The sequence below is a fragment of the Danio aesculapii genome, chromosome 12 (genome assembly GCF_903798145.1).
Source record: "Danio aesculapii chromosome 12, fDanAes4.1, whole genome shotgun sequence".
NCBI lineage: Eukaryota > Metazoa > Chordata > Actinopteri > Cypriniformes > Danionidae > Danio > Danio aesculapii.
The window spans coordinates 33,443,303-33,552,041 of NC_079446.1; the positions used below are offsets into that span (position 1 = coordinate 33,443,303).

General features: G+C 36.7%; 1 protein-coding gene across 1 annotated transcript; it reads right to left on the reverse strand.

Annotated features, from left to right (window-relative positions):
- Positions 1–13,537: 13,537 nt before the first annotated feature.
- On the reverse strand, positions 13,538–76,101 carry grin2cb (glutamate receptor, ionotropic, N-methyl D-aspartate 2Cb). The gene is given in 12 exon segments (XM_056470205.1): positions 13,538–15,318; positions 16,997–17,229; positions 17,881–18,068; positions 19,903–20,063; positions 20,849–21,081; positions 22,767–22,892; positions 23,386–23,539; positions 28,400–28,568; positions 38,901–39,112; positions 52,694–52,828; positions 59,594–60,157; positions 75,666–76,101. Coding segments are annotated over 12 exon segments (3,981 nt in total). The 5' UTR covers positions 76,089–76,101; the 3' UTR covers positions 13,538–13,935.
- Between the last annotated feature and the right edge of the window lie 32,638 nt (positions 76,102–108,739).

Sequence of the window (108,739 nt, forward strand, 5' to 3'; positions counted from 1 at the left end):
ATGAATGGAGAGGGAAGATTATAAGAGAATGATGGTTTATATTTCTGTTTGTTTATGATACCATACAGTAGGGCTGCACAATATATTGTTTCAGCATCGATATTGCAATGTGTGTTTTCAATAGTCACTTCGCAGGACAAGCGAACATGTGGATTAGTGCATCCAAAAAGTCTTGATAGCGCTTCACAATATTTTTTATGTTTCAGCCTTATTCCAAAATGGATTCAATTCCTTTATTCCCTCAAAATTCTACACACAACACCCCATAATGACAATATGAAAATATATTTTTTTAAAATCGTTGCAAATTAATTAAAAATAAAAAACCTGAACAATCACATGTACATAAGTATTCACAGCCTTTGCCGTGAAGCTCTAAATTGAGCTCAGGTACATTCTGTTTCTACTGATCATTCTTAAGATGTTTCATCAGCTTAATTGGAGTTCACCTGTGGTAAATTAATTTGATTGGACATGATTTGAAAAGGCTGTATAAGGTCCCAGGGTTGCATGTCAAAGCACAAACCAAGCATGAAGACAAAGCAGTTGTCTGTAGACCTCCGAGACAGGATTGTCTCCATTGAGCACAGTGGCCTCCATCATCCGAAAGTGGAAGATGATTGGAACCACCAGGACTCTTCCTAGAGCTGGCCACCCATCTAAGCTGAGTGATCAAGGGAGAAGGACCTTAGTCAGGGAGGTGATCAATAACCTGGTGGTCACTCTGTCTGAGCTCCAGAGTTCTTCGTTGGAGAAAGAAAGAACCTTACAGAAGGACAACCATCTGTGCAGCAATCCAATAATCAGGCTTGTATGGTAGAGTGGCCAGACGGAAGCCACTCCCCGCCTGGAATTTGGCAAAAAGCATCTGAAAGACTCTCAGACCATAAGAAACTAAATTCTGTGGTCTGATGAGACTAAAATTGAACTCTTTGTAGTGAATGCCAGGCTTTATGTTTGGAGAAAACCAGGCACCGCTCATCACAAGGCTACTACCATCCCTACAGTGAAGCATGGTGGTGGCAGCATCATGCTGTGGGGATGTTTTTCAGCAGCAGGAACTGGAAGACTAGTCAGGGTAGAGGGAAAGATGAATGCAGCAATGTACAGAGACATCCTGAATGAAAACCTGCTTCAGAGTGCTCTTGACCTTAGACTGGGGCGACGGTTCATCTTCCAGCAGGACAATGACCCAAAGCACACTGCCAAACTATCAACGCTTCACAACAACTCTGTGACCTTGAGTGGCCCAGCCAGAGTTCAGAGGTAAATCCTATTGAACATCTCTGGAGAGATCTGAAAATGGCAATGCACTGTTGCTTTCCAGCAAACCTGATAGAGCTTGAGAGGTTCTGCAAAGAGGAATGGGCAAAAATTCCCAAAAGACAGGTGACAAAAAGAGTTTACAGCATTTGGGCACAAAAAAATGTACTTTTGTAACTTTAATGAAGAATAATTTAACCAAATTAATACAATGGCGACTATGACAGTGTTATTTTCTATTTCATTATTCCATTTATGTACCTGAATACTTCTTGACTCTATGGAAAACCACAAAGCACTGTTTATTTGACTTTTTTCCCCATTGCTCTATTGTATTATTCTTGTTGGCAATTGTAATTTTTTTTAATGCAAGATTCACATCCATTCAAAATCCCCCCAATCAATCTAAATCAGAGATGCCCAAAGTAGGGCCTGTGGGCCAAAGTTGGCCCACAGGCCAAAATAATTTGTTTGATATTGTTTGACCTTATTCTTACATTTTTTTGTATAAATTGCTCATCTGTCAACGACGATTGATTTAGGGGTGGTGTTTGGGGCCAGGCCTTACATTTTCCTACAACTCAAATCATATAGGATTTTGTGTAAATTAACCATTTAGTCAATATGTAAAATAGTTACATTCTGGTTGTTACATTGTGGTTTGTTTGCTTCGTACATGCATAATTTGCCTCAATTGTGTCTTTCACACGAGTTCAAAAAATTTAACCCGAGCAAAAAATGTGCCTATCCGTGATGTTGGATATGCAAGCAGAGGAGCTAAACATGCAGCGCTGCTTGGGCTGTGATGTGGCCATAAGGGAGAAGGGAGATGTTTCTGATTTTTGTGGCCAGCATATGGCAGTAATAGCAGGTCATCAAACTGGACACCCATCAACTTCAATAGTGCTGGAAAAGCGGCTGTCATCCAGATGCAGTTCCTGAATGAGACGGTGAAATTCACAGAGCTTTGTGCACCTTTAGATGGTGCCGTCAACCCAAACACATTGGCTTTAGGCTTTCAAAGTACAAAGCAGCAAATAGTTATGTTCATGTCCAGACTCACCGATAACACTCGCATGGATAAAAAGTGAATGGGGAAAAATGCAATGGTGCAGCCCTACTGCCAAGTACAATGACTTGCAGATAAATTCAGTGGTCAGTCAATGAATGAAGTCGAAGATAAGAGAATGATGCCTTCCTTTTTGCTATGTCCATCACACAATACTATTGCCTTGAGTTGTGATATATTTACAGCAGCAGGATTTTTCTCTCCATTTGTTTTGGCAGAGGTCACTGGAGGTTTGGCATAGGAAAATGGATTTGCTGCTTAAAGAAAGGCTTTTATTGTAAACTCGGTCGGCGGTTCAGACTCAAGCTCTTCTTAATTAGAAATGAATGCGTCTCCAAGAGCTCACTGGCAGCCTGGTAAAGTGTAGTTTCACTCATAGCGGGTCTATGGCATGGCAACCTAGGGGATGTTAATTTGCTGCCATGTTATGAGCCAAGGCCAACTGCTGCCACTGTCACCTTGGAAGGACAAAATGAGCGATGATAAACAATGCGGGATTTGTTCGGGACAGTTTGGCTTTAACCTTTCAACAGGACTACACACTGGCATTTATTTATCTATTTATTTTCAATTTGCTGAAATCTCATGATTACTAACTTAGAAAACGACATAAGATTACTATTTGCTCTTTTAACACACTTTAAATTTTACACTTTAACGTTTTGATATTCATTCATTTTCCTTCGGCTTAGTCCCTTTGTTCATCAGGGATCATGACATATTTAAATGTGTATCGCTTGCATGAACACAGGCCGTAACAGACGACAGAATGAGGCGTGAGGGACAAGTCTATATGCCTGCAAGTTCCATCATGGACACAGAACAGCATTCAATAGTCTTTTTGTGTCAAGAAGTACAGCGAAAAGCGGCCCATACAGTCACATACACTATAAGTTTTAGGGAGGAATGTAAATATTGCAGTGATGACAGAGTTAAATGTGTTCAGATGAAGAAAAAAGTTGACGAAAAACCAATTGATCACGTTAAAATGACAGTTAACATGTATGTATTTTTTACACATTTATTTACACGTTTGCATTACTGAGAGCAGGAAAGAGACAGGCTGCACTGGTAAGCAGTATTCCCATAATATCATTTAATTAAAATAAAGGATCAACAAATGAATCTGTCGTGACGGTCTCTACAAGTGAAGTCTTATTTACACATAATATGAATTCCAAATTAGAAAAATACTATAAAATACAATTCATGAAAATACTGACAAATCCAAATGCCCAATGCAAGCGGGCTGCGTTCCAGACCTATTCCGCTCGATGACGTATAATGTCTCTGACACTGCCTGTAGTCCCATTTAGCAACTTGATAGCAACTGTCTTTTGAAAGAAGCGTAACTGATTTTAAAAATCAACAGTTGGATGTAACTGATGTGTTTTATGTTGTAGAATAAAATGTGAAAGTATCTTGAGTTTGTGCTAGCCACGAACCTTCTTTAAGTGATTTAACCGAATTCTCATTGAAAAAAACCATTGACTTTGGGACGAGGGAACCGGGAATCGCTTCCGGGTTTTTGCATACAAATTGACGTCATAGTTCCTCCACTCTATTATTTAATCAATTATTTTCATAATTTAATTGTAAATCTGTAGGTTTTTTGTCAAGTTGTGACAACTTGACAAAAAACTGAAACAAACATAAATTATTATACTTTTATTGAACAAGCAGCACAGATCGAATGTTTAGGGGAAAAATATGCAGAGTTTCAGACTGCTGCATACTTTCTATTACTGTACTGTACATGTGTGGAGGCCAGTATGTTGGTATACTTATAATTAATATTTTTAAATCATAAACAAAATGTAATTAAATAAAAAAAATTAAATCAGCTTTTTAAATAACATTTAAAAATGTTTTGCACTAAAATAAAAATAGAAAAATAGTTTTGAGTCTTCCATGCTTTAAAAAGTTTGGAAGGAAAAAAAAAAGGTTCAGACTTTTGCTGTTCATCCATATGTTCAATTCCACATCCGGAGGCAAAAAAGCACAAGTATATCCATTTCTTACATCCTACATATATTGCTTCATTCTCCGCTGGCCGTACAGATGATCTATTGCTTATATATGGCCCAGTACCTACTCAAGCCCTTCTTGACACAAGGTGAAATTGGTCTTCGCAACAAATTTCCAGCTCTATCTAAAGACTGAACCTCTGGCTGTTTCAGATCGCTTGCAAACAACAGAAGTGGAATATCATTTCACAACACTATCAACATTCCTGTTCTTAAGCTGCTCAGGCCAAAAGTAATTTAGTTGAATTGGTCAATCTACATTTAACTTTAGATTTTTTAAACTATAGCAATGCAGATTTTTATGCAGATTTTATGCAGATATATAAAGTGTTCAATGTATGTACAGTACAGTACAGTAAAATGGTAAACTACAGCAGTGCTGTTTTTATTGTTTCATATAAATAAACTTTGATTCAATATTGATTTGATTCAATTTAGAGATAATTATATAAGTAGATTGATGGATATATCATAATACACTACCAGACAAAAGTCTTGTCGCCTATCCAAGTTTTAGGAACAACAAATAATAACTTGACTTCTTGATCATTTGGTATCAGAAGTGGCTTATATGAAAGACAATGGCCTCTGGATTATGCTTATTTTACCAAAATAAAATATGATCATGCCTTGATTTTAAATGATTGAATATAAAGAATATAATATAGAATATAAAGTCATGTTGCAGTGGAAAAAGAATCAATATTGCGCATGACTCCCATAAGCTTAGATGACTGAATACATACATCTCTACAATTACTCATTAATAAAGTCACCTGGAATGACAAAGTAAGTATTCTTGCAGGACCTCCAGAGTTCATCAAGATTCTTTGGAATAATATTCAATGCCTCCTTCTTCATCTTACCCTAGACATGCTTAATAATGTTCATATCTGGTGATTGGGCAGGCCAATCCTGGAACACCTTGACCTTCTTGGCTTTCAGGAACTTTGATGTGGAGGCTGAAGTATGAGAAGGAGTGCTATCCTGCTGAAGAATTTGCCCTCTCCTGTGGTTTGTAATGTAATGGGCAGCACAACTGTCTTGATACCTCAGGCTGTTGATGTTGCCATGCACTCTGTGGATCTCCCACACACCCCCCATACTGAATGTAACCCACAAACCATAATTTTTCCTTCACCAAACTTGACTGATTTCTATGAGAATCTTGGGTCCATGTGGGTTCCAATAGGTCTTCATTATTTGTGATTATAGGGATGCAGTTCAACAGATGATTCATCTGAAAAATCTACCTTCTGCCACTTTTCCAAATGATCAACTAGAAGTTATTATTTGTTGCTCTTACAACTAGGATTCACGACAAGACTTTTGTCAGATAGTGTAATAGTGACACTGTTTTCACACAAAATAAAAATAAATAATAAAAAAGATTAGACTTTCAGAATCAGGCCTCACGCTTCTGACTTATAGAAAAGTTGGATACTGGAATATAACATAATATATGCAATATATAGTAAACGGTTATCTCTCAGTGCTGGCTTTCTCTCTCAATTGTAAAATAGCTGATTAAGAACTGTGAGACATAAACTCATTATTGTGAGAAAAATATAAAACATTGAATTTATGTGTTTATTTTATTTTAATTGATTTATTTACATATATTTTTATTTATTTATTTATTTATTTATTCATTTTACAGAGCTCTACATTCAAATCTTTCATCAAAGTTGTCCTAAAACTATTAAAAAGCACCCATTCTTGAAACTAAATAAAAAACAATTTTTCCACTTCAGTAACTACTGTATGTGTGCGCATATGTGTGTGTTTATAAATATGTAAACACTGAGCATCAAGAGCAGCATCAAACATTAGAGGCAGTCCATTCAAATCTATCAATCACCTTTCAGCTTGACCAATAGTGAGACATTGGGGTGGGGCTGCTGCATCAGACCAGCTGAGCCGGAGGGTGTTGAGGGAAAATAAAATTCAGATTAACCTACAAAAGGGCAGATTTCTTACTGGGTTTCGATTGACTTATTTCCAACATAATGATTTATTTTCAATCTACAAAGGTAACAAATAATTGATGACAGACCACTGAATTATTACAGAATAATTCACACCCAATGTGGTAATGTGGCTACCAATTTTTAAAACATTTAATGGTATTACTAATGAATGAGTTGTTAATATGCAGCCTGATGCATTTGTTAGAAAGTTAAATGAAGTGTCTGTGGATAACCTGAGCAACTTTTTAAATGATGAAATCAGTGGAAATAGTTTGCCATTTTTATCCTGGTGTTTAATACATTTATTTGCTTGCTCAATGTCTTTTTGTGGGTTGTGTTTCAACTGCTGTTGTAGGCTGTAAAGAACTTCAAAAAAGTTTGAACTAACTTCATTCAGCTCAGTGATATGGCTGTCAAAACCTGCCTGGAACTACCATAGCTGTGCATTTCCCTGAAAATAATCACAATTGCTTTTTCATCAACCAATCAGAATTGAGCATTAACCGTCCCATTAGTCATAAAGCAAAATATTGTAAATGTAAGGGCCATTTTTCAAAGGTTATTTAAAATTAGGCTCTTTTTATGTAACACCGCTAGGTCACACAGTTGTAGTACTGAAACTCTTTTATAAAATGTTACATGGGAACAGTACTATATTTGATATAATTTCTCAAATGTAAATTAATATAATTCAGAGAAACAAGTGTATACTCAAAAGCTGTGCATATGCATCTCTTAAAAAAGGAAGAAAGTAGGAATATGCACATTAAAGGTGCTGTATAAAAGTTTTTGACTCTTCTAAAGCATAAAAATACAATAATATGTCTGCAGATGTTTCAGAAACATGCCAAGTGAACATTCTTGTTTATCTGAAAACAATGCTAAAGTCAGATGTTTTGCTTTGAAAATGCCAGTTACGTGCCGGAATGTCTGTGTTTGTTTGTTTTTTTAACCCGCTCACTGCCACTTTAGCCAATTATATTTCAGCACCCTGGGTTGCCTTGTTGGAAAACCACATATTTCATTCATTCAGTCAGAAAGGCTCTCAAAGCATGTGTCTATGACCAAAACGTGACTTCCGGTGGACAGAAGCAGAGTCCGAAATGAGACGCAGATTCAGAGTTCCACATTAGGTTATTAATTATCAAATAATATTAATATTATGAGAGTAAACATTAGGTGAGCAGGTTACATTGTAACCCCGTGTCCTAGGAACACACTACATGACGAGAATTGCAGTGATAAGCAATTTGGCTGTTTGCACCAGACGAAACATGACAGAAATTTAAATACAGCTATTCAGAAGCACAGAATATGCCCTCACTCACGAAATGGTAAGGTTTATAATCTAATTAATACATATTAAACTTCTTTAACATTATTTCATGTAGATGATAAATCACTGATGTTTGTTGGCTCATTTTATTTTCAAGATCTGAGGTAAACTATCTTCTGCTGCTCTCAGCAGTATGGCTATACATGTCTAGTAAAATGACATTCAAACTAACATTATTAGCATTTAACACTGAATAAAGTACATGAGGTGTACCTGAGGTCATCATTGTCATCAGGTTTTCTATTGTTCAGCTACAAAAAAAAAACAGAAACCGTTTCTAAAATATCAACTTGAGGTGTTGGATAGGACAAAAACTTTTAATATGGGAAATTTTCCTTCTGTCGCGTGCTGTTGCTTTTATTTAGAACATGACTTAAATTAGCCTTAAATCAGCTTTTAGGCTCGATTGTCAGACTCCTGTTGGTCCTCAATCTGGCAACCTGCACTTGCACGTGTTTTGATCCAGGAATGCAATACCTAGTTGAACCACTGGGTGTCAAACTTACATACTACACCTTTGATTGGAACGCGTCACAATTTTATATATATGAATAAATATAAGCACATAATACACACTCTCAAACTACTATTGAGGTTTCATGAATATGATTACTTTTTATATAAATTATGTGATTTTATTGCCTAATCTTGAGTTGACCTCAAAATGAATTAACAACTTATAAACTCACAGTTCTGTTAAAAAGTCTCGATTACTCTTTTCTTTCATGGTGGAAACATTTTTTTCCATTGCTACAACCTGCAATTATGTACAGACAAAGATAACCAGCCTCTAATGACAAGAACATCTCTTTATTATCACAGAGTTGTCATTCAAAACACCTCGCCATGAACGTTATTGAAATAATTAGCTGGCGGCGCATGTCTTTGATTCAACAGAGCCATCTCAAAGGGGATGCTTAACCAAAGCTAATAACCCCGGAACCCATCCCGTGAGCTCGTACCGAAGGCTCGGCAGGATTGGGGTGAATAGGGTCACTCAGATATGAGCGTCTGTGACCTGCTGTCGCATCATGAGAGCTAGAACAGATGATCAGTACAAAGGTTGAGAACTGTTAATTCACACAGCACAGGGTTTCCTTTAATTAAAACAGTGAGCACGAGGTCTCTTCGTGAGTATGATATGACAATCAGAAGACAAAACATTTGTCCAGCCAGACCCGATGCAAACTTTTACAAAAACAACCAAATACATACATCATATAAAAGTTGCTTATAAACTACAGAAACCCATCGGAACTCGTTCAGACAGCTTATTTTGGATTAATGAAATTAAATGTGCAATGTTTAGTTACAGCTCTTCAATTATAGATTTGATAGATTAAGACAGACCCTGGATTCCTGATATCGCTTGTTAGTCGTGGATGAGATAAATCACACAGAACTGTATAGTACACGTAATACTCATAGGTTAATTAACATTGTGCTACTGTAGCAATTTGATAAAAACCCCCTCATTCGATTTGGATAAGCTCAGTGCAGACAATGTACTCGTGATTGTGCGGAAGCTTTCATTAACTTAACATTAGCATCATTCGTGTTGTGACCACATTCAATTGCGCACTGATAGGCTTGCAACAGAGTAAATAAATGTACTGTATATATTTTGAGTTGTTGATTGTTGTGCGGGGGGGAAACCTACTCGTTTATCAGCCTGTTGAGTTGTTAATTGATGGACTTTCTGACTGGCAGCCTCTCAGTGGTGTGTATCTCCATCCATGCCCTTCTCCCGCCAGGCAGTGAAGCCCTTGGCTCAAGGTGACCAGCAGCATCTGGGACAATTTGCAGCCCTGAAGAAAAGCAATGAAATGAAGGCGTGACAGTGCAGGTGTGAGTAATTGTTTTATTGTGAGCATAAAAGCGTTGCCTTCCCTTTTGTCCAGCACTTTTCATTATTTCGCCTTCTTTCAAGAATGGCTCTGTGACAGCACGCTATGAAAAGGTGTTTACACGAAAATTCTATTTCAGTGTTTCTACTTTACAATTTCATGTCTAATTTAACGACACATGGCATTTCGTATTTATTAGTGAATTTACTAGCAGTTTCTGTGTAGAAATGGGTTTTGTCAGTGTAGGGTTGAAGTGTGTGACACTTTCAGTCCAGGCTCATTGGATATTTATATATGTCTCAGCCTTAATTTTTGCGAAAAGTAACATATGTAACATATGTTGCACGTTTCAGATTAACAATCCACTAGAGGGCGCTGTCTACATTTTTGCACAACTGAAAAATTAAATAAAAAAGTTACTTGGGATATGCTTTACATTTAGTTACACGTCCAGGAGATTGTTGCACTTGTTGTACAGATCACCTAGAGAACCACTGACCCAAACCCCTCCCTAAATCCAAACCCAAACGTAAAAGTAAAGTGTATTGTGGCCACATAGTTTTACAATGATTCTACATTGCACTTTTCTCTTTTGTGGAACTGTGCTTCACACTTGAGTGCTCAGCATCACAAGTACAACACCGTACAAAGTGAATGACCAAGCAAACTAACCATGCCAGAAATGTTGTACATATTGACATACTGTAGATTACAAATAACACACGTGTTTTGTAAAGAGTGACATGAATACAATCCTTGATTTGTCTAAAATATGTCTCTGTAAATATCAATAATGTGAAAAGGAAAAAAATAGTTGGTGTCATACTGCCCCGTAGCGTACTGTTGAAACTGCAGAATCATTAAGTACGTTTTTTTGGATTTTTCTGGCCTACAAAAATGTAGGCTGAGGCACGTATTTCCAATGAGCCTGTGTTAAATATTTATTATTATCTACTATAGTATTGTAATTGCTGTTTTAACAGTGTTATGGAGTGCCTCATTCACTTCTTGACAGTCAAAAATCATTTACTGCTTAATAAAGCCTATTATATTGTCAGAATACATCTATAATAAAGGTTATAACAGCATAAAATATGCCTGTACCATTTTTTTGTGATATGATATAGTAATATAACACAAGTAATAGGGCCATTTTTTAGAATTTCAGTGTAAGTTCAAGAAACTATGGCATGAACAAAAGTTAATTTTAACCAAATTACATTTTAGACACATTTTGTCTTTTTTTTTTTGAGTGAATCATTCAATGATGGGATATTTTGTCACTCAGCGGTTTTAGTGTCATATTTAACCATGACAGGTCTAAACCAGCCAAAATATCTGGCAGCTAGCTCTCTGCAACTCTCACATGGTCGCCCACTGAAGCTAAGCAGGGCTGTGCTGCTCACTACTTGGGAGACCACAGGGGAAAGCTAGGTTGCTGCCGGAAGTGGTGTTAGTGAGACCAGCAGGGGGTGCTCAACCTGCAGTCTGTGTGGGTCCTAATGCCCCAGTATAGTGAAGGGGACTCTATACTGCTCAGTGTGCGTCGTCTTTCGGATGAGACGTTAAACCGAGGTCCTGACTCACTGTGGTTGTTAAAAATCCCATGATGTTCTTTGAAAAAGAGTAGGGGTTTAGCCAAGGCATCCTGGCGAAATTTGCCCCATGGTCTCAGTCCATCATGCCTTCCAAATCATCCCCACATCATAATTGGCTTCATCACTCTGTCACCTCTCCATCAATCAGCTGGTGTGCGGTGTACGGTCTGGCACAATATGGCTGCCGTCGCATCATACAGGTGGATGCCGCACACAGGTGGTGGATGAGGAGATTTCCCCCCAAAATATGTGAAGCTCTTTGAGTGTCCAGAAAAGTGCTATATAAATGTAATGAATTATTATTATTAATATTATTATTATTATTATCAACACACTAAAAATTATGATTATAATTTGTCAATATCACACACCACTAATGTGGAAAAATACCACTCCTATAACCACATGAGTGGCATAGAAGTCCTAGGGGATTTCCATGGGGCCGAATCACAAGCAAATCTGATCAGACACATTCAAATGAATGTGAATTATTAATGTTCTGCAAACACATGTCTGCCTCGTCATTCCATTGCATCTTTCACATGGCTGGATGAGACCAGGCCCCCTTGACTTTTAAATGCATTTCATTTTTCACCACAGCTACCTGTGGCGTTGATATATCGCTGCTTATTTCTTCCAGAGGACGATCCCCAGCCTCCCTTGATGTTTTTATATGCATGTATTGAATCATTTATCAACTGGCAAGATCATTCAATAATACGCTTTTCAGGAACACCAAGAAATAAGACTTTGCTGGGATCGCAATGATGATGATGATGATGACGGCTTTAGACTGCCTCTCCTTGTGCTTGCTTTTTTTTTTATGAAAATGAAATGTGGTGTTGTTCTGCGCCAGGCCTCTTTTTTGATGTCACAGAAACATTATGAAAACAGTACAATTATTCTGTGGTACATAAATCTATCTGCGCACGCTGGCGGTATGGAAGATTAAATCACTGCTGCTGCACTATGAACTGTAATATGGCAATAACAAAGAAAAGCTTGTGTTAAAAAGAAAAAAGTGTAAAGTTTCTCGATGTTTAGATTCTCAAATGCTCCTCGCTCACCGCTTGAAACGAAGGCTTCTTATCGAGAGATAACAAAAGCCTTACAGCATAATTACCCCAGCACAGGTCACCTTGAGCATCACAAGAACGCTGTGCTGTAGAGACAGCCCATATAATGAAATCCTAGAGTAAAGGACACTTTTTGGTAGCACGTCCTCCTGTATGATCACCCCGAAATGTTGCTTTAATGAGACTTTCTTGACAACCTCAAACGAGTCTCAGGAGCTCGTACACATTCAGATATTGTAGCTTAAATCCCGACTGAAGGAAGTGTGGTTTCTCCTTTCCTTGTGGTTTCTCTTCTTTTACATCCATTGCACCATCCTTCTCGCGCTCTTTCACACTCTGGAGCATCGCAAGTTTATTTTGAGGCACAGACAGATTTCCTCGTGGGTATGTGAGGTTTAGTATACAGGTCAAACAGACTTTGTAGCAATCACCCGACATCAACAGCAGAAATTCTACACTAAACCTGATCTTATGGATGTCAGCAGACATATTTGGGGGATATTATTAAAGCAATGCTTTTTTCCGTCGTGTCACAACTGCAAATAGCCAATCCCTGTTAAAAGCGGTCTAAAATATGCCACGGCTCTGCATATAAAAGGCAGTGTTCAAAGAGTTATATCCGTCAGCCATCTAAAGAAGACAGCAGTTACAAAGGACTAACTGATGGTCCTTTGTGATTTATTAAAGTGTGAAGATCCTTGATGATGCTAATATTAGAGTACCATTCAATTTGCTCGTCTTCAAAAGCCCGCTCACAGCAAAGAGAGAGAGGAGATTGGACATTGAACGAGAGACAGAAAGGAAACGTTAGAGCCTGAAGAATCCACTTATATAGCCCTGCTGTTAAAATAAAGAATATCGGACAATATGTCTGAAGTGTTTACAAAATTTCAATATCATAGAGAATCACACACTGTATAATAGGAAATGTACTTCAAAATGAACACTTCGTATATTTTAGTGCTCCGGTTTGACTTCACTACTACAACCTTTGAAGAAACACTCTTTCATCCCGTCCAATACACATATAGGAATATATTGCATTTGGTGGACTAAAGAGAACGGCTAATAGTTTACAGTTCTACAAGTCCATACGTTTCAAATTTAACCGTTTGAATATTTCCCTAAATTATTCCCTCAATTATGACATTATTGCACTTAAAAATATATTTAAAAAAGAAAACAAATGAAACAATAATCATGGTTTGTGTTCTGCTTGTGTTAAAGGAACAGTTCAGCCCAAAATGAAAATTTTCAGTTTATTTACTCACCCTCCGGCTATCCCAGATGACGTTTTTTCTTGAGTAAAACGTTAAAGACGTTTTTAGCTGAAACTGTGGTCTTTGGTGATTCAAAAAAAAAGCAAGTTGACTGCTAACAGCACATTGAGAGTCAAAAAAACATCTGAAGAAAAAAAAGACACCTACATCTGGGGTGGCCTGAGGGTGAATAAATTAAAAGCAAATTTTCATTTTGGGGTGAACTATCACGTTAAGGCCAATTCACACTCCCCCAAGTGATTCCAACCAATGTTAACAGTCACTTCAGATGACAAATGCAGCTTTACCACATCCAATCACTAAATAAAAGCACTGACCAATGCCAATGGAAGTAACCAGATGAACGTGTCTGTTGCCGCTGGCCGCTGTCTGTTGGTGCAGTGTGAATTGGTCTTTAAAGGCAAAGTCATTTAGGTCAGTAGAAGCTTGTGGTCCAAATAGTTCATAATTGGCACATGGAAGGACAAGTTCACACCTCTGATTCCAGACTGGAAATTCTGCCCCATGTCATGGGCACAATAGGGCTGCTATGAACCACCCTGCTGCCTGGAACAGGCACTAGATGGCCATCATGTAGCTGTGCGGGTCCCCTATACCCTCCATATACACTGTCACTGGGATGTCCCATGCACGGAAAGATGTTGCATAATTCGGCTGGTCCATATGACAGTGGGCTCTGGTAGACTGGCAGCTCTGGATAGGAGTAGGGTCTATGCACCAAGCTGGATGCCCTCCTGACTGCTGCCACATTGTGGAAAATCGCCTCCTTGTAGGAAGGCAGCCTGGTGGACTGGCTATGTCTAAGCTTCTGACTTTTCCTGGAGTTTCGCCGGAAGGCATGAAGGTAGGTGTGATCCATCGGTTGGGCATAACACATGGTGTTCCTCACCCGTCCGTGTACATCCACGCAAGGGAACAGGTCAGGTATAGTTACTCTAGAAGGGGGTGCGGCAGTGGCTCTGTCACCTGGGAATTTTACTCTGTCTGGACCCCAAGTGGCTTTCAGGAACGATGGTCTGCGATGAAGCTTTCTTTTCCCTATCAAAGGTATTTCGTCAAATGATGCGGGGTCAAAGTACGTTTTGGCACAAGAGTTACAAGCTGCATCTGCTACCACAAAGGGATTTTCACTGAAGGATGAGGAAAGGTGATTTTCAGCAAAACTGTTTGCTTCGGTATGACATGTTAATTGGTCTTTATAATCATGAAGACCCCTCAAATCCATAGACTCCACCAGGAGATTTTGGGGCCTCTTTTTCCGCCTGACTGCATCTGAGAAGTCATTGTGACAGGACTTGTGGTGTTCGGTGTAAATGTCTCTATATGGGACGAAGGAGGAACCTGTGTGAGCCAGGTCAGATGGAGGGTCATGCATGGCAAGATGAGGTGTGCTTAGACTGGATACAGGAAGCATGCCATCGTAAAGACCTCTGGTCCTGGCAGGAAGCGTGTAGCGAAGAGGAGTTGGCCGTGTTAAGACTCTGTGATTTACCATTAGCGCTGGGCTGGTGGTTGTGGTGTGTTGTGTGAAAGGTGGAGTTATGGAACGCTGCATGTGAGGTATGTGGTTCTCTGCGACATTAGCAATATACGAGAAGTGACCGGGAACTTTTTCTGTGGTAGTCACCAGAGGAATACGTGCTGGGAGGCTGCCACTCCGTCTGCTCCAGTTCTCAATGGTCTTGGTGGCGTTATCCAATGAGTTCTCAACTTTGGCTGAGGAGACGATGTCCTTGGCTGTCTGAAGCATTTTCAGCATGTTGGCCTGGGCGTAATTGGCGGTGATATCTGGATTCTGTATGCCGGTAGATCTGCCAATGTCTTCTACTCCATTGAAGCAGCTGTATATGCCCTAAAACATAAAGTGAATAATGTGAGTGTATTTCTGCAGATAAGTGGTATTTTGTAGGCGTTTCATTGGATTCATTCACTATTTTCCTCCATTATAATGATTAATAGAGCATATTATATTTTTGTAGGAGACAAAGATCAGTTCAGTGTTTCGTGTCAAAGTTTAATGTGCCTCCTTATGGTGAATTATTTCATTATTTGTACTACAGTAATGTGGTCATATTTTAACTTAATTTGCCCAAAAATCTATTTTAGCAAAATATTATACAGTAGATTAGGGCTGAGTGATATGGGCAGAAGAAACGATTTTCTCTCTATTTTCTTGAACAATATTGCGATTTGATTTAAATCACAATTTTGACACAAACAGATGTTTTACAGTGTGAATCTGAAACATTTTTCTAAAGGAAAACAATTACATCTCTGTCTGTCTTCTGACCACATGTCAGAAGTAGTTGCGTGTACTTTTGTACATGTTGACAGATTTTTTGTGAGGCTGCTGTGAAATAGGTCATACACATATCGCGTCTTTTGTGTGCACAAGTTATTTCCAATGAAGGCACCTGGCTTGCATGCATATTAAGAGTGATGCGCGCGCGTATTCCATACGCTCCAAGTTGAAAATATATCTACTTTCAGAACGCGGCAAGCCCTCCGCGAGTCACGTAACAAGAACTTAGCTTAATACTTTATATAGAATATACACATTTAGACTAATTACCTAAGACCAACACAGAAGACCCAAACACTCAGTGCTTTTTACTTTTATCCACAAATTAAACGTGCATCAGAACTGCAGCAATGTTTTGTTAGTTTGACTTCCTCTGAGAATGATGGGCGCCGAGCAATGACAGAGGAGCGCGAGCACAAATCACGTTGAATGCTGAAGGAAGCGATACACCTTGCGCTTTCCACATGCTTTTAGACGCGATATGTGACTGACAGGTCTTACAAACTACCTGATTCGGTGATACATCAGCCTTTCTCTATCCAAAGTAATCCCACACTCGTCATCTCTGTTTATGCAGGCTATTTGTCATTAAGCTGAGTCTCCTGTTCTTGCCCGCTCTCTTTAGGCATGATGCATTATGATTGGTTTAAATAGCATACTGTGGGAAAATCGTGCTGTAAGGCGATTTAGAAATTGCGCATGCTCAAATCACGGTTTCTATACAATTTCAATTAATCACACAGTCCTACAATAGATGCAATTCTGCAATAGACATTGCATTATGATTGTTTTGATTGTAATTATGAGTGTAAAATGCCAGTGTATTTTGGAATTAATAAATGAATGAATTAAGGAGTTTAAGTGGTCAGTTTACAGTATTTGCAAAGAGATACTTTTTTATATAAGAATAAAGCATGTTTTTTTTAATAATTTCACAAGGGTCTTCAGAAATCATTGTAATATGCGGATGTAATATGCAGATGTGGTTCTTGTGGTTAATTGTCAGCAAAGTTTCTTAATATTTTTAGGGTGCTTCCTTAAATATAACATCCAAAAGAAAAACTTTTATTTAAATTATACATTTTCACATCTTTGCAAGGTAAAATTATTAATTACTTAAAAAAAAACAAGCAAAACTACTATATATCGATACCCAGCCCTAATATCATTACATTTCATAAATCTAAACAAAAATGCATTAAAATGGAAATTAGCACTGCAATCTTACCCTGCTAATGGCCAGCAGAAAGTCTAAGTGATCAGATTTGTGAACAGAGTGCCTGAGTTTCCAGTAAAGTAGATGTTCCCAAGCAAAGACCAGCAGGCTGAGACCCATGGCCACGAGCAACATGTAGAAAACACCTGCCATGTTGTCTATGTCTAGTTTAGAGCTCATGACCTCGTTTTTCTCATTCTGGCATATTCCAGACAGCCATACTGTCTCCAGTCTCTGTGTGTCTCCTGCATGAAAGGAAAGAGGGTCAGGAACAATGCCAGAAACAGCGGCAGGCAAAGACTACTCAACTATGACAGAAACAAGAGGATACATAAGAATCACATATGTGGTCTGCCCCAATATGAAATAATGTGCCAACCTGGACATTATTTTAAAGCACTAGATGTGGATTCACAATATAAAGGCTGTTAAAAAAAGCTACCTAATTTGGATAAAATTGAATGTAACATTTATGGTGAGAAATGGATTGTCAAATCAAATCAATCAATCAATCAATGAACATAATCAATAAACCAACCACCCAACTAACCATCCAACCAACCAAACAACCAACCAATCAATCAATCAATCAATCAATCAATCAATCAATCAATCAATCAATCAATCAATCAATCAATCAATCAACCAATCAATAAATCAATAGAAAACACAAAAATAAAGTAAAATAAAATAAACCAAAACAAAATAGGCAGTATGGTTGCTCACCAATTCGCCTGAGGTTTTCTCTTACCTGTAGTTTGCACTGAAATGCCTTTCATAACCTCTCAATTCTCAGCACATTGAGTTTTTACACTAAGAGGAGAATGTGATAGCTTTCATGCTGGGGCAGAGGATATTAAGTGTGGACTAGTTCCGGTCCCCCTAGTGCAATTTACCATCTCCCAGGAACTGGAGAAGAGCCAGGTCTATGGGGCGCTTCCAGCGGGAGTCTTTCTGCAGAGCAATGCCGTAGCCTGTGGTAGCAAACACCTTCCCGCTACCAATGGTGACCAGCTTGCAGCCCTCATCCTTGCCAGCCATATAATTAAGAACTGCTGCATCATATATGAAGGCGTCCAACTTCCTACACAGAGGACAGAAATGAGCCCAAGGCAAATGGCTTAATAATTACACATAATTACGTCAAGTAAATAATTAGCTCTTGTTAATTTATACTCCTTTTTTCCTTGACAAATGGAGGACGATACATTATTTATGCTTGGCTGTTTCCCACCAGTGTTTCACTGACCTTTAGATCTCTGCAACTCAAAAATATCTAACCAAATTGCTTCTAAATGATGCCTATAATGGCTAATTGAGTTCATCTCATCACAGAATATTAACCGAACAGAGGATCGCCGTGTTCTTTGTACATGTATGGTATACGGTAGTAGCATGTAAGGGTGTATTGCATTATAAATACAGTAACAGTATCAGTTGGTCCTGGATTTTATGATGAATATGACAAACTTAGTGCTGTGATTATTACTATAAAAATAGGTATGCTTTAGTGGCATGCCTCTTGTAACAATTTGATTTCTGTGGTCCCTGTTGCTGACATAGACTCACTGGTCACTTTATTAGGTACGCCTGTCCTGCTGCTTGTTAACGCAAATAATCAGCCAATCACATGGCATCAACTCAGTGCATTTAGGCATGTAGACATGGTCGAGACAATCTGCTGCAGTTCAAACTGAGCATCATAATGGGGAAGAAGGGTGATTTAAGTGACTTTGAAAGTGGCATGATTGTTGGTGCTTGACGGGCTGGTCTGAGTATTTCAGAAACTGCTGATCTACTGGGATTTTCACATACAACCAACTTTAGAATTTACTGAGAATGGTACTAAAAGAGAAAATATCCTGTCAGCGTCAGTTCTGTGGGTGCAAATGGCTTATTGAAGCCAGAGGTCAGAGATGAATTGTCCGACTGGTTCAAGCTGATAGAAAGGCAACAGTAATTCAAATAACCACTCGTTACAACGGAGGTATGCAGAAAATCATCTCTGAACAAACAACACATCCAACCTTGTGGTGGATGGGCTACAGCAGCAGAAGACCAAGTGCCAAGTGCCACTCCTATCAGCTAAGAACAGGAAACTGAGGCTACAATTCGCAAAGGCTCACCAAAATTAGACAATAGAAGATTGGAAAAACGTTGCCTGGTCTGATGTGTCTCGATTTCTGCTGCAACATTCAGATGGTAGGGTCAGAATTTGGCATCAGCAACATAAAAGCATGGATCCATCCTGCCTTGTATCAACGGTTCAGACTGGTAATGGTGTGGGGGATATTTTCTTTGCACACTTTGGGCCCTTTAGTACCAACTGAGCATTGTGTCAACGCCACAGTCTACCTGAGTACTGTTGCTGACCATGTCTATTCCTTTATGACCACAGTGTACCCATCTTCTGATGGCTATTTCCAGCAGGATAATGTGCCAGCATTGTCATAAAATGCGAATCATCTCAGACTGGTTTCTTGAACATGACAATGAGTTCACTGTACTCAAATGGCCTCCTCAGTCATCAGACCTCAATCCAATAAAGCACCTTTGGGATGTGGTGGAACGTGAGATTCGCATCAAGGATGTGCAGCCGACAAATCTGCAGCAACTGTATGATGCTTTTTCATGTCAATATGGACCAAAAAGTTCTGACGGTTTACCTAATAAAGTGTCCAGCGAGTGTATTTGAATCAAACACCACCAGTTTTCTTGTGTAGTTTCATTCTATGGCAGCTTTCACGCTTATTCAAATAAATTAACTAACAGAGCAATCACACTACATTTAGTTTTAATCAAACCAAACTTGCAAACTGTGAACAGACCCTAAATGGTACCACTGTAATGTCTTATTTTAGCGCTTCGAGCTCTGGCACACTACCACACACACATAAAGTGTTATCGCTGAAGCCCACCCTGTCTTAAGGCTGTTGAGAGCTTCTTCCACTCCCTTCTGGTTGTATTTGATCATGTGGGTGTGCATGTCAGGGTAATTGCTTCGAATGTTCCTCTCTGTGCTGCCATTTGGGACCGTTCCGAAGCGAAAAGGAGGATAATGTTCCTGGGGTTTTTGAAACTGAAACAAAAAGGAATAAATGGCATTTCAATCATTTAGCTGAGGCCTGATGCAGCATAACCTTAATAGTGTAGATCAACTCAGATTACATGGACTTCACATCGAATGACCTACTGCCTTGTGGTTGTGACCTTGGAAAAAAGATCAAGCTGCCTTTTTTATTTATCTTCTCAATAATTCATGCATTTTCACAGACTGTTGGCAAGAGTTGACTCATATTTTCCACAATGCACATTGAAGCTAAAGTTGAATCCAAATTTTGGCAAAAACCTAGGTTCAGGACTCAATTTTAAAGTCAAGAACACAGATGAATGCATTCCATATATATTTAGTTGCTTCTAGTGAGTAATAGCATGGCTCCAAGCACTTGTGTTAATGTTTGTATAAATGATTAATCTGTTGTCGCTCACAGCGCTGCCTAATGAAAAATAATCAAATATTAGTAATCAAGAAGTTGTTTTATAGACAGGGAACTTTGAAAGGTGCCAATTTACTGATATCTTAATGACAGTAGTGTATTGACTTTGATTTTTGGTCCTTTTTGACCAAAATAGATTGCTAGTCATATTATCAATTTTTGCAATTGCCTAGCTCCCGGTTAAAAATGTTACAATACTGTTGAATATTTAACACACAAAATATGCACACTAGATATGACAAGGCCTTCCAGCTATCAAGAACTCTCTTTTGTTTTTGTCATACATGCTTCTACACACACAAAACAGATCAAAAGGTCTCCAATTGCACCATTGCTGTCATGCAGCTCATTTACAATTACATACAACTCACCTTTTGTCACTGAGCCCAGACACGGTGTCAATGTACTGCTCTTGGATCATGAAGGCAGCTAAATTGGCTGTATAGCTGGCTAGGAAGATTACAGCAAAGAATGCCCAGACAAGGACCATAATCTTGCTGGTCGTTCCTTTGGGGTTTTCAATAGGAACAGAGTTGTTGAAGACGATTCCCCACAGGAGCCAAACAGACTTCCCAATGGTAAAAGTTGGACCCCCAGGGGCTATAATAGAGATGAAATAATATTTAACATGACAATTCTAAAAAGCTTATAGTGTAAATATATTTCAACTATATCAAAAGAACTAAAGCAATTATGCATTAAGTTGATCAAAACTTATAGCACAGACATGTAATGTTACAAAAATGGATATTTCAAGGCAAGCTTTAAATTGAAATTTCTATTCATCAAAACATAGGCGGCATGGTGGCTCAGAGGTTAGCACTGTCACCTCACAGCAAGAAGGTCGCTGGTTCGAGTCCCAGCAGGGCCAGTAGAGTTTGCATGTTGTCCCCTTGTTCGTGTGGGTTTCTGTGTGCTCCGGTTTCCCCCACAGTCCAAAGACATGCGCTATAGGTGAATTGAATAAACTAAATTGGCTGTAGTGTATGAGTGTGTGTGTAAATGTGAGAGTGCATGGGTGTTTCCAGTACTGGGTTGTGGCTGGAAGGGCATCCGCAGCGTAAAACATATGCTGGAATAGTTGGTGGTTCATTCCGCTGTTGCGACCTCTGATAAATCAGAGACTAAAGGCTGATTTATACTTCTGCGTCATGCGTACGGGTTTGCTTCAGCGCAGCCTGCACGTGGTCGCATAGCCTTCTCCGTGGCTGACGCCGACGCTAACATGCACCTCTCAAAGAATATAACTACATGTCGTAACAACGCGTAGCACAAACTCTTTGATTGGTCAGCTTGGTAGTGGTGACAAGTGTGAGCGGTGCTGAGAGCCGCGAGCCCGATGGAGCGATTGTTTACAAGTGTCGAGTCGTGTGAAGGAGCTACAGATGGAAACTTTTGTTTTGTGTTTACCTTATGATTAAATTTGTTGCACGTCCGCCAGTTCCCGCCTCTGAATGAGCAAGTTTTAGCTGCTTGTACATTAAGGTAGCGTTCAGAAAAAAAAAAAACACCCACTAAGAAACTCGACACAGAGGAACACAAAATCCTACTGCCTGCTAGTGCTTTGGAAGTGTTATTAAAGAGAAACGCAAACAAAACACAGAAGTATAAATGCACGACTACGCGCAAGGCAGGTGCCATGGGTCACGCTGATCACTCGATGCAGAGGTATAAACTAGCTTAAGCCGAAGGAAAATGAATGAATGAATTCATCAAAAATCAATTACTGATTAAAACGATCACCACTAAGACAGCACAACTGTTTTAAACACTTAAAATGTTTGCAATCAGCATATTACAATGTTTTTGAAGGATTTGTGAAATTTCCTTTTGTGAAATAAATGTATTGGAGACTTCTAAAGCATTTAATAATTAATGTTTCATTAAAAAAATGTTTTCTTTTTTTTTTTTAATACACACAAGTACGTCATCCTATACTAGAGTATAGACTAGACTTTTTTTAGGACTTTTCGACTGAATTAGACAAAGATCAATCCATACTGCCAAAGACTTTCTTTTCTCTTTCCACCTTGACATCGGTTCTTAATGTGGTTCTTGTGTCTCACACACAGCCACAGAAAAGCCAAGCAATTAATCAAAGTCAAATTAGCAAAGCGACAAACGTTAATTAAACCTCCGAAAAATGACCTTTTACACTAGGAGACAAGTACACACCCTGTCAGCTCAGTTTATGTGGATTGATTAGGCTGCTCCTACAACTATTCTTCCTCTTAGAGAGCTTTGGGCTTCATAGAGAGAAATGTGTTTGAAAAACCAAGGCTGACCTTTGGCACTGACAAGGCTCCGGTTGTACCCAACAGGGCTGAAGTACTCAAAGACAAACACGGTGACTGCCACAACAGTCAGGCACATTACAAACATCATAACCCATACGGCTGGACTGTAAGGCTCTGAAAGACAAAGACAGGTTGGGTTTGACATCTCACTGAAATGCAAAAATTTGCTGATTAATTAATTAATTATTAATTTCTGTTTTTGTATTACATTAATTAATTCAGCATATAAAGGACAGCACATACACTTAATATACAAACGCACTTCATTGAACATACACAATGACATCACCTATTGACTATATATCTGTGGGTTAACTATGCTAGTTACTAGTTAATTAAAGTTATTAGTAACTAATAACCTTAACTTTTAATAATGTGCACCTTTTGTAAAGCTGCTTTGAAACAATAATTATTGTAAATAAATAAACTTGAATTGAATTGAATATTAAGTTTATGAAGTTGAAGATTCTGTCGAAAAATGTCTGTCAAGGATTTATTTTCAGTTGAATCCAACAGAGGGATAACATTTTAATCTAATCACAACCACCGCTGGTGTGAAATCCTAGCCTGTGCCCTTGGAAATGGACGGTTAATGATGGCTGCTCACCCAGGAAGGCAGAAGGTGAGACTGTTCCATTGCTTCTGGCCACCATAACACTGATCCCAGTCTCCACGAATGGCACTGAAAAGTCAACAATCTCTGAGCGCTCCTCGTTGATGGTTAAAGAGCCAATAGCCATGTCTGCACGTTTGTAGAAGACCTTGAACAAGGAGAAAGTGAGTGAAAATATGTGGAAATCTGTTGTATACTGAAATAATGAAGGCACATGTGGACCACACATATGGTCAGCTGTGGATGAACATTACAATTTACATTTAAGTACAAACTTATAGATATCAATCAACTATACTGTCTATGTACAGTGTGTATACAATGCAGACTGCAATATCTGTCACACTAATACCCTCTTTTATCATACCGCTATGACAATTTCTATTAAGGAATTTACATTTGATGCAAAAAGTGTGTTTTTTTATTATACTTATATAAAGTAATGCACTCACATATCACGTAGTCACTTCTGAGAGAAACACTTTACCAATTCTCAATATTTCCTATTGGCTTATTGCCTGCTTATTATTAAAATATAGTCTGTTTATTAGTGCTTATAAAGTATGATCCTACTCATATTTTATGATCATACTTCATTCTACCCAATGCCTAAAGTCAAATACTACCTCACTAACTATTAAGCAGCCAATTAGTACTTTATTAAGTAAAAAGTCTTTAATGGTTTGTTAAAAGTGCAGTAGGTGATTGTCTTCAGAAACATTTTTTTGTTGTGCTGGCTGAAAGTCTCTCCACAATCCAATATTAATGATTAAAGGAAATGATCTAAATGTGTTTATATGTATTTTTATAGTCTGGGAAAGGCGTAAGACTAAAAAATGTTCATCCAATTAAAAATTGTCGGGCAGACAATTCCCATAATTGTAATTGCCCAAACTGTCAACAAATGTAGATTTGTACATCTTCGCATTCCCTTTCACAGCGATCCGCCATTTGCGCATACACGCACATTCACGTGCACATGAGAGAAAGACAGAGAGAAAGAGAGAGATAGAGAGAGAGAGAGAAAGAGAGAGAGAGAGAGAACGGTAAAAACAAATGCTGAATCAAAACTTTAAAATCCTGAATTAATATTGGAGTTAGTTTTGCACGCTGGAGGAAGGATGACAACATGGCTGAAGTATTTCTTTCAGACAGGTAATGTTCTGTTTTAAAACTATTTTAGTCACGCAAAGCTGATGTAGATTTCATTGTTTTACGAATGGGTTAAATACACAGAAGTGTTGTTCAGCAACTGAAATCTTCCGGCGAAAGATTGATGCGACTATTTTCATTTACATAAGGGACCTTTTACAGCATCGATAATGTAGATTTGAATTTAGTTTAACATTAAAACATCAGTAAATAGCGCTATTCCACCTAGCCTGCTTTACTGAGGTGAAGTTGTTTTTCACATCACATTGGTTCATTCTTGAATAATGACAACCTGTGACGCGCTGCCTATATTGTTTACCATGCTACTCTGAATATTCGCTCTCAAATAGCATGTAAGTAACAAGTGTAATTCCTGCACGTCGCTGGCCAACCACTAACCATACAGTAGTCACTTTAGGACTAAGCACGTGAGAGAGTGAGACCAGAGATCCTTGAATGCATGAAATATTGCACATTATGACAAGTTTTGCTTGCTACACAACTGAAAACGTGCTCAATATAATACAGTTTTCTGTTCGGAATTGTAGTATTATAAAGTATAAAGTTTTCTAACTGGCGAATGACATGATTAAGTAGGTCTCCGTCATCTTTAATGTGCGTGTTTGTGTTTCAGAAGGCGTGGCTTTGGACGGCAGGGGTGGAACTGTGTTTCAAAGATATTTTGCTAACCGGTTAGCATTTTGGCAGATCAATACTGCACCTTTAACAGTAAGACATGTACCTTAAAATAAAGTGACTGATATTTCTTTCTTTTTATTGTTTAAAAAAACCAATGCTTTTATTTTGTGAGGATGCATTAAAACTGAACAAAAATAACAGTGAAGCTTTTTATCAAATTATTACAAAAACGATTCATTCTGTTTTTCCTTTTATATTTATTATATAGGGCATCACAGTGGCACAGTAGCATGATCGCCTCACAGCAAGAAGGTCGCTGGTTTGAGCCTTGGCTGTATCAGTTGGTATTTCTGTGTGGAGTTTGCATGTTTTCTCCGTGTTCATGTGGGTTTTCTTCCGGGTGCTCCGGTTTCCCCTACAAGTCCAAAGACATGTGGTATAGGTGAATTGGGTAAGCTAAATTGGCCATAATGTATGTGTGTGAATGAGTGTGTATGGATGTTTCCCATTGATGGGTTGCAGCTGGAAGGGCATCAGCTGCGTAAAACATATGCTGGATAAGTTGGTTCATTCCACTGTGATGACCCCAGATTAATAAATGGACTAGGCCGAAAAGAAAATCAATGAATGAATGAATTTAATATATAAAAAATTTGAAAAGTTTCTTCAGTTCCAAATTGGCACACTAAAATGAATTCTGAAAGGTACTGAAAATCTGACATTACAGCAAAAATAACATCTTAAACATATTTAGGAAAATAATAAACATGCAATCATGCAAATATCTTGGCACAATTATTGACTCTAAACTTTCCTTTGATGAGAATTGTGCAGCAGTGTGTAAAAAGGGGCACCAGCGATTATTTTGTTTGAGAAAGCTAAATCATTTCCATATTGACAAACACATGATGATTTTATTTTATCATGCTTTTCTTGAATCCATTCTACCCTTTGCTTTGGTGTCATGGTTTGGGAATCTCTCTGTCAAGAATAAAAACTCACTAAATCAGATAGTTAAGTGGTCCAGTAAGCTGACTGGGGTGTCACTAGCTAATCTAGAGGCTGTGTACACCAGGCAGCTAAAGAGAATCACAAATTCAATTTTAAGTGACACTGCTCATCCCCTACACTCAGAGTTTCAGCTCCTTCCTTCCGGTCGCAGGTTTTTAGTAAGCTGTAGAACGAAACGATACAAAAATTGTTTCATACCGGCAGCCATTAGATATTTAAATAAGGCATAGACTAAAGCAAAGGTATTTCGGTGACCTGTATATTTTAGATCGCTTTAAACATTTATTTGTGGGGGGATATAAACTTCATTTATACTTTATAAGTGTTTTTATGTTTATGTTTTATGTCCTAATGTTCATTTGTTGTTGCTACTGTGTGAGTTCCTTTGTGTGGCACTGTTGTGAGATGAGGACTCCTGACTGCAAACCAAATCTACCTTCGGGTATAAATAAAGTAACCTAACCTAACCTAACCTAACCTAACCTAACCTAACCTAACCTAACCTAACCTAAGCTAACCTATGAATTATTGTAATATTTCACAATATTCCTTTTTTAAATATAATGGATTAAAAAAGTCTTACAACCCAAGACTTTTGAATAGACCATTTTGAGGGATGTTAACAAAAACAATGGTCCCAACGTATTTCCTGTTGTACATTTTTAATTTCTATAGCTTCCGAGAATCCAAAAAGAGCCACATATCAATAAATAGTGTTATGATAGCTGTTTTAACATCAAGTTATGACTGAATTGCTTCTTGTTACAGTTATGAAACAGTTTGATAACAAGCAGGAAAGATTCATGGGCCAATGACATGACCACATTGAAATGGTCTATAGTTTAATGACTAATATACAGTTGAAGTCAGAATTATTAGCCCCCCTGAATTATTAGCCCCTCTGTTTATTTTTTTCCCCAATTTCTGTTTAACGGAGAGATTTTTTCAACACATTTCTAAATTTATCTTTGCTATGATGACAGTAAATAATATTTGACTAGATATTTTTCAAGACACTTCTATACAGCTTATAGTGACATTTAAAGGCTTAACTAGGTTAATTAGGTTAACTAGGCAGGTTAGGGTTATTAGGCAAGTTATTGTATAACGATGGTTTGTTCTGTAGACTATTGAAAAAAAATATAGCTTAAGGAGGCTAATAATATTGACCTTAAAATGGATTTTAAAAAATTAAAACTGCTTTTATTCTAGCCGAAATAAAACAAATGAGACTTTTTCCAGAAGAAAAAATATTATCAGACATACTGTAAAAATTTCCTTGCTCTGTTAAACATCATTTGGGAAATATTTAAAAAAGAAAAAAAAATCAAAGGGGAGCTAATAATTCTGACTTCAATTGTATACTGTCTCAAAACAAGATAAAGAGTCCTTTAATTTGTAAATTAAAGACAAATGCCCACACTAATATTAATAATTTCATGTGCATCACAATTAAGACTGTTGCTACTGTTTTCCAGATTCTACAAGGAATAGAAATGGACATGAACCACTAGGTCTGTCATCACGCAACTTGTAACATTGCAAATTAGTGTTGACAGATTTGCTTTGCCGTCACACGCAAGCAGCCTCTTGAATGAAAAAAAAAATCCTCATACTGCACTCTTGTCAGCCCCGAGTTTGTCTTCCATTATATAATAATTATTAATCTCATTTAATGATCTATTGCTCTAGCAGTGTGAAAAGCATTTAAGCTGCATACTGTATGTGAAGCGAGGGTTTTGCTATCTTTAAACTCCTGAGCATGTGAGCAGATGCAGGTGATGAGAACCGATGAAGTGATCAGCAGCTGTGGAAAACACTTAACCACCGGATTAAGTGACACTACACACAGCAGGAGGTCACAGGATGAAATGTGTCGAGATCGCATTTTAAAGCCAGTTATGCGCCATGAATGCCCTTAACAAGTTTAGCTGCAATAATTGGAGGTTTGAGGAACTCTGGTAAATACTGAAAGAAAACAGGGTGTGAGTAATGCTAGGAAAAGCGCGTTGACACTGTCATAGGAAGCTGATTTATTTATTTTTTTCCGAATCACGCTGTAAACTGTTTTATTTTTATATTCTCAGATGTTAATTTAGCTCATTTCCCATGAGCTCTGAACTGTTGACATGTTTGAAGTGTGAGGGTGTTTATGTGAGAAAAAGAGAGAGAGAGAGAGACAGAGAAAAAATGTGCCATTTCATACCTCTCCAATCATCCCATTCCAGACGCCACGGACCATCTTGCCATGTTTCCCATTGGTGACCAGATAAAGGTCATATGAAAACTTAATGGTGCGTGAGAGCTTCTTTAGAATGTCTATGCAGAAGCCTTTGCAGCAGAGTTTGGTGTAAGGCTCGGTGTGACCAATTATACTGCAAACAAAAAAATACATTACACATTTACTACAATGTTTCACCAAAATCTTTAATTAAAAACCAACAAAAAATAAAAGTCAGTGGTAAAGTCACCTAAAAGTTATTTCTTTTTGGTTATATTTCATATATTCTGACCCCATGTTTTAACTTAATGCCAAAATATAGTCATATGCACCACTTTCAAGTTACTGCTTGGATGCTTTGGTGCATTCTTTGAAGATTGAATGCTTCAATCAATTGTAACTGCATGAAAATACCAGACATGCAGATTTCAATAAGGATAACATTTTCTTTTTGGGTGACTATTCCTTTTTTCCAATTAGAAACCACAGTTAAAAAGGTTACATGGTTAAAAGGGGTTCAGATGCTCCCACTGAACATTTGGCAACAAGGATCAAAGCGTATGGTTCTAGGGCAAAACATATGGTGTGACACACATCTGAAAGGAAGATTACTGACAGAAAGGCTAATTAATTGGAATAATACAGACATGAATATGCAGAGAGGAAATAATCTGTGTTGCTATAAGAGGATATGAAGATTAGAAGACTCTGTGTGTACAGAGGTTAAAAATGACATCTATGCACTGTAAGGAAAAGATCAGTAGAAAAAAAATGAAATTTACAGCTCATTTTTTGTCTTTTCATTTCATTTGTACATATAAAGACACTTCATTTTAAAGTCATAATGAAATCAAAATCAATCCTTTTTTAAAATGGAATATAGTATATAATATTTTTGGGGAATTCATGTGCCTTTGTAATATTTAATCAAAATAATTTGACCCCATTTTTGCAATGACTTTTTTTTATGACATGATGCGAGGACAGGATAACCTGTTGCGCACATGAGCACGCACCAATAGCAAACTGCATTCATTCAATCAATTTCTGCACAAATTTAAGATGCGCAATTACTTTTTTCTCATTTGAGAGGCATTTACAGGGATATGCATCACAAAATGAAAGAAAAGACCAGTGCAACTTCTCCCAATGTAATGGAGGCAGAAGTAAAAGTAAACCTCCCTGGCATCAAGAAGTAAACTAGCAGTTTTTGCATCTAAGTTTGCACTCCCACCTCAGAAATGCAGTTTCAAATCTTTTGCAAGCCTGGAAGTGTTATATTGGTGCTGTGACTCGGATGGGAGCAAAGTTTTTGTAGGGTGAGTGATATAGAGGCTAGCTAGAAAGATCCTATAGATGTCGGCATCCAGCATTCTTAATAACCTTTATTTAACCAGGTAAGTCAACTGAGAATCAGTTCTCATTTACAATGACGACCTGGCCAAGAGGCAACACAAAAAAAAGATATGAATTAGCATGGACACAATACAACAACAAATTCACAGATGCAGATAATAACATAAAATTAAATCTATGTGACCTCATAATATATTTTGGGAACATTTGTGCGACATGATGGTAGTAGTGCGACCTGTTTTGATTTTTGTTCTAAAAACATGATGAATCGGTCTTCCCTGCTGCTATTTTTGGTTATATTAGCTGTTAATCACTCAAGGCGTTCAGCTGTCAGATGACAAGGAGCTTTTGTGACCGCGGGAAGTGCAAAGGGCTGAAGTTTGCGGAAGATGCAATGAAAAGTACATAGGTTTGCAAACCCACCTAAAGTTACAAATTATGGCGCAGATGAAAGCGATCATCTGATAAGTGTTGATCCGCCAGCCGAGATTGAGTGTTTTCAGATAGAGTGCAGAAAGACTCGGAGTGGATCAGCTGTTTAATGGCCTGAATCTCCATACGTTACATTCACTTTTTTACAGAAACAGAAAAAAGTAAATCGACGCGAACCGAAACCAAAACATTTAAAGTGTGGTAGAGGTGAGACTTTTCTTCCTTTCTTTTATCCGTTTTTTTCTTGAGATGTATATTATTTTTCTATTTAGCTACTGATGACTGCTTTGCAGAGCCTCACGGTGGTGCAGTGGGTAGCACAATCGCCTCACAGCAAGAAGGTCGCTGGTTCGAGCCTTGGCTAGGTCAGTTTGCGTTTCTGTGTGGAGTTTGCAAGATCTTTCCGTGTTGGCGTGGGTTTCCTCTGGGTGCTCCGCTTTCCTCCACAGTCCAAAGACATGTGCTATAGGTGAATTGGGTAAGCTAAATTTTCCTTAGTGTATGTGTGTGAATGGGAGTGTATGGATGTTTCCCAGTGATGGATTGCAGCTGGAAGGGCATGCGTTGAGTAAAACATGTGCTGGATAAGTTGGTGGTTCATTCCGCTGTGGTGACCCCAGATTAATAAAGGGACTAAGCCAACAAGAAAATGAATGAATGACTGCTTTGCAGCTTTCAGCATTGAGTTGATTGATTTATTATGATCTTACGTTTGTTTTGTAGCTGAAATATTATTTGTTTATTAAATTGACATGCATATAAAAACAATAGTGCAAAATGTATATTTCTCATTGAAATGCTTCATTTTTGTTTAATGCAAACCACCGATTTATTTTTCATAATGTGACAGTAGGACTTTTTATAGCAGATACAGTAACTCACATTCAAGCACATTCAGAGCAGAATGATAATGAGAATTGCAATTCATTGTTAGTATTATTGTCATCATCGTCATCATTCATATTTTATAATTATTAGACATTCATTTTGGAATTTGATAAAAAACTGTTTCTGGTTTTTGTTAGTCCTGAATTATTGTTTTCAAATACAATAAATCTGTGAATTTGCAGTGGTGCGCATTCATTTTTGTTGGGTGCTCCTAAATTCTTTATGGTGTTCCTAAATTTTTGAAGTTGGGAGCACCGGTGCCAACCAAGTAAAAAAGTTAATTTCGAGCAGTGATAAATATAGTGGAGTTTTCCGAATAAGGGTTTTGTAAATGAACAGTAACCATTGAATTTGTCAACGTGATTAAAGAGAAGGCCAATTCAGTAAAGAATACAGATCACAGTTATGAGTATTAAATGGCACACCGGTAACAAAATGAATTGCTGCATGGTATATAACATCCAGTTTGTGAAGGAGAGTTGTTGAAGCTGATCTGTAAATCAATGAAGCATTCTTCAAATGATCTTACAGAAGAAAGAAACTCATAAGGATTAAATACCATGTGTGGGAGAATAAATGAGGTCATTTTCATTTTTGGGTGAACTATAACACAAAAAAAATGCAACGTGTGATTTAAAATATGGCTGATAACCTGTGAAAGTAAATGAAACGGTCCTTCATGTTAACACATTACACTTATTTTCACTGAGTTTCCTTAGAGTACAGTAAATCTGAGAGCATATCTCTCTGACCTGAGGAGAACAGCCGAATAGCCCACGCAATTATGTTTAATCATACCAATAAGCTCATATTAGTAGATAAATACAGACTCCAAAAAGCAAACAAACAGCTGTTTATTTGGCAAACTGCTGCGATTTAAAAAGCCATAGCCAAGAATCGATAGAAACGGTGTCTTGGTTGTGAGCATTCACAATAAAAATGCTCAAAACAAAGCAATGGCCTCTATTAACTGTTATATGCTGGAGGCATTGAGCGGAGCAATAATGATACATCACCTCTAACCTCCCCCAGACCTCCTGCGTAATGAGCTGTACGGGGAGTGGACTCGGGGCGGAGGGCCGGCAATGCAGGGTGTGCGGCACCGGCAGCAACCATAACAAAGAAAGATAAATGAAGTGCTTGGAAAGATGAGAGTCTTCCTCTGCGAGCGGTCTGGACGTCACATAAACAAGTCTCTCTGCTAGTCTGTCTCACCACCTGCAAACGGTGCTGGCAGTTTGGGTTAAGTGGGCTGTGAATTGAGGATGAGATGTTTAATCAGTCAAACGCACACACGCAAAGCACAAGGGGGACAGTGATGAAGAGAAAGTTGGTGTCAAAGTGCATCCGTCTGTTTCCTGGCATAATAGACAGACTCGCTGCCTAGGGACTGCCAATCAATTATTTCTCCTTTAAACAAAGTTAATTAGAGCACATTGAGACTTATGGATCTCTGTTATCATTGGCATATAGTCTGTTATTGTGAAACAGCTGGACGAGACATGGACGTGGGGCTTGACCTATCTATTGCAGAAATGGGTGTAGCACATTGATCTGGTTGTGGTGGACTAATGGATTTCATATCCAAACATAGTGTTACATTAGTGCCACTGTCTGCTGACCTTGATATACGTGGCATCATAAATGCCAGTGACCGCACTGGATGCTCTAGTGGTGCCAACATATAGCTAGAGTTTATTCTATTTAAGCGAGAGCTAGTTCACACTATTATTTAAAAGTCTGGGGTTAGTATGGATTTTTAACAAGATTTTAGTTGTCTCTTTTCCTTACCGTTGCGGTTTTATTACAAAAATACAGCATTATTGTGAAATGTTAATACAATTTAGGGCTGTGCAGTTAATCAAAATTCAGTTGTGATTCCGATTTTGGCTTCCAACGACTATGAAAAAACATTAATCGATAAAATGATTATTGCACAATATCCTGCCCCATTTTGCAGCAGTACGCATTTATTCCACAGCAAAGCTTAGTATTACATGAAAATTAAGCATATACTGCGTGACTTTTTTTAGCACGGGATGCGCTTCATTTATTAATGTGTATCTGATTCATTCATGTTTTTATAAGTGCAAAAGAGAATGTATGCTGTTGTATGTATGCACTGAGCCTCAGAGATGAGCTGAGGACACACATCTGAAGTCGACTTAAGGTCAGCACTTTAATGGTCAAATACATGCAAAAATGTGTAGAAACGCAGTGTTTAGTTATTATTCACATTAACCCTCGTTTGTAATGTAATAAACGAACGTAATAAGTTGAGAATGAAAAGGCATGTAAATTGGAACTGCATGGCTCTTATAGCGACAGCGCACTATATTCCTGCTGCTGACAAAATCACTCGCTGATTTTTACTGAAAGACTGTTCTAGTTTTAATAAGAAACATTTTTTTTATAGTGAAGATGCTTAAAGCTGTTAGTTTCATATTTTTTATTCTGTGTTCTCTTTTCATAATTTTGAGAACTTAGTTATTTTTAAAAATTGTCCCATTTTGCTTCAGTATTAGGAAATTGTGAAATTTAACTTTAATCTTTGAAGGTGTAATAGCAACCTTATTTTTGTGGAGGAATATATTGTGACCAAAAAGATTGTGATTATAATTTTTCCAATAATCATGCAGCCATATTAGATTTTTTTTTTTTTTAAGTTTGTTACTTTACATGGATTTCAAAATTAATTGGCTCATGTGATAGCTAAGCTGATTTTCCAGCAGCCATTAAACCAGTCTTTATCGTCACACAGTCCTTCAGAAATCATTCAATGTGCTGTTTTGGTGCTCAAGAAACATTTGCTATAATCAATGTTTAAAAGAGTTGCGCTTATTTGATTTCAATCCATGTAAAAAAAGATCTTTGATGATCAAAAGATGTCAAAAGAACAACTTTTATTTAACATCAAATGTTTTCTGGCACAACATTCTGTCAATTTTGAACAAAATAAATCTTCTGAATAAAATGATTAAGAAAAAACATTAAAGACCCCAGACTTTTAAAGAGCATAGTGTGTGGGGGGGTTGGTAGGTGTGTGCAGGTTTTTGGAAATATCAGGACACAAACTTGTGTAATGACATGGGTATGACAGAGGAATTACAAGGAGAAAGTGAGTTATCATGACATTGTCTATATTTTTTAAAAAGGCTTATACATTTTTTTTTTTTTTACAAAAAGGGGAAAATGCACACAGTTTCCTGTGATGGGTGGGTTTATGAATAAGGTTGGGGTAGGGTGATAGAAAATAAAATTCGTACCGTATAAAAACAATGGAAACCTATGTCCCCACAATTCACAAAAATAAGGGTGGGTGCATGTGGTTTTGATGTCATGTTAATGACATGGGTATAAACCTAGGTATTACAATGTTGAGGTGGTTTATGAGGACATACAAAGTGCTTAAATGCTTTACAATTTAAAAGGTTTACTGTGAGGGTTGGGTTTAGGGGTACAGGTAAGATAAGGCGATATAATACATGGTTTTTTACAACGTAAAACACATTACACCTATAGAGAGCCATCATAAACCACCAAAACCAACGTGCCGGATTCATACACATTTTTACTAAAATTCCAGGAGTTTTTCAACATTTTCAGATAAATATTCATGACCTAATGTTTCACATAATGTCTAGATACATGTAGAAAGAAGAAAAAAGCACATTCAAATGTATTACAGCATATCAAAACTGTGACAGTCTATGTAGTTTACATTTACTTTTATATCTGTAAAATGGTTTTAGAAAGTATCTTAGTGTCTGTGGGAACATTTTAGAAATGTTGGCTTGTGTTTTCAGAAGACTAATAAGAATGGTACAAAATTAGCCTTTAGTACCCACAGTATCTAATCTCTGTAGTTAGAGGTTGTTTCTGGACATGACACTCAAAATGTTTCCTGAATTCCTGTGAAAGCAAGTAAAAGAAAGGCAAAGCTGAAACTGTGAGTTACCCCACGCAGAGAGTGTCATGGACCACGTAATTGTATTTAATATTGACCCAATATTATCATCTCAAAAATATTCAAGTACACAGATATTTGTAAAACTTATTTTTCACGACTTTTCCAAAACATTTTGGGTTTTATTTGTTTTTCCAAAACTTTTCCAGGCCTGGAAAATGTCTTGTCAAAACTCTATGACTTTTCCAGGTTTTCCATAAACCCTGAACGTGTGTTTGTGCGGGAGAACAATGCCTGGTCTCTCAAACCATATTATATACACTTACTTTATGCCAAACTGATAATAGTTTTCCATTCTGTATCAATGATGAGTTGATATAAGAATTCAAACATAAAGAATCATGGGGCAATATATCTATACGCTCACAAACGAAATGGCTATTGTTTCCTCTGATCCAATTAAAAGCAGTTGTCATACTTTCCGGAACTTTCTGAACACCAGTGCCAATTAGCATGAAGGTGTGTGATGGGCCCAGAGCAGAACGTCACCATTACAGTTATTGATCATTGTTTCCCCTTCAGCCATCACACATTCCCCGAGGGGTGATTACTCTGCTTTATGATTTATTTACACTCTCTCCCCTCAGCATGGAGCCATAATGAGCCTGTCATCTCTCTCTCTCTGGGCACGACACACTCCTCACTCACCATGTGTTACCTCTAGAGCAGCACAATTCACTGAACCCACTTTCATTTACCTGAGGGAAACAAAGGCAAAAACTTTTTGAATCGCACTATTTTACTGTTCACAAATTCCACCGACAGAGGAAAGCAAATTACTGTGATCAAGGAGTCACGTATTTTAAATTGCGAGTTTACGCCTAGGGCAAAGAGGGTTGAGGGATTAATTGCTGGAATGAGCTAAACAATTCCTAATAATAGGTTTGGGGTCTTCAATCCAGTGAGCTTGTGTTTAAATCATTAAGCCTCCTGGTAAATGAAGATGAGACCTGATGGCGTTCACAAGAGCACTAACATTCAGTAGTCGAGTTCGGGAGTCTCTAAGGTGCTTAAATTGGGCCTCATTTTCATTTTTAGAAACACTAATACATCCTATTTAGACTTTTGCTTTAAGGTGGTGCTTTTATAAATGACATTATGTAAATGAGTTGCGATGCTAAACTGTATTATTTATAGAAATGTGTAAGTGCAGTAAACTCGTCTCAACATCACTTAATATTTGTTGCATGTCATGTAAATAAATAGATATCAAATAAATGATCATCTTATATACATGAAATACTAAACAGCATGTTTAGTATTATGAGCGATCAGGTTGCTGTGAGGCTGTTTGAAGCATAGGAGCTGCGGTCACAGACATGCTAGTTAGAAAGCAATATTGGAATGGTCTTGCATGTGTTTAGACCTTTTTACATGTATAAAAATGGAAAGTTTTTATTTATTCAAGAGTTCACACTTAGATAATACTCGACTATGATAGCAGGTTTGGCATGCTGTCCCGGGAGAGAACCCTGAGCTTGGAGATAGAGGAGCCCAAGGATCCTGCCTGGTCAATGAGCATTAGGAGGGATACAAGCTCAGGTATTTCTCGAGAGCCCCCAGTTTGCTTTTTACATATACTTTGGTTAATATGGTGGTTCTAATTGATTCAGTATGTATGCGTTAAGTGCTTGTGACTGTTATTACAATTCGCTTATGTAGATGTTTTTAGACTGTGGGAGGAAACCGGAGTACTCAGGGAAAACCCATGCGAACACGGGGACAACATGCAAACTCTGCGCAGAGAGTACAGACTGGCTCAGTTAAAACTTGAACCATTGGCCCTCTCGCTGCGAGGCAGCAGCGCCCGCCACTGAGCCGCCATGTTGCCCGATCGTAGAATTGAGGAGGGGGGGGGGTTTCCAAAACGAAGATAGGGAATGAAGTTTAGGCAGGATATTTATAGCAATTTTGGAATGATCCGATAGGCTAGCTAAAGATTAGCAATAAGGATCAGCTGTAGTCGATTCATATCACATGCTCCTCTCGAAATTAGTGTGTGAAACTTCACTTATTTTCTGTAAAGCTGCTTCTGACCATGACATGTTCACACAAAATGGTTATAAGAGACATGTTTAAGGGATTTTATGGAACATCCTAAATTTATTCTCTTAGGTAAGGAGAGATCTCTACTTAAGTGTCAAACTTAGAGGGAAAATGTGCTTGATCACTTCGTTCACTTTTTATACACTTTACCTGTTCCAACGACTTCTCTTTTGGAAAACCTTAATGCCTCAGTTTGCTGTTGTATTTACTTGCCTGCCTCACTACTCTTAAATAAATTTGCATTTGGATCCTCATCTCTCAGTCATTATAGTATTCAACTTAACAAATGCAATTAGAGTGCAATTTAAAGACTTTAATTGTTAACTAGGCAAGGTAGGTTAATTAGGCAAATCATTGAATAACAGTGGTTTGTTTTAGCCAATAGAAAAAAATTAAATTTTAAGGAAGTTAATAATATTGACCATAGCTATTTTAATTCCTTTCAGCCAAACTAAAAGAAACAAGATTTTCACCATAAGAAAAATATAATAGCAAATACTGTGAAATCTTTTCTTGATCTGTTAAATATCACTTAATGTATATCACTTAACTCTATAGTGATATCACTTAAATATTACTCTAATAATTTTGCCTTCAACTGTAGTTGTCTGTTACAAGTTACTTACAATCATCAACATAATGTCTAAAGGGGACCTGATGCTATGAGTGCTAATTTCACCATTCACAGACTAATTACTCAAATTTACTCAAAGCATCCTATTTTAACCATTGTTCACCTATTACTTACAAACCCATATGCAGACGCTACAAAATGTCAAAAACACACCAAGGGAGGCAAATCTTCTGAAGTCATATGACTGCTTTGTGTGAGGAAATAAAAGATGTAATTTAATTTTGTTATTCACTAGCAATCTTCACCTCCAGTGAGCTGTTAACTTGAGAACGGCTGTGAGCAGTTCATTAAGTCATAAACTGACCCAAAAACCAGTCGTCAGTGAATAAATCATTCTTCTAAACTTACCAACTCAATGATCCTTTCATAACATTTCTCAAGTTAATTTCATGAATTTTTTGAAGCCTTATAGCTATGATCAATGTGTTTGAATGGAGAAGACCTACACGAAGAGTCTTGCACAGAAGGAAGTCTTGCATTTCTTTTCTTTTTTCCTTTTGGTGAACTTACCACTTTAAATACTCCAGTAAGATAATTAGCTGCATCTTGAACTCTCGACAAGCTTGCAAATGCAACATCCCAATAAAACGTGTAATAAGCTCACTGGACTGTAACAAGTAGCATATGCTAAGTGACTTCCGTGCCATATTGCTAAATGGGGACGTTTGCCAGTTTTTTGCAGGCTTTTTTAGACTTTTCTTTTTAATTAGCGAACTGTTTTCTAGCATCGAGAAAAAAGCTGGCAAATCATATAAAACAGTTGTGCACAGGCAGAACATGGTGGAGATTTTCCACCAAGAGTTTAGTAAAGCTCGCTCTTGTTTTTAGACATTCCTGTTTGTGTTTGTACGGTGACTCATTCTAGAAAGTGAAAAGGTTGCTGTTGCTTATTTTATAATTATTAATGGCTACCTATTATCCCTGTAGTAGGCACAATCCATCCAGTGGACACTCTTTATTGCTTCTCTTAATAAGAAACCATTTGTTTATAGCATCAGTGTAATCAAATTATCATGTTTGCGTGTGCAGCAGAGAGAGTATGATATAATGTGAAGACTATGGGTTATTTTCTAGATATTGGTATCATAAACAACCTCACTTGAAGGAAATCGTCTTGCAAAACAACAGATGTTGACCTTTTTAAGCTACGTTCACTGGTGTACCTTTCAGTCCTGTTGGACTGTCGACGGCACGGCACAGTATTGCGCACACAAGTGCCGGTGGCAGGATCAACACTCTCCACGATGACAAAAGGCCGTTCCTCCAGTGTGGCCACGGTCAAATGCCGGTTGTCTGACACGGGCTCCAAGAAGCTGCCGTAACGAGGCCATACAGGATAACGCATCTGCAAAATCCCTCCCTCGTAGCTTCCAACCTGTGGATGGATTTAGAAGAGGTTTAAATGTGGATTAACCTTCATAAATTGCAAACAAAGTAAAGGTTAACACAGAAATGTGCTCTTTATCAGCCCCTTTCACACATTCAGTCTTTTCTGGTAAATTTAATGACAGTAATTATAGCAGACCACGTACATGAAATGTAGTGATGCACGATATATCGGCGGCCATATTGATATCGGCCGATAAATGCTATTTTTAAGGTTACCGATATCTTAAGCCGATAGATTATGTAATTGTACAGAACTGCCTGCCTCAAGCATTCCTCGTCGAACTTGTTCAGACTTGTCCAGTACACTATAACAGAGCTTTCCTGACATTGTTTATTCTCCGCACTACTTCCTCTATTAAGTCCGTCCTTTCTTTGTGTGGTATTGCTGTGCGTTAATAACTTAGTAAGTAACCATATTCCTTATCATTGTAGATATGTTTGATAGAGTGGTATTGTGTATTTTGGTTTAAATCTCCTCAGGAAAAATATTAAATGTGTAAACATAATAGCAGCGATGCACATGTGCTGAACAACTCGTTGGGTTGTTTGCAATCTAATATGATTATTTGTTATTATCAATGCGTTGCTAGTGTTTACTTGTGTATCGATTAAATTCCATTTTGGTTTTTATCCTATTATTTTTATGCAACAGTGAAGTTGCATGTTGATTTGTTATGGAAAGAAAAATAAGTAATTTATTTATGTTATACAGTTGAAGTCAGAATTATTAGCCCCACTTTGATTTTTCTTCTTTTTTAAATATTTCTCAAATGATATTTAACAGAGCAAGGAAATTTTCACAGTATGTCTGATAATAGTTTTTTCGTCTGGAGAAGGTCTTATTTGTTATATTTTGGCTAGAATAAAAGCAGTTTTGTAATTTAAAAAAAATAAAATGTAAGGTTTATTTTTTAGTAATAGTCTACAGAACAAACCATCATTATACAAGAGTTAACCTAGTTACCTATTAACCTAGTTAAGCCTTTAAATGTCACTTTAAGCTGAATACTGGTGTCTTGAAAAATATCTAGTAAAATATTATTTACTCTTATCACGGCAAAGATAAAATAAATCAGTTATTAGAAATAAGTTATTAAAACTATTATATTTAGAAATGTGTTGATAAAAATCTCTCCATTAAACAGAAATTGGAGAAAAATAAACAGGGGGGCTAATAATTCTCACTTCAACTGTAGGTCTATATCATTCTAGGTCTATACATACATTCAGTTCATAGGATCAGTTCAAACTTTTATGAATTTTTAAAATAAAATCAGCTGTTCACTGTATAAAAATATAACATTTTGAAATATTTATATTTATCGGCTAATATATCGGTTATCTTAAGAGTTATCAGTTATCAATATTAGCCAAGAAATCCATATCGGTGCATCCCTAATAAAATGCATATCAATATAAGTTGTCACTCTTTGACAACTACACTCAAAACATTGCTGGGTTGTTATATCAAATAACCCAACATTGATATATAGCTTTATTTGTTAGAGAAAAATACACAACAACACAATGATGACTGACAGATGGACAAAAACATCCCTCATAATAGGCTGATTCAGTCCAGTATGAGTTTATTTTGAACTTTTCTTTACAATATACCAGTTATTCGTATTAGTTTTAATCAATAAAGATTTCCCAGCAAAAATATGACTCAAGCTTTGTTTTTCTTTTAAATATATAAGTTAATAAAAGGCTGGCTCAGTGGTTAGCACTGTTGCCTTACAGCAAGAAGGTCGCTTGTTCAAGCCCCGGCTGGACCAGTTGGCATTTTTGTGTGGAGTTTGCATGTTCCCCCTGTGTCCACGTGGGTTTCCTCCTAAATTCATATTTTGACCCTCAATCGTAACCCAAACCAAATGCTACTATAGCATTAACACTAAAACCTGAACCCCTATAATTCTCAAACTAACCCTTCCTAAACCTCACCATACCTCAGACATATTAGAAATAAATATTGGTATTTTTCAGAATAAAATGTAGTAACACAGTAAATCCAGTCTTGTGGGTATTTAATGCTAATACATTGTGGTTAAAGTCACCTGACAGAATGTTGATCATTTTAAGTTTGATTATATCCTCTTAGGTTTTGGATATATAGGCAAAACAACACACACACACACGCACGCACGCACACACACACACACCCTAACATTCAAGCAACTGACAGAAGTGATAAAGGAAAATGTTCCAAAGTCCCATTCGCTGAGTCTTCCTCATGGGTATGGTGTTTTTATTCATCATCCGCTGTTCAATCCAATACATTATTCGTTTGTCGCGCCATCAGAATGATGTATAATCAAACATCAGCAGATTTCTTATGTTATTCTCTTTTATTGCTCTTATTTTTTAAGATTTCCCTCTGAATTCGTAATAATGGTTAGAATTTATACTACTCTGGTAATGAAGGTGTTGCACAAAGTCGTAAATCTCCCAGGGCTCAGAGGCTCATGGGAAATCTTTACAGAGCTGTTTGTAGACTGTGGAAAAGCCCTATTATCCAGAGAGAGCTCAACCCACTGGTCCAGCTCAGCTTAAAAGGAGACTATGGAGAGACGATCTCAGCGCCACCTGCTAAGAATCCCCAAATTTTCCAAAGAATGCATGCGTCACGGCTAAATACCAAGGGAGGGAGATGTAGGAACCTGCTGTCCATCTCTGTGACCCTCTTTAAAGGTGCATGAGAAAGGAACATACACTCCAATCCATTAGCTGGAGTAATTATTACTATACACGGCTGTTCTTTAAAATGTTTGACCCATAGACACATAGTATAGCATCTGCATCATATCTTTTGACCAAAATGTAAAGGAGCTCAACAAGAATGTACTGTTGCATATCCTTTTACAACAAAAGACAGGAAAGCTCAGGGAAGTGTTGCCACTAATTGTGCAGCAGCTGTTTGACAGCCTTTCCCAAATGCAGCAGAGGCTTTTCGGATTGGGAATTGTAATCCATGTTTGGTTATGGTATTAGCTGTGAGGGGAAGTGAGCGTGATAAGCCTCGGCAACAGGGATTTATTGAAGAATCATTCATAAACTTCAGCAGAACAAATAGATTCGATCTCCAGGCTCCGGGTGTGGATAACATGCCAACCTGGTGGCACGTCACATCTGATCATTAACAATGAAGACAAGAGCAATGACGAACATTTTATTTGCACATTTATTAAGCACTGCGTTGTGGAATCGCTAAAGAATGAATCCAGACAAAGCCCAGCAGTTATTTCTGTCTATATCTGTTTTAGTGAGCACTTTCCGACCAGCGACTCAAATAGGCCGTGTAGTGAAAGTGAGAGGTGTAGTAATTCAGCAGAATATAATGGCTGTAATAGCAGGGTATTCTATTCTTGTTCTATGGCACAAGCCAGATTTCATTCCGGGGAGATGTCTGTTATTTGGAATAGCCTATTTTGTCGCTGCCTATAGCATGCCTGGGATACTTGAGCAGAGATTTTCAAAAGCCGTTGTCTGTGCAAATACTAAACCAAGTCATCATGTGCTTCAACTACAACAGCATTTTGTCTATTGCAGTGGTTGAAAATGGACTGCGAGTGTGATCTGGAAGGGTTGGGGATGGGATGGTGGGGGGTAAAGCACTTTTCACTCAATTGACTTCTATTTATACGTATACGAATGCTGCAAACTGGAAACGCAAGATTGTGCAAAGTTTTTCATGTCGCTGTGTTCCAAAGTTCAAGCTTGGTAAACTCTGACCTTGAGGATTGACCAATAGAGAATTGACGATAGAGAATATGGAATATATATCATTGTCGGATCTTTTTTTAAAATCTGGCCTCTCTTCACAGAACTATACGACAACATTTTTTCATGCTCAAACTTTAGTGTGACTGCAGATTAATGGCCCGTTTCCACTGAGTGGTGCGGAGCGGTTCAGTTTGGTTCGGTATGCATTTATGGCCGTTTCCACTGTGAAAAGGTACCAAAAAGCGAACCATACTGCACCACTTTTTGGGTATAATTTGCAAAGGTTACCTAGCACGACAAAAGGGTACTAAAAGGCAGAGCTAGACGCACAGCTGAACACTATTGGTTTGAAGAGAAACGTCATTAGCGTGTACTCAAGCCAGTAGAAAATAAAGGAACCACCATTTTTAAATGCACAGCCGAGACATTACATCGTAATATACACATATAATAATGAGCCATGGTTGACCCGAGCTCAAACAATCCTTGTCATCGTCTTAATGAACAGCCACAAAGCCAAGAAGAACAAAATCTGCCATGTCCTTTTGTTTTACAAGGCCATCTAAAAGCTTGATATATTTGAAATAACAAATTTTTTGAGCTGATGATAATAACGTGCGTGTGATTATTGAAGTGCTTCTGACATCCAATCCTTTCAGAAATGGACAAACACGAGACTGATGCACAAAAAAACAAAGGAAAAGCCAAAAAAACAAAGGAGCAAATGATTCTTTCAGCAACCTAAAACATGAACAAACTGCCATGTTTAACTATTATCATGGAGTTTATAATCAAATCATGTTCATAGAAAGGTTAATAATGAACATTTATTTAAGTATTTATGTGTATAAAGCATCTTTTTTGTGAGAAGTGCTTCTTATATGATATGTGAACGACTTGTACAGCTTTATTTTGACATTTCATCGAGCGAAAATGACATCGACTGAAACTTTCTATTGGTACCCTTTTGGCAGTGGAAACGCAAGCCATACCCGTGGAAACAGGCCCTAAGGGTGCTTTCACACCTGTGCTTCAGTTCGTTTGGTTCAGTCCAAGGGCAACAAATGATACGTTGTAGCATTTTTCAGCAATTTTGGCTTCTTTTTGTACCACACTGATTGCTCTGGCCCAAACCAGTTGAACCGAATCAAAATGCAGTCATGTGACAAAATACACATCACTCGTTGGCCAGATGTGTCATTGAACGCATTTTGTAAACTGCTTTTCAATTGGTCAGAATTAACGTACGTGCATATACATATGGGACTCCCAAAAATAAACTAAGAGACAGACAAAAAGAATGACTGGCGGACTGTTTCTCTTGTGATCATTAATTTTCTTTCCGCTTAGTGTCTTATTTATTAGAGTTCGCCACACTGCCAACTATTCCAACATATGTTTTAAGCAGTGGATGCCCTTCAAGCCACAACCCAGTACTGGAAAACACCCTATGGGGGAAACTGGAGTACCCGGAGGAAACCCGTGTCATCACGGGCAGAACATGTTTTTGCATCTCGTTTATATACACTATGAACAGCAGCTACGCTAATTATTCTCTTTATTCTCTATTTCCACTTGGCGATACCCGAGGCCCTCAGACTATGCAGCGCCACGGATTCGATCCAAGACCAGCAACGAGATGATCCCAAGGTTTCCATAATCATGGACCAGGCCGTATCCTGAGCAGCTGCTCTGGTGGTTATGGAGGAGTGGAGTGCATGAAACTGAGTCCCGTGATGCTCCAGAGACAGACGTGTCTTTGCTGAGGTCCAGCTTCTCCAGCCTCTGGCGCCAGCTCTGCATGAAATGTTTGGCCAGAGAAGAACTGAGCCTGGTTTCTGTCAAGGTTTTTTTATCCTTCACTTTCGCAAATTGGTGAATTTTTTACCTCGCCTCTGTCGCCACTGGCTTGCATGGTTCGGGATCTGTAGAGCTGCGCATTTGCATGGATTTGCTCTTCAGTGTTTGGACTCTCAGTAATAATTATTAAACCACACTGAACTGAGCTAAACTGAACTGAACTTAAACTCTGAAAAACGAACTGACACTTTCAATTTACTATGATCTTCTATGTGAAGCTGCTTTGACACAATCTACATTGTAAAAGCGCTATAGAAATTAAGGTGAATTAAATTCAATTGAATTAAATTAAAAACATGAAAACTCCACATAGAAATGCAAACTGACCCAGCCGGGACTCGAATCAGCAACCTTTTTGCTGTGAGGCGACAGTGCTAACCACTGGGCCACCGTGGAAATTAAACAGCAAACTAAAAAACAGTGAAGGTGCATCGCAAGTCACTTAAGAAGTTATTGGTAAAGCACTGTAAACAAATACCCTTATCCCATAATACACAGCATAGCTGACTACGGAAGCTGGTTAAGTCCAAAAATCTGCAGTACTCTTTGCTTTTGGTGCATTCTTGAGTGTGATTGCTGCATTTACACCTGCACAAATAAACCACACCGAACAGGAAAACGAACTCTAGTACTATTCAACCAAACTAAATGAAGTATGAAAGCACCCTAGAGTCTGAAACCACCATTAGAACAATGTTAAATGCTTAAACAAATTGCAACAAACCATAAAAACCAAATGGTTAAAATGATTTATTACTTTTTAAGGGAGTCATGAATTAAGAAGCTACCAACATGGGCTCATTGTGAAAACGTACCTCTGTATACATTTCTGGAGAGTGTAACTTATGTAGCCAGAGCTGCATATGGCTGCATTTTGTCTTTAAAACGAATGCTACGTTGCGGTATGATGTCACCAACGGATTCAGTTTTTTTTTTGTGCTACCAGCTAACCCCGTAACTCTGTGTGGATGGCTTTTTCGCTGTTACCAGTTTGCTTAGTGGCTCGGCGCACATTGGCGGACTTGAGACACAGAGAAGAGTTGACCACGACAATGGGGTTCGAGTCTGCTGAAGAATTGTTCCAGAAAGTGGGTAAGACAAAAACAAAAGGCATAAAATAAAATAAACCAGTAAAAATTAGGGTGAGAATGTGGTAAAATCTGAAAACGTGGTAAAAATGAAAGCTTTTGTTTCTCTGGATTGCTTTAGAAGACACTGGCGGTTGGGTTTAGGGAGGCAGTGGATGGGACAATCAGTGCTTTTGAAAACAATATCGGTTGGGTTTAGGGAAGGGGGTGGGTGGGGATATCGGTCGGTTGGTCAGTCAGTCCGACAGTGGCCTCTGGTGGATTTACGCAAGAACAGAGACGCGAATGCTACTTGCGAGAGAAATTTGAGATCTGAAAAAGCGTACACAGTGGCCTCTTGTGGATTGGCCAAAAACAAAAACTGCAAAAAAAGCGTACCTCCTGGGACATATTCCGCGCTGTCCAGAAATGTATACAGGGGTACGTGCCCATAATGAGCCTGGGTTGGAAACTACAATACACACATTTCATTCAAAATACATAGAAATGAAACAGATTATTCAGAAGATGCCACTGGCTTTGGCTTTGTTGACTTTTGCACAGTAAATATGTTTCATACCGCAAAACATCTGGGTCCTGAAGGAAAACCAATCTCCTAACATTTCCTTCAAAACCACCCCCTAATTGCACAGATGCACAAAGACGTTTTACATTTTAGTTGTGCCCAGACTGATCTGCGTCATTAGGGCTTTGTCTGTTTTGAATACCCCATCTCTGTGTCTCGGTGCTGTCAGTACGTCTGTACTTTAAAAAACAGGGAAGCAATGATTCATCCCGCTAATGACTTCAGCACACAACATGAGCAGGGTGTGCACAGCAGGGGAAAGTGAAGCGGTGCAGAGAGTGTCAATGGGAGCATGAGAGGGGCTACAGAGCAAGGTGACCAGATATAGATAAACTGTTATGTCACACAGAGGGGGGGTCAGGTGAGTTGTGAAGGCCAGAGGCTAGGAGTTCAACCATGAGAGACTGAATTTAAAAGGAATCTATCAAAACCTCCCAAACCCCCCCCCCCCCCTCACCCCCACCCAACACATTAATCTACTTATTAACAGAAGTACGAATTACTCCCATTAATTGCACGGTTTATTTGCACACACCGTCTGCATTGTTTTAATGCTCAATTTACTAAAGGAATTATGCAAATTAGCAAACACACCTGCAAAATCATCAATGCTGAATGCTATTTGCATGTGGCACTAAGCAGAGAAGGCTTGAAAAATCTAGATGGGATGGTTTAACAGTGTAGTATAGCTTCACCACTGTGATTCAGATGTCTTGTTGACACTGCGTGGCTGGATACATGCCCAGCTATAATCATTTTCTCCATCGTTTGATTAATTACTGCTGTCATGATCAATAGGACATGTACTAAAACGTCTCTTTTAAATAAATACCCACGTACAGCCGTTAACGGCGCAAAGTTAATTCTGCTGTGCCAAAAGCAATGGTTTTTTGTGAATAAGGCACAATGTGTAATGAGCTTAATTTGCAGAGAAAGAGGGCTTGTTTGAGCGGAAAAGAATGACAGTTATCTCATTTAAATATTTAATTTAAATTGCAGCACATTTAGCAGCTGGTTAAGCAGAAATACCAGACACAAAAGTGGTGCAAAAATTCAGTGTAGCGACTTCTTTTTTCAAAGCGAGGTTATAAAGGTTCTTTCAAACTATTTGCCATTAACAAGATTGAGAAATCGAGTGCTTTTCCCCCCTGGTCTCAGATTACAACAGACATCTTCTAAAATCCGTATCCTCTAATCCACCTAGAGAAGGGCATAATGACCGGATGTAAATTTGGATGTCAGTTTGATCTCTATTTATTCCTCTAATCTCTTTTTGTAGTCAGGTGGTGTTCACACATTGCCAGGCGGCCTACACATGTCGCTATCACAGAGGCCAAAGTGCTGGAGGGCTGGCCATGTGAGAAAAAAAGGGCTGTTTCAGAGAGCCAAGTATAATTGCATCATGAACCGGTGCTGGAGGAGCTTCTGAAGCTGGCTTTTATGATTCTTCAATCTTAATGTGAAAACTTAGGATCAACAGAAGCTAAAAAAAGCTTTATAGTTAAATGTAAGGCAGCAACTAACGATTATTTAATAATCAATTAATCTGTCGATTATTTTTTCTGATAAATCGATGGATCGGATAAAAAAATGAAAAGAAATGCATTCATTTCCAACCCTTTATTCAAAAACAGAACTAAAATCTTTAGAAGGTGCACAAACATGTTGTCCTTGAACATACCTGAGCTGTTATAATAATAATAATAAAAAAATTTAATTAAAAACAAAAAAAAAAAACCTACAAAATTAGCTTTGTCCTGTTTTCAATCCAAATATCTACAAAATCTTAAATCAAGATACATACTAGACAGATGAAATAGCATAAGAAATTGTCTTGTTTTCTGAAAGAAACCCACCTCAAAATTAAGTGATTGTTTGCTTAAAACAAGCAAAATTATTTACCAATGGGGTAAGAAAAATAATCTTAATGTGATATAATCTCAAACAGAAGTTTTAAGCATCACTTAATTTTCTCGTGCCATTTTTCATGTCTAGTCGTGATCTAAGATTTTTTAAATATTTGGACTGGAAACGAGATGACCTCACAAAGTAAGAAAATCTTTTTTTGCAGTGTAGCTATACATGATGACAGATCTTGACAAAAGGCGAGTGAATAAAAAGGTGTCTTAAGACTTGCTTTACTTCTGTTATTAACCCTTTCACTGGTGAGTTTAAAAGATTCTATCTGGCCCAGGGGTGAGTTTTGTTGGGCAATCATTATTTTAATGTTTTTACATTTACCCTTAATGTTTCCATGGCGATGTGTCATGTTTGTCACGTCACACCGCAGCCACAATAGTGATGTATGACAGATGTGTCCCTTTGGTTATGCTTTTTCATTTTAATATAAAATATTCACAAGCTTGCTCATTATGTCATCAACTACCTGATAATCCAATTCACAAAGACGTGTAAGGGAGTGATTTTGTTGTTTAAAAGACGTATAAATGATCTTGATCGTGATCTTAAACGTGAAATGGGCATCACCATGTTTACTTGCGGCCGTGCACATGTCTAATTCATTAAAGCGGAAAATGCAGGATTCAGCACGTAAATTCATCAGTTACTCCCAAAATGCATGCAAGCATCCGTCCCCCTCACTTTTAGAGACAGACCATTTAGAGACAGGTGATTAATAATTATATGAACATATGATCTCATACAGCCGCAACCCCCTCCCCCCCACTTTTAAAATGTCCGCTACGCCCCTGATTACTTTATTTTCTTGTGTGTTACTGTGATGGTGATTAGTAGCTGTGTTAATGACACTGAACTCTTTCTTAATTGAGCTGAATTGAACTCTTTCAATATTAGTATGTTTCTCTGCTTGAGGATAAGCTGTTTATGATGAGCATTGGTTTATTATGTGATTTTCTCATCACCACATGCTTTTTGTTGTGTCTCTGTCTTTCACAAGGGTACGATGTGTAGATGTTAGTCGTTTAAACACTTTAGATTAATTAAATATAGTTTAAAAATTATTCAAATGTAGTTTAACATAAAATGTAGAAATGTATCTGATGGTGTCTACCATATTTCTTTTTTAAATATGACCACAGCTGCTTTTTTCCTTTTTTAAGTAAATGTTACATATTTATTTCAGTGTGTAGGGCAAATTTACATTAGAGCACAATTCTAAAAAAGGTGTTGATTGGAGTGAAAGGTTGTGCAGATGATGTACTGGAAATGTGTAAATTAATGAACACATAGCACATAACAAATCAATGAACATAGACCATAGCAGCACTTTTAATGATCTACAAAAGTACCCATTTGCTCAGGATGTTAAAATAATGACACAAAATACAAGTAAATTGACTATTGCAACCCTTAATTATGCTACATTGTTCTTTTGTTTTAATTCTGTCCCTCTATAAATCTGCCTATAGTGCGTCTGAAGAAGTCTCCATATGCTTATAAATAAGATGATTGGTGTTTACACCAAATTTAATTCACACTAGTGAAAACAAATGAATTCTAGTGCTAGTTCTAAATAACTGAATAACAAAAACTTTTTAAAAGCTACTGAAATAAACAGGGCACTTTTGTTCCACATATACATTTTGTTAGAGGTCAGCCACTGTAAAATGGCCAAGAGGTCAAAAACCAAAAGTTAATGACTGTCTGTAATCATAAAACAGAACCCTAAAGCCTCTGTGGTGCTACAGAAAGTTTTTGTACTTAAATACTTAATAATTTCACCTTTTCAATGTTTAAAAACAACATTTCTTTCAGCGATGTGCAAAATATTAGCAGATATTGTTATTGTGAATAACTTTATTGGTCAAGCCCATTGCATTAACATCAGAATCAGAAAGAGCTTTATTTCCATGTATGTTCACACATACGAGGAATTTGTTTTCGCAACAGAACTTCTACAGTGTAACAGAATTACAGACCGGGCAAAAAACAGATAATAAATATATTTTAAAAATAGTGAACGCTACTTACTTCTATTTTTAAAATATATTTATTATCTGTAACATATTTATTATCTGTAACTGTATTCATTTGGTAGATGCCTTTATCCAACATGACTTTGAAATGAATTGCCTTTGTCAGATATATTTGGTGACTATAACATTCTTGACTATTACACTTTAAGTTGATTAAGAAGTTTTGTCAGTTAGGATAAAGTTTGTTTGTGTAATACTAATTCTGTTACATTACAATGTCATATGAACTGCATTATAATCACTGCATAGATAACAATTTTAACACCTTATTTTAGCATCCTATTTCAGATAAATGAAAAATGTTTATCTATGGCAGTATCTGTTAAACTTAATAAATATTAATATTTTAATACTATTTAAATTGATTTTAGATGCCTACGAACAGAGATAGTTGCTAGACACTGCCAAAAATGAAATGCAGTAGCCAGAGCTGGATATTTTAGCTTATTTGTGCTCATTATTTTTCAGCATTGCTTCTGCTGGTGTTGCACAGGAATATTAATAAAACTAATTTGAATACACAGAGAATTGCTAAAAACAATACCAATATTATCTCCCTTTTTTTGGAAGACATTATTCAGTGGAACAAAACTTTGTAACAGATATGTTTATGTGTATATTTATATTCTGACCTGAAATATATTAAACAATATGTGATCATACCAAATCTTAAAGTTTAAAAAATATATTTTTTCCACTTCCTTAAAAAATGTTTTACTGCTTTACGTAACTAGTGGTTTATAGGATAGTGGCAAAGTATAAAGATAAAAAATATCCAATAGCAGTAGGGGGCTGCACAGTGCATATATGATTCTTGTTCTACACAGAGTATGTCTGACTAGATTTTGGTGTATAAAGCCTTTTTTGTCTTTGACCTATATGCAATAAGGTCAGTCATATAAATAACTGTTCATGCCTTTTGACCGACATATTTGTTTGTAAATCCTGACAGTAGGTTTTTAGAATTGAATGAGACTTTGTGCTGGTGCAATAGGAATTGTGGGTAACACTTTACAATGAGGTTTTGTTAGTTAATCATTTACTAACATGAACAATGATTTCATTACAGTATTTGTTCATGTTGATTAAGGAAAACACAGTTGTTCATCATTAATTCCAACCCAGGCTTATTCTGAAAACGTACCACTATATACATTTCTAGAGAGCACCAAATACGTCCCAGGAGCTTTTTTTTTTTTTTTTTTTGCAGTTTTTGTTTTCGCGAATCCACCAGTGGCCGCTGTGTACGCTTTTTCAGATCTCAAATTTCTCTCACGAGTGCCATTCGCGCCTGCTGTTCTCGCGTAAATACACCAGAGGCTGCTGTCGACTGACTGACTAACTGACAGATCAACTGACCCACCCTCCTCCTTCCCAAAACCCAACCAACAGTATTTTCAAAAGCACCGAATGACTCAACCACCCACATCCCTAAACCCAATTGACAGTTTTTAAAAGCAATCCAGAAAAAGAAAAGCCCTCGCCTGATTTTTACCACGTTTTCAGATTTTACCACATTCTCACCCTGTTATTTACTTCTTTATTTAATTTTTGGCTTCTATTTTTGTCTTATCTGCTTTCTGGAACTGTTCTTTGCCGGACTCAAACCCCATCGTCGTGGTCAACTCCTCTCTGTGTCTGAAATCCGCAGATGTACATGGCGAGCTAATGACAAACTGGTAACAGTGGAAAAGATGTCCATACGAAGGTAAGCGCGAAAAGGAACGGCATCATACCTCCCAGTAGCATTCGTTTTAAAGATGAAATGCAGCCATACGTACTTCTGGTAAATAATTCGCAATCTCCAGAAATGGATATAGGACTACGTTTTCAGAATGAGCCTATGTTGATTAATTCATGTTAAGTCACGGTGCATAAACTAATGTTAACAAGCAGGAATTTGGATTTTATTGAGCCATTAGTAAATTTTGAACTATGATTAATAAATGCTATACAAGCACATACCTAGTTCATGTTAGTAAATATATTAATAATGAAACCTTATAGTAAAGTGTAGCACAACCATTCAAAAGGGGTTTGGGGTTTTAATTCCAAAATGTTGACTTGTTGTTCAAGATTTTTATCTTTTTATTATTATGATGATGTTGCAAACAGGCCATAAAAATGTGCGCATTTCTATGCATTCAATTCCTTATTCTTGGCACACTACTGCTATTCTCTACCAACCAGTGCCACAGTGCAATTACAGTACCTGAAATTGAGTCATTATAATATCTGTAGTGTTACTACATTATTATAGATGTTCCATAAATAGACAGATATGACTTCCAACCACAGGAATAGATACAACACTGGAAAATCAATCTTTAAACATAATTACTGTTGCTATTGTTACTTTTACTAATATAACGTACCTTGTCCCAGTGGCTCTCTCGATCCAGAGCAATGATCACCATGGAAGGATTACTGAGATAGCCATCAGAGTTGAAGGACAGATCCTTATGCTCCCATGACACATTCAGCATATGCCTGTAAAACAAATTTAGCAGCTTTAAACTAGTAAACCAAAAAAGAGAAGTTGATTTAAATGTTAGCATTTGCACAATTGCCTGGATTTGATCCATCTCTGAAATGAGACAGAATACAGCAAAGATAGGAGGAGTTTTCAAATACAAGCCTATCATTTTTTTTCTTCCACTGAGTCGAATGAATATAAATCAGAGCGTGCAGACACTAATACATTTACAGTATTTATTCTCTCTCTATTTAATCCTCTTTGTCTCATAGACCTGAACATTTTTGTTAAACGAATTGTTCACTTATTGGAGCAGCCGCGGGTGGAGCAGAACATGAGGCAGGATTTAACTCAGTCATTCGATTTTGCTGATGCACAGTGCATTATACAGACATAATGGATCATTCATAATGAATAATGTCATGCCATGACTAACAACTAACAGACTAAAATACAAAACTTCACAGGAGTTCAAATACACCACTCTATATCCACCTTATCTACTAGATTTATTGCTCAATTGCGAATAATAATGAACTAATAAAGGATCACTTCACCCAGTGACTAAAATTTCGTTATTAATTACTCACTCTCATGTCATTCCAAGATATTCTAGATTAAATCTGAGAGCTTTCTCATCCTCCATAGACAGCAATGGTCCAGAAAAAAAAACATTGTCAAAACATTCCATCTAACTTCAGTGGTTAAACTGTAATCATATGACACACCAAGAACAATTTTGTGTGCCAAAGACCCTGAAATATGACTTTGTTCAACTATATCTTCTCTCCTGCATCAGGTCAGGGTGTTTGATTACTATAGACAATAAAATGTATTTGTCATTAGAGTCAGCAATACAACACACAAGAATTGCATTGCCCATAGTAAACACACACCCTGAAACACTGATGAGGAAACATAGGTGACCAAAGTCGTTTTTACAGCCTTTTTGTTGCACAAAAGTGGAAATTCTTGGAACTTCATATGATTATAGTTGAACCACTGAAGTCACATGGAATGTTTTGACAATATAATGTTTTCTTTTCTAAATACTGAACGTCTCTGGACTGTTGCTGTCTAAAGAGGATGAGAGAGCTCTCAGATTTCATCTAAAATATCTTAATTTGTGTTCTGAGGATAAACAAAAGTTTCAGGGGATCAGAACAACATGAGAAATGAATAACAGAATTCAAATGTTTGTGCAAACTAACCCTTAAAATTCAACCCAGGCTCGTTATTGATGCTTACCCCTGCTGTATACATTTCTGGACAGCACGAAATAGGTCCCAGGAGCTATGTTTTTTTTGCAGTTTTTGTTTTCGTGAATCCACAAGAGGCCGCTGTGTGCGCTTTTTCAGATCTCAAATTTCTCTCGCAAGTGTCATTCGCGCCTGCTGTTCTCGCGTAAATCCCCCAGAGGCCGCTGTTGACTGACTGACAGATTGACCCCATCACCCCCTTCCCTAAACCCAACCGACAGTTTTCAAAAGCAATCCAGAAAAAGAAAAGCCCTCGCAGCCACCTGATTTCTAACACATTTTCAGGTCTTACCACATTCTCACCCTGTTAATTATTTGTTTATTTTATTTTTTGCCTTTTGTTTTTGTTTTACCTGCTTTCTGGAACCGTTCTTCACTGGACTTGAACCCCATGTGCTTGAACTCCTCTTTGCATCTCAGGTCTGCCAATGTACGCGACAAGCTACTGGGCTAACTGGTAACAGCGGAAAAGCCGTCCACACTGAGGTGAGCGGTCAGCTGGTAGTGTAAAAAGAAACAGTAGGCGTCGGCAGTGTCATACCGCCCTGTAGTATTCGTTTTAAAGACGAAATGCAGCATAGCTCTGACTAATTCACGCTCTCCAGAAACGGGGGTACTTTTTCATAATGAGCCTGTGTTGTGTAAAAGTCAGTGATGTTAGAGAGATTCACTAACTATAAAATAAACAGAATTTTATACTTTTTTTTCCAGCCTCACTTTGGTTTAGATCTGATGAATGCATGTCTGTAGAAAAACACTGTTTTATAATATCCAGTCAATGTATAGAACTGCCAGTATTGGAGTATGGTCACAATTCTAGTGAGTACATTTAGTGTGTAACAGGGGAACTGTAAAATAAGTTTTAACAAAGTTTAGGATTCATTAAATCTGTAATGATCCAAAATTACATAAAACATTTTCAAAAATCAATACAGGTATACTATTCAAATTCAAAACATCTAAAGCCATACTTCATACTACAAATGTAATATTATTCATCAGTAATCTTTCCTTTATTATAGAGATTTGACCACTGAGTCAGTTAGTTGAAATTCATGAACAAATCAGTCTGATCCATAAACAAGTTCTTGACAAGAACAATTTAATCAGAATTTATTCACAACTAACTGGCCCACTATATATATTATTAGCATAAATTAGTTTACTGGCATAGTACTAGTATAAAATGTATATTTATTTATATTTAAAGTATTTGAAGTACATTTTTGGGGGTAACACTTTATTTTGATGGTCCATTTGAGTATTAGTAGGCTGTCTGCTTAATATCTGTTGATACTGCTCTTTCAACAGACATTTAACTGACTATAAGAAACTATACAAGTACATGTCAACTTACACTAACCTAACCCTAACCCCAACCTACAGTAACAGTCTACTAATAATCCAATGAGAATTAGTTGGCATGTAGATACAATGTAACTTAAATTCCACAAACAGACCATCAACATAAAGTGTGACCATTGTGGGTTCGTCTGATATTTGATAATATGTCATTTAAAATCTGTTTAAATCTTTTTTGGATGGCCCCGTGGCTCAGTGGTCAGCACTATCGCCTCACAGCAAGAAGGTTGCTGGTTTGAGTTTCGGCTGGACCAGTTGGCATTTCTGTGTGGAGATTGCATGTTCTCATGTTCGCGTGGGTTTCTTCCGGGTGCTCCGGTTTCCCCCACAGTCAAAAGACATGCACTATAGGTAAACTGGATAAACAAAAATGTGTGATGTGTGAACGTGAGTGTGTATAGGTGTTTCCCAGTACTCGGCTGTGGCAGGAATGGCATCAGTTGTGTAAAACCTATGCTGGAATAGCTGGCGATTAATTCCACTGTGGCGACTTCTGATATATAAGGGACTAATCCAAAGGAAAATGAATGAATAAATGAATAAATCTTTTTTTCTGTTGTAAAATAAGTAACTATTTTAAAATTCATGCAATAACCTGAGGGTAAGTGAATCTCTCGTGTTCGTTTACTCTTCAAACCTCAATAGACAATATGCTTTCTTGCCACCTGATGAATTCTTTGATACTGCCCAACTAGTGACACATTTGAAAAGAAGGCTAATGTCCTGCCTCAAAGCCGGATCTTTAAAAATTTCTAAACTGTCTTCTGACAGACGCTCCTTTTAATGGCAGAGAAATGGGCAGACACCTGAATAGCACAGAAGCCGGGGAACATTCCGGATGGAGGACCCAGTCACTCATGTGTCTCTGAAACGCTTGATCACAGAAAGCTCGCAGAGGCAATTGGAGCACTATTTAATGAGGACGGCGACTCCCAGGTGAACGGCAGATTTAACAAGGAAATCTGGAGAATCTCCCAGTCTCATTACAAGACGAAGACGGCAAGAAAAAGCGCAAGAATGCAATGTTTTGTCTGGGAATCTGTTTACGATGAAATCTCCTGTGGCCAACTAAGATTTGAGAATTAAAAACGGCAGGATTTTGGGGATTTGTAAATTTGCCGCCCACGCTTTGGTGTTGAAATTTATGTGATCAACATGCTTGACAAATAAATAAAATAAATAAATAAAAAATAGGGCACTGCAGGCCAAGGGAGGACTAAATATACGACAGCTTCATAAAACATAACTGGCAGCCAGAGTACTCGAGATATTCCAGAGGGAGTTCTATGATTTAGTTTTTGGGTTTTTTTTTCAGGACATAAGCAGATCAATATGTTACAATAATGAGCTAATTAACTATTAACTAAATAAAAGCACATTTAGTACACATTTATGTTTTTAACGCATTTGTAACAATGTCAAATTGACTTCACAGTACATTTGGAAATTAATATGTTTTCATATGGACAGACATACAGAAACTCATGTAAGGAACTTTATAATTTGAGCTAAACTGTTATTCAATATTATGTTAAATGCAGTTATTGTATAGTTTACGTTTAATCCATTACGTTTCATTTTGATTTTATATATAGATTTAAATTTAATTTAGAATTTGTTGTTTCAATAATTGGTAAATTGGTTTTTATTATTTTTATTAGAATTATTATTTTAAATACATTTTTGTTTAGTATTGCATTTAGTTTTAGTTACGTTTTTATTTAAACTAAATATTTTTCTTGCCAACTAGCTTAAATTTTAAAAAAAAATCACTGTAGTTAGCTGTAATAAACCTGATATAATTACGACAATAATTACTCCTTAATAAATATGTACTCCCATAAACATGTAATTCAATGGGTAAAAAAAACCCACTTTCAAGTTAATGTAATGTAATGTATATTTATATAGCACATTTACCATGTATGTCAGGGCTATTCAGTTAGTTTGTCATGGGGGCCAGTTCATGAAAAGCATCCCAAATGAGAGGCCGGAGAGATATGACTTGCAAAATAGGTGATGACATAACAGCATATACGGTTTTTATTTGTATTTTTGCTCCTTAAGACACCCAAGTGGTAGTTTACTACATTGAAATGTTAATATATTGAATTTTGAAACTACATAATATCAGTGCATTGTACACAGGCTTTTTTTTTTTTTTTTTACAAACATTCAAATGTTGTATTACAAAGCACAACAAAAGCAGTGCATTGCTTAAGTAGGCTTCCTCTACATTCAGACATGATTTGTTTAGAACTGCATAACAATTATGGATGCATCAATTATAGATTTTGGTTGTACTATTATATAGCCTGAATGTCTATAGTCTATATATAGTCTAATGTAAATTTAAGCTTTATATTAGGTAAGTATTTAAATGAACTGTTGTTATCATCTGCGTCCAAACATATTCATTTTAATATTTTGTTTACATTGCACTGAAAGCCACGTACAACTCTCACCGCTATGGCGTGAGATGTTTTCTACTCAGTGCGTCTGGAAGGCGGGAGCGCATCGCTCCACTTGCGCACGTATATTGGCATTTATTCTTGCATTGGAAAGAACGAACTTGCATGTGGAAAAGACGCGATATGTGAATGGCTCGCTGCTGTAGTTAATCCAGTGTGCGTGCGTATTAGCCTTGGTGTATAAGCTCGGAACTTTAAACTAGCGCACAGGTGGCATAACTTTGTTTAATTGCAGCAGTTTCATTCCGTGCAACAGAAACGTAGCGTTGAGAAGTCTTTACGATTAAGTATCCAAATGTGTTCGGTTGCTCTGCCACTCGCTTAATGTCAGGTGACTCACGCTCTGCTCAGCCTTCAACTGCAGCTTGTGCTGTATTGAACAGACGCTTCATAACTATAGCGGACATTTTTCGACTGAACTAAATGTATTTTTGATGTCTTGGTCACACTATTTGGAAGGCCCGAACAAATTGCCTTCAATTGAATAGCCTTGGTGTATGTCCATGCGCCCAAAGTGCTTTACAATCATGAGGGGGTCTCTCCACACCACCACCAGTGTGCAGCATCCACTTGGATGATGTGACAGCAGCCACAGGACAACAGCGCCAGTGTGCTCACCACACACCAGCTATAGGTGGAGCTGAGCAGTGATAGAGCCAATTCTGTAGATGGGGATGATGGGGAGGCCATAATGGGTAAGGGCCGATGGAGGGATTTAGGACAGGACACCATGGTTACACCCCTACTCTTTACGAAAAGTGCCATGGGATTTTTAATGACCACTGAGCAGTATAGTGTCCCCTTCACTTTACTGGGGCATTAGGACTCACGCAGAGCGCCCCGTGCTGGCCTCACTAACACCACTTCCAACAGCAACCTAGTTTTCCCATGTGGTCACCCATCCAGGTACTGACCAGGCTCAGCACTGCTTAGCTTTAGTGTACTTGATGTAGTTAAAATTAATATGAAAATAAAAACTACCACACATTTTCTGCAAGTTTATATCAAAATGTAAGTGTCTGAATACAATAAATTCAGTTCACACCTAAGGATATTAATTTTAAGTATATTTTGCTTATATTATTTCTCTTAAGTGTAAATATTTTCACCCTAAAGCAAAGATTTTTTTAAAAATAAAAATAAATAAATGGGAAAATCTAAATCGCAAATACATGTTTGTTTCAGCTAAAAAAACATTAATTGCATCCAAATTAAAAGTTTTATTTGACATAATATATGTGTTTGTATTATGTATATTTATTATGTATATGTAATACACATGCATGCATCAAAACAAAATTATACAAAACTGTTTCGTTACATACAGTAGATATTTAAATTTATATATAATTTGTATCATATACACATAGATTTTATATCCAAATATAAATAAACATTTCCTCAAATATATGCATGCATGTGTGTATTTATATATACAAAATTATAAACACAATACATACACACACGTTATGTCAAAACAAACTTTTATTTTGGATGTGATTAATCGCAATTAATCTTTGCACAAAACAAACAAACAAACAAAAAATCTTTAATGTTCTATTGCAGAAAAAAAAGGTCACCATCTTAGATGCCCTGTGGTGAATAAATGAACACCAGATGTTGATTTTTGGGTCATCGAGATCCCTTTAACACAGCAGTCAGCAAAAAGCCTTACCTGAAGAGAGAATTGTTGGCATATGATTTGACAGGACTACTGCAGTCACTGTGACCCTCGGGAATGAATCCTCTGTGCTTGTGAAAACTGTGCACCCCTTTCACTATGACTGCCACTCCTTCGCGAACCCTCTGACGCAGTGTTTTCCTCCAGCGGTCTGTGATAATACTGATGACGCCCACTGGGAAGCTGGCTGGAGGGGGCGCTTCAGGGTTGCCCACTGCCAGGCTAGGGATGATCCAGATGTATCCGGGCCCCAAAAGCCCCACATCAGAGGCCATCCTGAACAAATACTGTGCTTCTTCATGGGAACAGTACACTAGATACACCTGCGAGTCCACTTGTTGTAGAAGTCGACGTGTGCGGATGTCATTTGCACCGACCGACATCTCGAAACTCAGCACATCTTGCAGCTCCCACAGGAAGTAGCTTGTGTCCGTGAAGGAGCGAATGTAGTCCACGAAGGTCTCGTAGCCGGGATACAAGCTGGTGATTACCACAAAGTTGCCCCAGTTGTACTCCTCCATCACTTTGAACATCGCATTTATCTGCTGATCTATAGAAGCTCCCATTTGGAGAAAAGTGGAACCGTCAGCCTGTAGAAACCAGATTGGGGATATTTAGAAAAATCAAAATTTACAATGATTACTTTGTTAGTGCACATTGTTATTCTTTAGGTGCACAATTAATCAGTGCAAATGAGTCCTTCTCTGTTGATGTCAGTTTTGGCGGCAATATTCTTAACCACACCCCCACACCGTTAGTTTGCTATGAGGAAATAATGCAGAAAAAGAAAACCTCACCCCTACTCAACAATACTTTTTGGTAGGAAGTACATCAACTTACTGAAATAAAGGTGTCAGCAACTTCTGGTTCTGATGCACATTTTCCATTAATTAATTAATTAATTATTTTTAATTGGGTTTAAAAAAATTACATTATAGGCCATGAACCAAACCAACACTGTAAAAAATGCTGGGTCCCACACAATTCCTCCATGTTGTCCCAACACAAATTGATTAAGTTAACTTAGTTTTTACAAAGTTAAGTGGATTAAACATAAAACAATTTTGTTGTCCCCCCAAAAAACCCTTAAGAATTGTGTTGATTCATCTCGCTTTAAATAAGTCATTTGAACAAGTGACAAAAATCATTTTTTAATTGTATAACGGGATTCGCAACATTTGGTGCAAAGGTGTTCATGAAAATTGGACTAAAAGACAAAGGTAGTAGACCTTGTTTACTTGTTTAATGAGGGAGATAATCTTATCCCATGAAGCATTGCTAATGTCCCACCAACTAATTAAAAATGACAAAGAAATTGTATTTATAAAATGACAGATTTCAAGTGCAAATATCCAGTTGCATACAAGTATTGAGGTTTTTTGAGAGCATTTTGAGATGTATTTTAGGGTGTTTAATGGGAGTTGGCGGAGCTAAAGATCTTTTTTGGTACATTTTGCTCGTTGAGAATTTTTTCTATTGGTGGAAACTCTTGTACAGCATCATGGGTAGTTCAAGAAAAGTACATATTCATTCATCATTCTCCTTCAGCTTAGTCCCTTAGTCCTGTATTTATCAAGGGTTTCTATTGACCTTATTCTTCAATGCGAATGTACGCTCGTTTTTGCGATTGTTTTAGAACTTCAACCCCTCTGTCATTGGGGGATATGCAAATACTACTAAATTGTTTGAATGAGATCATACGAATTCATACGAATTAGCCACTAAATCAAAAAGTTACAAATTGGCATGAGATTGTGTTGTTTCCACAGCGGAATGAACCACCGACTATTTAAGCATATGTTTAACACACCGGATGCCCTTCTGAACTGGGAAACACCCATACACTCTCGCATTCATATGCACTCATACACTATAGCCAATTTTGTTTACCCAATTCACCTATAGTGCATGTCTTTGGGCTGTGGGGGAAACCAGAGCACCCGGAGGAAACCCATACAAACTCCACACAGAAATGACAATTGACACAGCCGGGACTCGAACCAGCAACTTTCTTGCTGTGAGGTGACAGTGCTAACCACTGAGCCACCGTGCCACCCAAAAATACATCCAAAAAATTAACAGCATCTTTGCTTACAGCAGGTCTGTTCTTAAAGGTATATCAGTTCTTGTTGAAAATTTATTTCCCTATGGAAAAAAAGATATGAAAGTAATAACCTAGGTATTTAATATATTATGTTGTTGTATAAGGACAGAAATACATTTTATAAGATATATCACTTAAAAGGAATAAACAAAATAACTAAACACGAAGACATGCATGCTCATTTACAATCAACAAGCTAATGATAATTGGGTTCAGGTGTGAAAGTGAATGTGAAGTCATGCTGTGATTGAAAGCAATTTAAAAGTTATTTAAATGATGTGGAGTAACTAAAAGCAGCAACACTACAAATGTGTTATCATCTCAGCTGTTTTCAAAGTGAATCCTTATCAATAAGTTACCGAAGGGTTTTTCTCATATTATACTGCTTGTCAGAAGAGCGAGCTGAAGTAAAAATAGCTTATGTATATCTTATCATTTTGATTTATTTAAATTGATTTACCAAAATCGTTCATCCATTTTCTTTTCAGATTAGTCCCTTGATTAATCAGGAGTCGCCACAGCGAAATGAACCACCAACTTATCCAGCAAGGATGCCTTTCCAGCTGCAACCCATTACTGGGAAACACCCATACACACTCATTCACACACATACACTATGGCCAATTTAGCTTACCCATTTCACCTACAGCGCATGTGTTTGGATTGTGGGGGAAACCGGAGCACCCGGAGGAAACCAATGCGAACATGGGGAGAACATGCAAACTACACACAGAAATGCCAACTGAACCAGCTGAGGCTTGAACCAGCAGCCTTCTTGCTGTGAGGCGATTGTGCTATCCACTGTGCCACAGTGAGGCCCCAAAATGAATCATACATTTCAAAATATAAGGAGGATGTTTTAAAAGAGTCTGACTTAAGTCAGTTCAAAAAGAAGTGATTTACAGTTTCAAGTTTTGAGCCAGAGAAACAGATTGATTTATAAATTGATTTATAGATTGATTGATTGATTGCCATTATTTGATTTATAAATTCAATATAATATTATACAGTTGAAGTCAGAATTATTAGCCCCCCTGAATTATTAACTCCCTGTTTATTTTTTCCCCCAATTTCTGTTTAACGGAGAGAAGATTTTTCAACACATTTCTAAACATAATAGTTTTAATAACTCATTTCTAATAACTGATTTATTTTATCTTTGCCATGATGACAGTAAATAATATTTTACTAGATATTTTTCAAGACACTTCTGTACAGCTTAAGGTGACATTTAAAGGCTTAACTAGGTTAATTAGGTTAACTAGGCAGGTTAGGGTAATTAGACAAGTTATTGTATAACAATGGTTTATTCTCTAGACTATCGAAAAAATATAGCTTAAAGGGGCTAATAATGTTGACCTTAAAATGGTGTTAAAATGGCTGCTTTTATTTTAGTCTAAATAAAACAAGTAAGACTTTCTCCAGAAGAAAAATATATTATCAGACATACTGTGAAAATGTCCTTGCTCTGTTAAACATCATTTGGGAAATATTTAAAAAAGAAAAAAAATTCAAAGAGGGGCTAATAATTCTGACTTCAACTGTATATCAAACTATTTTATTGGATTTATTTATTTTAATACAAATTTTAAAGTGACTGTTTTAAAAGGGTTGCTTGAATGTTAATGATATTAAATGAAGAGGTTTTTTTTCAATACAATATAAATGCAAATGCATATCGAAAAACTATTTTCTAAAAGAAAATATTTTCAAGATTAATAATAAAGATTAACAGATAAGCATAATGCATATAAAAATTACAATGATTCTGAAAGAAATTTTGATAATTTTATTATTATTTTTAATTTGTACATTAAAAGAATTTGTAGACTTGGTTAAAAAAATATATCCAAACGTGATCATTAACATATGCATGTTTTAAATAGCCAATGAGGCACTTTTGATGACATCCGTTATTCACACAGTATAATTTTTCAGCATTTCACTATAACTCACAATAAATCAGCACTATAATTTTTCACCATTTTCATATTACAATGTGCTGAATGCACAATATCCACAGAAATCCCATCGTGGAACATAACACTTTCTCACACCATTGAAATAACATGTATTACTGAGCAACATTAACCTTGAACATGTTCCAAAGTATGAGATACGAGAATTGGATTTACAACGCAAAGACAATTCACTACACTATTGATCCTATCTGTATCACAGCCACGCGTAGCAGACTTGATTTATTGCCTGACTTTCAACCATTATTCCTCTTTCTGTAATCCTATCGAATAGATTTACAGTTGACACCTAATACTTGTTTATCCACACAGCTGTTCGATATCATCTCTGAAAAAAAATATGCATGATTACATTTGCATAGGAAAAATGTGCAAATCATCCCACTTGCTGCCAACATCAAGCCACAAGTGTGCTTATAAAAAACCAAAATGCTGTTTTAATTCCACTTGCACTTAGTTAGCTTCAAACAAGCGAGCGTCCTAATGCCCTACACTGCCAAGTGCATTTACTTCCAGCACACAGCATGAGATGACTCAAAGGTACAGGAGGAGGTGGTGTCCAATTAAGTTCTAAAGTGAGAAAAATGCGTGTGGAGGTCTGGGAGTGTCAGGAGCCCAGAGACATTTTCCCAAGACTCCTCTCTGACTAGAGCTTTCCCTTTTCCCTGACAGACTGATCCGGCGTCCTTCAAATAACTTCTGTGGTTAAAGTAGGCTACCTCTTGGAGAGAGAGGGGGCTTGCCAATGTCAGGTGCTCTGGGATTTACCGGTCCTCATTCTCTGCCAGTTTTCTTTCTTTAAGTTATACAATCACCTAGTCTCGGCTCTCCAGCGTTTAGCACTCGTGAGTCTAGGCAAGACCATTTCGAAGGCAAAATATTGCAGTCAAAACTCATTTTATATCTGAAAGTAATTTGAGGTCAAGCAGCATTCCTTAAGGACTATGGTAATAGGTATTACATGTACTGTTTGGGCATGAAAGTAGTCCCATGAGTTTTAATGGGTGCCACACACCACTAGCAAACTATGACCTTAAAGATGGCATGAAAAGTTGGTGTATGTATTGAGCTGCATATAGGGTCGTTTTCTAGACTTTTTGGCACCCTAGGTGAATTTACTATTATTGACTCTCAACCTTACTTAAACTTACATACTTACACAGTAAATCCCCATAGTCCTTACATAGTAAAAAAACTGGGAGTGATTTTTTACTTTGATCTGTATTTAAACCGGGTGTCACAGTGGTGCAGTGGGTAGCACATTCGCCTCACAGCAAGAAGGTCGCTGGTTCAAGCCCTGGCTGGGTCAGTAGGCATTTCAGTGTGGAGTTTGCATGTCGTCGTGTTCGCATGGGTTTCCTCCTGGTGCTCCGGTTTCCATGCGGTACAGGTGAATTGAACAAGCTAAATTAGCCGTAGTGTATGAGTGTGTGAATGCAAGGGTGTATGGGTGTTTCCCAGTGTTGGGTTGTGGCTGGAAGGGCATCCACTGCGTAAAACACATGCTGGATAAGTTGGCAGTTCATTCTGCTGTGGCGACCCCTGATTGATAAAGGGACTGAGCCGAAAAAAAAACGAATGAATTAATTAATTAATTTAAACAATAACAGATACAATGGGGGAAATAAGTACATGACGTCACAGAACATGTCACCATTTTTCTCCAAAAACATATTTCTAAATCGGCTGTTGACTTGAAATTTTTACCGGATGTTGGTAACAAATAAAAAAAAACATATGTGCAAAGAAAACGAAACTAATTAGTTTACAAATTAAGTTATGTGAAATAACAAAACTTTGAACACACGAAGAAAGGTAGGTGTATAAAGGCAGTGAAAGCCCAGACAGCAGCTGAAATCTCTCAATAGTTCTTCAGCAACCCTCTGCTCCTTGTCATTCTTAATCAATATTAGCTGCTTTAGTCCAACGTCTACATTAACAAGATGATAAGGATGAAACCAGGCTGGACATCTCAGCAAGACAATGATCTAAAACGCAGCCAAGGAAACTCTCAAATGCTTTCAAAGAAAGAATAACGAGCTGTAGAATGGCCCAGCCAATCTCCTGACTTGAATCCAATAAAAATACAAAATTAAGATCCGATTTGATAGAGGAGATCTGCAGAACCATCAAGAATTTTACACTCTTTTAAAGTCTGTGAAAAAAGCACACCTGAGCAATTCATGTGACGTCATTCTCCATATGAGAGGTGTCTTTAGCTGCCATCACCAATAAAGCCTTTTATTATTAAATATGTTTCAGTAGTTCAGTACTTTATCCTTGTGTCATTTCATTGTTATTACACATAACTCTTTTTTCAGACTTTTTTGTTCTGTTTTATTTTTATGTTTGTATTGTTTGGGTTTTAACCAAAATCGGATTCAATTCCATGTCAACATGTTAGAAATATTATTCCCAGGAAAAAAACATGATGTGTTCAATACTTATTTCCCCCACTGTAAGTTCAGTGGTAAAGAGTAGTTTCTTCCAAGTTGAAACCTGCTGTATGCTCTCATTTAATGATTTGGAGATTGTTATATATGCATTTGTTCCAGATTGGACTACTCTAATGGCCTCTTTATGGGTCTTAATCAGTCTTCTTCATATCATCTGCAATTGGTTTAAAATGGTTCTTGACACTGCACCAGGAAGTGGAACAGTGTCAATTGTTTGTTTTGGTGTGTTATCTCAAAACATGCCCCCTAACATCATGTGTTACATCAGCTGTCATTTGTGCTTTTTATGTTTCTAAGCATGTGTGTATTTACATTATAAAAAGCAGTCTGTTCGACTACTGTACCGTTTTACACTAGACTCAAAATGTTTTAGGGCCTGTTTACACCTGATATGCCTAAAGGCTGATTCATACTGTATTTCTGTGTCAAGCGCACCCGTATGGTACGGCGCAGCCTTCGCACGGTTATATAGCCTTCGCCATGGCTGTTGCCGACGCTGACGCGCACCTCTCAAAAAATGTAACTACATATCACCAAGATGCAAAACACAAGCTCTGTGATTGGTCGGCTTGGTATCAGTGACGAGTGTGGGTGGTACTGATAGCCGCAATCCCGATGGAGCGAGTGTTTACAAGTGTCGAGTCCTGTAACGGAGCCCCAGATGGAAACTTTTGTTTTGTGTTTACCTTATGATTAAAGTTGTTGCATGCCTGCTGGTTCCCACCTCTAGCGTTTCAGAAGTGTTATTGCAGGGCAACACAAACAGTGCACAGAAGTATAAATGCACAGCTAAGTGCAAGGCAGGCATCGTGGGTCATTGCAATCACTCAACGCAGAAGCATAAATCAGCCTTTGATGCACTTTTGTCCATGACCACAAGTGGATAACACTAACTACAGGTGTAACAAGTTTTTTTTTAAGTTGTGATTTTAGAGTCTGCCAGCATGTTATACAGTCACCCAGACTCAGCTCTCCAGCGATTAGCACTCGTGAGCCTGGGCAAGACCATTTCAAAGTCAAGCTGTCGCAGTCAAAAGCCATTTTATGTCTGAAAAAACTTGCAGTCAAGCAGTAAAATGGCTTGATTCCATAAGGACTATGGTAATAGGTATTACATGTTCACTTTGGGCATGAACTTAGTCCCATGAGTTTTAATGGGTGACACACATACTTAGCCAACTATGACCTTAAAAGATGGCATGAAATGGAAAAATGAAATAAAACATGTTCTTGAACGAGAAGAAATGTAAAGAGGGACTTAAATTTGTCCAGTGGTTATTGATGAGATCATTTGATGGATGTGGTTTGCTATTGGTCAATCTCATGTGGTTAACACATTGTCCATGTGTATAAATATCACCAACATTGCATATTCCACATAAAATACATCTCTCTTCACCATTTCCCCTTATTTCATCACACTTTACATGACTCTCGCAGGTGTGCTTTTTATGATGGTCTCCTTAAGACTTTTGACCATAACTGAATTTGCATTTAGATGTAAACTAGCAGTTATCAGAGTATTAAAAGAATACTTAATATCTGCTAACACTTCCTTTTGATGGATCTCCAATTAACTATAATGAATCAAATATATAATATGAAATATAATATAAACAGTAATATTAAATTAGAATTGTGAGTGTTGATCTAAATATAGTTTCTATTATTTAATAATATTTTCATACATAAATACAAAAATTAATAAACAGGTTATTTTTCAGATAGGCTTTACCCAATGTCTGAAGTTGGAATTGACTTACCAAAAAGTGAAGCTCCACCATATCATGCAATCAAGTGCAAAAGTGATATTTTAAGCTCACTTTATTTATTGGGAAAGTGCTTGGCCATTGACACAGTGTCCCATGCTTCTGGGATTTCTTGAAAAATCCCATACCAGATGTTTGCAACCTCCAGTTCAATCCCTCATGCTAGACCAAATAATCAGGAACAGCTTATTCAATTGCATGGGATTTACATGAGCAGTATACATTAGTTTGTCTTCGTGAACAGATTCGAACAAAGCAGAACAGGCTGTCGCATGTCCCAGACTCCGCCCACCACATGCCTATACAACAGGAATCACATAATCTCATCATATTTGTATGATATGATATGCATGCATTTTTCAAAGGAGATTAAACGCATAATCCACAATCTGGAAGTGTGGTTGTTTAGAGTCCCATGAAATATGGCTCATATCTTTATCAAAAAAAAACTGTGGCAGTTTTTTTCAATTTTACTGATATTTTATATACACTCACCAATGAGTTTGTAGGTACACTGTATTGCATCAGATTAGATTCCCTTTTTATTTTAGAATGGCCTTAATTCAAGGTGCTGCAAACATTCCTCTGAGCCTTTGGTCCAATTTCTGATAGCTCATCTAAACATTTAGAAATGCTCTTCTGCAGACCTTTGTTTAATCAAGTAATTATTTGAGCGTTTGCTGCCTTCCTACCAACTCGAACCACTCTAGTCATTCTCCTTTGACCTCAGGCATCAAAAAGACCCTTTTGCTGACTCAACTGCTGGACATCGATGGATATAATTCTTGGTAAAGCCCAGAAATAATTGTATATGACAATTTCTGTAGATCCCACAACCAAATTATATTTCTTCTCCATTCTAAAGCTCAGTTTGATCTTCAACAGATCATCTTGATCATGTCCACTTGCCTAAATGCATTAAAATGCTGCCTTGTGATTGGCTGATAAGATATATTTACATCAACAAGCAGGTGAACAAGTAATAATGTCAGAATGAGTTAGTTTTATAGAAATATTGTAGTGTGATGTCCAAAATATTAAAACATCATAACATAAAAGAGAACTGCAAATGATAAATATGATGAGATTCTCTTTAGGTTTTCCTTCAGTGCTCTTTAATAAAAATAAGTCCATGGTCACTGGGCTGTTCAAATTATTCAGCATCTTTATATTTCACGCTGCTTGGTTAAAAAAAAAATACTCCTGAAAAAGATTCCCTGCTGGAAAGCTTCAGTTTAATCCAAGTTCTTACACAATTATCTGACAAACGCATATTTTTGGCTTTCTGTTCCACATCTTATCAAGCTTTTTTTCCGCACACTGTGCACATCTGAAAGGCATTTAAAAATGACAGCTGTGTAGGAAGAAGTCTTCCACTTACTAGCTGGTATTGAAGATACTCATCTGCCCCATTAAATCAAGAGCTATTGTGTTTCTCATTTAAAGATATACATCTTTTGCCAGTCTCCACGTTTAATGACTCTTTTACTGTTTTAAAAGCATTTTTTTTATTCGTGGATTTCAGATATATCAGAAGCTGCAAAATCCACTCATTGTGCAGTAATAGACTGTAAAAAATCAACACAACTGCATGCGCCTTATTAATTCTTGTCCAAATAAAATTAGTTCAGCCAAAACTGAAAACTGAAAACTTCATCATTTACTCACCCATATGTTGTTATATAGACTGTTTTCTTGCACAGATGGGATGATGAAGGTTTCTCAAATAGTAAAAACCAAGACATTTTTGTGACTGTTCAAACTGTTTTCTGGAGAATTTGTGACCCATTTTATATTAAGTGCTCTTAACTACTATTTGCTTTCTTATTCAAATTAAAGGGGACCTTTTATGCCTGTTTTAACAACATGTAATTATCTAATGTCCCTAAAGTGTTTATATGAAGTACACACCACATATATTTCTTTATCCTCTTAGGGCTTGAGTGTCGACACACGAGGACAGCACATTTTAGCTCTTAAGTGGCTATTTTAAATACTTTAAATGTTTTATATTTTGTTACAGACATGCAGTGTCATCCTGCAACTGTTTTGCAGCATATGAAATGTCCCAAACACTATTTTTAACTGTCCAAAATGGGGGGAAAAAATTAGTTTTACTCTCTGATAGTCAAAGCAAGTTTAAAAAAAATGTCTATGTTAAATATGCATTTAAAAAATTCAGGAAAAGGTGTAAATTCGGACCACGAGTCCACATATATGGACATCATTTTTATCTAAAAGTAGATCATAACAAAAAATGTTACTTAAGTTTTTATTCTAATTAGGTTCTAATAAGTCCAAATAGCAACGAGAAATAAAAAATGCCAGTAAAAAACACCTTGGGCCTTAAGATGTTATAACGACCCTTTGTAGGATTTGATTTAATTGTGCCCTTTTGGAGACTGTCACTTTAAATTCAAATGAGATTGTGCCTCTTTCAAAACAGGACTGTTATCTCTGTGGAAAAAAATAAAAATATCAAAAGAAGTGCATCAGAAGGTAGTCTATGGAGATTACGGTGTTCATTTGTGCATCCTAAAACTCCACATATATAATGCCTCTAAGTTGCTGACTGTTACGAACCGTACACTGTATTTTGTGTGCGTATATTCTTTCTCTCTCTCTCTTTATCTCCCTGACCTGTCATATTCACATTTAGGTACCGCCTACATTCAGAACACTATTGGCTGACAAAGACCTTTAAATCTGAAGCGGCAATCAGGAAGAGATCAGCTGCTGTTGTTTGACGTTTGGCGCACTGTCTGTTTTGTGATGTCCGTATGTTTTTAGCTTGGTACTATTGCTGACTTTCAGTAGACCTGTGGGCAGGGGCGGACTGCACATATTGAGCACTGGGATTTTTTTCATATTTATTATTATATTATTGTTTGTATATATTGTAGATATATGGTTTGTGGGAGCAATAAATCTTTTGCGGTGCTAATTTGTTATTCTGTGTTTCTTTTGCCACCTTTACCATTAGTTTATCCTTTTGGTCATCCTAATGTTACTTCTTTTAATTTCCTAGACATATTTCCATTAAGGAGCATCGCAGTGGGTAGCACGATCACCTCACAGCAAAGTCACTGGTTGAAGCCCCGGCTGGATCAGTTGGCATTTCTGTGTGGAGTTTGCATGTTCTCCCCGTGTTTGCATGGGTTTTCTCCGGGTGCTCCAGTTTCCCCCACAATCCAAAGACATGCGCTACATGTGAATTGAATAAGCTCAAATTGACCGTATTAGTGTATGTGTGTGAATGCAAGAAGGTATGGGTGTTTCGTAAAACATATGCTGGATAAGTTGGCGGTTCATTCCGCTGTGGCAACCTCTGGTTAATAAAGGGACTAAGCCGAAAAAAAAATGAATGAATGAATTTCCATCAAGAGTTGTAACACTGAAATTATCTTCAGCTCAAGCTTACGACTCGAAAAACCCTAAAGACAGACGGCTGCTTCTCACTTAGAGCTGTCTATGCTAATGAGGAAGAGATCGTCATTAATATGCAGGACTTTCCCCCTTCAATATTCTTCTGTTTTTATCACTTAAGTGTGATTATAAAAAATAGAATTAATTTATTTTCACTATAAGAAGCGGACTATATTCACACACTGTTGACACACAACTGTGTTTAAACACCTTATAACCTTTAACCATTTGAAACATTGCATTAATTGTGTCATGTTTTTACATTGTTCTTTATTTAAAAAATGTACCTGCCTGTAATTACATCTGCAATTCATTTCCGTATACTTACAGTTAAAATTACTCTGTTAAACCCTTAAAACTACCCACACAACCAGACCTGTGCCTAACCTTACTTGTATCTCAAGTCAGTAGCACCAACAAGTGCTTTGCAATACAATATGAACACAATAAGTATATTCTACTTATTTTCTGATGTAAGTACACGGTAGTTAAGGCTACTTAAAATCAAGTGGGTCCAGCTTTTACAATAGCAGACAAGGCTGTTATTTTTACTAAGGATGGCCACCAGACGTTCAATAAATGCACACAAAACCTCTTCAATGCACCCGCTCTACAAAAAAATGTACATTTAACTGCTGTAATTTTGTGTAATTTCTTGAAGTTATTCAGAAGTTTTTACACCTCAGTAATCAGTGGAAAATGGGGCACAACTGTTGGGCGCTTGTTATACATCATAAAACCTATTGATTTCCACACCTCACAAAATCACTTTTCCACGTAACTGTTTAATAGCGTAACATTGCAGGGGGCTTGCTGGAAAAACACACAAACCACGTGCACATGCTAACATTTTGTCGACCTCTCAGTGGTTATTTTAGACTCAGTGTGTCTAATAAGAACTGCGAGAACTGCGTCTCTGAAATTACTTTACAGATACCCCTGATTAAGTCTTGAATTGATATTTGAAATACACATATGATGGTTTTCTTTCATGCTGTGATGATATCTGCTTTGTCTATGAGTTGTATCTGTATTTTTGAGTAAAACACAGAGCCTTTTGTCGCATTGTCATCATTCAGATAAACAGACTAAACAGACATTTATGAAGGCTAAGATGTACTGTATGCTGACATACATATTGAGCCTTGCTATATTTCGAACAAGATAAACAAATTTAGGTTTATACTGTATACTGTTTTTTTGCATGTGTTAACTCATGTACAAATTGTTTGATCAATTTTCTTCAGTGTAGCAAAACCATTTTGGTGTACTTGCATTATATACATTAGTTTATGTGTGATTGTTGTCATTCCGTTCAACATGATTATTATAATTATGTAACATGTTTTATGATTTTGTTTGGTGTAACAGGGCTGCACAGTGATGCAGTGGGTAGCACGATTGCCTCACAGCATGGGGGTCGCTGGTTCGAGCCTCGGCTGGGTCAGTTGGCATTTCTGTGTGGAGTTTACATGTTCTCCCCGTATTCGCGTGGGTTTTCTCTGGGTGCTCCGGTTTCCCCCACAAGTCCAAAGACTTGTGAATTGGGTAAGATAAAATTGTCCATAGTAAATGAGTGTGTATGGATGTTTCCCAGTGATGGGTTGCAGCTGGAATGGCATCCGCTGCGTAAAAGATATGCAAATTTAACTGATAAAAATAAATTTAAAAATCCCCCTTTTCAGCTATTGCCAAGAATAATTCCAAGGAATTTTCCTCTCAATAAATTTAAAATAAAAACTAAAATACAAATAAATATTATATAGGCTAAAATATATATATTTAATATCATTACATATTCATAAACATTGATATTAAAAATAAGATGTTAAAATATATATACAATATATATATATATATATATATATATATATATATATATATATATATATATATATATATATATATATATATATATATATATATATATATATATATACACAATATTGGAAAAAATGTATCTTAACTAAATTAATTAAAAAAAACTAACAAATAATTCACACATAAATTCTTTTTTTTCACACAAAACTTTTAGCTGCTACGCACAATTACAAAATATTTAGTTATATTAAAAACAATTCAACAAAAAAATGTATTATTACATTTTTTATTCATTATTAATTACATACATACAAAATTATTATTTTTTATTTTATTTTATTTATAATTTTTTTTTTTTTAGAATATGTGTTTACTTGTTTTTATGTATGTTTTCTTTAGTTTTTCAGCCTTTGTCTATTTGTATTTCTTTATTTAAATTTTTTTTATATACATTCAGGTCTTGACATTAAATTTTTTGATCACCAGCCACTGTGGCTAGTCATCTTTCAACTTTACTCCCCACTCGCCATTTTCACTAGCCACAATTTTGTTGTTGGAAAAATATATTTTATATGCATAAATTTGACTTTGACGCGCTAAAATTCATTGATTTATATTTTGTGTTATGTCCACAAGCCTCCTCATTCATTTTTCTTCTTTGTGTGTTGTGTATGAGCTTGCTCAGTGAGCATGAGCAAATGGATTGTGGCTTCATGGTGTTCCACTGCAATTAGTTCTTATTTCACATGACTTTTCAGGGTTCAACATTAAGGATTTACCATTTTTTTCTCTGGTCACACCAAAAATAAATAAACAAATAATGATGTATTTCTTAGCTACAAAATGTAACTAATAAAAATAAATAAAAACAAGAAAAATAAAGCTGTATATATGCGCTTTTTATTCAAAACCTTTCTTTAAAAACAAAAGACTTTTTAAAAAGAATTATTGTCATTTATCTAAAAAATGCACAGTAGTGTGTCCAGGCTACAGGTCCCAGATCACCAGTTAACTATACATAAATGGGAATTTAATCCCTATTAAAGGATGATAGTTAAACCATAAATAAAAAAATAACTAAGCAAAAGAAAGCAGGTGAAAACTTAACTGGCGCAAGCTTAACTGGCGCTCTAGGCAAATGACAGTTGTGCTGCCCTCACGAAGCTCGTGCCGCCTTTCCGCATGAGAAAGTGAAGAGCGGAGGGTGGTGTTGTATCCATGCCGCCCCTAGCAAGATGCTGGTGTTCATGCAGACGAAAGTGATGAGCGGGGGGGTTCTTGTCTAAATATGCCTCTGGATGATTGGGTGCACGCAGTTAACTTTATGGCCCATTAATGATCTGTTCAAAGAATGGTTCACGCGAAAGCGACAACCGCTGCTGCTTACAAAAAATCTCGAGCTCTTGAAAGTAGGAGGACTGTAAGTGCATGAGCATCACTTTTTGTCCAGTCTATATCAAAGAGAACTGATCACACAAGTTGCGTTTGCAGGCAGTGTTGCTTCGTGCAAGGAAACAGGAGAGTGCAAGATTTATAAACACTCGCATGCATCACATCAGCCATGTGCACGATACTAAAGCCCTCGTCAGTGAGTGAAGAAAGCCTTCGTCACCGTGTGCATGATCATCATCTCATTCGGTATTCACCTGCTTTCTTTTGCTCACGCGAACAGTTATTTTGTCAGTCGTGCTGCTTTTCAATTAACTACAATTTTTAATTAGTTTCAACCAGCCAAAGTGGCTAGTGGCAGTGGCAGTCTAACGGCTGATTTACACTTCGGTGTCAAGCGCACGAGCCTTCATGCGGTCGCATAGCCTTGACCGTGGCTGACGCCAACGCTGCCGCGCATCTCTCAAAAAATTTAACTACACGTCACAACAAAGCGTAGCGCAAGCTTTGTCGTTGGCTTGGTACCGATGACGAGCGTGGGCAGTGCTGAGAGCCGCAAGCCCGATAAAGCAAGTGTTTACAAGTGTCGAGTCCCATGAAGGAGCTCCAGATGGAAACTTTTGTTTTGTGTTTACCTTACGATTAAAGTTGTTGCACATTTGCCAGTTCCCACCTCTAAATGAGTGAGTTTAAGCTACTTGTACTGTTCAGAAAAAACAAAATACCCGCGAAGAAACTCTACACAGAGGAAGATAAAAGCCTACTGCCAGCTAGTATTTCGGAAGTGAAAACAGCGCGCAGAAGTATAAATGCACGGCTAAGCGCAAGGCTTGCGCCGTAGGTCACGCCGATCACTCGACGCAGAATTATAAACCAGCATTAACCCGCCACAGCTGAAATCTACACGCATTTGGCAGGTTGGTGGGTGTTAATGTCAAGCCCTGCATACATATTATGTTTACAAAAGCTTTATGAATGATTTTCACAAATATTTTTTCTGCTTATGTTTCATTGTGTTTGCATTTTTAAATTATAAAAAAGAATTAAAAAAAGGTCTTTAATAAACTCTGTAAATACCCAATTTTTCTAACACATTCTTCCTTACAAATGACTGATCCCTAAGATCTCCCACCGACACTCATTCAAACACTTACTTTATGTGGGATGACCACCGCTGAACCTCCACTGATGCCTACGATGGGGATGGACGTCTGAGAGGAAACAAAATCTAAGATTTGAGCCACGGCCTCAGAGTCCACGTCGTCTTCAAACACTACTCCGTGAAGGCTCTCCGCTGCCATAGTCTGACAGAGACGTGTGAGTAAAGCTCGGGGGTTTGTGTCGTTCACCAGCACGGTGATGGGGTTCACTTCCAGCGGCATGTCAAGGAAGTTTTCTGGACTCAGACGGCCCTTGATCTCACTGTGATGGGCCGAGCCGCTGAAAACCACAGCCACGTTGACCGAAGGTGGGCCGAAGAATGGACGTCCCCGGCAGCGAGGCACTACATTGAGTAACAGATGAAAGAAGAAGAGGAGCTGAAGAGAGGGACCCAAACACCCTCGAGGAGTGGCCATTTCAGACTCCTAGAGCCTGCAAGACAGAGAAAAGAATTGTTACTTTATTGTATGTCTGACAAGTGTTTTCACAATATGGGTACTTACACGACACAGGTTTCAAATAAAAAAAGAAATAATTGTAATGCATTTTGTTTTTTTATTTACATGAAATTAGCATTCAAAAAGCGAGGTTTGTCTCCTTGTGTACTCAAAAATGCTAATTTGTGAATACAATAACAACATGCAAATTCACACTACATGTTCAATATACAGCTGAAGTCAAAATTATTAGGCCTTCTGTGATTTTTTTTCTTTTTTTAATATTTCCCAGATTATGTTTAACAGAGCAAGGACATTTTCACAGTATTTCCTATAATATTTTTTCTTCTGGAGAAAGTCTTATTTGTCTTATTTTGGCTAGAATAAAATCAGTTTTTAATTTAAGGTCTATATTTTTAGCCCCCATAAGAAATATTTTTTCAATTCGTTACGACTTGCCTAATTCCCCTAACTTGCCTAGTTAACCTAATTAACCTAGTTAAGCTTTTAAATTGCACTTTAATCTTAAAAAATATCTAGTAAAATATTATGTACTGTTATCATGGCAAAGTTAACAGAAATCAGTTATTAAAAATGAGTTATTAAAACTATTATGTTTAGAAATGTGTTGTAAAATTCTGCTCTTCCTTAAACAAATTGGAGGTAAAAATATGCAGGAGGGCTAATGTTTCTGACTTCAACTTTATATGTAACAATCTGCAAGTGGAGTACATGTCTTAAAGCTTCTCTGGGGGGCACTATACTCTGTTCCATTGCTTTTCACCTGGACTTAATTTCCCAGAACTTTGTGCACTGATTACACATGCACGCCTGTCTCACATTATCCAGACTATTTAAGCCGCACACCCTTTGCTGACATCCTTTGCAAAGTATTTTTTAGGCTTGGCTAATACAGTTTAAGTCAGAATTATTAGCCCCCCTGTTTATTTTTTATTATTTATTTAACACAATTCTAAACACAACAGTTTTAATAACTCATTTCTAATAACTGATCTATTTTATCTTTGCCATGATGACAGTAAATAATATTTGACTAGATATTTTTCAAGACACTGCTGTTCATCTTATAGTGACATTTAAAGGCTTAACTAGGTTAATTAGGTTAACTTGGCAGGTTAGGGTAATTAGGCAAGTTATTGTATAACGATGGTTTGTTCTGTAGACTATTGAAAAAAAAATATAGCTTAAAGGGGCTAATAATTTTGACCTTAAAATGGTTTTTAAAAAATTAAAAACTCCTTTTATTATAGCCGAAATAAAACAAATAAGACTTTCTCCAGAAGAAAAAATATTATTAGACATACTGTGAAAATTTTCTTGCTCTGTTTAAAATAATTTGGGAAATATTTAAAAAAGGAAAAAAAATTAAAAAAGGTTTAATAATTCTGATTTCATCTGTAATTCCAACTGTTTTCCTGTTTTTATTGTTGTTGCCCTGCCTGGTTTGATCTTGGACTGTCACTTTGGCTGCCTGCCCTGACCTTTGGCCTGTTTGTTGACCCTGCCTGTTTCGACACGCCTTATTTCTAATAAACTGCATTTAGATCAGTACCCCTGTCATCAAACATTGTACTAAACAATACAGACATGCTTGTGCTTAAGTACTTGGCAACCAAAAGCAAAGAACACATTAGTGCAGACATTTTGAGTGTTTGTTCAGATCAATGTGAAGCTTTTTAAACAAATTGTTGTCAGTAAACAAAACACTTTTAAAAAGTAGTACATTGTTGTCATGTAAACACGTGCAGGTATAAACTATTAATGCATTATTTACAGGTTTTTCAAAAGTGTTTATTGCTATCCCACATAGAAATCTGATATATGGGAATATATGAATATTTAAAATACTGTATGACATACATTTTTCATATTACATATTTTATACATATTCTAAACAGAAAATGTTTGCTTTCATGTGTATTTATTTTCAATCATTTGAATAAAAATATGTACATATATGTTCGCTATATTAGCTATAATGTTATGTGTTCATATATGTTGCATATAAGACATATTTTATATATATGAAATGCAAATATAAACTTGTATATCATATGTAATTTGCATACATTTCAATGTATGAAGATTTCTATATGGGACTCAGAAATACCATTAATCTAAGTAAACTTACCCACATTTTATTGTGTACATTTAAAGCTTGTTTAAATATTTGTAATTTAATATTATAAGTGTACAGTTTTGTTAATTATATGTCTGATTGGATAAAAAGATTAAAAAGACTTTTAAAATGTTCTTCTGTTAGTAAAGATGCATTAAATTGAGTGACTGTGACTGCATTAAAAGTGACAGTAAACTAAATGCATTTAAAATGTATTCATGAATGCTGTTCTTCTAAACTCAAACAATACTAAACTAAAACTCTGCTTCATTGTAATAACACTGAATTACAATTTAAAATATATATTTTAAAAGAACATACAGACACATACAGAATTTTATAAATTGAATTCCCTGACAAAGACCCCTTTGGAAATTTGGTACAAAGAATTAAAGAATCCTAAAAGTGAAAAACAAGCTAAGATATTAAGATGGGTACATGGTATTCAATTTAAACCAGCAAAACTAGATCTAAGATTTAAACAATGGAGTTTGCAAGGCATAACACCCTTCTGCCTCATCATTACTGATAATGAATTACAAAGTTTTCAACAACTTTCGAATAGATAGATAAATAAGACTTTTTCCTTTACCTTCAAGTTAGAGACTACTTCAATAAAAACATAAGAGATTCAGAAGACAACAGTAACAAAACAACAGTAGTGCAGGTATTTATAGATACTTACAAAAAGAAGGTTAATAAGAAACTAGTATCAAGAATTTATTCCTGTCTGACATTAACAAAGAAACACTCAACAATGTATATAAAACAGAAATGGGAAAAGGAAGTCAATATAATTATAACAAATGAGGAATGGTTAACTATTTGGGAAACACAGATGATCACAATTAATTCAGATTCATGGAGGGAATTTATTTGGAAAAATGCAATCAGGTTCTTTACGACATCTAAAATAAAATACTTTCAAACTAGAGATCAAAAAATGGTTAATGCTGGAAAAAAATGTGGAACTGTATAGGCTGATCATTCAACATAGTTTGGGAATGTAATATTATACATACCTATTGGCAAGATTTGAGTAAAGAGATAAATGCAATAATGGGATTGAATCTGGAATGTAATGTTAATATGTACCTGGAAATTTACTCTTCATAGTAAATGGTACTCATAGTACTCTTCAAAATACTAAATAATTATGCTAATAAAGATACTATGTATCTTCTTAATACACTACTAACAACTAGCAAAAAGGCAATTACAAAGAAATGGCTCAAGGAGGATCCTCCATCTGTAGGTGCATGGCATGATATTGTAAAAGAGTTGTATGATATGGAAGTACTGACATTTTCCTTGAGACAACAAGCCTATAAAAGTTCTGCATACTGGGGTAAATGGTTGAGAAGAAATGTAATGTTTTAATTGTGTTGTGGTGCTTTTATTTTATATATATCTGGAGCCTGTTGGTCTTTGATACGTAACCCAACATTTTATCAACCATAAATACGAATGTAAATAAGATTGTACTTGGTGATCTTTGACGCTTATATTATATGTCTTTTTTGTTCCTATGTTCCTTTGAAAATGTTTTGTTGTTGTTTTGTTTGTTTTGTTCTGAACTGTTTTGAAAAAGGAATATATATATATATATATATATATATATATATATATATATATATATATATATATATATATATATATATATATATATATATATATATATATATATACAGTATATATATATAATAAAGAAAATAGTCACTACTTTAAAATAAATGTAAATAACACCTCAAATTAATATAACCTCACTAAGCACAAGAAACTTCTTTAAAGAGCATTACAGACGTTAGATCCACAGTGTATATTTACATTATTTTAATATTTTTATCTGTTTAGACTTGCAAATGAGTGACAAGCAGCGGTGATTATTGAGTAATATTGATTTCTGTGCGTTCAGGCATGACAAAATGAAATTAGGACACAGTGTTGCGTTGCTGTGAACAAGAACGATAAATAAAAAGCACTGTTGCAGAAATACCTCTGTTCAATGTTTTATAAACAGGATATTCACATTTAATATGCTCCAAGTGTTATCCACACAAGTCAGTCATTTCACTGATTCACAAACCAAATATTTTAGTGTTAAAAAGGAACACATAAACACAGTAACTACATGTAAATTATGAGATTTAATCATTCCAGCTGAAATATTTGAGGATTCAGAGGCCAGATTTTAAAATAAAACCCAAGTTAACGCTTTACTGAAGCTGAACAACACGCACACAATATGGTCAGATTGTCTCATGTAGCGAACGTACAAGTGAGCTGTAATGTATAGTAATCCTGTGTTTAAAAATCATTCACGTGGTCTGAATGGCTATTTCTGTCGTCCATAATCTGGGATTGCATGTGTTCTGGTCACAGCGTGCATGCGCCATTGTGACACAACAGGCCATTAGCAAGCTGAGTGGGAGGTTTACAATGAGTCCAGCAGGGAATCACATCTAAAGTCAGCTCTCAACAGTTCGCAGGGGCCGGTCCCTGATCTCTCAACCTGCAGATGGTGCGAGTCATTAATAAAGCTCACCTTTAGTGCGAAAAAAGACAAATGCATGTTTAGCTTTTTCAATTCACACCACTGCAAGTCTGTGAAGCGCTGATATCTATAGTGCATAGGTCTATAGCATTTGTTCATCTTGATCTTACAAGTGGCTTTAAAGTGTTGTAATTTCAAGGAACAGGCCCTTTGGGGCGACCTCAGGTCAAGTGCATTACTGGTAACTGTGGGGATGGAGCATGATAGTGATCTCAATAACTCTCCAGTTTCTGGGTCGCGGCAGCTTGGAAATGAACCAGCAACCTTTGTGCTGCCAGAGCTGAACTTATTTAACTGTTATTGCCCCAGTATAGTTCAAGCAAAATCAAAGAACAAACTCGTGTGATGGCATTTTGAACAAAATCAGGCCAAAAGAAAGTTTGTTTGGGGAGTTTGAAACTTTCTAGAATTTTTTTCGAATGAATAACCCCTTGGTCATTGGCAATTAAGCATTTTTGTATCTCCACTTTTTTAAGTCCATGTCTTAATAATTAATTGACTAAATTGTTCATTCAAATGATTTATTCAGAGAGGCTGATTCGTTTAGAAATGAAGCAATTGTGTTTCTTAATGAATGGATTGTATAAACAAAAAATGCATTAGAATTTCATTAATGCACATAAAAAAAATTCATAAGATTTTTCCTCAACAGATGATGTGATTGTATAAGTGGACTAACCATTGCAATCTCTATAACATCATCTCTTATAATTCAGAAAACTCTAACTCTAAATTATATGGTAACAGTTTATTTAAAGGGGTGTTCATAAGACTGTCATGAAACCTTTATAATCATGACATAATTATATTATGACATATTTATAATTGCTAACCCATACCCCAACAAATTGGCATAAACAAATACATCACAATCTGTATTTATCAATGTCATGACAACTTGATATTACCAAAACAACATAATGGGCTCTATTTTAATTATCTAGGCGCAAAGTCTAAAGCGCATGGTGTAAAAGCATTAAGGGCACGTCCACTTTTACTATTTTAAGGACGGAAAAATACAGTCTGCACCCTAACGCATGATCTAACAGGGTTGTGCTCATTCTCTTAATGGATTATGGGTGTTTTGAGCATAAAGTACATTAAACAAATCAGAGTCTCATCTCCCATTCCTTTTTAGAGTCAGTTGAGTCACACCATGGCGCATTTGCTGTTTATATGGCAGACTTTGTAAGTGGAAATACTGAATGCTTCACCAGTGAGAAAACAGTTAAACAGACCATCTGCAGCACCCCTCTATTCGGCCTCTTTACTTTCTCTTTACTTTACTTTTACTCCTTTACAATCATGGATAAGGAATTGGTGGAAACACACTTCACTGAAGAAATCCATTAGCCTACATATTTAATTTTGTTTGTTAAGCACAAAAATTAGTTTCAACCTATTTCTAAATTTAGTTCTAGTTTCCAAAAAATTTATAAATGAACAATAATAATGAAATGTGTTATGTTCAAACACACGTCCTATTCTTATGACCCATAGGGTGATGCAAACGTCTCAAAAACTTGACAGGTGGACAAATCTAAACTTGTTTTTTATTAAAACAAATGTAAACATGCATATAATAAATAATACTACTAATGATAATAACATTATACAAAAGCCAGTTATCATGAATAAACTGAAAAAAAGCCCCCCCAAGGTGAAGAAGGCATGGAGAAAATAATAATTTTGTAACATTTTAATACTTAATTTTTTTTTATAAAGGTATTTGTTTATTACTGTACATCCTGTGTGTATTAAGCAATGTGTAAGCATTTGAACCTGGTGCATAACTAACAAGCTCTGTGCCGGACTTTAGACCAGCTTTTAGTTGGTCAATGGCATGGCCTATTTCAGTTCCTCAAAATAGCAATGCATCAACAATGCGCCTGAACACCTCCATTATAGACAGGAACACCCATGAGTCCACAAAGGGGCGGAAATGGATTTGCTATTTTGGCAAAAAACATGAAAAATAGGATTGCGCTTGTCTGAAAATAGCAACAAATGGCGACATACACGTTTTGCATCTAATTGTGTTGGGTGTATGAAAGGGTCAATGTGTCATAAATCTGTCATAAACATGATTTTCATGGGGCTAGTTTAATTGTGTCATGAATATTTTTCTGATTACTTTTTCAGTGGAACAAACTGTATATGTCATTTAAATGTCTCATTAAAAGTGTCGATACTCTGTTAAATAATTTTTAAGAGTATCATTAATAGTTAATGACATTTTAATGACAAATTCAGCTTGTACCACTGTAATTGAGGTCAAAAAATAATAATTTATAATCGCTGTTATAAAATTCATGACATATTTATGTATTTGTCTATGTCAAGCTGTCATAACAAATAATGTCATCTTTGCAATTAAAACGTCATAACTGAGTGAATGATCCTTAAAGATAGTTGCTATGAGCATGCATAAAATCTCATTCACGTTCATGATACAGTATGTCATGTCATGATTATAAAGGTCTTATGACAGTCTTTAAGTAAAGTGTTAGCAATTATTTTGTATAATAACCTCCCAGAATTTTATATGTTCTCAAACATAAGACATCCAGCCCTAAACTCAACATAACAAGTTACTATAATGAAGGAAAAAGAGTTAACTGTGGTTTCCCTGCTAGCAAGAACTTTCATTTTTCATTCATATATAGGTACTGTACAAGGTTTGCCAAATTTCCAACCGTCACAACCCAACATCAGCAGCAGTAGCTCAAACATGTTGGCGGGAAATCTGTCAGAAGCTGTGCTGTTGTGTTATCGCTTCTTAACCATACCTGCGAATGCAGCACATTGTGTTTTGATGATTCTGCATCAACTGCGTGAGTTGATGACAATCCCATGCTTTATTAAAACAAGTGTTGAAGTGTATGAAATACCACCACCTCCCCTGTTTAGAAGTGCCTGCTCAAGCTGGATGTGTGTCTGGAATAAGAGCTAGTGGGTGTCGGTAGTCTTGATAGAATTCACGGATAAATATTTTTTCTACACTTCCGTGTGTGACATACCTCACATGCATCAGACATGTGCACTTGAATAAACTGCTGGAATGCCAATAAAGCTGTTTACATGTAACAAGAAATCGGGGTAATAAACAAAAAAACTACCAATTCTGATAGGATTTGGTTTAAGCCGTTTTGACCTTTAATCAATGAAAGAATGCATCTAATGTGTTTACATGACATCAAACATATCAGCTTATTAAACATAATTGGTTTAAGAATGTGCATGAACTCACTGATATTTACTATTTTGTTATCAAGAGGAAAGAGTACAACACATATTTACATATTTATCTAAAGCTGCAGTGTTCGGTACGATTCACCTTCAGTTCAGGTTTTGCATTTCCGCTGTATTTTAATATTGCTTAAATTGGGTGAAATCATTGCTTTTTAAAATTATTATTATGCAAGAAAGAACATTTACAAAAATACAATATGAACAAAGAGAAAAAAAGGGTTACATAAATAAAATTCCAACAAATTACTGTAAACAAGTTTAAATGATTTACACCAAGAGTTTTACACGCAATATTATTATTAGAGTCTATTAATGAGTTCATATATAAATCAAAATCCTTTCTAAAAAATAAAAAAGTAAGGGTGTTTCCTGAAAATTTACATTTATGGATGTAAAATTTAGTCAGAACAAGAAATAAAAAAATAAAAAATTATAATTAGAAGAATCTAAGTTCATAGAGTAACCAGCGAATACAATTTTTGATTTACAAAATTTTGGATGAAAATGGACACTTTGATATGTGTTTGACCACAGATCCTATGGACAATCACATCACTGTCACGATCACCAGCGATCATAACTCCCAGATCGCTGGTCTCACACACATGGACTACAATTCCGCCATTAATGCACTACATATTCAGTCATGCCACTCACACCTGCTCCAAGTCTCTACTGATTACACTCGCACCACCTGAGGATCGTCAAGGACTGATTACAAACACCATTTAAGCAGCGCACACACTCATTCACATGGCCGAGTCTTGTTTACCTGTAAAGTGACAATTCAACACGTTTTCCTTAGTCTTGTTTCTCCGTGTTTTGACCCTTTCCAAGTTTGTCTGTTTGTCCATGTTCACTGCCTGCCTTCTGACCTCTTGCCTGTTATAGTGACTACGATTCTGGATTTGCTTTTATTCATCTGTTTGCACCTGTGTTGACCCTTGATTGCCTGACTAACGAATAAACCTGCACTTGGATCCTAACGTTGTCTCTGTCATCCACGTGTTACAATCACACAGCTAGCGCATGTACAAAAGACGTTTTGTTTGTAAGTACACTCCCAAAATAAATCATTTAGTGTTTCGTCATATTGAGTACAAAATGAGCATTTAGGGGAAATATTGTTATTACATTTAGCAAGTTTCGTATTTATTGTGTGACACTTATGTATGATTTTGATTGAGACTTTGACAGCTTTATTAGATACAAATATTTTTTTTCTGAAGAAGCCAAAACTGTTCACAATCTATGTCACCAAATATATTATTCCAAAAACCCAAGCAAACAGGTAAAGAGATCTGAGAACTATTAATAACTAAGCAGATATCTTTGTTTGACAGAGCTGAGAAGAGTCAACAAAAAGGTTTGTGTTGTCAAAAATAAAATAATATAAAGAACCTTTAGGGCCAGATTTGACTAAAGGCATAACGCAATCAGGGATTGCACCAAAACCAACGCCATATTCTGGGCATTGTCAGGTATTTTAAGTTGAGGTGTTTGTTTTTATATTAGATTTTATTATATATTTACTGTTGCACTAAAGTCCAAAAGTGAAGAATTTATGTTACTTATTACTTGATTGTTCAAGCTACTGTACCTCACAGAAGTGCTCTGTTTGTTTGTTAACAGAGCTGTTCAATGTTCAAATAAAGTGAATTAAATAAAAAAAATAAGGAACACCCTGGATCTGTTTTTTCACTCTTCTTTATTCTTTTTTTTTTTTGTAATATAAATGTATCGGATTGGGTTTCGGTATTGGTAGATACTCAAAATCAAGTAACTCGGACTCAAGGGCAAAAAAAACCTGATCGGGACATCCCTACCAGGTACTATGTACAGAACACAGTGGAAAAGCCCCCAAACCATACCATGTAACTCTGTACTATTCATTGGAAAAGCTCCTGAAAGTACTATTCCTAGTCACAAAAGTGCTGTAGGGTTTTTACTGCACAGGGACTTCTTTCTACCCTAAAGCGAAGAGTGAAAAGATCTTTGCTGTGACTAAATCAGGGCCTTTAGGCTACACTTCTAAGTGTGTTACAGCACACACAAATAAAACTGGCTTGTAAAGCAGAGCAAGGACTTTCTTCTCAACAGCAAACTAAATCAGAATCTGATGAGACACACTTGAATTAGAATCTTAAAGGTTAGACCCATCCATCCATGCCAGCAACTTACAAGTGTGACACCACAGCCTATTAAACTATCAGAGCTAGCTGTTGGACCATGGACTGTAATTACTATGCATGATAAATGCTACACTAGTGTACCTAAAAATGCTTCTATGAACACATCTGGCTGCTAATAAACCTAATTTCCATGTTAAGGGTATGTTTTTTTTTTTTTAAAAGTGTGAGTATTTGGTGGTCCGCTTCATGATTTGTACTGTTTTGCCACAGACTTCGTTAGCAGCATTTCTTACCAAAAATATCCACAACAACTTCCAGCAAAAGTGGAAGACAGATGGTGAAGTAAGAAAGAAGATGTGCATTTCAATTGCAAAAGCAACACAATTAAACACAAGGCTTGCCATGAGAGACCCCAGATGCTCAGAAAGAGTTAAAGCCGTCATGGTCTCTGTCCTCGCTCAGTTTTTTTTTTCTCCTTCCCCGTCTGCTTAAAAAAAATCCTTATTTAAAAACCCTGTACAAACTCCACTCAATACAGGCAAAGCATCAATGAGCATATTTGTATGCTCGTAACTCAATGAAATCCTCACACTTACCCGAGCAGAGTTAACATGGCAACAGCTGGAGTTTCTAGAGAACACAATAGACAGGGGTGAAAAAAAAAGTGTTTTTCATTTCAAAAATACACATTCATCTGCACTCCTGCTGCTATGGAGTCCCTTAATACACACTTACAATCTCACTAATTTGTCTACTGTGTCCAACAGTGGAAATCGTTTCCATCCTGCTGTATGTCAGTTGATGTTTTGTGTTTTACCTTGAGAATAGTTACAGGACTATCACTGATAATGGTTTATCTCTTTTATTTTGTTGTTCTTTTATTATTTACAGTCCAATGTGGGTACATTTGACAAAAAAGGAATTATGTACTTAGAATTTAAACATTTTACAAAGGTTAAGCTGCATGTCAAACATTGAATAACACTGCAAAGATATTTTATGTATATGATAAAAATATGTATTGTTCACAATTAATTTCATTACCTTTTCTTAGCTTTCATATTTGTTCCAGGGTTATAAATAAAACTACCAAACCTACATTTTACTTATTTATTTTATTTCAGCTAGTTGTATCTACATTTGTTGTACTAAAATTAATAAAAATCAAAAGTATTTCACTGTAAAAATGCAGGGTTCCGCACAATTCCTTCATATTATGCCAACACAAATAGTTTTTTTACATTAATCATTTTTACAAATTTAGGTAGATTGAACATGAAACAGCAGCACTGTGGCTTAGTGGTTAGCACTGTCACCTCACAGCAAGAAGGTCGCTGGTTCAAGTCCCAAGGCAACAGTAACTTAAATAACCACTCGTTACAACAAAGGTATGCAGAAGAGCATCTCTGAACACACAACACGTCCAACCTTGAGGCAGATGGGCTACAGCAGCAGAAGACCACACTGAGTGCCAATTCTGTCAGCTAAGAACAGGAAACTGTGGCTGCAATTCGCACAGGCTCACCAAAATTGGACAATAGAAGATTGCCTGGTCTGATGAGTCTTGATTTCTGCTGCATCATTCGGATAGTAGGGTCAGAATTTGGCATCAACAAAATGAAAGCATGGATCCATCCTAACTTGTTTCAACGGTTCAGGCAGCTGGTGGTGGTATAATGGTGTGGGGGATATTTTGATGTACCAATTGAGCATCGTGTCAATGCCACAGCCTACCTGAGTACTGTTGCTGACCATGTCCATCCCCTTATGACCATAGTGTACCCATCTTCTGATGGCTACTTCCAGCAGGATAACACGCCATGTCATAAAGCGCAAATCATCTCAGACTGGTTTCTTAAACATGACAATGAGTTCACTGTACTCAAATGGCCTCCACAGTCATCAGACTCAATCCAATAGAGCACCTTTGGGATGTGGTGGAACGGGAGATTTGCATCATGGATGTGTGGCCGACATATCTGCAGCAACTGTGTGATGCTATCATGTCAATATGAACCAAAATCTCTCAGGAAAGTTCCCAGTACCTTGTTGAATCTTTGCCATGAAGGATTAAGGCAGTTCTGAGAGCAAAAGGGGGTCAAACCCAGTACTAGTAAGATGAATCTAAAAAAGTGGGCGGTGAGTGTAAGTGAATTGGATGAACTAAATTGGCCACAGTGTACTGTATGTGTGTGTGTGTGTGTGTGTGTGTGTGTGTGTGTGTGTGTGTGTGTGTGTGAGTGTATAGGAGTTTCCCAGTACTGGGTAGCAGCTGGAAGGGCATCTGCTGCATAAAACATATGCGGGAATAGTTGGCGGTTCAATCCGCTGTGGTGACCCCTGATATATAAGGGACTAAGGTGAAGGAAAATAAATAAATAAATGAACATCAAACAATTAAGTTGTCCCAAAAAACTTAATAGTTGCGTTGTTTCAACTCATTTTAAATAAGTAGTTTGAACAAGCAGCAAAAGATATTTTTTTCAAACATAATAAAAAGACTGTACATAATAAATACTGTATTTATTATGTATTTTTTTCAAAGGTTCAGTTAACTTAAAGCAATAAATACTGAATTATTTAACATTATTTGACTTTTTACATTCAAAAAGTAGACTTTGTATATTTAAGAATGTTCATATTTTAAGAAATAAAATCTATACCAAAAGAGCTAAACTAAAAGTTTCCAAGACACTTTTAACGTGACCTTAATATAACAAAGACGAGAAAAAAAAGTTGAAATCTGTTCATTTTAATAACGATCATCCCATAGGAAGTAAGTGCCAATAGATGAAGAAACACCCCTATATTGGATGTCTTCAGACTGTGTGTTCACTGGTCTACCGCACGTGACACCGAACAGCAGTGAGACACCTGCAGTCTTGCTTTGATGACAGCAAATGACACACACACACACACACACACTCAGGCTGCTGCTGCACGATAATATATTCTCATTCCCGTTTTTTTCAGTCTGTTAGATCTGCCGTTGATGTGATCTTCTCATGTCCTTTTCAAGTCCTCAGATCTCTTCTAAAATGGACACTTTGATATGTGTTTGACCACAGATCCTATGGACAATCACATCACACAGCTAGCACATGTGCTCTCATTTCAAACAAAACTACAAAAGACGGCAAATGAAAGAGTTCATCGATGTCAGACGGAAAAACAGCTGCCATTCATTCTAGTCCACACCATTTTTGGACTGGCGTTCCTACTCTTAGCACTTGAGTAAAAGCATACAAAAAAAGTTCCAGCATTCTCTTGTGAAAATAACACAAAGTGCGATCGTGCAGGTCTGTGGTAAAAGCACAGGGGTGCATGTGTTACTGTAAGGCACTTCTTTGGATTCACGGCATTACACGTAAACACGACCCAATGCAAAATTTAATCTGCACCTTCCATGTAGATAATCGCAGATAGAAATATTTTCAAAGTAAAACACCAGCTGTGGGTGCCAGATGTCCACACAGCGTCTGATGGGTGAAGCTGATTAAAGCACAATAGCTTTATTTTACATCTACAACCTGCCCCGTCAAGGTTTGACCCCAAACCGAACTGCAATTTAAATGTACAGGAATATAAACCAACCTATACAGAAGAATATACAACACAATCTTGTAAAGCGCTTTAGAAAAGTGCTAAATAAATGTTAAGAATTATTATTATTATTAATCTATACATTTAAACATAAAACTACCAATCAAATAGTCACAGAAGTGACTATATATCTCCATGAACGATTAATTTGTAATTAGATGTCTGCCAATTTACAAAAAGATATATACAGTAGGTTTACCTCCCATCCGGAACAACTCCAAATAGTTGTAAAGTGGGATTTGTTCCAAGTACAAATGACACATTTGCTGAACTGATCGCATTTGTGGTTAAACTGACATCTGTGACCATCAAAAACGACAATCAAAGAGCTCTAAAAACATACATGGTCTGTCATGCACAGCAGCCAGATGGTGTGTTATATTAGCACTGAATTAACATCTTGTGTGCTCTGTCAATGTATGCCTCTGAGGTAAAATCCTGCCACAAACGAGAATGTTAGCAAGTTTAAAGCTGATTTACATTTGGAGTTACACTATCGTGGGTATTTATAGTAACAATATTCTCACTTGAGTGATGTTAGTTCACACAAAGATAATTTATAGTCTCGATGTTGCTGTAATGTGATACAAGAGCCGCCTGCCATTGAGTTGGTCTTCATTTGCGATTCAGAGAGCAGAAGTTTCCCTTTTGAGTTTTGGCCACATAGGTTACAACAAAATCCCTCCCATCCAGATGTTACCAGCTGCTTTAACCACAGTGCGAGCAGCCACTAAGCAATGAACCACAGACGCAAATAAGGTACACAAATATTAGAAGCTATTAAATAAATGCTTAAGAAGTTTCATATCTAGCCTATCGATCACATATAAAGGTCGTTATGAATATGCAGGTATACCAAAACTGGTTCAAGATGATTTTAAGGGTTTGCTTCAATTTTTAATACAGAACAAAACTGATTTGTGCATAAAGTGTCTACTTTAAAGTAAAAAAAAGTTATGAAAGTAACATTTTAATATAATGATGAAATACTGTTACATGATTATTAAGTGTAACATGTAAAAATGAAACTCCAGAGGTATTCTGACCTTCTTAGTTATTTTGACCTGGCTTAGTCCCTTTATTCATCAGGGGTTGCCACAGTGGAATGAATTGCCAACTTATCCAATATTTTTTATGTAGGGATGTGCGATTTGGGGAAAATATCTAATTGCATTTTTTTCTACAGATATTGTGATTTTGACTTGATTTGCGATTTAATTTTGTAGTCAAGCTTCAGCTTGATGACAATTAAAATACAATTAATAAGTATTTTGAGTCTCCCTTGTTATCCTTAATATGCCATCAAATGATTATTGTTCAATATATGGCATTATTGTTATGGAATATTAACTTACATACAATTTTATTTGATAAATTTTCACATTAATCTTAGTGTATGTCATCTGTAAATCAAGGTAATGTGCTATAATGTAAAATATATTTATTATAAAAGTTTCAATTAAGTGAATCAGGGCGCATACTAATGTGTGGCAAATGAATGAAGTATTACACTTTTATTGTTTTGACCCCTTTTGTCTTTGACCCACATTTTATTAGTTTACAGTGAAGACTCATGGTCCTATTTTAAAAGCAGATCACATGTTCGCTGCTTATTTAGTATTCAACACAAACCCTCCGCGAGCTGTATACATTTTTAACAGTAATCCAAGGTGAGAGTGCTCAAAATGTCATGGTCAGAACACATATTAGTGTTTCCCAGATCTGCATTCATTAACTGAATCTTCTCAACTTGATATCACCTGTTCAGCCATAGTCCTACAGGTTTCAGAGTCTGCTATAAAACAACACAAATAAAAAAAAAAAAAACACAAAATGACATTGAGATATAGATGGTTGTACTACCATTGCCAGCATTTGTGACCTGTGTGACGGCGCAGACAGAATCGGATGTTAATAGTGATGTATTAGTCACACTCCAAACAGTTGTGATTGGACATTAACGGATGAGCTTTTCGGCAACATTCAGCCGTTCAGTCTTATGAATGCTAAGAGGGTCCGAAGTGTCTGTGATAAATAAATCACAATAACATGTAAGACCTTTCGAGAGGGCTCTTGTTTTCCCTTGAGATGAAACCACACACCGACAGCATACCTATGAAGAGATTATCAGAGATGATACCTGAGTGATGAATAACTCAAGATGTTTATGAACGCACTCTCAAATATCTGTCTCTTTCTACCATTTGTTTTGCATTGTGATGGCACATTTAAATAAATGCACAGATATTATCAATGATAAGCTTCATTTTGACAGTGTCACACATACAGGGCATCACATTCAATTTGCAAGGAAAAACAATCATAAGACAGGCAGATCATCAGTTTGACCTTGGTCAGTCTCCATCTCCAATATGTATATAAACACTTGAATAACCTCCAAGCATGATTACAGAGCTCATCAATATTTGCCACTACTTCACTACAAATTCACAGAGTTTAGGATTTAAAACAGGTGTCTTTTAACCCAATTATCCAGGAATGACCCAGTTTCCCTCTATCTCCTGTCTTAACTCAATTTAAATATGTCTGCGAGCAGATTTATGCACGCCCAATGCCTTAAAAAAGTCCCAGAGCAAGGTATGTGTGTCAGAAATCATTCAGGTCTCTGGAATCCCATTCACTCTTGTCAGTTACGCTTTCGAGGACTGTTTCTGCACTCGGTGTGCGAGCAGCCACGAGAGAGAGAGGGAGAGAGCGGCGCTCCACCTGTTAACTACGGCAGCTTTAGCCTGGCAGGCATTCCCCTGCTACGCATGCAAGACCCAGAGACGGAAAGCTGCACAGAGGTCGAGTGTTATCTGTGAATTCAATGAAAGGGAGTTTCTCTTACCTGTGCCGGCTGGATGCATCCGAGCCTGTGCCCAAGCTGTACATTCTTCAGCCGTGCGTCTCCGCCTCCCGCTTGTCTTCCTCTTCTCGCCTTTGCTTCCTCTCACCTCCTTTTTGGCCTTTTCGATCTTTCGCACCGTCTCGCTCTTACTTGTGTGGCAGCTGAAGACCCTGCTGTGGTGATGGCATTTCTCTCCCCCTCTCTCTCTCTCGCTCTTCCTGGCAAAGAGGGTCAAACTGGAGATGGTGTCGGTGGAAGAATTAGCGAGAAAAAGAGAGACAAGTGTCCAAAAAAAGAGGAGAAACAGCTGCTTCGCCGGCTCGTGATGCTGATGAGAGACAGCTGGAGAGTTGCAGTTGTGATCTCTGACTGAGGAAAGGTGTGAAGGCAGGTGGGGAGACGTGTGGCGGTGACTCCCGATTGTGCGAGGTGGTGTCTTACTCTGTAAATCTCAAGGCAAAAAAGCTCACGTGGATCTTGTTTACCTGTGCCTGAAGTTTGTGTGTGAACCGGAAGCTGGAAAGAAGTAAGTTTTTACACAATTTTTGGCATGGAGCAGCCCTTCATCTTCAATCAAACTGCTCATCCGTAGCCTCCGCCTGCTCCATCACGACCAACCTAGTTCCTCAACCCTGGGGAATAATCATGATGAAATGAGAAGGATGCTGGGAAGCTGATTAAAATAGATTTGAATGAAAGATTGGAGCTGTGTGACCTTTTTCGTCTCTGGACTTGTTGGTCTGATGATTTTGAGGAGGGAGTCCATGAAGATCCTTCTCGATTATTCGAAACGCAGATTGCTTATCTTCTGAATCTGTTGTATCCACAGGTGGGCGTAGACACGGAATCCGAAAAGTTTAGAGCCATTGTCATTTTTGGCTGAGAGGAGCGTGAAACCAATCCAGAGTAAATACATGTGTAGAAGCAAATTCAGAAATGATGTTTGTCCAGTTTGCAAAGCAGATGTGCTGAGCCTCTCATCTGTTTGATGTGATCTGCCTTCTGCTCTCCAGACCACAGAACAAGCTTCTGATACCTAATCATGATGCTGTACAGATTTATCCTGCCTCCCCCTCCTCATTCTCTCATGCTTTTATTCTCTCTCTCTCTCACGCTCTCCTCCTCTTTCTCTCTCTCTCTCTCTCTCTCTCTCTTTCAATCCTGAGTCCCTTTTCACCCCTGTCCTGTCCTGTTTGTTCTCTCTACCTCTATTACTCCTGCTTCTGTCTGTCTTTTCCCACCGTCTTTGTCATTATCCTCCTGCTTGCAATTTAAATGTTCTTTCATTTCAAGCCATCCTGCTGTCCTGTCGTTCACAGACAAACAGGTCCGACAGACAAGTTCCTTAGTCCTGTTGATTCTCTGTCTCCGACACTTCAAGTGTCCTTCAACCTTGACTGTCCTTCAGTTTTATTCTGTTTTGTCAGATGGCTATTGCTAAATCTAGCCACGTCCTCCACACAAATGTTTGTTTTTCATTTCTTTTTTTTTTAGTACTAAGCAAACTACATTGTGTATCCTCTAATCCCAATTCTACCTTTATGCAAACCTTTCTAGCTTTTTAGAAAGACATTATTTATTTATTTTCATCAAGCTTTTTCCCATGGGATAATATAGAATTTTGTAAAAAAAAAAAAAAAAGAAACCTGAATGTATGCGTTAGTACATTTATATGTTCATATAAATATAGTATACAGTTTACTTTTTCATGTCAGCAAGTTGTTTTAACGAAATTAATATTTCCACCAAAATTGCATTAAATGATCATGATATTTATCTAAAATGACAGTAAACAGTGAATCCTCAAAAAAAAAACATCAGTGGCTGTTTACATGGACATCAGTAATCAAATTATTTGCCTTAGTCTTAATAAGACAATAATATGATTAAGGTGTTTACATGAGCTGCTTTTTGAATGTTCCTTTAACGTCATTGCGTCACCACACTATCCACATTTCCTCCGGAGTTTCAAGTACACTGAAAAAAATGATTCAAAGATAGTTCCTTGGATTTACTAAAAAAAAATTTAAGTTAAGTGCTTGTAAACAATTTATTTGGGCTGAATTTAAACAAACAAATTAAGTTGAACATTACTAAATTTAATTTCTTTGTTTAAATTTGACACATTTAAATAGTTTGAATTGATTTTGCAGACATCATTTTTTTCAGTGTAATTTCGAGCGTTTCATTTTTAATTTGTCGACATTAACTGCAGTTTGGCACTTTCACTTTCATCTGTAACATTTCATGCATGCCCCCATCAAGGTTATAATAGTTTTGGATTTTTCATTAGTTTTAGTTTCTATTTCGTTTTGACTTTTTGTTTTCAAATTCAGTTAGTTTTAATTAGATTTTAGTGGTAGATTTACTTTTTATTAGTTTCTATATTTTGAAATGACTTAGTTTAGTTTTTATTCGTTTCAGTATTAGTTTTAGTTTTTTTTCTAAATGAGGATATTTGTTAGGTGCAAGATTCAAAATCAATAGAATAAATATTGTATAATAAAAACTCAGCCATACATTTTTTGAAACCTGTATTTAGAGGACACATGAACACTATCATCTACCACTACCATCTACCCATCCTCAAATTCAAATACAACAGCCCACAAGATAGCAGCCTTAAGTACAATTTGTGTGCAAGGCTGCTCTGAGATTAGATACACAGTAGTGATAGGAAGTTCAGATATTTAACGCAGATGTTAGGGCATACCAAAATTATGTAGTCAGCAATAGTAATTTCAGTCATTTAAAACATCACCATGATCTGAAAAATGTCTTACAGTAAAGCAACCCAACTGAAGCACGATTCACTTAATTTGGATTTAAATTCCATTACGATTTTCTGTTATGAAATAAACTTACGTTTCACCAGATCCTCTCATTTAAGCCCTCGGTTTACCCGCGGTGCTGTTGTTTAAGTATAGTTCAGTCACAGCAGGCTGTCATGTACTGTTTGTTTTCGGTTCACTGAATCACGCATGCGCAGTATTCAAATTCTCAAATTTGATCTCAGTGTAACGTTACTGTTCTAATAACTGAATAAGAGTATATATTGGATTATTTCGAGTCAGAGGTGGGTATTAGGCTAGTTAAAAAATAAGTAGTTTGTGGATAAGTGCTTACTGGAGACGCGAATCGTTTCAAATGATTCAGTTCATTTTGGTGAACTCGTTCAACCAGTTCACTTAGAAGATCCGGTTAAAAAGATTCGTTTGCGATCGCGATACAGAAATAACTCATTATTGGGCACAAATGTGTTAAAGTAAAAGTTTTAAGTGACTGTGATGCTGTCACCGTGCTGCTTTCATGTCCACTCGATGTTTTTGTCGCGGGAGCAACAACGAGGACTGACTGGAGGAGAACTGGCTCGATTGGGGGCAGGATTACAGACTCTGAGGTGCCGTACGGGTCAAACACCTGCAGCGCGAATTAGATTTACTTCTAAACGGCTTACAGTAAGATCATGTATTTAATACATTTACAAATACGAAAACGAAGTAGGTTTTTGCCATAATTTTAATTAGTTTCAGTTAGTTTTGTATGTACACAATACAGTTTCAGTTAGTTCTAGTTAAAAAAAAAACTCTCGTTTAAATGTTTATTTCAGTTAACGACAGTTATTTAAAATTTTAGTTTTCATTTTTTTGTTCGTTTTCGTTAACTATAATAACCTTGGCCCCCATGACAAACGAGATATTGGATGTGCGTATGAATTTTTTTTAATTACACTTGATAAAAACTGCAGAAACACTGACATTCTCCCATTGTACATGTCACTGGAAAGTCTCGCCCATTAGTGATGATCTCTCTCTCGTTAGCATAGGACGTTAGTCTTGTGTTAGAATCTGCCACTATGCTGACACATAGGCATTTGTAGCTCCACCCTCTTTTCTAAAGACAGTCACCAAAATGGCACAATTTGGATTAAAGCCTGAAAGGGGCAGTTTCAAAGAGTTATAAAACATTATTTATGGAGTATTTTGAGCTGAAACTTCACATACACCCCATAGAGACATCAGAGACCTATTTTACATCTTGTAAAAAGGGGCATTATAGGTTTAAAGTTTTTAAAACAAAAGATGAACATTTTATATATTCCAAGTGTTCTGTATTAGCATGGTGGTTCAAGCTCAGTCCCATATAGAAATCTATGGCAATATATGCAATATATGCGAACCACATATTAATCTTACAAGTTCATATTTGGATTTTGCAGATATATAAAATAAATAACTGTCATACTTGTAAATATATCCAACATGAATTTTAAAATAGAGCAAAAATAGCCACATTCATGCATGTAACAAATGTTTTTTTTTCCCAAATATACATATACAGTTGAAGTCAGAATTATTAGCCCCCCTGAATTATTAAACCCCCCCCCCCCCCCCAGTTTCTGTTTAACAGAGAGAAGATTTTTGAACCCATTTATAAACATAATTGTTTTAATAACTCATTTCTAATAACTGATTTATTTTATCTTTGTCATGATGACAGTATATATTATTTTACTAGATATTTTTAAGACATTTCTATACAGCTTAAAGTGACATTTAAAGGCTTAACTAGGTTAATTGGGTTAACTAGGCAGGTTAGGGTAATTAGGCAAGTTATTGTATAACGATGGTTTGTTCTGTAGACTATCGAAAAAAATATAGCTTAAAGGGGTTAATAATGTTGATCTTAAAATTCAAAGGGGGGCTAATAATTCAACTGTATGTATATATATATATATATATATATATATATATATATATATATATATATATATATATATATATGTATATATATATATATATATATATATATATATATATATATATATATATATATATATATATATATATATATATATATATATATATATATATATGGATACAGCCAACCACCTACCACCTACAATTCCGTCCGGTCCCGTAATCGAACCTTTGACCTTTAAATCACAAATCTAACTCTCTGACATTGTTGTTATTATTCATTCATTCATTTTCTTTTCAGCTCAGTCCCTTTATTAATCTGTGGTCGCCACAGCGGAGTGAACCACCAACTTATCCAGCATATGTTTTACACAGCGGATGCCCTTACAACTGCAACCCATCACTGGGAAACACTCATTCACACACATACTCTACGGACAATTTAGCCTTCCCAATTCACGTATACCACATTTTTGTACTTACCGGGGAAACCGGAGGAAATCCATGCAAACACGAGAAGAACATGCAAACTCCACACAGAAATGCCAACTCACCCAGCCAAAGCTTAACCCAGCGACCTTCTTGCTGTGAGGCGATCATGTTACCCACTGTGCCACTGTGACGCCCATGTACATACATGCTAACAAATAATAAACTATTTTAACTACATTTATGTACATATATTAAATGTTAAACTATTAAAACTACAAATATGTACAACAATGCTAACATATTTTAACTGACATTATAATTTAGTAATCGAAACCTTAGAATTGTCAAATATGAACAAACGTGTTCACATATATCAACTATCAATTAATGTACATGTTCATAAATTGCAATATATGAGATTATTTAATATTGATCGGCCAGCAAAAACACGCAGTTTGTGAGAAATCAAGATATATTTTTAACATCACTGTACTGGTTTGCTTTGTTCGATGCAACAGTAAGTTAGCATCTAATAATTCGGTTTCAGTCTGGAAAAGTCAGTGAAGGAACTACACTAATTGTTTTTCTATGGAATTCTAGCCTTAAGGGATGACACTGTGGCTCAGTGGTTAGCATTGTTGCCTCACAGCAAGAAGGTCGCTGGTTCAAGGGCTGGGTCAGTTGGCATTTCTGGGTGGAGTTTGCATGTTCTCACTGTGTTTGCGTGAGTTTCCTCCGGGTGCTCTGGTTTCCCCCACAGTCCAAAAACATGCGATATAGGTGAATTGAATACACTAAACTGGCCGTAGTGTATGAGTGTTAATGAGTGTGTGTGGATGTTTCCCAGTGCTGGGTTGCAGCTGGACGGGCATCCGCTGTGTAAAACATATGCTGGATAAGTTGGCGGTTCATTCCGCTGTGGCGACCTCTGATGAATAAAGGGGCTAAGCCGAAGGAAAATGAATGAATGAATTCTAGCCATTATGTTTCATGTTCTGTATTTGTGGTTCATAGCTTATACTTATTATAAATAATCTAATGAGAGTTAGTTGGCATGTACTGCAGATGCAATGTAACTAAATTCAACAAACAGACCATCAAAATAAAGTGTGACAATTAAATTAAATAAATGCACCATTGCAAAAAGTATTACTGACTATATAAACAAGCATATACATGAAAATGTATGTGCATATTTTTTAGAGGTGTCAAAATTAATTGTTTCTTCGATGCAATGTGATGCAGATGCAAACAATTCGGTATCAGTTCAGTAATAATCATAACCGGTTATTACGTACTGATGTCATTTATCATATATGCGTTATATGACAGTAGCTTATTAAAAAAAAGCCTCTGCAACTCGCGGCTGTACATTAATAACTATGATGGTTGAGTTTAGGTTTAGGGAAGGTGTAGACGTTAATAACTGTGATAGTTGGGTTTAGATTTAGGGAAGGTATGGATATTAATAACTAATAATAATAATAATAATAATAATTCCTTACATTTATATAGCGCTTTTCTGGGCACTTTTACACATAGGGGGAAATCTCCTCATCCACCACCAGTGTGCAGCATCCACCTGGATGATGCGACGGCAGGCAGTTTGCGCCAGACCTCACACCACACACCAGCTGATTGGTGGAGAGGAGACAGAGTGATTAAGCCAATTATGATATGTGATGGTTGGGTTAGGGGTTGGGGTAGGTGTAGACATTAATATCTATGATGATTGGGTTTAAGTTCAGGGAAGGTGTAGACGTTAATAACCTATGGTTGGGTTTAGGGTTGGGGTCAGTGTAGACATTAATAACTGATGTACAGCGCCATCTTGCCGACAACATATTTTTAACATGGCTTTATAACTTCAAGTTACGCCTCTAACGTATTTCAAGTTACGCCCTTAAGGTACCTTCATGTTATGCCTCTGTCATGTCATTGTTTGCTGAACAGTGCGAGAGCCGCACTGACCATGAGAGTCAATCGCAGCCTTTTCTGTTGAGCGCATGACCAATCATAGTTTAGGAACTCGCACAATAATGCTTAAGACTCAAGCTGGATAATATTTACATTTGTTTATTTGCTTTAAATGTTCATGTTGTTCTGTGCATGTACTTTAGTTTTGTATAAATGATACATTTTAATACAAGAATTAGGGTGTTGCTAATTAAAATATCAAATTGTTCATGGAAAGCATCGTCAGTGCACCGTGATACACCCAGATATCGAATTGAACCAAATCAATGGCACGATAATTGTTACTAAACCATGAGACCAGTGTAGGTTCACACCCCTAATATTTATATTTCTTCCTTTAGCAGACACTTTTATCCAAAGTGATTTACAAAAGCCTTACAGTTGAGGAATAAAAAATAAGCGATTCACCCTGAAGGGGAAAAAAGGCTGTTCAGACAGAACACTAGAGCAGAGATGAAAGTGAGAAATAGTTAAATAACCTTTCTTTCTTAAGAGTGAGTATATTAAAAGATTCAATCAAGTCGTCACGGAGGAGATACATCTTTAGACACACAGACTTGCTTCTTGGGAAGGCAGGACGGAAATATAACATACCGCGGAATATGTGTGCATGTTTTTAAAGAACAAAATGTCCAACTGGAAAAAGTTCATTTCAAACTTTAAATTAGTTGAAAGATGAAAGCTGGAAATAAATTTTAAGATTTGATTTGGTTTCATTATATTAGTTAAAAAAATTAGTTGAGTTTTATTCATCTTACGCAGCAAATTAAACTTTCCACCTGTGAGAAGACAGAACGATTCCAATCGTCTCATACTGTAACACATAATAAAGGATAAAAACATGCTGCTTTTCCTATTCATGAGAGCCTTAATGTCAAAACCCTGGTGTGAAGTAGATTACTAATAATATGCGTGTTAAATATCAGTTCTGTAAAGCAAGCACAGCTTCTTTAATAGCAGACATATTTTAAACATTATGTCTTTTGCAGCTGTGTAACGTGCAAAGCTAAATATATTCTATACAATTTTAAAATACGATCAGCCGGGATGCTGTCATGTTACACAAATGTGTTTTATTCACCCTGAGTTCATCTTTTTTTTCTTCCTTTTTATGTCCCGGCTTTAAAGATCTCCTGTCTCCTCTCATTTTCCATCAGCTCAAAAGAAACTCTTTAAATTGCCTAAATCGCTTTGTGCACATGGCAGCTTTTAAGAACTATAAATATCACTGTGCTATTTCAGAACAGGCCAGGTGATGCGACATACTGAGAAACCAGATTTCTTAAACATGCTTCGCCTGAACTGTACAAACTTTTTTTTTCATGTGTGAGTGTGCATTTGACACACTGGAATCCATTCACAAGGTATGATGACCTGACTTTGAGGAGACAAATGAATTTAAACACATGCTGGACATATAACAAAAAACAAGTACCTGGTGCTTAATGTCTTCTGGCAGGGTGTGACAGCGGAGGTTCGTGGGAAGCTCATTTCTACCTTAGAGTGAAAAGTAAAACTTGGATCAAGTTTAAGAAATGAAGTTACATTGTGACAAAGTTATACAAGTAAGATTTACAGTCACACTTTGAGATGTAATATCGCAATTAGGGCTATACAATATATCCTTTCAGCATAGATATTGCAATGTGCACATCCGCAATAGTCACATCTCAGGACGTGCGATGTTGAGTTGGGATTATAATTAACTGAAAATCACAGTTCAGTACACATTTGATGAGTCATTGTAAATTTCAACCATAATCTATTAGTGTGATTTCTTTGGTGGTAACACTTTATTTTGATGGTCCATATTAGTAGACTGTCTGCTTAATATCCATTGATACTGCTCCTTCAACAGACATTTAACTGACTTAAGAAACTTTGCAAGTACATGTCAACGTACATTAAGCCCAACCCTAACCTAACAGTCTACTTATAATCTTATGAGAATTAGTTGGCATGTAGATGCAATGTAACTTAAATTCAACAAACGGACCATCAAAATAAAACCTCAAATCCCTTTTTTTGTTTTACTCAAATGAGTTTTTAAGGCCCATGACTGTAAGATTAAAAACAAATTTAAACCATTTGAGAACAATAAATTGTAACGTTTTCCACTTAACAAAGATTGTGTTTAATTATTTATCAAATGAAGACTATACAGTGTTAGATTTGATTTTATAAGTGGATTTATTTACCTCAATTCCACCAAAAATACATAAAGCACTGTTTATAATTTTTTTAAATTATATATTTTATATATTTTTAGATATTTTATGCAGATGAACTCCCCTACAAAATCATCCCAATCTATTTAATATTGTAAATTCTTCCCAAACAGTTCCTTACGTCATATTGTGAAATTATATATGTATATCGCAATATATATTGCAGAAATACAAAATATTGCAATGTCAGTTTTATTTCCAATATATAAGCAATGCAAAACATACGGTCCCACAAAGAGATATAAAGCCAAACTGTAAGATATAAAGTTGCTATTAAATTTGTGAGGCTGAAAAATGGGGGAAAACCTGCCATATTTTTTTTTATTACTCATAAAACAAATGGTATTCTCCCCAAAATGACATTTTTATGCAATGTTCTGAACTACGTGTGTGATTTTTCCATTCCAAAAAGTGAATATACAGTACTGTACAATGAGAGATGTAGAATGCAAATAGATTTCAGCACATGCTTGACAAAAAAAAAAGAGAATACTTAGTTTTAAATTGTAGATGACACATAATGTTTTCTGACAGTTTATGACAGTGGTGGTTCGTTGAAGTCCAATTCTGTCTTGGAGAGAAATGTAATTGTTGGATAAAGTTTAAGAAACAAAGTTACACTGCGACAAAGTCACTTTAAGCTTTACAGTCAACGTCTAAGAAATACAACTCCAATTATTATAAAAATATAGGACAGATACAAAGTTACATTTGGAGATTAAAAGTAATATTGGCTGATATACAGTAACTTTGTGAGGCTGAAATATGGGAGTGTAAAAATACACTCACTTTTTATGATGACACATAAAACAAATTGTGCTATCATACAATATGACTTACTTATTTGTTTTTCCTCAATAAGCTCCTAATTTTCCATTCAAGAAAGAGAATGTATGTATGAACTCACCTGACACTTAAATGTACGATCAACCACTCACACATCCACCATTTTAAAGCATGTCCATTTTTAAATGTACAGCTATACATGTATTATATCTGTATATTTTTGTTTTGTATATTGGGTAAAGACATATTTCCACTTACAGAGAATAAATTGTAACTAACCAACCAAGTTTATGTTCAGTCTGCTTCATTTTCAGCTTTCAGAAGGATAATGCCCCATGTCAGGAAGCTCAAACTGTTTTTTATTTTACATAACAATGAACAAATTCACTATTCAAACACTATTTACAAAACACTTCACTTTTTAAATGGCTATAGGTGTGCAACTGATGAGCAAAAACTCTATGACCCATTATGTAAATATGGACCAAAATCTCAATGTGAAATGTTTCCAGAGTAATGTTAATTCTTTTCTTTGCTATGAAGATTTAGGCTGTAGATTTTACATATATAATAAAGAGTGTATGGCCATATATAAATGAACAGATATATACAATTATAGCCAATATATTTAAACGAGTGCATATTTTTAATTCCAATCGTTGAAAATATATTGTTTTAATGCATTAATAGATATATATTTCATTTTATACAACAGTTCTGTCTGGTTCTTGAATCTGATTGGCTGATAGCCATGAGATATTAAAGTAATATCAGCACTTGTTTAGCCTCTTCACCCTTGTGTATCATTCTGCCCACACGAGTGGCAAGCAGCCCAGCAGGCACACAACATCATAAGACGTTAATATAAGGTTAGAATTAGGTCATGATGGCAGGTGACCGAAATTCAATGTCTAGCCAGCGTCTAAGGACAACATTATTTGAACGTCCAATATCAAAGTCAAATTAAGTTGATACTTGGTTGATTTTAGGTTGTGTTGGAAAGTGACCAAAATCCAACGTCTGATTGATCTCATAGTGGTAACGTCCACAGAACGTCAAGCTGTAACATGATTAGACGTTTATATTTGGTTAATTTTAGGTTGATTTTAAGTTGGACGTTGGACACTGACAAAGACGGTTAACATTTTACCACAAGATGGCGACAGAGACCGCATAATAAGTCCTTAGGGGAGAAATACAGCATTTTTTTCAGAGTAGGTTTTAAACCACAAGTGACATTCTAAGTCGATCTCTTTTATAATTTGTATTGCTGTATGTATACCATTGTAATCTGTTAGTGTTTGCTTTGCTCTGGCTTTTTCAGGGTTAATTATTTAGGGTATTATTTTAGGGTTAATTTCAAGCCGTTCAGCCTTGTAATCTTAAAATGTGAGCAAAATCACCTGTTTTGTCATCATTTTAGACATTACGTTAGAAAATCATTCAAACACTAGCTCTAAAGTGGCGTTTGTGAATTGACAATAGTTTCTGCTGTTCTGACATCAGCTGCAGATATGTATGAATGGCGGAAGAAAGTAGTTCCTCCTACAAAAGGGTTTTTGAGACTCCGTGTTTTATTTTCTTTTATATATACAAGATTATGGCATCAAACTGTTGTATAAACGCAATATCACACTCGTAGCAGTGCGATATGGCTGTGTAACTATGTTACATATATATGTTGTTATATATATATAGATATATATATATATATATATATATATATATATATATATATATATATATATATATATATATATATATAGTATTTTTTGCACATCATTAACATTTAAAAAAAGTAATGGAAAAAAATTCAATGGAAAAAAAACTGTTACTTTCTTTAAGAACCTATTTAACATTCAGATCTTTTTAACTTTAATATGTTCATCTGGTTTTTAATGTATTTCACAATCTACCAAAAAATGCATCTGTAACATTGATATTTACCTGGAGCCTGTGTTGTAAAATTCATCTGTGCTTGAAAGTTTTTCCTGAATGTCAATACAGTTGATTGCTCATCTGTGTTGCACCCTGACAGCATCTGAAAGAAATTAAACTCTGGCAAATTACTGTTGTGCTGTACGCATTCTCATAATAAGGGTCTGCGGTTCAAAGCAATTCAGTCAGCTATATGAGTTAAATAAAGAAAATTCCTTCATCATAGTGCCCACACAACTGCCTGAACTGTAATGGGTTATTGAGTTGTTTCGTGAAATATGGATCATGTGTCTAACAACACCAAATCTCTTGCTCTTGTCAAAATGTGGGTTTTTCCTCTGAGGTGTAAATTGAAATGCAGATGCTTTAGGTTCCCCAGGTACAGCTGGTAGTCGTGTCAGATCCTGGCGAGAAAATGTTATGCGGTCAAGTGTCCCCTTAGGGCTCAGGTGGAGGCCGCCTGTCCATCAGGTGTCTTAGCATCAACAGCTAACGTGCCAAAGGCAGAAAACTGCCAGATTTACACTGCATCAGATGGACTGAAGGAGGAAAACAGCAACATTGTGGAAATAAATAAATATTGCCTTGCATATAAATAAACCCAATCTTTCGTCTTTCATCTATGAAATGTGACATTTCAGATTTTTTTTGCTTCGCTGCTGGCTATTTTTAGACAGGCTTTAGTAAGAGAAGCCAAAAAAATGAGAGGGAAACGTGCAGCAGGGTTAACTTTGTAGCACAACTCCCCTGAGATTTAGCTGGTAGACATCAAAGATTCTTGAATCTGACCGTAAATTTGCTTTAAGCCATATGACAACATCTTACAACAATATTAACTGACTAGACGAGTTTTGATATGACATACATCTGGATAAATCTGGAGATGCTCCTTTCATATGTTCCACATGACAGTGACAACCAGACAGTACAGAAAAGTTATTTATAGTATGTGAATATGCAGTTGTCAAAAAAAGTGTCATTTGACAATAATGATACACATAGGACATATAATAGAGCTGTTCAACTGCATCAGACCTGGTCTGACATATATATATTGTATGATGGTGTTAGACCTTAGACAAACTGCTACTAGGAAGTCAATTGGCTTTAATGCTGTTTGAATCCCAACAGTCCTGAAAATTTCCAGTCCTGAAACTGTTCTGTTGTCTGCCGATTTAAATATTAGTGCTTAATAGATGAATTACCATGTTTGTAAACATTCAGGATGCGCACGAAGTGAGGTTGCAGAAAAATACCAGGAGCGCTAGCATTTACAGCGAGGGAATGACATCCAATGTGGTAGAGAGTTTGTTGTTGTCTTAAAAAATAAGTTATATTGATTACATATTATATATTTTATTTACATAATACTTTCAGTGTATTATACCAGCTTGTCACCCAGTGATAAACACAGTGATTCGGCAAAATTAATGTTAAAGTGAGCGGCGTTCGTCTGACAGGTCCATTTGCGATAGCACCCTCCCTATGGATATTGGTTAAGATGAAATGACCAAGCATCCAGCCCGAAATATACAACTATCTCACTGAAACTCCAAGTGTTTTTACAAGAGAGAAGTTAAAGGCCAACAAGTCTTTGAATGCCTACAATTTTGTTCTGTGTGGTCATGCGCAAGAAATAATGGACCATGATTACCAGATTCAAAACTATGTAGTGCTAAAAACAGAGGTTCTGCCTAGCCACAGACAAGGAAAGAAGACGGAGCTATACAAGACCTGGGTAATCATCAACAAGCAAAACAACTGCATTCTGACAGTGAACTGCACAAGTACAGCAGGGTTTGTGAACATACATGTTTGCATTCCATTCTAAGCATTCAGTGTCCGCGGTTTAATTATCCATATTTAACTGTTTTTGCTGAAAATTTTGTGTGAATGTGGGAGTGTATGGGAGTTTCCAAGTATTGGGATGTGGCCGGAAGGGCATCTGCTGCGTAAAACATATGCCGGAATAGTTTGCAGTTTATTCTGCTGTGGCGACCCCTGATAAATAAGGGACTAACTGAACAAAATTAAATGAGTGTTTCTCTGTGTCATAATCGTTATTGTTATGGTATAATGTAATCATTAGTTAAGAATTGGCTTGTGAGCTCCAAAAAGTGAACCATAAAAGCAGTTTACATCCTTTTTACATGGATCCACATAAGACACTAAAGATGACGTTGATAATGTTGTATACAAATACTGTATACACAAACTATACTATACACAAACTATACACAAACTGCCTTTGTTATTTTGACCGTCAAGTATTCATATATGCAACCCAGGCTCCTTCTGAAAGCGTACTTCTATATACATTTCTGGAAAGCGCCAAATACGTCCCAGGAGCTACGTTTATTTGCAGTTTTTGTTTTTTTTAGCGAGTCCACAAGAGGCCGCTGTGCGTGATTTTTCAGATCTCAGATTTCTCTAGCAAGTGCCATTCACATCTGCTGTTCTCTCGTAAATCCACCATAGCCCACTGTTGACTGACTGTTTGACTGACTGACTGACCAATTGGCTGACTCACCCTCCCCCTTCCCTAAACCCAACCAATAGTATTTTAAAAAGCACAGATTGACCCGACCACCCACTTCCCTAAACCCAACCGACAAATTTAAAAAGCAATTCAGAAAAAGAAAAGCCCTCACCTGATTTTTACCACATTCTCACCCTGTTATTTACTTGTTTATTTTATTTTTTGTCTTCTGTTTCTGTCTTACCTGCTTTCTGGAACCGTTCTTCACCAGACTCGAACCCCGTCATCGCGGTCATCTCCTCTCTGCGTCTCAAGTCCACCATTGTACATGGAGATCTAACTGGACAAACTGGTAACAGCGGGAAAGCCGTCCACACATTTTCAGAATGAGCATATGTCGCAATGATGCCTAAAGATACATAAAAAAATAGAAATAAATAAATGGTATTGCTTACGAAACGTTGCATAAAAGATTTGTGAATATTATAGTTTCACTAAAAATCACCCCATTTACAAGCCATAAAAATGTCTTTAATACGGGTATTATCCTTAACTTCTTCCAAAGTTGAACAATGAACAGTTGCTCTTTTCTAGTGAAATTAAAATTCTGATATTTAAGTTTAATCAACTATACCATAAACACTAGTATCATAGACATCAACAAAAATGTTAAGCAAATTTCAACAAAAACAACAACATATATTTTCTCAGTTCATGCCTTTCAAGGGGTTGAAAATGAAATCCTGCAAGTCGCACCTGCCATCAATCAAACCACACTGAGAAAGCCAGCTGATCCTCAGTGGAATCATCTTACTGCCACCTATAGGCCTTGACAAGAGAGAGACGAGGGACTTCAATTTACCACTCTTGATGTGAATGAGCATGGGCGTTGCTAGGCCTATTTTAGGGGGGCTCAGCTACTCAGCCTCCCTAAAACGTTTGCGTTTAGCTCATAAACTACATTAAATTATCGTCTTAGTCCCCTTTAAATTTGCTTTGAAAACAGCGGAAGAATTAGTCTCTTTTCCTTCTTTCGTTTTTCATTTGATCAGCAAACCACAGCCGTGCAGAGTGAGAGAACAAGGTGTGTATTTATCGATAGATTGTTATAATATCTGCTTATTTGCAGTTCTTTGCTATAGATTCACTTGTATCACTTGTACGCCAATGTCAAGGAGGAGCAATCGGGTTTCCCATCTACTGTTTTATCGGTGCTCACCTCATAATCACAGCTGTTTCCTCGAAAAACATTTCGCTATTTTAATTTCAAAATTAACTACCAATATAAAACACGTTTTGTGTTAGTGCATGTGGCATTAACTATACCATACAGTCTTGCACAGAAAGGATTATAAACAGTCACAGAACCACTTAGTGAATGTACTCATTTTAACTGTCAGAGTCACTGACAGAGATAGAAACATCGTGTGTTGCCTTGTATTAAAAATTCGTATTTATTATTGTGATTCAGATCATGAAATATGTGAATTAACCTGCAGGTTTAAAAATATCTATTTAAATTTGCAGTTTAATTAGAAAAGTGACAGTTTTATTTATT